General features: G+C 45.7%; 1 protein-coding gene across 2 annotated transcripts; it reads right to left on the reverse strand.

Annotated features, from left to right (window-relative positions):
- Positions 1 to 32,903: 32,903 nt before the first annotated feature.
- LOC119404598 (uncharacterized) lies at positions 32,904 to 97,395 on the reverse strand. Of its 2 annotated transcripts, none has more exons than XM_037671148.1 (10): positions 97,199 to 97,395; positions 83,936 to 83,987; positions 83,037 to 83,095; positions 79,166 to 79,257; positions 77,166 to 77,239; positions 76,609 to 76,679; positions 70,946 to 71,052; positions 65,534 to 65,598; positions 53,824 to 53,915; positions 32,904 to 33,103 (listed from the first exon to the last, which is right to left on the reverse strand). In XM_037671148.1, exons 1-10 carry the CDS (start codon positions 97,254 to 97,256, stop codon positions 32,937 to 32,939), a joined length of 837 nt encoding a protein of 278 aa, XP_037527076.1. In that variant the 5' UTR covers positions 97,257 to 97,395; the 3' UTR covers positions 32,904 to 32,936. The 2 variants fall into 2 exon arrangements, with proteins under 2 accessions (XP_037527076.1, XP_037527075.1); XM_037671147.1 differs by having other exon boundaries at positions 77,166 to 77,242.
- Positions 97,396 to 137,430: the final 40,035 nt, after the last annotated feature.

The raw sequence follows: 137,430 nt of genomic DNA on the forward strand, positions 1-137,430 counted from the left end.
GAGCATGGTGTTAAAGAAATCCTTGCTTGTCTCGCTATAGCTGCATAATCTCGGATAATGCCCTCTCACATCGCTATTTCTTTAGCTGATGACAAATGCCACCTACAGTACACCAAGCAGGCCTCATTCTCAACGTGTGCAAGCCTAAACATTGCTTGCTTTTTATGCTGCCACGTGCCGACCGCTTTTTTCGGGCAAGCGCGTGCTTTGTGTGAAAGACGTCATGGAGAGGAAGAAGTGCACGTGAAATGCCGACCACTCTCTCCGGGCAAACGCGTGCTTTGTATGAAATACGTCATGGCGAAGAAGTGCAATGTTGGTGTGCATGTGAAATGTTTCAAGGCTTACCACAACCGCACATAGCACCCCTAATTCCCAGTGTCCTATACGTACAGGACGGCCTGAAAAACAGTATTGCGTTTGCCTGGCAGTAATTAAAGAACTTGTGCTTTCTTTTGAGGGTAGAAGTACACTTTTTGTGAAATAAAATATTTCTTTTGTCATTTTCTGTGAGTTTGGGCATATATGGGTTAAGCTTTGCGTTAAGCCGTGCGGAGTGAGTGGATGCCTCGGCTACCTTGCCGATAAACTTGGATAAATAAAACTTCCTCTCGGGCTAGTTGGTGTTGTATCCCAGACGTCATATTTTTTTTTAGCGCAAACATGAAGAAAAAGAACGAACTGGCTGAGAAAAGAAGAAGACAGTGCACAGGGCAAGCGCTAAACATCAACTGGCTTTACTTAGAAAAAAACACGGAAAAGACACATCACCTAAAGCGCATGCGCGCAGTCGTAGCATAGCTAATCAAACATCGACCTGAATAATCTGAACTCGTTGCCGTACAAATGTATAGACGTATCACTAATACACTCTGTGCCCTTGCTCTTAATATGGAAGGCTTCCAGCAACTCCCTTCCCAAGGTGTCACCACCCCTACCCAGAATCTTGATCTCGCTTAGCCGCGGTGCACACGTGCAGGCTGCGCAATGAACCGGTAAATGCGCATTACTACCATTTTTCAACGACAACTCATGTTCCCGCGCACGATCGTTGATGCACCTCCCGGTCTGACCTATGTAGGTCTTCCCACATGATAGTGGTATGGCATACACCACACCTATTGCGCACCTCACGTACGGCCTGGCATGGTTCTTTTTGCATCCATGCTTGTCTTTTTCATCGCATACGCGTGCGCACAGGCCACCCAGTTTCCTAGGGGCGCAGAACACGACAGAAACGCCGTGCTTGCTGGCGACCTTCACAATAAGGCAATGTGGATTAAGCCGGATTAAGCGAATCCACATTAAGCTAATCACGAGCAAGATAACTTGGAGTGAATTGAGATTGTCTAGCCTCTTGGATGCCAAAGCATGGCCAGGTTAAGCCCATCCGGATTTAGCCAGATTAAGCTAATCCGCATTAAGCTAATCTTGGGCAAGTCTCTTATAGTAAGTTGAAATTGCCTAGGCATTTGGATGACTCAGTATGGCCACAATAAGACAACAGAGATTAAGCCGGATTAATCTAGCCCGTATTAAGCCGGATTAAGCTAATCCGGACTAATGTAATCCCGAACCAGCCATTTTGAGTAAATTCAGTTTGTCTAGTCAGTTGGACGATAGACTAAGCCGGATTAAGCTAATCCTCATTAAGCTAATCACAAGCAAGTGAATTTGGAGTGAGATTGTCTTGCCTGTTAGAGCTCCATGACCGGGTCATGTTAGAGCTCTAACAGAGCTCCATGTTAGAGCTCCATGACCGGGTCATGTATGTCATGACGTACATGACACGATTTTCATGTTATGAGCAGTCATTTTTATTCATCTTGCGCTGTTATCGTGCCCTGTCAATTTTGGTATACTGATCGAAAGTTATTAAAAGAGCCTTCACAGCTGTATTACCGAGTCATGTATGTCATAGCCTGCATGACATGTATGACATGATTTGTGTTATCACTAGTCATTTATGTTAGTCATACTCTCTTACCGTGCCATGTAAATATTGGTAGTCAACAAGTTAATAAAACCGCCATTGAAGCCCCATGACATGGTAATGTGTTTCATGGCGCACATGACATGCATGACATGATTTTCATGTTAGGACCAGTCAGTTGCGGTAGTTATGCCCTCTTATCATGTCGTGTCAATTTTGGTAGACACCAAATTAATAAAGTGGCTGTTAGAGCTCCCGGGTCATGTATGTCATGGCCTACATGACATGCACGGCAAGGTTCTCGTGTTATGATCAGCTATTTATGTTATTCATAATCTCTTATCATGCCATGTAAATTTTGGTACTCAACAAGTTAATAAAACCGCCATTAGAGCTCCGTGACCGGGTCATATATGTCATGGCGTACATGACATGCATGACATCTTTTTGGTGTTATGACCAGTGATTTTTTTTATCGTACGCTGTTATCATGCCCCGTCAGTTTTGGTATACATAAAGTTAATAAAACGACCGTTAGAACATTATGACTGTGTCATGTGTGTCATGGCGCACATGACATGCATGACATGATTTTCGTGTTATGACCAGTCATTCATGTTAGACATACGCTCCTATCATGCCGTCAGTTTTGGTACACATCAAGTTAATAAAGCGGCCGCAAGAGCTCCATGACCGGGTCATGTATATCATGGCCTATATGGCATGCATGACAAGGTTTTCGTGTTATCACCAGTCATGTAATTTTCCTCATGCTCATATCATACCATGCCAATTTTGGTATACGTGAAGTTCACCAAACGGCCGTTGTAACTCCTTGACCATGTCACGTATGTCATGGCGTACATTAAAGGCATGTCATGATTTTATGTAATGAGCATTCATTAAAGTTTTAAGAGCTTGCTCGCCAAGCTTCTTATGCTCGCGCCTTGTCCATCCCCTGCATGTCCGCCGGCGTATACGGCATGCACACTACTTCTCATTTATTGGTCCCGCCAGGAGCGCAGCTGCGCTCTCTCCGGTGATTTCAAGAATGCTCACTAGATGGCGCGTCGCCGCTCAAGGCGGCAAACACCGCGCTCGGCGCAAGCGCTAGTTAGGTTACAGTGGCTAGAATGGCAGTTAGGTGACTGCTCGAGGGCCGCGCCTCTCGTTTGGCTCGCTTCCTTTCTCTTCGCCGGGAGCTCACTAAGTGAACACTCTTCGTTGCCGCTCCGCAGCATGAACGGCAGCAGCGCGACGGGCTCGCAACGCAGCAGCAGCTCGGGAAGAGCTGCTGCTGCGTTACGCTGCCAATAACCAGCGAACGCATGATGTCACGTTACGCTCTCCGATGCGTATAGCCCGACTGCGAACGTCCCACAACCATCAGGGGCACCTGTATCGATGCTGCCTTCCCGAACTTTCCATTGCGTCCCATCATCGATGATCCCTTGGTGACATACTTTACTGATCATAAAGCAATCATCTTTAAAGGGAAACGAGTCCCCAAACTCATCGAGGGACGCCCTTCTTGTACTTTGTAAAAGAACATCTTTTGTGTATATGTAATGCATGTTGTTCATCCATCATAAAGCAATCATCTTTAAAGGGAAACCAGTCCCCGAACTCATCGAGGGACGCCCTTCTTGAACTTGGTAAAACAACATCTCTTGTGTATATATAATGTTTATAGTTCCTTCAAATATATATATACTTCATCAAAATATATATAGTGCATCAAACCGTAAATTAAAAACATTGTGTATGTAATGCATATATAAGAACGTTGTCACGTCTATATATGATGGTAGAGGAATGTGTACGGAGCATTCGCGGGTCACCCGATCATCTCCGAGCAAGCTCCTTTAACATCATTCACTTCGTGGATATGGCGGTGAATTTTTTTTTCACATGCTCTTGTCATGCGATGTCAATTTTGGTACTCGTAATCAAGCGGCCGCGAGAGCGCGAGGACCTACGCAGCCAATGAGATAGATAGACCGATAGATACGCTCTAAATGCCTTTATTTCGCCATGAAATGTTCGTGCGTAATAATTAGTGCCTAATCTATTTGTTACCCACATTATATGTGCAAGCCCTACCGCCAGAAGGGATAAACTCAGCCAGATTGCCGCGCATATCGCTGAAAGCGTTTCATCTTTGCATGCCAGGCATTCTCACCGAAGGCTAACGTTTGAACCAATATGGCGTCCACAAAAGCAGCTTCTCCACCCTGTTCCGGAGGAGCACACCGAGGCACCCTAATGGGTCCGGCACGGCAGCGCCGCGGCGCGGCAGTACACCGCAAAAGGCCCTCGCTCCTCCCATGCTTTCGCGTGGCGCTTTGGACACTCTCCCTATTCTAGGTCATTCTACTGTGGCTCCGCTGGTGACGCACAAGCGACCATTTTGAATGTTTTGGTGACGCACGAGCGGCCATCTAGGAAGTTTTGCTACCTGACGTCATCACAACTAGCCAGACTGCTGCGTGAAGTCACCAGAATTAGTACTGTAGCCTGACGTCAAGCTAGTGTCGATGTCGGTAGGTTCACCATAGAAAAATTGACTTTTAATATCAAAATAAAATATCAGCATTTGCTGAGCTTCCCACTTGCTCAGAGCCGTTTCTGCATACAGGAGATTTGGATGGCAAAGTAAACTCGCCTTCGAAAAAAGGTGTCAGTACCCCTATTTCAATTTTGATATTAAAGCCAATTTAAAGGGGTACTGACACGAATATTTTCAGCTGTTTTCTTGCGTCAAATGAAAGGCCAAGCCCTCAAGAGCCCAGAAAAGGTAGTGCTAAGCGCGAGTGCGCCCTGAAAAAGTAATTACAGTATGTTTTTAAAACCTAGTTTCGGTTCCTACTGTACCCTGACGTCATAACACGGTATGACCTTCTTGTCACGTGCTCGCACAGTATATAGTGACGTTTCCACGGCTGCTCCACACCATGGCTCTGTTGGTGACGCACAAGCGGCCATTTTGGAAGCTTTGATGACGCACAAGCGGCTATCTTGGAAGTTTTGGCACCTGTGAAAACGTCGCACCTTTTACGTGCACCTCACAGTCAAAATGGCGTCTTCATTTTCAGGTGAGCACTGACTCTAGAGGAAAAGCTGGGCCGCGAGACCGCTAACCATAAGAACGCTGACATCTTGGAACGTTGTCATTATTGCCATCACATATAAATCCTAAAGAAGCATTTGCACAATTAAAAACGCGCGGGTATTGCTTTATGTTTATCTTTTATACAGGCTGGTTTACTAGATGGCGCCACCATATCAACACCAACACTCGAAACGTGCGAAGACAGCGGCCATCCCACTCACCGATCTTCTCAAGAACATCAAATAAACTATGGTTAAATAAACGTTTTATTCTCCCTCTCGAGAGAGAGTGCGCTCGCAGCCGATCGCGCCGGTTTCCGCGTCGTTCGTTTACGTCGTGTATCTCATAGTTACCATAGTGTCCCGTTTTGTGCGCTTTCTGTTGGCACGTACAACTCGACTTCATGTGACAGACCTTTTTTTCTTTCAAGCTGAAAACTTCAGTGCAAACCAGGACGGACGGCAAAGAAGACATGAGACAAGCACTGAAAGTTAGGTACCAACTAGGCGCAACCGAAGTATTTTTTTAGTCTTTTTAACGGCGATAAAATTTCGTGTGCCGTGTATCTTTAGTTTTGACTGAAGCTTTCGGATGACGTCTCACTCACATTCGCCGCTGCATGCTGCAATCGACATTGTCCTGCTTTATGGCACTCTGCGCTGAAGTACGGCAGCAATGAGCTGAAAAAGAACATGGATAGAGGTGTCTCGTTATTGCAAGTCGAAGCACCGCGCGACCGCGAACTACGCTTAGAGCTGCGAACACGTTGAGTGACCCTTGTGCCAGCGAACGGAGAAACTTTATTCGTTATGCATTATTAGTAGGGCGTGCCTAGCACAAAGAGGTGGAAATGATAATTGTTATCAATCGGGCCAGCTGCACAGACAACGCTACACCAACACACGGCTTCACGCATCAAAACACAGCTGATGTTCCCTAATAATAATAATAATATCTGGGGTTTAACGTCCCAAAACCACGATATGATTATGAGAGACGCCGTAGTGGAGGGCTCCGGAAATTTCGACCACCTGGGGTTCTTTAACGTGCACCTAAATCTAAGTACACGGGCCTCAAACATTTTCGCCTCCATCGAAAATGCAGCCGCCACGGTCGGGATTCGATCCCGCGACCTTCGGGTCAGCAGACGAGCGCCATAACCACTAGACCACCGTGGCGGGGAAGCTGATGTTCCCTGAACGTACCTGAACAGCGCATAGCTGGCTCAGGTTGGTAGATTAAAACCGATTACTACCGTCAAATATAGCGAGCGTCTCAGGGTCTGGCAACGTTCGTTTTTTTTTTTTCCATCATGGCGGAACCCATGCGGTTATAGGTTTCGATTCATGGGCCCTATGGCGAGCTTTTCCTCTAGAGTCAGTATATTAACTCTATGCTGGTCACCCTCCAGCTTTTCCGACGACTCGCCGAGGGAGCTTGTGACGAATTTCACTAACAAATGGCTGTGGAAGCCTGTGACGGCCGCTCAAATAGTCAAATGGCCGTCACAGGAGGCACAGATGGTTCACAAACCAAAACTAAATTTGAAACGCGCGCCGACCGGACTACTTCGCGGAGCAGTACATGTGCAGTAGCTCCGCCCCCGTAGCCTTTCCTTCATTGCCAAGAAAAGTTGTGCAACCTGGGAGCGACTAAAAAGCCACCAAAACATGCCCGCGTTGCCAGACCACTTTTTGGTACTGTCCCTAGGAAATTCCAGGCGAGATGTACCTAGCCTAGTCCCGTGGCTCTACGTGCGTGCTAGACGTTGATCATGCAATTTAACCATGGAAATGCAGGGTGGCTTGATTTAATGGACGCACGAATAAAGGTGGATACTTGCTGCTTTCTTTGGGAAGGGCCACTTTTTGACTAAGGGGCACGCAGTTCGCAAGGAGGGGGAATCAGTTTTGTTTCAGCTCAATGAGATGACTGCGAGTGCAGGCGCCGCACAGTGCATTAGGTTTCATTTTTGTGCTAACCTTGCTGGCGTATCAAGCGCATTACAGGGGCGTAGCCAGAAATTTTTTTCGGGGGGGGGGGGGGTCTGTATACTTTGTGTCTGTTAGTGCGTGCGTTTGTACGTTTGCGTGTGTATATATATATATATATATATATATATATATATATATATATATATATATATATATATATGCAAGCAAAACTGAAAAATTTTCGGGGGGGGGGGGAGTTTGAACCCCTCCAATCCCCCTGGCTACGCCCCTGGCGCATTAGTTTACGAAGCTGGTTCTTTTTGGACGACGAAGTTTGAGACATGATCGGAACAGCTATACCTGGCGACAACTTTCTGTGGCAGCACAGCCGAAGTTACGTGGGCGGAGCTTCTGCACATGTGTTACTACGCCAAGTAGTCCGTTCGCGGGCGATTTCGGTTTTGGTTTCGCGAGCGCTGGAACATGTGCGTTTTCATACGACTATTCATGGCTCATGATGTTGCTTGGAAAGTTATGCAGATAGTTTATTCACAGATGTAATCGAAATCTGCCACATGACTTGATATACTAGGATGCAGCACAAATACCTGGAATCATTGCTGAGCTCTTCTGCAAATCAAATACTATAACTGTGCTAGCGGTTCAAGTCTACGTGCAAAGCGAGCACCATTTAGTATTGTTTACATTTCTTTTTTGGGAAAGCGATAGAATGTTTTGTATTGCGAAGGAACGCAGGAATCAACTTTATTAAAGCGGTTGGTTTTACTTTTCAAAGAAAAAAAGAAAAAGCTACGGCCCAGCAGTAACTGCGCAATTGGAAATCTTACGCAAAGGTAACAAGCCATTTTCTGAATTTCGGTGCACACAGGGTCGACATCGTCGTTTTCCTACATTTGGAGACGCAATAACTTTCTGGAGACGCTCACGTTATTTTGTCAGGAGACGCGAAGGCATCGAAAGGCAGCAGATATCTTGGCCACGACCGGTCAAGAGCGGGCGTCTTACGCTTGCGATTACAAACGGGTGAAACGCGTTCCTTACTCGCGTGGTCAAGAATGCTTTTTTTTTTTCACATTAAAAATCACGCTTTCACTCGCCTAATAGACCTGAACGCGTCTGTTGCCGGGGCAAAGCTGTGCACGGGTGATTTTGTCACCGTAAATCGCTCTCATTGCAAAGCGCCAAAACGCCTCCCGCCGTAGACGCCGACGGGCACGGTGTTAGACGCAATCTTCGGCTCGATTTTATCAGCAATAGTAGGCAATCGAAGTACCGACCATGTATGCAACGCAATTTATGAAATGGGCCACTTATTTTACGTACTGTTTCCAATAGCAGTTTTGCTTTCAAGCGGCTCTTCTTGCTGAAGACTTGCAGGTAGCCGTCGTCACTGTCAAGGAAGCTATCGCAATGAGAGACCCACTTGCGATGGTGGTATCACTTGCACACTTCTTTCTCGGTGATAGTATGGGCAAATAAACAAAATAATTCACAATACAACGCTGTCTTCGTTTCTTTCTGGTAGATGAACACAGATCACCTAACGAACACGCGCTTATGCTCACTTGCAAGGTTCGATGTGCACCTGTTGCAGCCGAGCGACGCCATCGTTGTTTCGTGGGGACGGAAAACGTGAAATGGACACCAGAAAGCCTGAAAACTCGAAAGAGCGAAAATCGCAAATCCTTTAAGGGATAATCATTCTTGCTTTCAATGCAAGCAATCTTGAACGTAATACCTATTTCTTTTCTTTTTATGTTTTCACTTATGCTACGTATTTAGCAAAAGCTAGCATTCGCGGACTACATACAGAAGCGTAGTAAAAAAGTGCGTCGTTCGGTTGCGTAGCTTTGGCTTTGCTGCCACAGAAAGTTGTCGCCAGGTATAGCATGCTATATATTCATATGAGCTGCTGTTTGGGCCTTGTTTTGGTTCCAGAAAAGCCAGCTTTTCCCAAAAGGTGCTTTGGAAAAACGTTTAGCTCCAATATTCCGTGATAGTCACCGAATAATCAATATTATTGCTTGTTTTAAACAAATGCTTGTGGCGAACGAGCGTCACGCCGAAGCCGGCCTCCCTACTTGGAGCACAGTATGCATGTGTACTAGAAGGCGCAGCGATGCAGCTTGCTTATTTTCTCATCAGATCAGTGGATTTCCCGGCGCCTACCGAACACATCGTGGTGACAGATCTAGGCCATCCTCAACCGATATATGTCGCATATGCATGCATGGCTCTCATCGCATGCGTGCGGTATCAAGCCGATATATGAAACACCATTGTGAATAACTTTTTTTGCCTAGCTGTTCTTTATGAAATATTTTTTTTTCATTGCGGTGCTTTTCACATATTCTATCATCAGTGAAAAGGAGTAGCCGGTGCTATACAGAAGCACCAACATCTCCTAAATATCATATAATGAAAAAAAGTATTTGTTTACGCCTCAATATATGCTCCTCACCACATAATGCTTCGCTGAACTGACCAATGTGTTACGAATGCACACTGTCGGCTAAGTGTATATACAGTAAAACTCGCATACATCGGAATCAAAGGGCATCGCTAAACAGTTTGATATACCCGTAATTAAAAATGCATAAAATTCCTGTCTGAAGCTTAAATATAGTTGGCACATGTCTTGATATAAACTGAGTATGTGCAGCTCACTGAAACGAAGAGGACACACATAAACGACATAGCCAGTACATGTCGTTTATGTGTCTTCTCCTGTCTTCGTTTCATTGTGCTGTACATACTCAGTATATATCAATAAATATTCATGCGTCTCTGACTGTCCCTCGAGACAAGTGTTCGTTCTAAAGCTGCTGTGAAGCTGTTAAAGTTTTCACATTACTTATTTTTCATCAACCTGGTCGTGTTAAACGTGTACGTATCGGACCAGACAACACTTTGCGCCGCTGAAGCAACCTGGCGATCAAGGGCGTCCGCAGAACTTTTTCTAGGGGGGTGCATCAGCAGAGGGTGGGGGAGGGGGGTGAGGGCAAACAGCATAGGTAGCTTTTGTTTCATTGCCGTGACATGACCGGCAAGATTCGTCCATAGCAGTATGTAACGTGCAAAGTTGGCTGGTAATCCTGAATGATGTTTCACGCGGATATGCGGGACTGGAGTGTGCTAATCAAGCTGTGTAGCTTACTGCTACTGCATAGAAACTTATTATCCAAAATTCCAGGGGGGGGGGGGGGCAGCTGCCCCCCCTTGCGCCCCCCTCCGGACGCCCATGCAGTGGCGATACATCTTTCCGGCAACTAATTGCAGCCACAGGTAGCAAGCTTCACAGCGTGGCATTTAGTTTTCGTCGCATTACACCCCTGTGTAGCGACGAAAAACTTACAAGGCAATTCCTTCATTGTGGAGCGCAAAGAAATCTGTGCTGTGCACGCCGCCCATATTTTGACTCGTACCCTGCTTGTTTACGTCATGTTTGCACTGCCCCTTGGATTCAATGCACTATATATTTCCATTATATATACGTGCTACAAGCTATGACAGATTCACTATAGTCAGCTTTATGGCATTGCAGCTGTGTTATGCCACAAAGCATGTCCTGTGCATCGATGATTTGTTGTGCAGCGAAGCCCACCAGCAGGGAAATCGTAACTGCCACATACGTTACTAGCTGATGCTTTGTCTTCTTTAATTACAAAAAAGGCGCCCACGCAGTCTCCAGTCACCGTACGAGCTCCCAAACGTCTAATAAATGCGCAAGTGCATAGCAAAGGTTTCTTCAATTCTTCTACCTGCCACGCAAACGAATTAGCAGCAACCCTCTTAATTCATTAGAGAACAGACCAAGCCACTTCTTGGAATAGTGTCATGGAGAAACTTAATTATGCCAACAGAGATTATTACAAGATTCCAATGAATCAGGTGGCCTGAAGCGTATCGCATAGTGAACTTGCTGCACAATTGCGACGAGGCGCCGCTACGGATGTCTACTTCAAACGCCAGCTGCTACATTTCAGGTGAAATAATAAATGCGCAGATGATGGATTTCTTAACACTGCTAATAGTCTTAACAATCTGTATAAATTCAAGCGAACACTCGCGAGGTAACATAAAGCAGGGCATACACAGACATTTTAACGCAACGCACGCTCTGGAGTGCCTCAAGTTTCACCTCACTTGACGACCGTCGGACACATCGGATTCGAAGGGGATCGCGAAAGAGTTCGATACATCCATTATTACAAATGGAAATGCGCCTGTAAGCTTTAATATTCACACGTCTCGGACAGTCTCATGAGATGACTGATTCCTTTAAGTTTCTAGCCGTAAATGTTTTATCAACCTCTTTGAGGCAGCGAACCCTTCTCAGCCACGAAGGGCTAGAGCTTCACAGCATGACGTTTAGCTTTCTTCGCATAACGCCACTGTTCAGCGGTGAAGCTAAATAAAGCAAATCCCTCATTCTGGAGCGCACTGAGTTATACCAGGCGCTTACATCGGAACACCACTGATACTTTGAAGAGTGAACTTGTTGGCTAGTTTTAAGGGAGCAGCGCGAAAGACAGGGACAGAAAAGGCGCACATACACCCTCACATAGCGCAGCACGTGTGGTATGTGTGCCTTTTCTGTCCCTGTCTTTCGCGCTTCATCCAAACTGACAACAGAGTCGATGACGTCGTAATTGAGGCTGCTGGTAGTCTTAGTAATTTCAGTCACTTCCAAGCGAACACTCGCGAGGTAAAACAACAAAGCATGACACAGATACACAATATCTTATAGAAGACACGCCATCAAGTGCCCTTCAAGTTTCAACTCGGCCTCGTCGTCAACTTGACTAGGGAATTTCTGGGTACACCACGGAGTTAATTTTCCTCAACAGCACAAGGTAGCCAACATGAAACATGCTTACACCGCTAACATCGGGCGATGTTTAGGTGGCTTTTTAGTCTCGTGCGTCCAACCTAGGGTGGCCAGAATGGGGTGTGCTGGCGCAGTGCTAAGGTGGCATAGCAGCACGAGCGTCTCTTTTCTCACAGACTCCATCCGGGTAACTTGAGATGCGGAGACTTTTCGTCCGCTTGCTCCTTGAAAATCCCTCTACGTCTGGGTACTACCTAGGCAACTGTTTATCCCTAAGAGACCCAGCCACTCAGCTGCTTGTTGATGGCGCTTGTCTACGAATACGAAGTTTGTGCGCGCGCGGATGGTGATCTGCGGCCGAGGTGTGTTTACTTTCCGTCCGTTCCAGTTTTTACACCCATCGAACGCTTCGAGATTGCCCCTTGCTTTATGGTACATTCGGCTGGTCGTTTTCGAGCGCTCCGCAGGCGCTGAAAAAAGTGTGTAAAATAGCAACTAACCATTGCTACTAACATTATTGGGTCAAAACATGATCAGGAAGGAGAAAGACGACTTGCATACCTGCTTGTTCTCGTTGAAAAGGTTTAAAGCTGTTGAATTCAACAGTTTCAAACACAGTCAGAGCGCTCTCAAACGACCAGTCGAATGTACCATTAGTTAAAGGGTCTCGCAATTTCTGAAGATGTCGATCTTGTAGACGACGAACTTTTTGCATGTGGGTACGCATTTGTACTTATAGTAGCGTAGCTGAAAGAGGCGGAGCGCACGTGTTGCGTCCGGGACGCGTGTTCACAGTGAATGCGCTGCGGGCTCAGCGATACTGTCTCCCCGAGTGACAATCCACGTATGCTGGCGAAGTGAGAGTCAAGTGCGCTCCGTGAGCGACACCCTGGACGTTACTTTAGCAACTGTTAATCGTTACGTCTGGGCGTAACGCTAGACACCGCCTTTACATCGCGTTTGAGCCCCATGGGTATTAAATTTATGAACAGCGATGGCCGCCTTCTTCAGCTTGAGTAAAAGACCCAATCATGATCAAGAAATTCGATGTGGATCAGGCCCGATTGTGATCGAAAGTGGTTGTGTGACACCGGTATTATGTTTTTCACCGCTTGTCTGAAAAGGCTGAGTGAGGAAATCGGTGTCATATTCTCAAAACGCTGCCTAATGCATCCAGCAAAGCTGCTATTGCCGTGGCAGTGAAATCATGCCAGCTAGACATGTATTCAAATGTGCATGGTCATTCTTTTAGAACTGATCTGTTTCATTGGGCTGTAGTTTTCCTGCAAATTATTCGATTTTAATGCAGCTTACGGTCAAATATTCAGGAAGGATGAAAATTTACTGTCTCGTCCCATTTTTTTATGCGCAATGCAAAAAAAAAGAATAAATAAGAAATAAGGAAAAGTGCGAAAAAACTCTGAATGTCATGCGGCATGCCACACACGACTCGTAAAGGTTTGTAAAAGTTATAAATCACTTGCCCTACCGCAGGTGTTGAAATGACCACCCTGCATGATCACACACTTTTTAATGCATTTATTAGCATGCACAAATTTTAATGGACAAGTGGCATCGGTATTGCAAATTATTTGACACCACGATGCTGTCACCACATGCTCTAACTAGGACTTTTATATTTTTTATATTAGTGTAACGTAAAAGTTGCCCATGCAGACTTGCAGGGAGTACTGAAAAACCCCAACGACATTACAGACAAGCACAAGCAAGGTTTGGGGCTTTGCGTAGGCAGAGTTGCTTTGGGGAACGCAACATATAAATCTGCAAGAATTGGGCACCCACCCAACAGCCAGTATCAAGCATGCTCTTTACCTTTCCAGTGAGTTCGTAAAAACTTGCTTCACAATAGGTAAGCAGATATAAACACATCACAAAATGGAGTAGAAGTTTTGTTTTATCTGTTAGCAGGATACTGCGGGCCTTGAGCCCAGAACAGCAGGGCAAACGAACAGAAGTAGTTATATATGATACCTAAGTTCCTGTGTAGTAACGCCCTCATATTTCAAATATCATGAATTACCAACTCACCCAATCAGCCATTCTGTTAGGTATATGTGGATGTGTGTGCATGTGTGTTGTGTGTGTGTGTAAATAAGTAATGAACATAGAAAAAAAAATACTTGGTTTAATAAACACATGAAGCACAAGGCTAACGATTACACAATAAGAATAAACAATGATCAATAAAAACATATCATTCACATGCACCAACATCATAAACAAATGTACGACATGGAACCATACAGGTGTATTACAGTTCAAGATTCATAGTTCTCATTCTCTTTGTGGACTGGTGGTAGTTTGTCCCAGTCATTTGATCGTTGAAAAAAAAGTGTTTAAATGTCTTAGCGATCTCATTCATCTGATAGCTACAGGGTATAGATATGTAAAATGCAGCGATCATAGGCTAGTGAGTGCAATCCTTGCCCCCAGTTTGAAGAACACACACAAAAAAAATAACCACTGATGCACAGGCCAACCCAGGTATAGCTAAGGAAAAAACAGAATACTTTAGAATTCCCCTAGAAAACAAATACGACACCTTAGAACAAGAAGAAACAAAAGACATAGAGGTAACCACAACTAGACCGATTTCTGAATCTGTAGTCGAAGTTGGAGGTAAAGCATCAATGCAAGAAGTAAGCAACATCTCTTGAACCACAAAAGACTGGATAAAGAAACAACAACTGATAAGTGGGTGGGCATAGATAAATAGAATTTGCTTAGCTATTAAAGCTATCAATAAGTATAAGCCCAGTGACATACGGAATTATGATATCAAAGAGCAGTGAAAAAGGTGATGGCATCGAAACAGCTACCAGGCAACTCTATAGGAAAGACCGAAATGCATGCAGTGAAAGATAAGCATGGCAATATTAACGGTAAACTGAATGATGTGGTAAACTGAATGAGTGCATCACTTGTTACACCACTAAAACAAGATAATTTATGAGCTCGTGGCAATTTCTATTCAGGCCACATGGTTTTGAGAACACTGAAGAACTGATTGTTTTTGGTACAAAGTTAAAAAAAAGCAATTTGTACCATTCTTTTCCCTCTTAATATCATACTGCCATGAAACCAAGGCGAACAAAAGTCCCTGATTACTTTATCAATAAAAACTGATTCAGTGTTTCACATTAGCAAGCCTTTAATGTTGAAGTAAGGCCCGTATTCTGAAATGCTCCTTGCCTCAGCGAGGAGGCCATAACTGTTTCAGGACACCTTGCCATGTATTCTATAACGCTTCTTACCAAGGTTCCCTCACTGAGGCCTTCCTTGGTGATCTCTTGAGTTAAGGTAGCACTAGGGCAACCTTTGTGCCTCCTTACCTCGCTCCTCGCATTAAAAGGGTGCTTCTCTGCAGTACTTTGTCAGTGACACTGTGTCCGATTGCTTAGTTTCTACAGCGCGACTGGACGCGGACGGAGAAGGAACACGCAAACACACACACAGCGCTGTGTGTGTGTTTGCGTGTTCCTTCTCCGTCCGCGTCCAGTCGCGCTGTAGAAACTAAGCATGAACGACCAACTAGCCCGCCAACGCACTTTAGTCAATTTCACTGTGTCCGATCTTTTTTTTTTTCGATCGATTCCTTGTACTTCTGCACGAGCTCTGTAGTTACATCCTTCCCATTGCCGATCAAAAATTGCTTGTCGGGCATGTTTTTTAATGTGCGGCTGAACAGCGGCCAAAATTTTTCATTAAGGTGGTGCAGCACGAAGAGGACAGGGTACACAGAGACGACGAAGATGGAATGCTTACTGCCAACTCATACTTTGCACCTCAAAGGGTAAACATTCTTTAGCGAGACCCGTATTACACCTTTGAATGCGTACCACCCTGTGTTTGTGACATAATATACTACGTCCTACCTTCCAGTGCAGGCAGTCAAAAACAAATGGTGATCCTCCTGCACACAAAGCGTTATTGCAGTCACCGCTGTCGGGTTCCCAAAAACTGTCGAAGCTCACCGCAGTGTCAAATGAAAAAGAGCCACATGTCCTGCATGGTTTCCTACTTGTCATTCGGGCTGGCTATCACAGGAAAATATTAGCAACTGTCTTAAAACGGGCGAAATTCAGTGAAAACAGCTCTCAATGGCACAAAATAAACTTCATACCAGTAAGCACACATAAAGTGAGAACAGCTAAGATGCAAGCATTTATGACAAGAGAAATCAACAAGAAAGGAGACATGGTGAGAAAAAATTCGGCAGATCCCACGCACTGTGGGAATCGATGTAATACGAAGCAGCCAGCAAATAGCTGCATACATCGCCTTGTTTGTCTTTGAGCCAAATGAAATCATTCATGCCATGGCATCTAGTCCACCATATATCGCATGTTTGCCATGCACGCATGCATGCACAATCTAGTATACACCATGCCAATGAAACGCATATTCTGGTATATACAATGCATGACCTGTCGCTTATGTTCATCAGGCACTCGTGTCGTGCCATACCAATTTTGGTATATATCCAGTTAACAAAACGGCCGGAAGCACACCATGACAGTGGCATGTAAATCATACCGTACATGACATGCATAACATGATTCGCATGTTAAGACCTCTCATTTATGTTCGTCATACAGTCACATCGCGCAATATCAATTTTGGTGTATATCAAACGAGCGAAATGGCCGCGAGTGCACCACGAGTATAGCATGTAAATCATGCCATACATGACATGCATGTCATGATTTTCATGTTAACACCTTTCATTTACGTTCGTCATACAGTCGCTTCGCGCAATACCAATTTTGGTGTATATCAAGCTAGCGAAACGGCCGCGAATGCACCATGAGCGCGGCATGTAAATCATGACATACATGACAGCATGTCACGGTTTTCATGTTACCACCTGTTATTCATGTTCGTCATACAGTCGCGTCGCGCGATACCAATTTTGGTATATATCAAGCTAGGAAAACGGCCGCGAATGTATCATGAGTGTGGCTTGCAAATCATGTCGTACATGACCTGCATGTCATGTGTTCATGTTACCACCTCTCATTTACGTTCGTCATTCAGTCGCTGCGCGCAATACCAATTTTGGTGTACATCAAGCGAGCGAAGCGGCCGCGAATGCATCATGAGCGTGGCATGTTAATCATGACATACATGACATGCATGTCATGGTTTTCATCTTACCAACTGTTATTCATGTTCTTCATACAGTCAATTCGCGCAATACCAATTTTGGTGTATATCAATATACTGAAACGGCCACTAGCGCACCATGAGCGTGGCATGTAAATCAGGTTGTACATGACTTGCATGTCATGATTTTCATGTTACCACCTCTCACTTACGTTCGTCATACGGTCGTGTCCTGCAATACCAATTTTGGTGTATATCATGCAAGCGAAACGGCCGCAAGTGCAACATGAGCGAGGCATGTAAATCATGACATACATGTCATAGATGTCATGGTTTTCATGCCAGCACCTGTTATTCATGTTCTTCATACAGTCACATAGCACAATGCCAATTTTCGTGGATATCAAGCAAGCGAAACGGCCACGAGTGTGCCATGACCATGACATGTAAATCATGTCGAACATGTCATGCATGTCATGATTTTCATGTTACCACGTCTCATTTACTTTCGTCATACAGTCGCTGCGCGCAATACCAATTTTGGTGTACATCAAGCTAGCGAAGCGGCCGCGATGCATCATGAGCGTGGCATGTAAATCATGATATACATGACATGCATGTCATGGTTTTCATCTTACCAACTTTTATTCATGTTCTTCATACAGTCACTTCGCGCAATACCAATTTTGGTGTATATCAATCTACTGAAACGGCCGCTAGCGCACCATGAGCATGGCATGTAAATCAGGTTGTACATGACTTGCACGCCATGATTTTCATGTTACCACCTCTCACGTTCGTCATACGGTCGTGTCGCGCAATACCAATTTTGGTGTATATCATGCAAGCGAAAAGGCCGCAAATGCACCATGAGCGTAGCATGCAAATCATGACATACATGTCATGAATGTCATGGTTTTCATGCTACGACCTGTTATTTATGTTCTTCATACAGTCACACAGCACAATACCAATTTTGGTGTATATCAATCTAGCGAAACGACCGCGAGTGCGCCATGAGCGTGGCATGTAAATCATGTCATACATGACGTGCATGTCATGATTTTCATGTTACCACGTGTCAGTTATAGTTATGTTCGTCATACAGAAATGTCTCGGCATACCAGTTTTCGTATATATCTCTTCATTTAAACGGCCGCGAGCGCCCAGAGACCATGTCATGTAAATCATGCTGCACATGACATGCGCGTCATGATTTGCATGTTAGGACCTGTCATTATGTTCGTCATGAATTCTTGTGACGCCGTACCAATTTTGGTGTATATGAAATAACGGAACGGCCGCAAGAGCCTAAGGTCGTGGAATGTAAACCATGCTGTTCATGACATGCGTGTCATGATTTTCATGATATGACCTGTCATTTATGTTCGTAATAAGGCCATGTTATGACACACCAATTTTGGTATACATCCGATTAACGAAACGGCCAGGAGAGCACAAAGTCGTAGGCGTCTAGATAGATAGATAGATAGATAGATAGATAGATAGATAGATAGATAGATAGATAGATAGATAGATAGATAGATAGATAGATAGATAGATAGATAGATAGATAGATAGATAGATAGATAGATAGATAGATAGATAGATAGATAGATAGATAGATAGATAGATAGATAGATAGATAGATAGATAGATAGATAGATAGATAGATAGATAGATAGATAGATAGATAGATAGATAGATAGATAGATAGATAGATAGATAGATACGCTCAAAGTCGCAGACGTTCGCTAAGAAATGCTTCGCATTTAAAAACTTCCACACTCCATTAACATTGGTCCTTGCCTTATTAACTGAAACGTCATGCTTCCTTGTTTAGAGAGTACAGGTATATGTGGCTTTGTTGGTAGGTGGGCAGTTGCAATTTGAAAACAACTACATTCTTCCATTTGTGTGAATGTAAAAAAAATGCTGAAAGTACATGGTAAACCATTCATGTGTGTCACTTTGTGAACCATTAAAGCAGCATATGCGGAATCGGCAACAGACAGGCAGGTACACTCTTGCGACAGAGCATCGCAAAAACAAAAGTCAAGGGATGAAGCAACACAATAGTCAAAGGTCACAGGTTCTCAGTCAGGAAACAAACCAAACAACACAAGTGACATTCCCATTTCTGTTGTTTTGATGTCAAGTACAAGAGCAACACATGAAAAAAAAAAAAAAAACCTGTTTCAGTATAACAAAGGAGCAAGCATTTGCAGCTACAAATGTTGGTTGTGTGCATCTGCTCTAATCTGCAAATGGCAGTTGTAGGTAGAAGAAAGTGCTGTAGCAATTGAAGGGGTGCATTCGTGGAATGGTGAAAGTTACAGTGCTGGGCTGAACTGAACCAAATGAAGTATCCCATGCCTATAGAAGTGTGTCACCCATCTAGAAGTTAAATGTACCATCTAATCTAATGATAGTGCATTTAACTTCACATTTTGCAATAAGACAGTTATAAAGTCTCATGATCAAAGGAAAACTTGTCCTAAAAAGGTGCACCTTTACCAACCACCAACCGTAGAAACAAAGTTGCAGGTGCATTCACACCATTGATACACCCGTGCGACATGAATGAAAGCAGTCATGCTGCTTCTCAAAACATTTCGCTTCTTTTTATCTACTCACCATGTAGACGTATCCTTGTCATTGTATGTCCAAATATTGAACACTAGCAATGTGATGTAACCAGCAGTTGCAATTATTTCTTATTACCACTTGGCGTCTAAGGATCCTGCTCGGCTCTTTTTTTATAGAAGCATGGACACTTTCATTACTATGAGTGCACGTGCCCTAGATTTTTAGCATCAACTATATTAAAACTCAATCACATGCGCGGGCAGAATAGCTCTTGCAAGTAATACCGGTGACACGCAGGCACTTTTGATTGCAGTCAAGGTTGACCCGGACCGGATTTCTTGACCACGATCATCAATCATTGCTGCTGCTCGGTCCAGACCAATCCGGATCGAGTTTGACGCAGACATCAGTCAAATCGCGATCTGGGAGCCAGATATCGATGCGCAGATCGCTGATCGCAATTAAAAGTGACCGTGTAGGTACACCTTATCCAGATCGAGCCCAATCCCGATCGGTCGTGATCGCGATCAATTGCCCGTGTGACACCGGTATAACGATCAGCGAAGTGCTTTCGTTCATGCCAATTTCCAAAAACGCACAATATTCTCAGCTACACTGATAATGGCAAAGAAAACGCATCTCGAGGCGTTCGACGGGATTAAAGACAAGGACGGACGGTAAGTGACAGCGCGACTATGGTGGCTACCATAGCGCGACAGGGCTACATGGGATCATACACACCCGGAGAGCACGGACGCGCCGTCCGCCAGCAACGTCAACAACACAAACCTCGCGCGCCAACCCGCAAACGACGAGCAGCAAAGCTCTCCTAGGGATAAAAAGAGCATTGCACGTGTTCCTAGGTAGTACCCAGACATAGGGAGATCTTCAAGAAGAAAACGGGGAAAATATCCCCAGATCCAAGATGGAGTCTGTGAGAAAAGAAACGAGCGCGTTTCCATTGCCAGACCACGGCCGCTGGATAAAAAGCGCTCTGCGCGCCGATGCCGCCAGGGGCGCTGGTGCAAGGGGCGCTGCACCAGCGGAAAGGAAAGAGAAAGCCAAAAAGTTGGTGGAACAAAGAAATCCGGGAGGCGATCGAGAAGCGACGTGAGGCATCACGGGAGCACAGACAAGCAAAAAAGGAGAAGCGGCCACAGGACGAAGTCAACCAAATATGGGAAATATATTTAGAGCAAAAATCCATTGTGCAGAAATTAGTCCAGGCAAAAATTAAAGGTGAAAGTGAACGCTGGATGACAGAGATTCGCGAAAAGAAGAAGGCCGCGCCTAGGATATTTTGGAGCCACCTAAAAGCGCTGGGTAGGAAGTCTGTCACAATGCAACAACATATGGTAGATGAAGGAGGAAATCAATTGGAAGGGTACGAAGCGCTAGGTTACATCCGAAAGATAACAGCCGATTCGTTTAAAAAGGTCGCCCAGGGGATTCCCCCGGTGAGTAAAAGTACGCAAAGGAGTGCAACCGACGAAGATGTAGTACTAGAGAATTTCAATTGGAAGAAGGCCGAAGGAAAAATTCCTAAGCGCACTACTCCGGGCTTAGATGGGGTTCCCGTCAGCCTCATTAACGAACTCGGACATAACACTAAAGAAGCACTGCTGAAAGCCGTAGAAAAGTGCTTACAGGAGAGAGAAATACCAGACAGTTGGCGAAAAAGTAGAATGAACTTAATCTATAAAGGCAGGGGAGAAAAGGATAACATTCGCTCGTATAGACCGCTAACCATTACATCGGTGCTATACAGGTTGGCGATGCAGGCAGTAAAATTAAAAATAGAAGCGTGGGTATAACAAAATGATATTTTGGGAGAACTTCAGAATGGATTTCGAATCGACAGGCGGTTAGACGATAATCTGTTTGTTCTTACCCAGTGTATAGAAATATCGAAAATAGAGAACAGGCCCTTATACGTAGCTTATCTAGATATTACCGGGGCGTATGACAACGTTAATCAGGAAATTTTGTGGGATATATTGAAAGAAGTGGGCATATGTGACGACTGTATACAGCTTTTGAGGGAAATATACCGAGAAAATACAGTTTGTATAGAATGGGAAGGAATAAGTAGCAAGGACAGCGTTGAAATTAGCACGGGGCTGAGACAGGGATGTCCTTTGTCCCCGCTGTTATTCATGCTGTACATGGTGAGGATGGAAAAAGCGCTAGAAGGTAGCAACATTGGATTTAATTTGTCACACAAACAGGTCGGCACGATGGTTGAGCAGAAGCTTCCAGGTCTATTTTATGCTGATGATATTGTCTTATTTGCGGACAGTCAAGATGATATACAGCGACTAGATATATGCGGAAGGGAATGTGAGGCTCTAGGACTAGGATTTAGTGCAACAAAATGTGGATTGATGGCATTCAATGATCACGAAGACCATGCGGTCTTTATACAGAGCCAAAAAATACCGAGGGCATGCGAGTACAAGTACCTCGGAGTATGGGTAAATGAGGGGGATAGATATATGGAGGTACAAGAGAAAGCGTCGGTAGCAAAGGGAAAGAGGAATGCTGCAATTATGAAGCACAGAGCTTTATGGGGATACAATAGGTACGAGGTGCTTCGAGGGCTGTGGAAGGGTGTGATGGTCCCGGGGCTTACATTTGGGAACTCAGTGGTGTGTATGAAGTCAGAAGTACAATCAGGAATGGATGTAAATCAAAGACGGTGGGCCGCCTCGCGTTGGGCGCTCACGGGAAGACGACAAATGAGGCTGTAAAGGACGTGATATGGGATGGACAGGCTTTGAAGTGAGGGAAGCTCAGAGCAAAATGAGATTCGAAGAGAGGCTGAGGAAAATGAAGAGTAGATGGGCAGAGAAGGTTTTCAGGTATTTGTATAGAAAAAGCGTTGACACGCAGTGGAGAAAAAGAACTAGGAGGCTCACCAGTAAATATACGGCTAGCAGTGCGGGCGATATGGCAACAAGGAGCATTAAGCGGAAGGTCAGAGAGGCGGAGAGGACTTATTGGATGGCAGCGATGGAAAAGAAGCCGGCTCTGAGTAACTACCGAAAGGGAAAAAACGAAATAAGGAGGGAAAGGTTTTATGATAATTCAGGGGGAAGCGCTTTACTGTTTGAAGCAAGGTCGGGCTGCCTTAGAACGCGTAGTTATAAAGCGAGATTCAGTAACGAAGAAGAACGATGTACATGCTGCGGGGGAACTAAGGAAACGATGGAACATGTACTGATTGAATGCGGCGATATTCACCCAGGTATACGTGTGGGCACGAGTCTACATGAAGCCTTGGGTTTTGGGGACAGCAATGGAAAGCTGAACACGTCCGCGATAGAAATAAGTAAGAGACGGTTAGAGTATTGGTGGCAGAAAAGTAGAGATAAAGAACAAAAATAAATAATGGGGGAAAAATAAGGTCATTCTGCCTTAAGAGGCAGAGAGATGGACCGTGAATTTATATTTTTTGGTATAATAACATAAGTTAATCAATGTAGATAAGGTATTAGGCCAACATGAAACAAGGAAGCTTTTTTTTTTCTTTTTTTTCTTCGAGCCTGGTGGCAGACATGTCACCGCCCCGTTTTAAAGGGGACGCTCATAGCATCCATCCATCCATCCATGCATGGGACAGCCGCCGCTGTCGCAGATTAATGGAGCTTAGCGATCGGCAGCGTGGCGTCGTTTTTTTTTTCAGCTTTCACGTGGTTTTTATTGTACATGGATCATAGATTTTTGAGCTGTGAGGATAATTCCCTATAAACCGAAGAAAGCTGAACCTTCTTGCTTCATTTCTGACTGCAACTTGGGCACAATAGGGGTCTGTGAAAGTTCGAAAAGCTCGAACAACAAATGGAATGGTGTTCTATTCAATCCGGTACTCGAATCGAATAGCACATATTCGAAATGCCGAATATTTTTCTAATATTTAGCACTAGCGGAAAAACCCAAAGGAGCAACACATTGGAACATCGAGGCAGCAGTTCTCTTGTATTAACTGTTGGATTACCAAGATGCAGCCGAATTTTCCACTGGACTATCGATACCGTACTAATTACAGACGAAGGTGCTTCTATTTAGAACTTTAGTGCCGCCAAGCGATAGTATCAATCTGTTATGCTCATTATGAGATTCCTGAGGTTGATTCATGAAATATTGTTTGATTTTTATGCCTCAGTTTTATCTAAAATTTGGCGCCAAAGTACTGCCTCGAATTCTGAAGAAACCACTGCATATCAACGTACAGTTAAAAATATCTCGTAGGCTGTCGCTGCTTATACGAGCTTACCTCAGTTTACATAATTGTGGCATTTTTTGCCGGTTAAAGTTATTCGTAATGTTCCTTTGTTAATGTTCGTGACTGCTTGTTCCAAATAATATATTGTTGAAATATAGAACTGTTCTGAACATTGTAGCCTTTTTCGAACACTATCCGGATAGCATTCAATTAGTATTTGATTTGGTTCAAAATTGACGATTCGCACAGCCCCAGGTACAGGTCGTCCACAGAAAAAGCATTTCTGTTCCAAGCACCGGCGTGCAAAAAGAAAAAAAAGGAGCTGTTTGAGAAGTGGGCTCGTGTGATACCGAGAGCTCAAGCTGAAGAAGTGGTGTCCGCCTTGTCTATTACATCGCGGGCTATGTGACAAGGAAGCAGATTCTTTGCATCAATGAACCTTGCAAAGCGGTTTGCCTCATCACCAAAGAAAATGGGACCCTAAATCTGCCGGCGCGTGCGGTTGGACCATGGTGGACTTTATTCATCAGACTCTCCGTACGACTTGATTCAGTCGGTTGAGAACAAGTTGACCACTTTTTACTACAGTTCGCCTCCACGCACAGTCCGTTGCAGACATGTGGCAAAAGATAGGGAAAACGTCACAGCTAGCTGGCATTCAGTGAGCATCGAGAGCATAGCATTATGTTAGCGCGACCTGTTGCACGCTTTTATTGCGTAAGTCGGGTGCACTTCTTTTTAAAAGGAGTCAACCGAAAGGAGGAAGAAAAGACAGCCAAGTGGGCTAAGCCCTGTGTTCTATAGAAAACTTTTTATTGCACAGTTAAAATAAACTTGCTTCGGGTACGAATGTTTTTTTTTTCAACTAATTTTGCCCCCTCTGCCAGCAAAACGTACACATGACCGTCATGTGTACGTTTTCAAAACGTCATGATGACGTTTTGACCAGAAGCCAGTGAATAGTAATGGGTCCATGTACGAGAGCAGGCAAGTTTTGAACAATATGAATAAGCATTGAAAATGACTTCAATATGTTGCAGGGATGCGTAATTGCAATTTGTAAAATCGCTCGACACAAGCGCAAAAAAATGATAACACGGTGTTAAAAGTGGCGCGCCCGAAGTGCCTCGAGCGATATTACTGGCGCGCGCCGTGTAATGCAGCCTGCTACATGATAATGCATACTAACGCTATTTTTGAAAGGAGGAGATAGAGTCCACCCTTTATTAGTGCACTCGCTGAGCAAAAACGATTAGCGTTGAAAAGTGTAGCACGCAAAAAATAGCGCGAGCCATGTTCGTCGGACGATGACAAGGCTGCGCTGAACGTCGTCTGCTCAACGCCACGCGCCCCGGCGTACAGCGCCCCTTGCGGCATCGGTGCGCATTGGGGAACGGTTTCCGAAGCCGCTTTTCACACGTCCCCCCTTCTAGCCGCCCTAACCTAACGGCATCACAACTAGCCAGATTGCTGCGTGAAGTCACCAGAATTTGTACTGTAGCCTGACAGGCTAGTGTCGATGTCAGTAGGTGTGCCACGGAAACATTGACTTTAATATCAAAATAAAATATCTTATCAGCATTTCCTGAGCTTCACACATGCTCAGAGCCATCTCTGCATAGAGGAGATTTGTATGGCAGAGCAAAATCGCCTTCGAAAAAAGGTGGCAGTACCCCTTTAAAAGAAATAAGCTCGGTGCACAACTGGTTATGATGGTCGTCTTCACTTTCACCACCTTTATCGTGGATTCTGAAATGACAACCATCATTTTAGCGCACTAAGGGCGCTTTGTCGAAGGTAGTAGCAGACGCTCTCCCCACCCGGCGCCGGCGCAAAATGACAATGAAACGCAGCGCGAGCCTATAGCCTGTTTCACATGACAGCGATTTTGCTCCAAGAGCGGAGCGGCTGCCGTCGCGGAAGCCCAAAAACAGGTTTTAAGAGCGACCAGTGGACGCCCGTAACGCCGGCGAATCGAGATCGCCGGAGTTAAAAATTCGCTCGCGGCAGAGCGTCTGCCCAAGGTCACCCAATGGGAGAGCAGTGACGTGGGAAGCACGTGATTGCAGGGGCGGAGTCCAGGAGCGGGCGCGTGCGCCTGGAGGAACTCGGTTTCTTAGCAGACGACATTCACTGTAACGAGCTGGCAGTGTAGAAACGACGTTCTTTTCCTTTTGTTGTTCTCTACTGCGCTTCCATCAAAGCAGACAAATTGTTTGCACGTGTCATTTTGTTCTTTTGTATCTTTATCGAATCGTGGCACCAACACAGGTCCGTACAGGGGGACCCTACGGCACTGCGCACTTGTTGGTCGCTGTTTCAGTTTTTTTTTTTTTTTTTACTACTCTGGCCCAGCACGTTCAAATAGTTTACCATTTTCTTTTTTTTTTTTTCAATGGTCACGTACCCCGAAGACGACAAATGCGAGCCCCCCAGACGACAACATTGTGGGTTTGCAATGGTTGCCGACCCAGACGGCGCACCAACGCCTTGCGGCATTCCAGAGCAAAAGCCACCGAAAGCACTGTGAAAGCTTAAAAACACAAAAACCAATTCTTTCTCTTGCTTTTCCATGGCCAAGTGTATGAGCGTGCAAGAAGACTTGCGTGGTAAAAAAAGAAAGCTGGAACAGAAATAAACGTGACTACTGAAGTTGTTTAATTGCACTGTGATACACTGCACATTTTCGTCATTCAAGGTTTAGGCGCGTGAAAATCGAGCACCGAAGTAGAAGGCTGGTGAAACTCGCAACACAAGTGCGCCAAAACAAGCGAACTCGGAGAAAGGAAACCCGCGAGTAACGGGCGCTTTCCACAACCATCACTGCGCATCGCAGAGGTGCGCGCCGCGCAAAAGCGGTGCATGTGAAACGAAGCCGCGTCCGAGCGTCCTGTCGCCGCTCAATCGCCGCGGGCCCCGCCGCTCAGTCGCTCGCATGTGAAACAGGCTTAATGCGCGCGGCGTTCCGTCGCCGCCGTCGAAGGTCCCCGCCGCATCGCCGCTCGCACCCCTCTCCCTGCGCTGCGCGCGCTGCACTCACTCGCTCAGTCGTTCCCGCCACCGAGCGCAGCAGGCTCTCTCCCCACCCTACCGCCTTCATGAAAGCCAGAAGCAAGATCAGGCGCATAGTCGTTTGCGTCCCATTTCTAAGGAGCTTCGCTCATCGGTTGTATTCGTACACGGAACAACTGCTAGGTTTTGTTTCGTTCAGTTTTCTGTGCAAAATGCCCCAGCCAACCCAAGCGGCATGGCTGCTGCGCCCTAATCAAAGTGCACGTAAATAGGATAGTTTATATCAGTACAGCTAGTACGTGGCATTGGAGGAGTTTGCTCTGAAGATTCCTTGTGTGGCTGCGCCCTAATCAACTCTCGTAAGTACGCCTAAGTAGGATAGTTTTTGTAAACACAGTTAGCTGCGGCATCGAAGGAGTTTCTTCTGAAGATTCGCTGCGCGAGTGCACCCGAATCAACGCGCTGTAGCATAAGCTACGTGTAAGTAGGATAGTTTATGTAAATACAGTTAACTGCGGCATTGGAGGAGTTTTTTCTGAAGATTCGCTGTGCGAGTGCGCCCGAATCAACGCGCTATAGCATAAGCTACGCGTAAGTAGGGTAGTTTATGCAAACACAGTTAGCTGCGGCATTGAAGGAGTTTGTTCAGAAGATTCGCTGTGCTAGTGCACCCGAATCAACACGCTATAGCATAAGCTATGCGTAAGTCGGATAGTGTATGCAAATACAGTTAGCACGCGACATTGAAGGATTTCTTCTGAAGATTCCTTGTTCGACTGCGCCCTAATCGACTCTCTGTAGTATAAGGTACGCGTAAGTAGGATAGTTTATGTAAATACAGTTGACACGCGGTATTGAAGGAGTTTGTTCTGAAGACTCGTTGTGCGACTGCTAATCAATTCGCAATACCATCAAGTGCACGTAAATCTGATAGTTTATGTAAGTACAGTCAGCACGTGACACTGAAGGAGTATTTTTGTTCTGAAGATTTGTTGTGCATGGGGATGTACGCCCTATCATAACAGGCGGCGTTGCAGCCAGGGCACATGTATTTCGGGCAGATCTGCATAGAAACATTTTTGAATTTGCGCATGCCATCAAAACGACTGGCTTTGTCGGAGCATCTGCGGCGAAAATGTATCCATGTGGCCAAACACGGACCAACATCAATCAAGATTTGACATTACTTCAAAGGGACCGACAACTGCCCAGAACAAGAAATGAGAGGACTCCATCGATGGTAAGATTGTCCGTCGCACTGACTCAAACGAACCCTCTTTTTTTTTTCGTGAAAGATGGATTTACATTCTTGTTTCTTAAAGGAGTACTGACACGATTTTTGAAGTGCAGCAAAACGGACGTTTTTGGTTTCCTTGGCATGTAGTGTTAACGCTCTCCCCACACCGCATCCGGGAAACACGTATAAATATTTAAGTTTGATTTTAAAGTTTTCATCTCCCAGCATCTGCAAGGCAGCTTCACCGCATGGAGAGCCCTATGACGTTTCAAGTCAGCTCACTTGGTTTGCGAAATCTGGGTTCTGCATGCAGCCTAAATCACAGAAATCGCTGTCGGAGGCACTGGACGACAGTTCACTCATCATGAACCACGTTCGACTGACTGCAAAGGACAGCAGGTGCATATTTCGTGGGTTGCAGTCTGCCCGTGACGTCACAGGCAGACTTGACACGTCACTATGAAGCCGCCCTCTCGAAACCGAAACCGAAACTGCTGGTTGAAAGAAGCGGTATTAAAAATATATGCAATGCACCCCCAGGCACCACGACAGTCTTTTTAGGGTTCTCGACACCCGTGCTTTCATTTAGAGCAACAACCCGAAAAATTTTAAAAATTCATGTCAGTACTCCTTTAAGTGAAAGTCGCGAAAAATGACCTGTGGCGCCACTGGCGGCGAAAACATGAACGATCCTATGAACCCGGCCACGTGACCGCTGATTGCTGTACGCGGTCGACGGTTGCTCATGCAACTGTGCACGCAGTTTCCAGGTCGCTAAGATTTTGGAGCGACAGTTTTGCTACCTACACTTGGTCTCAGAATCGCGCGCGCTGCTACTCGGCGCGGCCTCACATGCGCGTAGTGACGATTTCGATGACTTGGCTTGGCTCGTGCATCGAGAGAGTAACGACGCAGGCGCAGGCAACGTTGGACGCATGCGCACACAACGCGGTACAGATACAGCGAAGGTGTATAATGGCACATAATCTCATTGTAACAGCTCATTAAATGCGAAGCATTTCTTAGCGACCCCTAGGCACTTTGAGCCTGCCTGCCTGCCCTTGCCCTGCCCGCCGACCGACCGACCCACATACCTATCTATCTATCTATCCTGGGTGTTCTCGTGATCGCCTCCTTAACTTGGTGTCGACCAAAATTTGCATAGGAGGGCACGAGGGTATCACTAATACGACTGTCCGGTCACCGACATGAATCACGTGAAAATCCTGTCGCGTACGTCGTCAAACCCTTTCCTCCAGACACGTGTGGCACATACCCGTTTACCACGGGCTGCGGTGTACGGGTATGCGCCACAGGTGATTGACAGTTTATATCTACCCAGGAACGGCGAGAACAGACATTGGTAATTTAAATACGAAAGCGTTAAGAAAAACCGGCATCGGCAGCGTTGACCTGACGAATGAAAGAGTGAAAACTAGGATTCCAGCTGGTATCGAACCCAAGCATTCTGCGTGGCAGACAGGTATTCTACCACGGAGCCAGGCCAGGTCTAGAAACTGCTTTGAAAAAACCCGCTATGCAGGCGTAATGTCGGTGCAACGTCAAGGTGGTTGTGGCGCTGGCTCTCGTAATTGTATGACGAAGCAATAAACGCTCCATATGTACTCCTATGGTACAGGCGTGATGTCAGGTTAACGTCTGTGGCTCCAGTGTTGGCACCGCTTTTATAGCAGTCAAACAAACACGACATTTGTATTCCTGATTCAGCAAACTAAATTCACGTGTCACTTAATCGCACCGTGAAGTGCACTTCGTTTCGATAATATTGACGTATGGGCGCTACGTGAATGCTGACGTTACGTCAGACCACAAGTTACCCTTTAAAAGCCAGTGGTGTCGACGTGCCTGGTGAGCCCATGACGTGCACATAACTACTACACTACTAAACGTCGATTCAGCTCGTAACGCTTGGCTCAAAAGCATATAAATGCCGCACAGAACTACTGACTGACTGCTTTGCATGATACCGATTTCCACAAGGCGTGGGATCTGCCAAATTCTTTTTTTCAAAAATAGCTGAAAAGCTATAAAGGTGGTTAAGCATTTACAGGAACGCCTGCGAAAGCAGAACGACGATAGCTTTTACAAATCGCGAGAAGGGCTGGCGGCATCTCTATAAATTCTCAGCGTTGCTGGAGGAAAGGTGCGTCCGTGTTTAAGAGCCTTTAAGATCGAAAAATACTGCTTGTAAAGTAACTACGTGCTTTTGGGATTAACTACTGCAGATACAAACACTGCGAAGGGTGAGCTTTCTGTCGCGCCGTAAAAAAAATGGGTCAAGAAAAATCGGTTGTGGGTCCCTTTAACGTCTGTAAAAATTGGCATAACATTGCTGAACATTGATGAATGTTAAGCCGTATTCGACGTAGTAAGGGCTGATTTCTAGCCCTGTTGGTACGACATATTTTAAAATGTTTAGCGCAGACTTATCAAGACAGGACAAGACGAAGGGGCACACACAGGCGCTACTTTCACCAAATGATTTATTTGAACCCGGATCACACATTTATACACTAAAAAAAAAACAACGCTCACGCATGCGCAGGTACAGTTGCATCGAGGAAAACTAGTTCTTTGTTTGTCAAAGATAGTCATGGGGTACTAATGGAATGTCGACCAAGCCCACATGAATAGTTGCCATTTCAATGATTAATCGAGAAGTTTCGTCAAAGTGCCTATGAACATTGAAACACTCATCCAAAAGCGGAACGTACCCACACGCGTGTGCGTGCTACAATATGTGGCCAGCCAGCCATCGCTACCTTTCCTGTTCCCATTGTTGCAATGTTCCCTGAGCTTGTCATTAAGACATCGCCCTGTTTGCCCTATGCAATGTTTACCAAAAGATAGGGGGATCTGGTAAACACCTTCTTTGCAGCGCACGTAACGTGTCCTGTGGTTCTTCCTGCAGCCAAACCTTTGTTGACCAGCTGGGTTACTGCTTATGCATAGTTTAGACAACTTATTTGAGGCCATGAACACGACACTAACATTTGTAACGAGCACCCACTTTTTTTATGCTGTGGGATATCCTGTGCAGATATTGCAAAGCGGCAAACGTTTTTCGGCCAAGGTTAGCTGTTCTTCCGGGCTGGTGACTGGAAGGTGGTTTCCTGAGCAGCATATATAAGTGTGCGCACGGGCGAAGCAGCCCCCCCCCCCCCCAGTTGCAGTGTACTGTACCCTAGTCACCTAAGAGGGGTTCAGTCTGCCTCACACATTGACTGAGTAGGGAGGGGCGCACTGTGATGAATCTCCCTCATGAGGAACCCTGCGCCCGCCTATGCTGAGCAGGCATTCTGCTACCAATACAACAAGGTGATCAGGATATCCTGCTTGCATCAGGCGAGTTCTTCGGCAATGAAGGCTCATCTCTAAGAGATGGGAACAGAATTTTTTTGGGGCGTTATCGAGGCAGTGTCAGACTATGCACCTCTTTACCAGTTTTGAGTGGGAGGAATTAAAAGGCTACAACGGCTTGCTTCCCCACGGCTCGTAAGACGAACACGTGCGGTTATCATGGAAATGAAATCGCACATCGAGGAACTTGATTGTCCAATCCTCGCCCGGAAGCACGCGGGTATGTACAAGTGGCTGTAAGCAATCACCCGCCTGTATGTGTCCCCCTTCGTCTTATCCGGTCTCGATAAGTCTCCGCTAAATACTTTATATTCACAACATTGTGACAACGTGGCATTAACAATTCGTGCAACAAGCTATGACGTTTCCTCACGCAGAGAGCGAAGGACAAAAATTAAGGCAGCCTCGCACAAGTGGTGGCAAGCCTGAGGGAAGTGCGGAGTTGGGCAGCCTTTTTTGTTTCTCTTCGGTTTTCTCTTTCATTCCTCCTCTTTTTTTCTTTTTCGGTTCTTTCTGTCTTTTTTTATCTCTTTATTTCTATTCATTTCCCTTTCTATTTTTATACATGGTTTTTAGCCTGCGTTACACCAAGCAACGACAGCATACGACAATCCGGGCCCCCTAAAGTACTCCGCACTTAGTATCACCATCAAGGCACTCGAAGAACACGAGGAAGAAGACTTCCCCATGGCGCGAGTGCGCGCTCGAAATATGCTACAGATGGCTACGCTGTACGTGGTTTTGCCAGCGTTACACCAAGCGATGAGAGCATACGGCAGCATACGACAGCCCGGGCCCCTAAAGTGAGAGAGAGAGTGGTTCGTGAAAGAAGAAATAAAAAGGGGCGCTATTTTCTGCCTCCCGTCGTGCCGCACTTAAAAAAGGGGCACTGTTTTTAAGATCAATTGTGATTTGAGAGCCTGCAACCGCAAAGTGGCTGGCGGGTTGCCTTGGCTGAATATTGCAAGCAATCTTGACTCACAGAACTGCTCGTTACCAGTACAAATTCGCTACCACTACATATTTAAATAAAGAATTTTAAAGAATGTGTTTACCAAGGCAAGTTCATGTATCATCTTTCAATGATTATTCATTGTAGCTTCCTAGCCACTGTAATGCCACAAGTGCAGCATGCAAACCACGAACGCGAAACCCCATTCTAAAACTCGCACCTCCTGCATGGCCCTAAACGTATGTGAAGCGCTTTGAAGCCACAGACATTGACTGCCCTTATTCTAGGACTGTCTACTTTCTTATTTTCAGCAAGCTGCGGCCTTTGGTTCTTCAGATTATGTGTCTATATATACGTTCACGTTCTTGGTTGCATCAATCCAGATCAGATTCTCTGTAAAAAAGAAGAGTACCTGCAAATTCTAAATCTAAAGCTGACTGGCCGAGGTCAGGTGCCTCTTCGCTTTGTAGGCACGATATAAGATGCTGCTGACGCAAGACTTTAAGAACCGTTTAGACATGTCAGCTGTATGGAACATGCCTATAGCTGTTTGACAGCAGCTGGCTATTTATTCGGCCACGGCTATCCATCGCAAGCTGTGAACGTGCAGGTGGCACGGAAGCACTGAGAGGGTTCCAGATGAACTGGCCGGGCCACATGACCAGGTTCCACGCACAGCATGTGCAGGTACTCCTCTGCGTCCATGTCTTCCAGTTCATCTGCCATTCTAGCCCATGGGTTCCACACGACTGCAAATGTAAGCACACACACGATTATACACACTCTACACACAACTTCTCAGGGGCTTTATGCACGATGAGCACCAGATGCTGCCTCATGTGGCTGTCATTTTACAGGTCTCATATTCGATACCTTTATATCGTACTACAGTTTGCGACAATGAATATTATTACCCTAGTGCTGCGATCGTTCAGGAGCAGAAATTTACCCCCCACCCTTCATGTGGAGCCCATCCTCAACCCAATTTTACTCACTCTCTAGACACATGCACACCCAACCACACACACACACACACAGTCAAACTCACTTAGAACAATATTCAAGTCCCAAGAAATTTCCATTTTTACAACCAACAATAACTGGGTTGCATGAAAGAAAGCAACACATAGGGACACATAGCATGGGCTAGTTGGTGATTTGTAATCGACATATTTGCACAGCGCTACGTGAACGAGGACGTATGAAAGGACACAACACAGGCGCTGACTTCAACTGAATTTTATTAGCGAAAACGCTAGAAATGTATACAGCTGATAACACCAGCACCAACGCACAAACCTATTGCATCAAAGCCAGATACGCGATTTCCTTTTTGGTTAGGGCAACTGATGGCATGCTTACACAGAGGCCACCCAGCTGTTGGATTTGATTAGCTTCTATGATTTCGCGTGTAAGCTGCTCGCGGTGTTTCGCGACAACGGCGCACTTTTCAAATTCTGGTTTACACCCACAATCTCTACAATGTATGCCGAGATGACCTTGAACAGCTGTGGTGACATGATAGTAATGCTCTTTTAAACGCTCGTTCAAGCATCTGCCCGTTTGCACCACGTACTTCTTACCACAAGACAACGGGATCAAGTACACAACACCCACAGCGCATGCTACAAACTGCCTATTTAACGAAAGGAATCAGGAGCAAAAGAGACGAACACAAGAAGTGACATGGACGAACGCCTGTTGTCAGAAGGCGTTCGTCCATGTCACTTCTTGTGTTCGTCTCTTTTGCGCCTGATTCCTTTCGTTAAACATGCACCAACTAGCCCAGCAAAAAGTTCTACAAACTGCCTCTTGTGTTTTGTTATGCAAACGCTCTTTCGGGTGGCTTGAGTATACACGCGCTTACAAAGCATTGATAGTTTTTCCGGAGCTGAGAATACAACCGTAACGTCTACCTTGTCCCCTATCTTTTTCAGGTTGTGCGAAATTTTATGCAGGTAGGGGAGCACCGCGACTCGCTTATTATCTTGGTGCAATTCAAGAAAAATAAAGAATCTGAATCTCTAGCGGCACAGCTCGCTGGTGCTTCACCTCCCTGTTTAATGGTCCTAAGCATTTTTTTCTGCTACCGAAACCAGCACAGGCTCAGGAAAGCCTGCACTTGTCAGACGGGAAGCCTGCTCAAGAAAGCTGCATTTCAAAGAGTGGCCGCAAATTTCCTAAGAGCGTTGGTGAAGCAAAGATTTGCAATGCCACTTTTACAAGCTTTGAATGAGCTGACAAATACGGTAGAAGTGGCTTGCTTTCTCGGGGCTCGTACTTCCAGCACTGATTTTAAAGAGTGCATGTCACCACTAATCCTGACGCATGAGCTGCCGCAGGATGCCTCGTTAAGGTTTTTAGATTTGCGATTAAGCATTTCTAGCGATCACCTGTGCTGGAAGTACGAGCCCCGAGGAAGCAAGCCACTTCTACCGTATCTGTCAGCTCATTCAAAGCTTGTAAAAAGTCACATTGCAAATCTTTGCTTCACCAACGCTCTTGGGAAAACTTGCGGCCACTCTTTGAAATGCAGCTTTCTTGAGCAGGCTTCCCGTCTGACAAGTGCCGGCTTTCCTGAGCCTGTGCTGGTTTCGGTAGCAGAAAAAAATGCTTAGGACCATTAAACAGGGAGGTGAAGCACCAGCGAGCTGTGCCGCTAGAGATTCAGATTCAGATTCTTTATTTTTCTTGAATTGCACCAAGATAATAAGCGAGTCGCGGTGCTCCCCTACCTGCATAAAATGTCGCACAACCTGAAAAAGATAGGGGACAAGGTAGACGTTACGGTTGTATTCTCAGCTCCGGAAAAACTATCAATGCTTTGTAAGCGCGTGTATACTCAAGCCACTCGAAAGAGCGTTTGCATAACAAAACACAAGAGGCAGTTTGTAGCATGCGCTGTGGGTGTTGTGTACTTGATCCCGTTGTCTTGTGGTAAGAAGTACGTTGTGCAAACGGGCAGATGCTTGAACGAGCGTTTAAAAGAGCATTACTATCATGTCACCACAGCTGTTCAAGGTCATCTCGGCATACATTGTAGAGATTGTGGGTGTAAACCAGAATTTGAAAAGTGCGCCGTTGTCGCGAAACACCGCGAGCAGCTTACACGCGAAATCATAGAAGCTAATCAAATCCAACAGCTGGGTGGCCTCTGTGTAAGCATGCCATCAGTTGCCCTAACCAAAAAGGAAATCGCGTATCTGGCTTTGATGCAATAGGTTTGTGCGTTGGTGCTGATGTTATCAGCTGTATACATTTCTAGCGTTTTCGCTAATAAAATTCAGTTGAAGTCAGCGCCTGTGTTGTGTCCTTTCATACGTCCTCGTTCACGTAGCGCTGTGCAAATATGTCGATTACAACACATAGGGATCACAGAAACCTTTGTGAGAAAGCACTACCTCTCAATATGGTTACGGACTGTGCTGACTCGTTTACCTCTGCTTCCTGCACACTCTGACTGCGTGTAACAAGCCGCAACTTTTTGTTGGCGTTACGCCATGGCAACATTTTGGTCGCTCCAGAAGTTGTCCTGAAAAATGTGAGAAGGTTGCCGCAGCAGCATGATCAGCCTGAGAAATCTAGAAAAAAATGCTGGGGTGAGACTGGCACAAGAATGTCACCAATAATTCCTTCTGACTGGCTTGCATGAGAAAACCCTGCATCCTTGTTTGTTTTATGCAAAACTTGCTGACAACCTTCTCCAAGGCATCCACGTGCTCCACAAAGTGCAGCTGAACGTCCCTCGTGAAAACAAAGTGAGGCCTTTAGACATCTCTCCTTCGACTGCATGTGTCTTGGGCGGCAACATCTGAAAGAACGGTCCTGCTTTGTCGCCATGACATACATCAACAGAGCTGTCAGAGGTGCAGCGCAGCGTTTCCTCCATCCACTTCCGTTCACTTCCACGTCAAGTGAAGCTCCCTTGCAGCTTTATAAACAATGCTGTGCTTCTCTTCGAAACACTGTACCTGACCACCATCTGGCTGGACGTCCCTATTGTTGATGGCAAACAGTTTTGCCTTTGTGCCCAGAATTGGTCGAGTGATGGGCAACTTCATGGCTTGGCCACAGATAAACCACCTCCTTGTTATGCCTGTTGCCTACTGAGCAGTTTTCTTTCTTGAACTTCTCTGCCATGTGGATTATTTTCAACACTGTCCCTTGCACTGTCCCTTGCCGGCGATACCGGCGAGCCTCCGAAAAACATGGCCGCACTGCCAAAAGCGGTTGTCGTCCACCTCGAATCTATCAAGTGGCCGCCGTGCGCTCTGTAGCGTGTAAGCTTCGAACTAATGCTTCCATTTGCTTTAGATTCATGTCCTTAAGCTTCGACAGCAAAGTATTCGTGCCAATTCGGCCTCGTTTTTGAGAGTCGTAGTCATATAATCGATACTGTAGGCTTAGCGACTCGAAATGGGCGCTTCCGAATGCTCGGAGGACATAGATTGCGCGTCTGTTAGTTGTTTCTAATCCTCCATAGCTGGCGCCACTTGGACCTGGCGCCAGCTTGGGGACACTATTTGGTTTTACGCGACGCTTTTTTTAATGCCGGACAGACTAAAACGCTCTACTGAGTGCTGGAACCATGCCTGGCAACGACACGGACAACGTGCGCACTTCTAACGTGAAAAACGAGGAGCAAAAAGCAAGCAGCTCGAAGCGTCCCGCGGCAGACGCAGACGACGCGGCGCGTCGTAGTCATGGCAACCGCTCCTCCATAGCTGATTGGCCACGTCGCTCTGCGGCAGACGGAGGACGGCGAGAACATGGGTCTCGGACCTATTCTGCGCACGGCAGCCTGAGAACGTCAAACGGCGAGCTGCCGTGCCGCTAGCGTGAGCGGGCCCTTAAGAGTATAGAAGAGCTTTAGTCTGGCATGGCCTAATGCAGGGGTGGAAGCGGGCCTGAGTGTTTTAGAGCAGCTCAGGGAGCAGGCATAATGCTGCTTTGGAGCACCAAAATGTGTGTTTTGGAGCAATGCAAGTTAGTTTTGGAGCAGAATTCTAGGGTCAAACATCATTGTTGTTTAATTTTTTATTTCTGGTAAACACTAGAAATTCAAACTATTTTAGAAAACATTCAATACTGATGAACCAACCACACTTAACACAAATGATACACACACACACACACACACACACACACACACACACACACACACACACACACACACACACACACACGCACGCACGTGTTATTTTTAAAACATCACAGCTGTGATAGCGCAATGACTCAGGAAAACGAGATAAGCGATGTTTTGAATAGCTACACTTGACTAGACAGACAAATGAAAAACGTTCATGGTAATGAACGTTTTTCAGCAGCGGCGTTTTCGCGCCGCGTTTGCCGGGTTGCTACATTTTCGTCGAAAGCTTACGCCGGCTTGAAATTGTTCCTTCGAAATGCGCGGAGGTCAGCGCAGTCTGGAGGCACTGGAAGAAACGAAGCAAACACGCGCACGGCCGGGCTAGACCGTACGCGTGCGGTCTAGCCCGGCCGTGACACGCGTCTGCACCCTAAACCGTACCCTAAACTCCGCTTGTCGGACGAGCGAGCGACGCGCCGCGCGAGCAGGGTTGCCAGGTTTGGCTACTTTGCGCCAATTTGGCTACTGTTCTAGGCCGGTGGCGGCAGAAAAAACGTCTTGGCTACTTGGCTACCTTTTTGGCTACTTTCAAGTTCCCAAGATTTGAACCAAATTGTCAATATCTTGTGGCGTCGTGGCCACTGGCTTTCAAGTATGCAGTGTGAAAACATGCCGTCGAACGCGTGTTTCCAGCCCCTGATTTTCAATTGTGCGCCTGAATTACACAAAACAAAATATTTTTGGATACGTTGCTTAGCCTCGGGTGAAAACTGTTGCGCCGGGCCTCATTTTGCTAAGGATCTATTGCTGAACATCCCTTGAAACTAATTGGAAGTGGACACGACAATCGAAAGCACTCAGCATCCAGGAAAGTCTGCACTCATCGACATTACAAATGGGATATTCCACGAACTATCTATGTTATTTTTTTGAATTAGGTACGGACTGCAACTCGAGAATAAGAACTCCTCGGAATTCGTCCTCACGTGAGAAACTATTGGGAAAGTGACTACAATTTATGCTTCAATCCCAGAAACTGTGACTTTGACCACACTCGTGCATTCATCATTTTTGTTGTAGCCACAAGGCCGGTAGCTCTAGTTTTTTTAGGAAAAGTCACGCCCGGTGCGTAAGGTGATGTCATTTCCAGAACAGCGCATGAAAGTTCGTCATCGCTAAAGAAATGATTGCTATAGACATTAATTTATGCTTTAATACCAACAATTATGATTTTGAAGAGTTTTCGCTGTTCTTATGTACAGTACGGTCCACTCCTAGAGGGAACAAGCGAGCGCGTGGCTGACAGCCCGCGCGGCGCTGACTAGCGGCGAGATTTGTAAATGCGGCGCATGCGCATACGCTTGTAAGGGCGGCGCGCGCCCGGCGTCGTCTGCTGCTTCACCCACGCGCCAGACAATTCCTGGAATGCGCTAGAAAGCGGTTCCGTTTTTTCGGGGTGCGATTTATCTAGCCGTAACTCTGCATTCAACAGGCAGAAAAACAAATATCCGCATTTGTTTATTAATAATAATAATAATATCTGCGGTTTAACGTCCCAAAACCACGATATGATTATGAGAGACGCCGTAGTGGAGGGCTCCGGAAATTTCGACCACCTGGGGTTCTTTAACGTGCATCTAAACCTAAGTACACGGGCGCATTTGTTTATTGCTGCACTCTTTCGCAAGGTTTAACTGGACTGGTTTCTAGGCTCGCTGAAAGCATCATGCGCAGAAGCTACTAAGATCGACTATTTTTTTTTACAAGATTATTCTGTTACAACAACACCTGCGCACAATGAAATAAGGCGTGCACAGAACATTACCTGAATGTATACTTGAAGGAGACATCTTGTTGATTATACTTTTCGCGACAGATATATGGGGCAAGAACTAGCTACAAGACTTTTGAAGGATACAAAGCTGGTGTGTTAGTGCACGTCCGTACTCTTTTAAATGAAAAAAAAAGTCAACTTGTGCAAGAAAAAGAGCACCAAGGGCTTGCGCAAGCCAGTTATACATTTTTCACACATTGCTACAACAAGTGGCCACTATTGATAACAGACAAGGAAATTGAAGCATGATGCAGCGAACATATATACTAAGCGTGCCTTTCCGACAATAAAATAACTGCCTCTTCAACAAGCGGAAGGCAGAGTTGGTATCACTTGCTCATAACTTGGAAAACAAAAGTCCGTAAGAATCGTTACACGTCGAGCGCTGGCGCATATAGAAGTAGCAGACGACGCGGTGCACGCACCGCCGTAATGAATCTGTACGCATGCGCTGCATTTACAAATCTCGCCAGCAGTTAGCGCTCTGTGGAGAGCCGGCCACGCGCTCGCGTGTTCCCTCTAAGAGTGGACCGTACTGTACATCCCCACGAAAAGACTCTCGCATTTAGTCATTTAAATAAAAACGTCGCAGTTGTTTTCGCTCACGCGTGGCTACTTTTGGCTACTTTTACTGCCATTGGCTCATGTTGGCTAGTTTCTGGCTGTTTTTTCCAATTTCCTGGCTATTTTTTGTGTTTTCGACCTGGCAACCCTGCGCGCGAGGCGTTTTCGAGTAGGAACAGTAGGAAGACGCGGCGGTGCGATCTTGAGACGGCGTTCGTCAAAATGACGCGCGGGACCCTCCGACCACGCGTGAGTCGCGCATGAAATCATGCGATTCGGGACACAACAGTGCGATTTCGCGAAGGCGTTCGTCAAAAAACACGCGCGTCCCTCCAAACGCGCGTAAATCACGCCAAAAACGGCGCCATGCGGTTCCACCTTTTCCCTTCAAGTTCCCTTCCAAGATTTGTCAATTATTGGTGTCGGTTATATGCACGCAAATATGGCACATGAGGTGCGATGATACTAGATGTCGCAAGCGCACAATTTGTATCGCGTGGTTCTGTTTTCGTACTACCTCACATTCGTCTGAGTAATAAGCGTTCCAAGTGTCTATCTTATTCTTTTCTGAATATTTCTTCTCTCGCCACCTCAAGTACCAAACCACACACAGCAACGGCGGCGAGCGGGTGGTACGAGCTACAGCGTGCTCAACCACGAGCCGAGCGCAGCTTCTGACGAGCTAAAATCGAACAACGCGACCAATCGCACTGGCGAGACAAAGCTCGTCGCCGCACGAGCGCGTTTACATGCTGCATTTATAACGTCTAAGGGCTTGTGTGCAATGCAAAAAATTCTCCACATGGCACGCTCTCACTAAAGAAAATGAGTTTCGGAAATGGTCCAACCGACTTACACATACCGAAGCCTTGTGAGTGGTTTCGCGGTTGGTAGTCGCTTCATTGACCGCAAACGGATAAAACAAATTTTTCTATCTCATGCAGACTTATGACACAAAATTCATCTTACACACTCAGCTATATACAGTTTCCTTAATGCAAAGTTTCTAAATAATGGTCGGGCGTTTACGTCCGCGGCAGCTGCTCGCACTATCCTCATGGCTTCACATCAAATTAAATATTCGCAGTAAATAGAACCTTTTCGACATTATGAAGCGTCAACGCAGTTACTTTTATTCATGTTCGCAATCCCCGGCCATGATGACAGCAACCGCCTCGTGCGCGCATCGCGCCAAAAAACTTCGTTGCCGCCAGCGCCATCGAAATACGGCCGGACAACCCACTTTCTTGAATCTAAAAACGTTGTTTTCTTGTAGCTAGCTCCTGTACAGGCTCGCTAGCTTTCTTGCGCCTTCGACGACGTCACGAGAGCGCGCCAAGGGATGTGATGATGATATAAGCTCGCATAGGCGCGCCATGACACGGATGACAGCGGCACATGAAGGCACCAAACGTAGCCTCGGTGATCGGTTCCGGCAGCGCACCGGAGCCCATCGCGGAGGCCGTGCACCAAAGACCGCTTGGGAGCAGTTTCAGCGCAATATTGCGTTTTGGAGCAGGATGGCGCAGCAGAAGCGGATTGGCGCAGCCTGGCGCAATGGCGCAGCACTTCCACCCCTGCTAATGCATTTCGGAGAAGGACTTTGCGACGCTCGGGCTTGGTGGCGTCCTCCCCGGCAGCGTCGGCGTAAGCCTGAAAAATTAATTTCCAATCCGACCACGGGATTGGAGGGTCCCAGGGCGAAGAAAGAAACAAAGGCGGGGGAATGGGAGACGCCATGTCGAAGAAGAAGAAAGCGAAGCGATGAAGACCGGAAAGAAGAAACGGACGGCAGTAGAATCTCCTCAAAACGCCGCAGCCGCCATGCTGAGAACAAAGAAGAGCGTGTAGGCTTAGCTGTGCGGGTTCGTTGCAAGGCAGAAAAAGACGAACACCGAGAATGAAATGTGGTTCTTACAAGTCCTCGTCGCCATTGCTGTGTTGTGGGTGGTGTGATGATGTCTGATGAGGTCATCTAGTGGTAATCCACCGAACGTCCGTTAACTGACTGGAACAGTTGTGAAACAGGCCATTCGGCCAACAACATTGTACATTGGAAAAGGAACAAGAATAAAAGAACAGAGGGCCTCGCGCTCTTTGTTCATCGGCGTCGGACTGATGTGGTCGTTTGTTCGAGGGCTCTCGTCGAACGCCGTGCGTGGGCCTCGGTTGGACGGCGGGGCGCGATCATAGCTACATGATCGCGATACAACAAAATGGCGACGAGAAAAAACCTGTGAGTGCAACGCTTCAGTTTACAATTATTTACGCTTGACTTCAGTTTCCTGTGTGCGTCACTCGTGCCTCTTCTGGAATGATGTCAGTCGTAGCTCCAGCACCGTTCTTATCTGCACCTGGTAACCCTCCAGTGCCGTGGAAGCGATGGCTAAAGCTTTTCAAGGCGTACCTTGTGTCGGTCGGAGGCAGCGACTGGTCAGCAGAGCGAAAAGCGGCTCTTCTCCTGACATCGCTCGGAGCGGAGGGACAGCGTCAGTACTTTAACAATGAAGAAGTGAAGCAAGCAGCAGCAGCCAGCGTCCCTACAGACGCAACGCCCACAGCCCCGCAACCTCAAGTTTCAACTGCACCGGTTTCGACATCTGAGCGTCGCACGGGAGAATCGGACGACTACACGGAGTTACTGAATAACTTAAACCTGCTCTTCGAGGATGCAACAAATTTCATCGTTGAGCGGCATCAGTTCTGCAGGAGGCTGCAACTGCCGGGCGAGCCTTTCACCCAGTATGTCGCTGAACTCAAACAACTGGCGTTGACTTGTGAATTTGGTTCGACATTCGACGAACGCATACGTGATCAAGTCGTTGAAGGAGTCTCCAGCCCAGCGTTGCGCGAGCGTTTCTTGAACGCTGGCCGAACACTTACATTGGCCAAGGCTGAAGAAATCGGCAAAGCTTTGGAAGCAATACAGCAAGCTAACGCTGTTTATGATGGAGCACCAGTCCAACGCATCGACGAATCTGCAGTGCAAAATCGGACGCTAGATGAGCAGTGTGTCCTTCAAGCATCTTCTGGATTTCGCGCGCCCGTTCATGAGCCAGATAGCGTTCGACGCAACTACGCAGCAGCGGGCTTACGCCATGGCGTCCGTGCAGCAGAAGAAGGTGCCAGAAGCAACCAAGATAACGGTCGTCGATCCTTTTGCTACCGTTGCGGTTCCATGAAGCACAAAGCAAATGCAAGAAACTGCCCAGCCCGCAGTCAACAGTGCCACAAATGTGGGAAGATTGGACATTTTGCAGTTGTTTGCCGTCAACAACAGTCCGCAGAAGTGGGAGCGTCGCAAGCCGCTGTCTCCACTGTAGAAGAACATGTTGTCCTGAATTCTCCACATGTTCTTGGCGTAGAACTGCCACGTTACAAGAAGGAAATCGTCGTCCGCATAACATTTAAAGGAAATACGCTTCCTCTTCTTGTGGATACTGGCGCTGCCGTATCCCTCGTAAATAACGCCGATTTTCAGAAATATTTTGCAAGATTTTGCACCTTGTCTCCTTCAGCGCTGGGTCTTCGGGACTATTCTGGCAAGTTGATTCCTAGTCTCGGCACCTTCGAAGCGGAGATCGAATACAGCGGTACTCAAGCAACTGTGACATTTTACGTTACACAGAAAGGTACTTCGCTGCTCGGCCTTGACGCCATCCAGAAGCTACAAATTAATATTGTAGGCTCAACCCTGACTTGCCTTCACACTACTACAAATCATTTGGAGCTTCCGGAAAACACGCCTCCAGGATTTGAAGCACTGTTTTCAGAAGGCCTTGGATTTGTCAAAGACTACGTGCATCAGATCAAACGCCGACCGGATGTAACTCCCGTGAGTGCCAAACTGAGACGCCTTCCTCTGGCACTCAGACAGCAGGTCTCTGACGAACTAGCACGCTTGGAACACGAAGACATAATCGAACGCGTCGACGCATCGGAGTGGGTGTCTCCACTAGTGGTAGTGAAAAAGAAGGATGGATCGCTGCGCCTGTGTGTGGACTTGCGGGAACCCAACAAGGCCATCGTAGTCGACGGTTACCCTCTTCCGCATACCGAGGAGCTTCTGCAACTGCTCGCCGGAGCCACATGGTTCTCAAAGCTGGACTTAGCCTCGGCATACCATCAAGTAGGACTTACAGAAAACAGTCGTGAGTTGACAACATTCATTTCTCATGAGGGACTATTTAGATTTAAAAGAGTGTGTTTTGGACTAGCTTCCGCCCCAGCTACGTTTCAAAAGCTTATGTCAAATGTTTTGAAGGGTTGGGCTAACGTAGTCTGTTATTTAGATGACATTTTGGTTTGGGGAAGGACCAAGTCGGAGCACGACCGCAACTTGAAGGAAGTGCTATCACGCATTTACAACACAGGGATGAAATTGAATCATAAATGCGTTTTCGCAGTGCGAGAACTAACATTTTTGGGACACAACATTTCGGCTGAAGGTCTCTCTCCCATGGAATCAAAAATTAAAGCGATAGTTAGTGCACCTGCACCACATGACATCAAGTCCCTTCAGTCATTCCTAGGATTGACCGGCTACTATGCCAAGTTCCTACATCATTATGCAGATTTGGTGGAACCGTTGCGCAAAATGCTCCGACAAGGTCAGTCATTCGAATGGACGGCTGAAGCTCAGAAGGGCTTTGACCAGTTGAAAGAGAGGTTGGCATGCAAACCTGTTGTGCAGATGTTCAACCCTCAGCTACCTGTCATAGTCACTACGGACGCGTCGGACGTCGGGTTAGGAGCGGTCTTACAGCAAAAGGAGGGATCACATCTTCACACAGTGGCCTTTGCATCACGCGCCCTCTCACCGGCTGAAAGGAAATATTCAGTAGGGGAACGTGAAGCGCTTGCGTGTTTATTCGCTTGCGAAAAATGGCACGTGTATCTGTGGGGTAGACGCTTTACACTCAGAACCGATCACCAAGCATTAGTTGCTTTACTATCAGCTGGAGATTCTGGTCGTCGACCATTACGCATTTCTCGATGGACAGCTCGGTTACTGTATTACAACTTTCAAATAGAGTATTGCAGAGGCACGCAAAATAACGTTGCAGACGCTTTGTCAAGACTGCCCATCAGCGAACATAACGCCAGTACTGAGGAAGAAGAAGAAATAGTGTCGCTGGTAACTTCGGCAGTTGACAAAGCTACCGTACAGGCTGCTACAGCCAATGACCCTACGTTGACTAAAGTAATTCAGCAACTCAGTAAAGGCTGGTTACATAAGAAGGCGCTATCGGCTGACCTGATCCCATTTTTTCACATTCAAGATGAATTGTCCCTGGTAGATGGTCTTCTAATGCGCGCAGATCGCATAGTAATTCCCGAAGTGCTTCGCTCCACTTTTTTGCAGTTGGCACATGAATTGCATCCTGGCATAGTCCGCACAAAGGAACTTCTAAGAGAGAGATACTGGTGGCCTCATTTAGATAGGCAAGTCGAGGAATGTGTCAAAAATTGTCTCATATGTCAGTCAGCAGATAAGTCGGCCAAACCGGCCTTTGCGCCTTTACAACCTGTTCCTTGGCCAGATCAGCCCTGGCAAAAGTTAGCCATGGATATAGTCGGACCCTTGAACATCACACCCAGTCCAACTTATGCAATTACTGTCATGGATTATTACTCTCGATGGCCGGAAGTATGTTTTACTTCCTCCACGACATCGCACGACGTCATGGATTTTCTTAAATCTCTCTTCAGCAGAGAGGGATTCCCAAGCCAAATCGTTACCGACAATGGTCCTCAATTCATTTCCAAACCGTTCCAGGATTTTCTAAAGGAAAGAGGCATTCAGCACTGCAAATCATCGAATTATTATCCGCAATCCAATGGCTTAATCGAACGGTTTAATAGAGTACTGAAGGAAGCAATACAGGTCGCACAGCTGGAAGGCAAACAAGTGAAACAGACCGTTCTGGAGTATCTAGCCTTGTATCGATTTTCACCACATGCGACAACGGGAGTTTCTCCCGCAGTACTTTTACATGGCCGACAGCCTCGAACAAAATTGGATTTGAGTAACGCGGACTCAAAGTTCCGAAAACCAAATCTGCCGCAGAACGTAACTACCAATCAGTCCCATAATGGAGCGCAATCAGAGGACAGTTCATTCCTGAAATCGCAAACTCGCAACAGAATAGAGAGTAAGCAGCAACAGATGAAAGCCTATGTCGATAAGCGTAGAGGCGCCAAGTACCCCTTAGTACAAGTTGGGGATTTTGTTAAAGTTCGGTCACACCGAACAGGTACAAACAAATACTTAGGCCCCTTTCAAGTCATGCAAAGGAGAGGTCAAAACTCATTTCTACTTAGTGACGGTAAGACTTGGAATGTTTCGAAATTAGTGCGAATACCGCCGCGTGCAGCGACTGATGAATGCCTTCCACACCCAGATTATTCATATGCCGGACTAGCTCGCTATTTCGGCTGCCCGCTCACCGACGAAGGCTCTGATGTTACCCATAATGCCACAAATATTCCGCACAGAAATACTCTGACTGAGGTAGATCTACCAACGCCTGAATACCTGCCATCTACCACTGCAGACCTCTGCAACCAGGAGGGGGAAGATAACGCGATGCCACCATCAGCTGACAGTAGCAGCGAACAGGCGGAATCGAACGCTCAAACTGGGCGTCCAGTACGCAAGCGCCAACCGCCAAGATGGGCCAAGGACTACAAGATGTAGTTTTTAGCCTCTTGATGCGAGGTCTTGTAATTTTGCTGCTCGGTGCATTAATATGTCTGTTGTGTTTCTTTTTCTTTCGTTTTGTTGTTCTAATGTGATAAGTACCTTTCCAATATCTTTTTATCATTATTTCTTTACTTTCGTGTGTGAATGTCATATTTTCAGACATGCTTGTTGTTTAGGATGTAACGTTGTTATTCTGCTTTCAATAACTAAGAGCGCCTTTTTCAAGGAGGGGATGATGTGATGATGTCTGATGAGGTCATCTAGTGGTAATCCACCGAACGTCCGTTAACTGACTGGAACAGTTGTGAAACAGGCCATTCGGCCAACAACATTGTACATTGGAAAAGGAACAAGAATAAAAGAACAGAGGGCCTCGCGCTCTTTGTTCATCGGCGTCGGACTGATGTGGTCGTTTGTTCGAGGGCTCTCGTCGAACGCCGTGCGTGGGCCTCGGTTGGACGGCGGGGCGCGATCATAGCTACATGATCGCGATACAACAGGTGGCAGTCCCGGCGCAGCAGCAGTCGAGGAAGACCGGCGGGGACGCCGACCAGCCACAAACACGCGGTTTGGCGCGAAGCGCCGAAGAAGAACGAAACGTCGACACTCAACGAGTACTCTTCACACACTGCGTTTATTTACACGTCGCCTGTTGAACATGAATGCCAGAGCGGCACCCCCTGGCATTCTCACAGAATTGGGAAACCGAAACTGCAGTGAATACATATCACGAACAATTGTGAAACCGAAACTGGTGAATACAATCACAACACAACAATTGTGTTCTCATTAATGAAGCCTACAGCCGGCTTTTTATAGCCTCAAAATTTGGTGACACCACCTCTTTAACGGCATGCTCTTTTCTAGACCGGCCTGCAGTTCTCTTGTAGCCGAAATGCCATGACACATATGTTTCCATCAAGGTAGTCAAAACTAAAACACATCCCACACTCAGCATGCTTCATAATCGTTTCGTGGTTCTGGCGCGTAAAACCCAAGAATTTAATTTTAAAGGAAAATTTCCTCCCAAGCTTCTCCGACCCGCATTCTTTAAGGGGCTCGTAGAAAGCCAACAATCAAGCCAAGGAAAGCATAGGTACGTCATTTGTTGATATTTTTTAACTGTAGTGTAATGGATATGACCTAAATTCAAAGGACTTAAATGGCGCGAAAAAGCACGCTTTCTTTCGGTGGGATTCGAACCCACAACTTTCGCATTACGCGTCTGATGCTCTAACAATTAAGCTACGACGGAGGGCGCTCCCTCGTCCACTTTGTTGGGTATTTACGTGAGCTTGATCCCTGGAGTGTTAGCAAGCGCAAATCGTCGCCGTAATTATAAGGTTGCGGGTTCGGATCCCACAGATGAAAAGGGTGCTTCTTCGTCTACTTGGATTCCTTTGAATATGGGTTATAATTATTACATTGCAGTTAAAAAAAGCCACAAATAATGTCCCCAATGTTTTATTTGGCTTAAGTGGATGTCGGTTTTCTAACAAATAAGCGAGCTCCTGGAACAATTCTTCTTTCGCACTTTCCTAGCAAGGGCTTCGTCCTGCCTCGTGACGCTTTCTGGCAAAAATAGTGTTTCACACTCGCCGCCTTAGCTACGAGTGGCGCTGGTAACACTCTCAGAACTAAACGCACATAGATACCGCACAAAGTGGACGAGGGAGCGCCCTCTTTCGTAATCTTTTAAGGGGCTGTGATGTCCGATTTATGACAGATAAACAGGAACAGCAAAGTATGCAAACAAACAAATTCAACATACAAAGTAACTTATTCAACATACATATGAAAACTAAAAATACAAAATACAAATAAAACTAACAAAACTTGAAATTATGATAAATGCAGTAAAGCGAATACGGAAACAAAAATACGACGCCCGACGCCACAGAGTCAATATTTGCAAAACACAAAAAAAGTCGGCAGATCCTACGCAGTGTGGGAATCGAGGTAATGCGAAGCAGCCAGCAAAGAGCTGCATACATCATCTTGTTTGTCATTGAGGCTTATGAAGTCATTCATGTCGTGACATCTAGTTCGCTTTATATCGCGAGATTGTCATACATGCATGCGTGTATAATCTGGTATATGCCATGCTAATGAAACATATATTCTGCTACATATATACAATGGGTGACCTGCTATTTATGTTCGTCACGCACTCTTGTCATGCCATACCAATTTAGGTATATATCCAGTAAACAAAATGGCCGGGAGTGCACCATGAGCATGCACCATGCACCATGAGCATGAGCATACCAATTTCGTTGTTTATCAAGCTAGCGAAACGGCCACGAGCGCACCATGAGAGTGGAATGTAAATCATGCTGTACATGATATGCGTGTCATGATTTTCAAGTTAACTCCTGTTATTTATGTTCGTCACACAGTTACGTCGCGAGATACCAATTTTGGTGTATATCAAAATAGCGAAATGGCCGCCAGCGCGCCATGAGCGTGGCACGTAAGTCATACTGTGCATGACATGCGTGCCATGATTTTCATGTTACCACCTGTTATTTGTGTCCGCCACAGAGTCACGTCGCGCGATACCAATTTCGTTGTTTATCAAGCTAGCGAAACGGCCAAGAGCGCACCATGAGAGTGAAATGTAAATCATGCTGTACATGATATGCGTGTCATGATTTTCAAGTTAACTCCTGTTATTTATGTTCGTCACACAGTTACGTCGCGAGATACCAATTTTGGTGTATATCAAGCTAGCGAAACGGCCGCCAGCGCGCCATGTGCGTAAGTCATACTGTGCATGACATGCGTGTCATGATTTTCATGTTACCACCGGTTATTTGTGTCCGCCACAGAGTCACGTCGCGCGATACCAATTTTGGTGTATATCAAGCTAGCAAAACGGCCGCCAGCGCGCCATGTGCGTAAGTCATACTGTGCATGACATGCGTGTCATGATTTTCATGTTACCACCGGTTATTTGTGTCCGCCACAGAGTCACGTCGCGCGATACCAATTTCGTTGTTTATCAAGCTAGCGAAACGGCCAAGAGCGCACCATGAGAGTGGAATGTAAATCATGCTGTACATGATATGCGTGTCATGATTTTCAAGTTAACTCCTGTTATTTATGTTCGTCACACAGTTACGTCGCGAGATACCAATTTTGGTGTATATCAAGCTAGCGAAACGGCCGCCAGCGCGCCATGTGCGTAAGTCATACTGTGCATGACATGCGTGTCATGATTTTCATGTTACCACCGGTTATTTGTGTCCGCCACAGAGTCACGTCGCGCGATACCAATTTTGGTGTATACCAAGCTAGCGAAACGGCCGCGAGCGCACCATGACCGTGGAATGTAAATCATGCTGTACATAATATGCGTGTCATGATTTGCACGTTAGGACCTGTCACTTGTGTTTGCCATACACTATTGTCACGCCATACCAATTTTGATATATAGCAAACTAACGAAACGGCCGCAAGAGCACCAAAACAGTGGCATGTAAATCATGTCGTTCATGACACGGATATCATGATTTTCATGTTATGACCTGTCATTTATGTTCGTCATAAAGTCACGTTACGCCATACCAATTTTGGTGCAAATCCTATTAACGAAACGGCCAGGAGAGCCCAAAGTCGTAGGCGGCTAGATAGATAATACACTCAAACTCGCAGAAGTTCGCTAAGAAATGCTTCGCATTTAAAAAAATGCTATCTTGCGTTAGGCTATCTTAACCCAATGAATCAGTTGTCTGAGAAATTTCAAACGAGGGCACGTTTATCTTTTCTAAATTGGACATTCCGTCTCAGTTGGACATTCAGTCTCGTTGGACATTCAGTCTCGGTTGGACGGAATGTCCAGCTTTATACACCCACCGGGAAGGTGTATAAAGCCACACATCTCATTGTAACAGCTTGCTATTTTCAAAAACAGTTGGAAAGCTCAAAATAAAGGTGGTTAAGCATAGTTACAGTAACTCCTGCGAAAGGAGAACAACGACAGCTTTCACAAGGGCTAGCGGCATCGCTATCAATTCTCAGCGTTGCTGGAGCAAGCCTCCATGCGTGTTTGGAGCCTTTCAGATCGAAAAATACTGCTTATAAAATAACTACGTGCTTTTCCGATAAACCACTGCAGCTACAAACGCTACGAAGGGTGAGCTTCCTGTCGCGCCGTAAAGAACTGGGTCGAGAAAAATCAGTTGTCGGTCCCTTAATGAGCTTTTGATACCGCGTTGGGCGCCAGTGTAGTGTGCTCGTATCTCACAGGAGTACGGCCACTAGCGCGGGTTCGGACTTAGCGAGCCACAGGGCCGCGTTTGCCGTCGCCTCGCGTGATCTAGCGCGCCGCTGCACACGGCCGTTCGGGCGCAACAAAGGCGCCGAGCGCAGCGCGGCGAGTACACAGTACTGCTCTCGAAATCCGCAACACTTTATTGCCTGCGGCAACAGCACAAACGCTGTACAACGCCCGCTCCCAAAGGCGGCGGTAGAAGCAAAACAGGCTTAACCACGCCACGGGCGAAAATACAACACACAGGGTGCCGCTAGCACGTCTCCGAGGGCAAAGGGCTCACGGCGACACGCCGCTGAGGGAAAACTGTCCCGACTACGCTGCGTACTCTCACGATCAGCGACCACAGAGCCCGATCGCTCGAGCGAGGGCAAACTCCGCTCGCGCTGGCTTTGATAGGTACGGTTTCGGCGTAGTATGACCACGCGCGAACACACCGCACCGCTCTTCGGCCTAGCGTTCGGAAAGGACAACTTAAGGTAAGCGCTCGCCGCTGGCGCAATGCACCGTTAGCGAACTCCGTCCGAGCGAGCCCCAAAACAGGGGAGCCGACGGACGGGAAGCAAAACACGTGCTTACTTACCCTACGAGGTCTCCCTCACCCGCCGCGCGAAACGTCTCGCGAGACTCGAGCGCGGCGCAACCGTCGAGATCCGGCGCCGGGGTGAAGGAGGTTAAGGTCACCCCCGCTCGCCCAGCGCCGTAGGACGGCAAAGGAGGGGGGCGTCGTGACCGGACATGATGGCAGAAATAGGCGAAAAACCCACGCAATGGCGGCGGGCAAGCCTCAATCCCCACACATCATAGAGTTTCCTACAATACTTACTAGAGGGAACTCTGGCGCTAGTGTCTATGGGAGCTGCAACGGATGACGCTTCAGCCAGCATGGGAATGATGGGTAGTACACAAATTTGTCTAAACTTCGTTCTTTCGGCTCCGTTTGGCTGCGCGTCGCCTGCATCCGCTTTGTCGCAAAACAAAGTTCAGCAAAAGTCAGCAGTTCCACTTCACCACTTTAACTTTTTGAGGCTCACCAAATCAAACCTGGTCACGAAGTTCACAACGGTCTATTCTTTTATCCGAAAGAAAACCAATACACAGCAATAAACAAAGCCACAAGTGCGTTTGAAGCCGCAAGCACGAAGACTAGGCAAATTTGTGTACTACCCAACATTCCCATGGTAGCTGAACGATCGCAGCGCCAGGGTCCCCTCTAGTTAATTTTAGGAAACTATGTCACACATCACATGATGTGACGTCATCAGATGACATTGTCGTTCTGCACTGCCTCCGTGATCGGTCTACCGATCACGGAGGCAGTGCAGAACCACGTTAGGTGCAGAAAGCTTTTGCATGGCGGTGAGGCAGGACAGACACATCGACTGAAGAAAAAAGAACAACAAGAAGATGGCTTTCGCCTTCGAGTCGTCTTCGTCTAATGCATAAGGGACCCTGTGATGTTTTTCAACGAATGATGAGACTTACTCTCCGAGAAGTGCTGCTCGCAAAAGTAGTCACGACACGTGACCTCTCGATCTTTCCTTGGTATGGCATTAGCCCACGCTTCCAACCTCACCGGGTCACTAAGAACTTTTAAGGCAATTACTTCTCCTTGCAGGATGCGTACCCACTGTTGCAGTTCGGCAAGACATTTCCGCCCCATCCTAAAGGAGCACTGGTGGAAGTCTGCAAAGTGCTCTCCTTTGTTCACGAAGCAATACTTCTTTCTTCGTGTCTTTGTTGCGGCTTGAAAAGTGCATGCAAAGGTCGAGAAGTCAGCACTGCCGGCACAACGTGAAAGCTACTAAGCAAGCTAAAGAGACGGAAAGCCTGCAAATCATGAAGGAATGCGCAACAGGTTGCTTGCACGAACTTGGAACTTTCCCTCCCAAGGCCACCTACGCAAGCGTGCGCACAACATGCGAGCGAGCAGCGGGGGGCCCATGCATGCGGCAGACGTCGTCTGCTTAGGGGCCACAACTAGCAGCTCGTTTCAAGCGCTGTACGGCCTATAATTTGGGCAGTACCTATTAGTAACTGTGGCTAAAATATCTGTCACATCTACCAATTGATGTTACAGACAGAAATCTGAGACATTTTACAATGTATAAGGCGGTGTCGCGATTTTGATGCGTCGCATCCATAGAAGAGCATGTAAAAGATAGCAACACACCAGAAGCGTCATCTGTCGTGCTGCGGCGAAAAACGCATTTTCTCCGTGACGCTATCGCGCCGCCCTCACGCGCTGCGGAGGCCAAGCAGTTTCTCCTCCTCAAATACTTCTTTCTCCGTGGCCTCAACAGTCATCTTGCTTAAGATAAAATAGAGACTTTAGCCTCACTTTAACTGTGGTGCCATCTGATTGTGGTATGTATGCCGTAACATCTCAGGGGCCATGTTCAGTCAATAAGGCCATTTTATTAAGCCTAACTGGCCAAGAAATCAAAAATGTATTTTGGAAACAGTGCCCACTTGTCACTAGTACTGCGGTGTCCAATATAGTACTGCACTGTCAAAGCATCATCACTCAAATGTAAATCGAATAGATGTATGTATATACGTTGGAAACAAAGGCTTGATAGATTGGCTGCCTTGGTGATGCTGCAGGCACCACTACAGATTAGCACAAAATAATCCAATGAATGGTCCAGCAACTTTGTAGGCCAAACAATATTTATGAGCATCACTTGCCAACTAATGCAAACTAAGGCTGCATGAACTAAAGTTATCAAGGCCCATTGGATGGCGCCACGACAGCGTTACAATGACAAGATCTCGAGTGACACCTTCGATGGACAAAGACACAACAGCCATTGCACATCTTGGGCGCTTTAGATCACAAGATCATTGCTCAATTGACCACGTCTTCACAATCTCTGAGGCATGAACTGACTTGCAACCAGTGGTGACACTACAAAGGGGCACTATGTCGGGCTAGCTAGGATTAGAACAGAGAGTGCACTGCAGCTATACCAAATGCTCATCCATGCCATCGCTTACCTGTGTCCGGAAGGTTTTCCTTCTCAATCTTCAGAGTCTTTCCTGCACCAACTGCAGTGAGCACGTGTACATGCTCTGTGCTTTTGTAGATGCTGCAAGAAGAAACGACAGCTGAGCACATATCCTTCAAGGAAGAGGAACAGCAATCATTTTGCCATTACACACACACCTACACGCTAACTAAAGCCGTCCGCTGTCATGCAAGCATCATGACAATGAAAGCCCAGCAGCATCTGTGCATTAACTTGTAAGAGGAGCAAAGGGGACGGAAGTTGTCACACGTGCAGATGAGGGATAAAGAAAGGATGGTGTGGAGAGAGGTTAATAATAATAGTATCTCGAGTTTAACGTCCCAAAACCATGATATGATTACGACAGATGCCGTGTATTCTTCGTTTGTATATCGTGTCCGTTGTGCCGAGTTTAATCATGAACCCATACCAACTCACCCAACTATCAATGTTATAAAAATGTCAACCACATGTCTTCAACAACCTGAAGACCAGTGATTTAAAACATATGACCATTTCCCATTTTGCCATTATCCAACTGTTATGCTCCTCAGAAAGATCAAAATGCAACCACATAATATTGTTGCCGTTCACAGAGTACCGGAGCATAACACTGCAAGGAGTACAAGTTGAACAAGGACATATACGGCACAGGCAGACAAAAACGCACCCTTCTCTTTGCAGTGCCGGAGTACAGTTGTCGTTTTCATCATCGTGAGGGCAGTGATGTCATTGACCGAAGCCCATTCAGCACACCTTCTGGAGCAGCTAAAACTAGAGCTGCGCGAATAGCAAAATTTTCGGTGCGAAGCGAATTCGAATATTGAAATGTGAGTGCGAATCGAATCGAATATTTTTCGAATATTTCTCGAATATTTTTCGAATTCTTCGAAGCGAAATTGCAGAAAAAAAAGTTGGAGAGGATTCCTAAGCATATTCTTATGAGATAGCAACATGAAAGTGTTTCTTTTCGCTAGGTTGATGAAGCACTGGCGGGGTGGTGTTTCATAGTTCTCTTATCAAGAATGAGGCAACGTAGAGGCCGAATTCTATTTATGTACATGATTTGATGCTACCAAAGTGTTGCCGACAACACTTTACACGTGATAGGCAAAGATGTCATTTCCTCAGCCTCTCCCCCTCTTTCAACTCCTGTGGAAGCCTAACTGATGTGGCAGACAAGGGTGTGCTCCCTTCAAGTCCGGAGTTCCAAATCTGCCTCGTAGATGTCAATATATGAGAACATCTGAAATTTTGGATGCTAAAAAGCTTCGGTTTCCGATCTTTCAGGCTTCCTGCTCAAATTTCAGTCCCAAAACAGCATTAATTGAGCCCCCACCTCTGCCACATCTTTCATCTCCATGTCGGAACCAGCGTTTTCTTGAGTAAGTACTAGGGGTGTGCGAATATCAAATTTTTCGAATACGAATCGAATACGAATATCCACCTTCGAATATCGAATATCAAAGGAAGAATGCCTCCACAGTAACAATATTTTATTTAACATGTAGCTATTTGAAAAAAAAAACATTAACAGTCTGACTGGCAAATAACATACACTGCTATCTCCAGAACACAATGTCCAGGCTAGCACAACACAAGCAAATATCACGGCACAATGAAAGTAATGACTAGATGTTATCATGAAGAAATATGAGTTGCTCCACATGATCAGGCAGGGGCACTCCATTCTAAAAGAGACAACCCCCCCCCCCTGCCACTGAAAAGGCACGCTCGCTTGGAACAGAAGTGGCTGGTATAGGGAAGTACATGGGGCAAAGCTTTGCCAGACTGGGGTATCTGAAGGTGCCTACAGTCCGCCACCAGTCACATGGGTCACTGTCTTTCTTCAAAAGTGGTCCCGCATTGTGAACGAGTGGTAGTGCGGCACGTTACGGCCGCATAATATTGAAAATGTACGGTTACATCATCACCAACAGCGCTGCACGTCGGAGATGCACCAGCAATAAATCATACGTATATTGGGGCGCTCGTCGCAGGCAGATATCGTGCCTCCGTGTACTTACGATGTTTATCGCTCCTCTCTGCAACGTTTTTAGCGATACGAACGCAGCAGAAATGTGGAAGACGAGTTATTTTATGCATGATAATCTAATCGCATATTCGAATTTTTCGAATATTCGAAGTTATCGAATATTCGAAACTTTTCGAATACACGATTTTCGAATCGAATACGAATATTTCGAATGTAATATTCGACGAATATTCGAAACTTTCAAATATTCGCACACCCCTAGTAAGTACATTTGCGACCGTAGCAGGGCTTGAAAGGCAGCTTTGCCGCAATACCGGGGTGTGATGAGTTGAAGTATACTGAAAATCTAGGGACCACTTCCAATCGGACTTAGTGTCTTGACGAAGTTCGACCGTAACGGAGCTTGAAAGGCAGCTTTGCCGCAATACGGGGACGTAATGAGGTGAAGCATATTAAAAAGTTCGACCGTAACGGAGCTTGAAAGGCAGCTTTGCTGCAATACGGGGATGTAATGAGGTGAAGCATATTAAAATTCTGAAGGGGTCACTTTCAATCGGACGTTGACTGTATTGTTTTTGGGAAGTTCGAATAGTTCGAATAGTAAAATTCCAGTGCGAATCGAATCGAATAGCAAACACTATTCGAAAAATATTCGAAATTTCGAATATTCGCACACCCCTAGCTAAAACCTTAATTGGGAGCAGAGATAAGTCCCACATTTTCGATCACAAATATTCGTGTCTAAGATAAGTTTAACAAAATCAATTTATGCACACCTGTTTATTTATACTATCCCAGAAAACAGGATTAACTTACTGCTCTTCATTTTCCCAAGGTTTCTTGCATTCTGTGACCTAACATTTCGCCACGATACACTTCACAGTGGTAATTCAAGGAGGCTTTTTTACTTACAGTATACCGGAACCATAAATTCTTCACAGAGTCTTTTTATTATTGGAAAGAACTATTCAGATTATACTTGCACTTTCATTACAACCTAAGCATTTGAGTTGTGTGTCGAAGTGTAGCGCTTTTTGAACAGAACCGCCTGGCTCCTGGTTTGTGGGTTCAATAACAAATTCGCCCTTTGTGTTCAAAACCCTATTCTGTGCTGTAAGAAATGTGAATTGATGGAGGGCTTCCCATTTAAACTGTCTTGCACGTTTTACCACAAGCGAGGAGCAGAACTGAGATACCAGGATAATGTGTCACCGATAATAAACGGGCCAATGCAGTGGGTGCAATTGTTGATAATCCTCGACCGTTGTGTAGCGAACACTTGTAGAGGTCAATTATAACAAAATGTAGTGCTGCAAACACTTGTGAAACAAAAAAAACAAAGAAAACAGTCTGTTCAAGTACACACACATACTGCACTGCATTGTACTTGTTGCAATCTATCAAGTAAAACACTGCCATCCTACAAATACTTGTAAGTGCACCAAGCATCTCAAGCTCCCTGGTTATTCAATTTGGTAATCTTTCAGTATGGGCTAGTTCGCATTGTTCGTCAGGGGTGCGCTCAACCAGGATTACCGGCTACAGTGCTGGAATAAACCTTGCGTAAAAAACTCGAAAGTTGGATAAAAACAATAATTTATATGGCATGCCTCTCTTAAAGAGGTCATGAAACACCCCTCGGGCTTGACAAAAAAACACACCCTGCGGAAAGCAGACACTGCCACGAACAGCTCTTGCAGTTGTGCACAGTAAGGGAAGACTAGGAGTGGAGAGCGAAGTTCCCATTTTCTCAGGCATCCTCTTTTCATACAGAGGCCTGTGCTCACTCTCTTGAGAGCTGCCAGTGCCTGTTGTTTGCTGTCACACAACAGATAGCATGCCATTGGCCAATAGCCAACAAATCAACACCAGCGTTTGGATCAGATGCGCTTCTTGCCACAGGGTACAGCCACAAGCCAGTGCCGCGCTCCACAATCTGCTCACCTTGCACAGCAGCCACATTAGCACACACAGGAACCACAATGGGAGAAAGCAATCTTGTTTCATCATGTGCGCTCAAGGTCATGATGTGCGCTGCACGTCTACCCAAACACGTTAACTGCCAACCCTCCCTGTGTTGGTTTCCAGCGCGCTCATCGGGACAAGAGAAAGTGCTTGAAGCGCGTGACAAGTCGTCCCTGTAACTCCGTTCGTTCTTGATTGATTCGAAAAATTTTTGCAGCAATCAATTCGTGCAGCAATAAACTCCGATACTGAAGTTATTCGATGATTACTCCCTTCACGATTTCTGCTGTCAATACATCATAGCCGGTAACAATATGGCTAGGTGGGCTAGTTGGTATCTCATGATTAAAAAAACTGAGCGCAAATAAACAACGCAAGACCAAGAAAGATACACACACCACAAGCGCTCGTGGTGTGTGTGGAGCGATTGTGGTGTGTGTATCTTTCTTGGTCTTACGTCGTTTATTTGTGCTCAATGTTTTTTTAAACATCGTAGCCGCCCACGTGGCGACATTTAAATTTGGAACATTCGTAAAGACAATACAATCAACGAAAAATAAAAAGAAGAGGAAGATGGCTTTTGCCTTATGCAAATGCACAAAGGACTTTCTTTACTCTGCCGTAAAATCCTAAGCTTCCCTGCGGTGTAGGATAATCTGACTAGATTTGGAGGGCAGGGCCCTTGCTCAGTCGCGGATCAAAATTCAAGATGGCAGCGAAAGAGCCATTAAGAATAAAGAATGCACACCCATGCTTCTAATGAAATGTTTTATTGAATACACATGCATTCACTGTTTTTATCCGCCCTCATCGGGCGAATAAAAACTGTGAATGAAACAGTGAAAATTGCGGGAGAGGAGAAGGGGGCGCATATTTCAAATCTCCCAAAAAAGGGAGGGGCGCTTGCTTGGGATTTTACGGTAGTTTCTGCCTGAAGACAAGTTTGTATGAGCAAATTTCAGCACCCACTCTTTGAACTGGGCTGGAAATTTCTGTGGCAAGTTTTCTTCAGTATTGATTTCAAGAACTGATGTCTTTAGTTGTTATCTTGTTTTCACGGTGGCGCTAGCGCTATTTTTCAGGAGAATTATGGCTGTGCCTATACGACTAGGAGGACTGCTCGAAATGCGGGAGAGTTGGCAGGTATGATACATGAGGCTGTAGTGCAAGCTACAAGCTTGCATGCTGAGCATGCCACGAACTGTTTCTACGAAACTAATCTTCCACGAGCACTCTTTCTCTGCTAATTAATGGCAGTGCAGTTTACACGTGCTTGGATGGTGAGGTTGCCATTCATGAGGCACTGTATGAAAGTGGTTGCAACGGCCAATGTCGTTAGTGCAAATGGTAGCAGGGCATACGCTGAATACATCAAAAGGTGACATGTGTGATTTACGTGCACATCCCTACTAGCTTAATCCAATACTCTCTGAGCATGCAGTTTCTCCCATGACCAATCAAAATTACAGCCGTAATATGGATTTTGAGTGCCTGCCATCCTCCTTTTCGCCAAAAGGCCACAAGAACACTGCCTTGGCACAAATTGTGCAACTTTTGCCAAAATGTATTAGGTTTGACCTTTCGGTGCAGCTATCACATCGCTGCCAGGGCACAAACACACATGTGGAGGTATACATAATAATAGATTAGATTTCCTGAGGGCATGGCCAGTGCAGCATCCTACTTGTTGTGAAAGTCCTCGCCAGAACTTCCAAGACACTTTCGGAGTGGAACTCATCAGGGGAAAGACACCACTAGTAAACGTCTTCAAGCTTCTTTACAAAACTAAACAGCCAAAGGTATGGGTACTAGGGATGGTCGATTAATTGTTTTAATCCATTAACAATTAATCACTCACCAGTTTAGCCAATTATCAATTAACTGCTACCGATGACAAGTTCCTTGTTGAATAATCGATTAATCAAATTTTTAACGGGCACCTTCGAACAAGCTGAAACAGTTTATATTTATGTCGGACCCTAATTACTTGTTTAGTAGATGAAACAAAGATGAAAAATACAAGTGTGCAACAGCTTGATAAACAACAGTTTGTGTATTTTCTTGCATACTGATATGCGTGCTTATTTCTTTTATTTTAACATGATCGGGCTTCACCCACCGAAAGAAAACTTACCACGCTCGTTGCAGGCCACGCAGCAATGTTTCAAAATGAATAATAATAATAATATCTGCGGTTTAACGTCCCAAAACCACGATATGATTATGAGGGATGCCGTAGTGGAGTGCTCCGGAAGTTTCGACCACCTGGGGTTCTTTAACGTGCACCTAAATCTAAGTACACGGGCCTCAAACATTTTCGCCTCCATCGAAAATGCAGCCGCCACGGTCGGGATTCGATCCCGCGACCTTCTAGTCAGCAGTCGAGCGCCATAACCACTAGACCACCGTGGCGGGGCTTGATGAGACATCTAAGGCTTTCGCCTTAAGAAACCACGCGAAATGACCCGATGAAAAGAACAATGCCGCACAAAACGCGGTGTCATGCGCCCATTTTGAGTCGAATGTAAATATGGCCATAACTGTTGCATCTAGTTTATATAAAAATTCAGCAGATCCCACGTACCGCGGGAATTGATGTTATGCGAAGCATGCGCGGAATGGTGACTCTGGCGTAATTTTTCACATTGAGGGAAACGTTACGGAATGACGCTAGAGAAATGTGGAAGTGGTATACGCACATTCATATGTTGAAGAGTCGCATATGTATTATATAACCAGTTGTTTACAGTTGCGTAACGATGCCAACCGCAACATGGGTGTTACCAACACCAGACGCGGTAAGCTATGTAGTGCTTATATTCTTTCTTCAATACTCGAAAGCGCGAATCCGAACAGCACAAAGAAGGAACACAGATGCGCAGGAGAGGCGTTACTCGCAACTAAGCTTCATTCAGTAAAGTTTCCCTAGATACATGGTACGCAGCCGAGTGGCACACGCAGGCGCACTGCACGTACGTTACAGTCACAGTTGCAGTTGTTACAGTTGTTATGCTTATACTTGTCCGTTATGACTGAGAACGCACGCACGGAGAACGAATGCACGCACGCATGCACGCATGCATGAACCCGTGTAAGTGGTTCTTGACAGTTCTTGAACAAGGTCATCATAACCGTGATCAGTGAGCCCCAGCAGCTGGACCGGACTTGTTATTCGTATCCGTTCGTGATCGTGGCTACAAGGGGTCTACGTGCAGTGAAGTGCGAGGTACAGTACAGCTGGTGGAAATCTTAGAATAACAGAGAGCTGAGCTAGTTGGTACGTATTCATTCTAAAAAGAGACAGGGCGTGCAAACACGGACACAAGAAAGAGATCAGGACACCACAAACGCCGACTAACAACTGAAGAGACGCACAACGGCTGAAAAGAAAGAAGGCACGAAAACTTATCTGCGCATGCCCATGCAACCGGCGAACCTATCAATCCGGCACGCGTGGCGGTCTACGTGGAAGATAACTGTTAAGGCATTTGATTTCATCTTTATGCAAGCTAATCGACGGTTGGCTCACGCATGCGCTACCACTATTCTCGATATGCCATGCTTCAATCATCAGACGCGTTTCTTCATTTCTATGCCGGTACAACACTGCGCATTCATCAAATTTTGGCGTGCACTTACAATCTCGACAATGTAAAGATAGATTAGATGGTGAGCCTCCTGTTAGCGATCTCTTATGTTCCAACAATCTCTGGTTAATGCATCGGCCCGTCTGTCCTACGTAGAAGCGGCCGCAGCTGAAAGGGACCTTATACACCACACTCGTACGGCAATCAGTGAATTTGTTGGTGTGTTTTACAAAACAATTATCGGTCCGCTTCTTGTCTTTTACTCGCTCATTCTTCCTCTGCACAGCGGCACAAATCTTACCTAGCTTATTGGCAGCCGTGAAAACAACATTAACGCCGTATCTACTTCCTACTTTCTTTAGCCTGTGAGATATGCAATGAATGTACGGAATACCTACGACACGTTTCTTCCTATCGCTTTCTGCAACCATGCTCGGACTTAACACAATAGACTTCTTTAAACGCTCAGCGACCGTGGCCACTGCATCACGAGGATACCCTACATCTAAAAGACGCGTAACCTGTGCGCTAAAGCTATCACTCATTTTGTGCTCACACGACTTGGTGAGGGCTGACTTAAGGCAAGACATGGCGATGCCGTTTTTTACAACCTTCGAGTGCTTCGACGAAAAATTTAACAGCGGTTTCGAAGATCTAGGAGAATACTGCCAGCACACGTGGTTCTTCTGGAATGTTAAGGAAATGTCTAGAAATTGTATTCCATTATTCTGAGGCACCTCTTTAGTAAAGCTCAGCCCTCCTCCATTTAATTCAAATTTTTCGCTCACGGAAGTTACCACCTTTTCAAAGTCCTCATCACTACAAAAAATCAAGTAGTCGTCCACATAACGAAAAACCTTAATAACGAATAACCGAATCCTAGATCTTCGAAACCGCTGTTAAATTTTTCGTCGAAGCACTCGAAGGTTGTAAAAAACGGCATCGCCATGTCTTGCCTTAAGTCAGCCCTCACCAAGTCGTGTGAGCACAAAATGAGTGATAGCTTTAGCGCACAGGTTACGCGTCTTTTAGATGTAGGGTATCCTCGTGATGCAGTGGCCACGGTCGCTGAGCGTTTAAAGAAGTCTATTGTGTTAAGTCCGAGCATGGTTGCAGAAAGCGATAGGAAGAAACGTGTCGTAGGTATTCCGTACATTCATTGCATATCTCACAGGCTAAAGAAAGTAGGAAGTAGATACGGCGTTAATGTTGTTTTCACGGCTGCCAATAAGCTAGGTAAGATTTGTGCCGCTGTGCAGAGGAAGAATGAGCGAGTAAAAGACAAGAAGCGGACCGATAATTGTTTTGTAAAACACACCAACAAATTCACTGATTGCCGTACGAGTGTGGTGTATAAGGTCCCTTTCAGCTGCGGCCGCTTCTACGTAGGACAGACGGGCCGATGCATTAACCAGAGATTGTTGGAACATAAGAGATCGCTAACAGGAGGCTCACCATCTAATCTATCTTTACATTGTCGAGATTGTAAGTGCACGCCAAAATTTGATGAATGCGCAGTGTTGTACCGGCATAGAAATGAAGAAACGCGTCTGATGATTGAAGCATGGCATATCGAGAATAGTGGTAGCGCATGCGTGAGCCAACCGTCGATTAGCTTGCATAAAGATGAAATCAAATGCCTTAACAGTTATCTTCCACGTAGACCGCCACGCGTGCCGGATTGATAGGTTCGCCGGTTGCATGGGCATGCGCAGATAAGTTTTCGTGCCTTCTTTCTTTTCAGCCGTTGTGCGTCTCTTCAGTTGTTAGTCGGCGTTTGTGGTGTCCTGATCTCTTTCTTGTGTCCGTGTTTGCACGCCCTGTCTCTTTTTAGAATGGTGGAAATCATGGATGCCTCTTACGATGAAATGATCTTTGATGCATCCTGCCTTGGACGTGGCAGCGAGGCGTTTTGATGCCCTGTCCACATCCAAGCCGTCTTTCATGCAGTATAAGGACCAGGCGTTGTTGGGTCTTCATAAATCAATGTTGAAGTCACCGGTAATGATGAGAGGCCTGGTTCTCTCGGCAGATTTATTGTAGGAAACATTAATCCCGGCTTTTGCGTAATCCACGTGGACGAGTGGATGGTAGTTGAGCGTCTTCCAGGGGTGTTACGTCTTCAGCTTCCTCACTTTCCTTGCAAGGAAAGTGATAATAATCACTCGTCCGCCGCGGTGGTGTAGCGGTTACGGTTGTCGGCTGCTGACCCGAAGGTCGTGGGTTCGATCCCGGCCGTGGCAGTCGAATTTCGATGGAGGACAAGAATGCTAGATGCCCGTGTACTGTGCGATTTCGGTACACGTTAAATACCACATTGTGAAAATTTCCGGAGCCCTTCGCTACGGCGTCTCTCATAATTATATCGTGGGACATAAAACCCCAACAATTATTATTATTATTATCACTTTCCTTGCGCGTCAATGTTTGCGTGCGCGGTTACTGTGTCGGTTGAGACTTTGTATCACCTGTGGCACATACCCGCATAACATGAACTCTGGTATGCAGGCAGGTATGTGCCACATGTGACAGAGAAAGGGTTTCTTGACATACGCGACCGGTATTTTGCGTTATTCGTGTCATGACCAGTGGATCGTGTTGGTCATACACTGATCTCCTGCTATGCCAATTTTGGTATGCGGTCGGTCAGTCGGTATACAGGGAAGTCAAACAACACAAACATCTCGAGGTTTCAATTTTGATGCCAGGGGTCCTTTAAATCCCCCTGTGTCTAACTACCGACTAACTGTCCCTTTGTTAGAAGACCCAATTCCTGGGGCTTCTAACAATGGGACAGGGCGTACAGGTGGGACACGGATGGTGCTCTCTCCCTGTGCGAGGCTGGCCTGCTTGCTTGCACCAGTAGTTTAAGTGTTTGTTTCACTGCAACCAACTCAGAAACTGTTGGCCAAAATCATACTATGGGTCGAATGGATGCGTTTTGGTTGTGTGCATAGGTCAGCAAAAAATGTGGAGCTCACTCAGACTCACTCGTGGAATATATTTTGCCCTTAGGACTCACTCGGACTCAGACTCACCAAAGTTTTCCTTAATCGGACTCACTCGGACTCAGAATCACTAAAATTTTGCTCGACCGGATTCACTCGGACTCATACTCACCTAAATATTACTCACTCGGACTCACTCAGACTCAGACTCACGGCTCGATCTGAGTCTGAGTGAGCTGACTCATGAGTCCGTTAACGTATAATTAGTTTTTTCAATCACGATCTCAATGCACTTAAACGCCAATATCTCACATAATCGGTGCTCACGATGCACAGTTTGGTCTCTTACCTTCACATATGAGTCACCAGTGGTTGCAATCTAGTATTTTTATTGAAATAATACGACTCACATCAGATATTTTTATCAAGAACTTTCTTTGAAAAATTTTGCGGGAGGGGAGGCCAAGGCACGCATCTAATCAATAAATATTGAGCCGGCATATGAACGCTAGTGCGTGCGTTGATATAAGTGTGAGTAGAAGAGAGTATCAACGTTAGCCGTCATGAGGCTAATTGTAATGCTGAAGTTGAGTAGTCATCATTATAGGTCAGCAAATAAATTTGGAGCTCACTCAGACTCACTCAAGAAATATATTTGGTGTTTAGGGCTCACTCGGACTCAGACTCACCAAAATTTTCCTCAACCGGACTCACTCGGACTCAGACTCACAAAAATTTGCCGCAACCGAACTCACTCGGACTCAAACTCACCAAAATATTACTTACCCGGACTCACTCAGACTCAGATTCACGGCTAGATCTGAGTCTGAGTGAGTCGACTCATGAGTGAGTTTGCCAACCTATGGTTGTGTGAGACACCTCTTCACACCTCGCCTGTAACTGAAGCACGTGACCATGTGTACCTTGCTTTGCAGCATCTGAGTTCACATGCTGGTTCCAAAAAGAAACCTTTGTGGTAAACTGTACCACACCTTTCTAACCAATTTAGCAAACATGATAGTGTGCAAGTAAATCTCCAGTAGATCCAGTGAAGAACAAGCTGCTGAAAAGCCTGGTGAAATTTGCTACTCATTCATCTTAGCTACAGATTTCGAGCGAACGAAATAACCACTGTGAATTTGTTAATCTCACTGCCAAGTGAACCAGTGCAGAGGTAGAATCATGCAAGTCACTGTCACGTACTTGTCCGTCCACTGCGAGACCGTCACATATTCTCGTTCTTCACGTGACTCGCCAAAGTCCTTCGTCTGCAAAAGAAAAAGAAATTGAAGCAGACTAACTATTAGATAGTAAGCATTATTTGGAATTGCATCATATGGCAGCGCTGTGAGTAAAAGCGGCAGGCCAGGTACTGGCAGAATTCAAGAAATTACAGTAGGCCAGGACTCACAAAGTGCGGATGCACTCTTGCAGACCTTTAATGTCCAGCTGTTGCACACTGAATAGGATTGACAATAGGATGAAAACCGGGTGAGTTGGTAACAATTCACAGTGGGTATGAACGAGGACTACGAAAGAGTGGGCACAAGAGTCCTCGTTCATTTTGCGCTGTTTTGCTTATATGCTACACACTCTTTTTCCCTCAATACTTGGCCCAAGAACAATTATGCTTTGCCCTACATTTGTCATGGAGGGACACGTAACCCACAAGAAACAGACCGCTACGCAGTTTCGGTTTCTTTTACAGCACAAAATAAGGTTACAAATGGGGATTATATTTGCAGGATCCAATAGTTGACAGACTGTACAGAGGACCTCCCAATAAATTTGAGCAGCAATGTGCACATGCAGTATACACCATACAGTAGAACCCCGCTGTTACGTTCCTCACTGCTGCGTTTTCCCGGCTGTTACGTCGTTTTCCGCCGGTCCCGGCATAGCTCCCATAGGATACAATGTATTGGGAACCCCGCTGTTACGTCGTAACTGTCGGACCGTTCCCGTATGATACGTCGCGAAGTGCGCTCGGAGCCGACCGAGTGACTACCAAAGAGAGCGGCCATGGTGCATTTTCACGCAGCTTGGCCTCGTTTGACCGTAATATTAGCCGCATGAGAGGCGCAAGCAACCGAATCTTTCAATTGATGCAAACAAAAGCATGGCCTTCGAGATTCAAATTGCAAAGATGGCGTCTATGACGTAACTGCTCGCGAAAGCAAGGCCTTCGAGATTGGCATTTACTATTGACAAAAGCATAGCCTTTGAGATTTGTACTGCACAAACATGGCGTGTATGACGTAACTGCTTGCGAAAGCAAGGCCTTCGAGATTGGCATTCACTTCTGCCATCGCGTTGGCGTAGACTCATCATCATCGTTATTTGTCGGAGAACAGGAGGAGTTCGAGCTGGTTGGAGCTCGCATGGTCGTGCGTGCCGTTCGCGGTCGGACTCGCCGCACCGGTCGTGATTGCGTGTGCTTAGTTCTTTCATGCCTACAGCTATTGGTGTTAGAAAAATCACATACGTTGATTACATTTCTGTGGATGAGGCCGTCCTAAGCTCCGCGTTTCTATCCATCGACTAGATCGCGGCTGAGCGCGCCAATTTTCGTGCTGCTCGTAAGAATTGAAATAAAATTCTGTACCACTAAATATTTTGCCGTTTTTCCTGTTTTTCGGCTCTTACGTTTCCCGTCTCTTACGTTTATTTCCTACGCTCCCTTCAAAAACGTATCAGCGGGGTTCTACTGTATTATGTAAGCGACGAGGACAAATATTTGAATAACACAAATAAATTATTAATAGAATGGTAACGGCAAACTGATTACATCGACTACATGTACTTACAGAGGTGACACAGCAGCTTAAGACAACACGGCAACGAGTTCCAAAGTAACATGGCCAGAAAATTTGCAGTAATCTTGGGACATTTAGTTCTAGGTTTTTGGTGGTAATGGAGCGAGAAAGGTTGTGCTCAGATATTACCGAGAGCTTTCTGCTAACATGCCGATGAAATATTATTCCAAGTGAGTGCTGATCAACTAGTGTGACAGCTCAGCAATGGAGATGTTTCTGATGTGTGGTAGTGCAAACCTCCTGATTTTGGGTATGTTGCCGTGGGAATAAACGGGAGGGTTCAACCATGATGACATGCAATACTAAGTATGCATATGAATGAAAGCTTAGTAAAGAGAGATGAGTATCCTCACATTAAACAATATAATGTAATAACTGCCGAGGTTTTACAATGTGATTATGAGACGTGTGATAGTGGAGGGCTCCAGAAATTGCTATCAACTGGGGTTCTTTAACACACACCTAAATCTAGGTATGCAGGCCTCTAGCATTTCGCCTCCATTGAAATGCGGCCACTGCGACCAGGATCGAAGCCGCATCTTTCAGGTCAGTGCCGAGCACCATAACCACTACACCACCATGGCGGCCTCACATTAAATGGACAGAAAGGAACATTATCAATTTAAATACGATTCCAGAAACCTTCTAGTGCTTGTTTGTGCCAAGGAAATGCTTACTTTGAAAGAAAATCATCTGTTAATGGTCCGCATACCATTTGCGCAATTTCCAAGAGGACGTGTGACGTAGCATTCCCAAACCGTCCCTTTAGCCGGCACTATGCTAGCACTTCTCTGGCAACTTTGTGCCCGCACCGTAAACAATACTTCCTGTCATGCTTGTTTTCCTATACTTTGCCGGCTGCTTGCATTGTATTGCAACGAAGCGCTCGATACTTGGGCATTGCCGTGCAGTGTCAGCAAGCTGCATGCTATCAGGACATCAGTGCCGGAGTATGGCCGTGCCATGTGTGTGTGTGTTAATTTCTTTGTGCTGGTGATTTTCAGCAAGTGTCTGTTTATGCTGCCGGTGTGCTGTGCCGCCAAAATGTGACACGATCAACCCAGGTACATATACCGTAAAATCTGGTCCAGGTTCCGCCTCATGTTGGACAAATATCACTACTGTCAGTTGTTGGACCGTGTCACTCAGGGGCCAGTATCCTACGCTTTGCGGTTCTCACTATTTTGCCAGCATCACTGCTGCCAGAGCCAGGGTTGACAGCATCAAGCCACTGACACAAACGTGATTATTTTCTAAAAGCAACCTACCCCCATTTCTGGCAGCAGATTTATGCAACACCAGGTAGAACCTTGCCAAAACCTACGCGATCCACGGTGGACCCCCTCCGAGGAGTCGTGCCCGATGTCTAAGTTGCCTTTGAGGCACATACAGTGACGGTTCAGTAAATATGCAGCTCTTCCTATCAATACTGTTTTACTATTCTTCCATTTCCCTTACATGGGCATGCAGCATTCTGACAAGACCGACGGAACAGTGCTGCGAGAAAGCAGTGCTTTGAAGGGGACGTGACACGAATTGCTTACATTATGGTTGCTTTCGCAATCCTCTGCACGAAAATACAGAGAGAACATGAGGAGCTTTTTTTTTTGTTCATCCCACTGTTGCAGATGTGTGGCATTTAGACATTTCAAGCGTAGGAGCTCCCTCTGTGGTGCACACTGAAAAAGTCGCGTTAATTTCGTTGCTGCAGCAACTCTTGGTCAAGTGGCATACTCACTTTGGGCATTTAACGACATCACATTTTCCCTAAATTGCAGTTAGAGCGAGTTTTGTGAGCCAGCAAAGCCCCTGCAGCATTAAGCGATAACTCAATACGTGACTACGCCAGTGGAGCAGGGTCTCAAGAAGTTCTTTTTCTTCTATGAATTGAACAGAAATGTAACATTTTATACAGTCTTCTCACTCACTCAGAAGACTGCATCAATTGTACTGAGGCCCTACTACGTCATATTGGGCTAGTGCTGGAACGTGGCACAAATCGTGTCCTGCCTTTACCTTAATTTCTCTACTACTAAAGCGTTGATGCATATCGTTTTAAACATTCTCACGCATTAACCTTTCACAGTAGCATAATTTGTTGTTTGCCTTTAGTGTCCCTTTAAAGAAACTGCAAACTTTAACTAATATGCTAGCGCCATAAGTGATACATATCTCCCCACAGCCACTAAAACGTCACAGGCTTGCTGCATAAGACACACTGCTCAATAAATCATTTGTTTTTGTTGTGTTATTCTGGCTTCCTTGTACTATCCATGAAAGTAATGTAACAGTGGTAAAAAAGGTGCGCACTGACACTTGAAGGGTAGACCCACACAAACATGAGTGTCAGGCAACTGCCAGAGTTTGCAGGAACGGAAGGTGCGTGTCTCACGTATTGTGTTTACTCGGGAGATTACCTTGAAGCCCATAACATCACAATCACAACAAAGAAACGAGCACTGCTCATATCCTGTCTCACTGTTGTAGCGAAAGCAGAAAGAGCAGAACGCCGGCCAGCCTTGGATATGCACAAGGCACTTCGGGACGTCAGTGTGGCTGGGAATCAAGGACTGAATGGACTGACACAGGAATGAGTGCTTTGTGTTCTGGACCTATGTGCTGCGTCCAAGTTACCTGACTCACGAACAGTGCCGTGGGAGTGGTTCAGGTGCGATGTCACCCAAAAAATGTGTCGAGATGGGATCACGCGAAGTGTACCTTACAGAAGGAAAGGGAAAGCAGCCTAGTGCAGTCAAGCAGCCAATTCACGCAATGCCCTACGTTCACCGTTTATCGCACAATGTAAAGAAAGTTGCGAATCGGTTTGGTGTCAAAACAGTTTTTACCGCCCCATGCAAATTGGCTAAAGTATGTGCAATGATGCACAAGGAAAAGCGCTCCATGTGCAACAAACGCCACGCCAAAGTCTTCACTGAATGTACTTCAGGTGTGGTATATGAAATATCCTTGACCTGCGGAAGTGTTCCATTTGACAGACGGGGCGCTGTTCCAATGAGAGGGCACGAGAGCATAGCTTAGCGGTACGCACAAATACTGGGGGGCACCTAGACTTTCACTGCAGGCGTTGCGAATGCATGCCAAGTTTCGAAGACACGGTTTTTTTGTCTAAATCAAGTAACAAGTTGCAATGGGAAGTTGTTGAGGCCTATTTTATTAACAAGAAATCTGACCATTGCGTAAGCATGCCTTCTTTAACTTTGCTTCAAAAAGAGCTTCAATTTTTAGACAGCTTTGTCTGAATGACACACTGTGTCCTTGCTTTTACTTGCAATTTTTAGTTTTATCGGCCTTGTGATTCTGTCAATTCTTTGGTTGTATATTTTTTGACAATATCATGACCATGCTTCAAAGAAAGATAGCCCCAGGGGGGTGTGTTGCTAATCTGTCACGAAGGGGCGTAAAAAAGAGAGCACGTGATGAGATTCGTGCATATATAGGTTTACTTTGGCGTTGGTAGTTTGCTGTCCGTGTTTTTAGCGCAGCCATGAAACAAGTTACATGTACCTTACGAGTGTGCAGCCGGGCAAGAGAAAACATGCCGCAATGCACGAAGGCGCTACGGCCGGCTTCAGTGACATGGTGCACGCAAGGCAGATTGTCAACAAACCCAGATTGCTGCAACAGCAGACGAAGGAAGGCAGCCCCTGTAGGTGGCATCTGAATGCTCGTACTAGAGCTTAGCAGCACGGCACCCTACCCATTGAGCTGCCACTATGATGCATCCACTATGATGTTGAAACAAATTTGGGAACAGTGCAACACTTGATTACAGACCCACCTTGTCAGCGTAGAGGACGCCATGACAGCCAGAGAGCGTGCATTGACGGACATCCGCCGTGCGCCAGTAAGGGTGCATCAGGGCCGTGAACTCAAACATGTCGGTGCCTGTGACCACGTAATGTTCAAACACTGGTTTCGCTTGGCAAGACTCAAGAAGTATTCTGTTCACTAATCGTAGGTCATATGCAAAGCACAACAACTGCAACTGGTCTTCTTCAGATAAATACACCACACCAGCAGATCACCAAAGCTTCACGATAACTGTACGCTTAGTGAATTTCCTCTAACATTGGCACACCCATTGCAACAGGAACAAAAGAACCAGTTTCCAGATTTTAGTCAGCAAAAAAAATTCTGACTGCTCGATGCACAGTGAGAATTGACAAACCAGTCTACGATGAGCAGGCCATGTCACTTGTTTGACGTTGAACCAAGCGCTACAAGGTGGTCTTTCATAAACTGAGCTGTGTGCACGACGCAAGTATACTGTGGACACAAACTACACCGTGATGCCTAAAGGCTACTTTATAGTCTCAGGTAATGCTTCACAGGATAAAAAAACAATACATGCATTGGATTTGCTAACCATTGTGAGGATATATATACTATAGAAGTGGGTGCCAAAAATGCGACAGAAACAATAGTTGACAAGACGTGCAGATTTGTTTACAGATCTGGGGGTCCTAGGACCCCCCATGTGTTCAGGCCGGGGGGACACCCCTTGCAAGTATCCCCCCCCCCCCTTCATATTTAACCTCGAAATATGATATATAAACTGCTTGACAGTCAAGTATAGCGCACTTTCTGTAACTCAGAAATCTCAAGCCCTTCCAAAGAGCAGAAATGAAGTACAAAAGTGGAAGCTGCTTTTCGTTTCAAAAGTCACAAGCTTCCTGAAATACTACGACTTACTTCTGACATGCCGCCATTGTTTATCAAGCGGGACTTTAAAGTGCAATGTAACTAAAGAGTCACCAATCACCTACCGTTATTTACTCATGTCGATAATTTGGTGGAAGCCACTGACATTGAAGTACGAATGCGACTGCTTGACTATGATTGCATTATTTCTTTTTAAATATCAGCAGTTAACAGAAACATGCTTTACAAAAATGTTTCCAGGGATAAATCATGGGAGGCTATTTCTAACAGTTATGTACAATGGGCAACGGAGCTGAAGTTAAAAGAAAAGCTGTACCTTTACGCATTATTACAAAAAAGTGCTAGCATTTTCATTTCATAGTTTAACCCGAATGACATTCTAATTAGAAATATGCTAGAGCCTACCTACGACTTACGTTTGGAAACTAACTCGATATGTTTCTGCTATTGTCTGCTCAGTGCGGTTAGGTTAAGCTGACACCAAGGCCCATGCTCTTTTTTTTCTTTAGCTTTATTGAAAGCACGATTTTAATTTTTATATATATAGAAAGGAAGCCTATATTTTTAAAAGCCATGGCAAGATGTGTTGCAGTTTTTCTGGATTTACGCCACTGTCTGGTTGGATTTCATGCTGACATCATGGGTAATTTTTACAATTTCTTGTAAACATATATTACTTTCAATATTAGGAACACTTTATAATTTGTTGTATTAAGCCGTTAAGTGTTTTATTTTATAATTTCCTAACCAGAAATGCCTATATATATATATATTTTTTTTTATTGCTGATTTCGAATAATAGTGCACTGGCCCATATGTTGCCCACCTCCGTATCGGCCCCAAAGTTAGGTTGATTCACTCCCAAATTCAAGTTGGCCCATCCCAACTTTATTTGTTTGCTATGGAGTCATATGTATTCTTTTCGGTAGACACGATTTTGCCACCAAAATTGCTGGAAACTTGCCAAAGAATGTTGTGCATTAAAACTTTGCATTGTGATCTCGGTACCTTGTTTTTACCTCGCATTGCAGCTACAAGCGAGCTTCTGCAATAACGCCTCTGTTTTCCACTGCGATTCCTTGTCTAGTGCCACCATTTGGGAAACTAGTCCACAACACATACATATCAATACAAAACAATTTATCACGTCATAACTGGTCGATTCCACAAAAGATAAAAAAAAGGTGTATACTTGATGTTTTGATATATTCTTTGATATATTCAAAATAAATAGACTGCAAGATATATACGTTATGGTGCGCCAAAAGTTTTATCACAGTACTGGCACGATCTACGAATTTTACATATTTTTGCCTGAAAAAGCTGCTTTAGCTCAAGTATTGTATGGTGCGGCTAAACAATACGAAAGAATGTAGAATGATACGCCAAAGAATTTTTCAAGAACGTCCTGGTTGAATTGAGCTGTTAGCACATATTTAAAGCCACACTGTTCTAAGAAATACTTTGAAAGCTGAATTGTAGAAAGTATTGTTACTCGCATACCTTCAGCAGTTGAGACAGGAAGTTGTGAGGACTTACTTTACCTAGATTGACGTCTTTCTGCCAGTTGTTCAGCCATTGCAATGCTGATTCTAGGATGCTGAAATCTTTGATTCCTTCCATCCTTGGGGTGCTTGCGGTTGAAGGCATTGAACAGGTTATTCATCCTTACCGTAAAATCAACTGTCCCTTTTACATTGCATAAGCCAAGCGTTCCCTTCCGGGAGTAAAATTCTAAACCGTTTGCCACACTGAGGCTGAACAGCTGCATTGCAAGCTTCACGCGCATTTTTTCGGTGTTGCTTGGGTTTACATGTGAGAAAGAAAGTTTGGGCTGGCGAATAACGTATGTGCACGAATGGGGCCTCGTCTGGTTTGGCGTGTTAGTTTTAAGATGGGGAATCTTTTTCTCCTTTCTTGATTTCGTGCTGTGCAGTCATATGTGCACAACATACAAAATTATCAGGAAAATCGGAAACATCAAGTATACACCTTTTTTTGATCTTTCGTGGAATCGACCAACTGATATATACAGATTTTTATGCACTCATGTATATATATTTATTCAGGTAATGCATGTATTTTGTAACAACTGTTTTAGATGCTGCCGGAAACAAGGCAATGAAGGGCTTGATTTTATATTTGCTGGTAGAGAATTCCAGGATGAAATTGCAGAAAACAAGGCTGTCATTTTACCGTAGTTAGTGTTTACTTTTGGAAGCAGAAGACTTATCAGTCGTACAGAAGCTGTACGACTAATGACGTTCAATAATGTTTTTACACCCTCAAAACCACTATACCAAAATCTAAATATTCTGCCACTAAAAGAACTACTTAAACATCAGCTATCTCAATTTATCTTTAAGCTTACGCAATGTGGCACCTCCATCCCGGCTTACTCAAATGAACTGCTTATAAATACTAACATTACATGTTCTCTTGAAACGGTAATCCACTTCTTCCGCGCGTTCGCACAAATTACGGGAAACTAACTGCCCTCTTTTCAGGCATATCATTTTGGAACTCAGTACCATATGAAATTAAATCATCCCCATCGATACATATTTTTAAAAACCTTCACAAGAAATACTGTCTCGACCAATTATGTGAGGAATTACAATAGCTTACTAGTCTGCCATTCTTTCTTTTTTATTTTTATGTGATTTGCTTCTTTCTTTTTTACTATTGTGCATGCTTGATTCGCTATCATTACCTCTGAATACTTGTTATTGCTTCAAGATGAATTCACCTAACTTTTGTTTCGTTGCGGCAATTTGTACATCATTTTGTATATTACTTTTGTTTTCGATTTTGTTGTAGCCACTTCGTTTCGATGATTCAGCTTATACTAACTATTGTATAATCATAGATTTATACACCATAGCAGTGTTTTTTCTTTTCCTTTGATTTTTTTCATTCACTTTTTGCTTTCATTTGTCAATCTTGCGTTCTCCCTAGCTTTTCAGTAAATTTTTTTATCAATGCATTCTTTTTTCTCATGCCACATTTGACACTTAACATACCGTCAGTTCCCAGAACTATGGGACCTCCAAATGTAATACATATCACTAATTATGTTACATTGTAAAGGAATTGAATAAATTGAATAAATAAAACCGTGCATTATTATTGTAAAGTTGTGTTCGGGGCAGTATGCCAGTGGGAATGCCACTGGTTCTGCTTCTGAATAATAAAATGCCAAGGTTGAGCTGAAATGTGGAAGGGTACGATTTCCAGAAAGTGAGAAATGGGAGCTGCTGATGAACTATTATTGAAAAGCTTTGATAATGTCCAGTTGCAAAGGCTCACATGCTGCAGTCACGCAATAGCTGAATTTAGGCTTCTTTCTGGTAGGCCCCATTCAGTTACACACATCACACAGACCACTGTAAGAGCGTATGTCACATTCTTCACGCTCAGGGATGGTCTGCGTTTCATGCAAGCTTGTTTGGGGATACTACCCCACCGCAGTGACCACATGCAATGCGCGCTCGCTGTACATACTCAGTAAATAGGTAGTGCCTGTAAACAATGCTGGGCTTTCTTTTTGTCCAAGCTTATTATTTTTACTGTAAAAACTTCCCTCGTTTTAAAAGTACTCACAGAAATATCCAGGAGAGCTTTGGAGTGGTGTTTTCATAAAGCAACGACAGCCAAACATATGAGGAACCCACTGGCATTATCCTACCTAGCATGCAAGCAAGACACATCCAACAGAAAGAGACTCCAGAACTCCTTGCCTCCCAATAAAAATAACTTTGGTCACAAAGTAATTATTAAATGTTATGGTTGGAAAAATACTCACGAAACCTTTCATTCACAATTGGATGCTCACTGGACAAAGGAAGTGCCTATTGAGCTGAAAGAAGGCTCATCTCTCTGTTAGTGCCCGTCTCTCTTAAGGCAACAAAAATAGCATGGACCATTTATATTCTAGTTTCTACAGTGGCAGATCTGCATTACAGCTGTACACATGCAACAACTTCATCCAGGAATGTGTGTGAGCGTGCAAAGTTCTGTTCCAACAATGTGGCAGTTGGTGTTGGCCACGTCATTCTAGTTGCCAGCACTGGCCACCATAGGGGCGTGCGCAGGGTTCCCCATCAGGGGGGGGGGGGCAAAGGTTCATCGCAGTGCCCCCTCCACCCTACTGAGTCAATGCATGGGGCAGATTTTGCGCCCCCCCTCCCTTCTTAGGTGACTAGAAGGGTCAATGTACGGGGCAGATTTCGCGCTCCCCTCTTAGGTGATAAGGGGGGGCGGCCGCCCCCCCTGCCCCCCCTGTGCACACGCCTATGCTGACCACAACACTTGGGAGTGGCTTCCCATTTACTTACAGTGCAGGTTAAAATGTATCTGTCAATAGCACAAGAAAGAAGTTGGTGGAATTTGCCAAACGAAATAAACTGCATATAATGAATACCATATTTACTCGATTGTAATGCAACCACGGTTGTGACGCGAGGGGTGAATTTTCGTAGCATCCAGGAAGTAAAAATAGTTATTTCGGTATCCAATTGTCACGCGAGGGTCGACTTTAGGCAGCAAAGATCTTGAAAAAACCTCGCGTTATATTCGGAACATGGAAAGAAGTGGAGATGCCCCAACATAGCAGCATGGCCATGGCAGCTCCTGGCATGCAGCCCAGTTGCTGCAAAAAAGGCTTTACCCTCCTTTCTTAGGCAATCACTGGCAACATCGTTGACACCAAGTGGCATGCCGAAGCCGTGTGTTTTAAGTGGCACCATTCATAATGCACATAGCCAGTAAAGCACATACCTGTGTTCTCCACGGACAGCTCGAGGCGAAGCTTGGCCTTCTGAAGTTCAATTCGATACACAAGCTGGAATCTGCATCAATGAGAGTGATGCCCAAATATCCCTTTCCTTTATTCTGGCCCCGGTCAAGTATACTCATACATAAAAGGCAATTTCATCTGAGTTGTAACTTATATATTACACTAAATAATGAATAATTATTCATCAGTGAAGACCTTCCAGCTTATGAAAAGTGCTACTTTACGGGATACATACTTGCGTCGATACACACGAGTCCACGTCGTCTTGCTTTTTGCCTTCTGTGTCCCTTTGAATGCTATGTGTAGCAAGTTGCTGACCATGCTTGTGGTCATGTCCCATACTTGACCTGAGCAATAGCCACATTTTCCAAAGGTAGACAACGTAGTGCAATTGACATTTGCTGCATTCCCTGCTCGTCAAGTTAAGCAAGTGACAAAGCGAAATACTGCGTAAGCCCCAACACAAGTGGGTCTACCGAGTAATCAGTTTGTACAGATGCTGAGCATAAGAGTTGAGCTTGCCTGTGCAGGCCCTTACCCATGGTTCCAAATGGAACGTGTGTAGTCACTGTCCTTCAGGCTCAAGACAATTGCCTTGCTGCCATTTCCTTCCTGCTAGAAAAGAAAACAAAAACTGCTGCACTTGCGTCGCTGATATATCTTGAAAATACACTTATGCATTGCGTAAAGTAGACCCAATACTTGTTATATAACGGGCGTCCCAGCTAACTTGTGCCAAGGGTTAAAAAATGCAATATTAGAGGCAGGCGAGTGAAATCAGTTACATATTGCTGACAGCCACCTTGCACACTACATACGATATTTTGCTTTGTAATTAATTAATTAGTTAATTGGTATTATTTAACGAAATTGCTAAATATTGACTTTAGGCAAGAAATGGGATTTCAAAGTTCGAGACCGTCTTCAGAAACCCCCATTGCATTATTTGCAATAAAAGTCTCACGTGTACTATTTTTTCCAAACTGCAAAGAAAGCTTGCGAAATAAAAAACAAACCACGTGACTAGCGCATTCACACACCGCGATCGTGCTGCTGTCGGCCGTGGTTTGAGCAAATGAAATCGGCTGTGGCCGCGACTCTCCTGCTCCGTTGCAGTGGTAGGCCGATGAGTTGGCAGTGGTTTCTTGGCCCGTGCTCGCTACGACTTGCACCGTCACGCACGCCATGTGGCTGACGCGGGCCGAGAAACCACTGCCAACTTATCGGCCTACCACTGCAACGGAGCTGACAAGTCGCGGCCACGGCTGATTTCGTTCGCTCAAACCACGGCCGACAGCAGCACGATCGTGGCGTGTGAATGCGCTATTCACGTGGTTTGTTTATTTCGCAAGCTTTCTTTGCAGCTTGGAAAAAATGGTACACAGGAGACATTCTTTATTGCAAATAATGCAATGGGGGTTTCTGAAGACGGTCTCGAATTTGGAAATCCCATTTCTCGCCTAAAGTCAATATTTAGCAATTTAGTTAAATAATCCCAGCTACTAACAAATTAATTGTCTGTATATAGCGAGCAAGGTGACTGTCAGCAATATGCAACCGATTTCACTCGCCTGCCTCTAATGTTGCATTTTTTTAACCCTTGGCTAAAGACTACCCATGATGACCGCCTTTAAAGCAGTGAGAAAGGAACAGGTGTGCATGCATGCTTTTTTCCTGAGAACCACGCCATGCCTTTCAGCCGAATGATGGCAACAGACAATGAAGCCAAGGAAGGTGTAGGGGAGGGGTATGTAACTGCAGTGTAGCCATTATGACATAAATGGAAAGGAATTAGAGTGGACCACATGGCAAGCTACCACATAGCTGCAGAAAGCCCTCTACTTTTACAGTCCATTTTTCATTAATGTATAGGCCTACACATATATGAGATATGGACTGTCAAAGAATACTTCAGTCCAAATAAGCCCTAGAGGTCGCCAGCCATAAACCCCAAGCACTGCCGGGGACGGCCATTTTGCCATGGCAAGTGTGCCGTCGTGTGCTGCGTGGCAACGTTTACAGAACTCGTTTCGATATTTTAGATGCCAAACTCTGAAAGCGGTGCACAACCGACTTCTGGTATGGGAGGCGCTACCGCAGCAACGGGCTCGACTGCCTCGCCCGGCTGCCGCCGAGATCTACGTCCACGACATGGACTCCTAGCATCCTTCGGACTTGGCACCCACTGCTGTCGTCACCGGTGCGATTCTGGCTCGACCACATTCGTCGACCGGTACCCCACACATGATACCGACTCTTTCTTCCCGTTTTCGACCACGGCTCGGGTCGCACGCCACGAGCAGTCTCTCTGCCGTCGAGTATCTTTCCGCTCCGGTGCACCCCGTCGCGTCTTCTTCGTGTTGTGCCCCTTTACTTGTGACACAAGCACAACTCTCAATGTTTGCTAATCCTCATCAATGTCTGCTAACATAGGCTTGGCTCGAGGGTAATTAAATGTAATGCTAACACATTTCTTTTGCATTGACTGCTCAACTGACAATGGCGCTTTGCTACAAAATTCTCCCGAAACTCACCCACCTCCATCGATGTCACATCCAAGGGCTGCACGCTCCAAAGGGAGGTGTGTGCAAAGCCATGATGTGGCCCCAGCTCCCAGGCCCCGAAGTTTGCTGCAGCAGAATACAGCCCACCACCGTGAGTGAAGGAGCTGAAGCGATGGAAACTCACTGAACAGGAAATGTTGCTGGAGCCAACATTTTGTCAAGGTGTTACTTGTCTTGACGTGTCACAATGTTGGCTCCACCAACATTCCCTGTTTTCATCATGAAAATGATTACTTCACTTAGCAAGTAACCCTAGTGCTCTCATCGGCTTCTGATCTTTACGACGGTATCTAGTGTACGTAAACATGAAAAATGCGGATGACCTACATTATTGCAAGGATCCCAGAACATTCTTTTCTTCATACACCTTAAAGGGACTCGCAACCAATTTTTATGGTGCTTGTTTTCTTCAGCGAAATGGAAAGCATACCAGTCAAGATGTCTAATCATGGAAAGGTAATGCACGAAATGCCATGAAACATTTTTTATCATAATTTTACAACCTGAAGCACCCAGGAAATCATACCCACAACATATGCTGCGAAGAGGTGAGCATGATAGCAATTACTATACGCTGGCACACAAGGGAGGCCCTATCTATAGGAGAGCATGCTTATCAAGCCTGTGTTTCTATGGTTCACATTTGTGCCCTGCAGTTTGCCGCTTCTCAGCAGCAGCTCCTTTTACCTCGAAGCAAGCATGAAATAAAGCAGAGATGCCTAATGGTACAAGGACTGTAATATTAAGCACGAATTATGATGAGCCTCAACAACAGAAGAGCATTGGACATAAACACTGGCCAAATGCTCAACCAATACAAACTGCTTCAAATACTAGTCTTATTTTTCTCTTGCAATTAGATCACTAATATTGAGTCCCTTTCATAATGTTACTACAAAAATGGCCGCTTACCTGACAGTTGCAATAATACCTGTGTTCCTTGTCTTTTTTCTCTCAGAAAACATATTTTTCCATGCGACATTCATTATCCCATAATCATATGTCGTGTTCTTTATAATAATGCATCGGCATAGCACTAGCTGCACATAAGAATTTTTTTAGTGTATGTGCAAGTGTATATTTATAATACAGTAGACTCCTGTGAAACGGAACCTGAAGGGACAAGGAAAATATGTTTCGTTTATCAGGAGTTTCATTTACTGAGAGATGAACAGGGCTGCAGAATTCAAGTGTGAAACCAGAGAGAGCCCAATAATAAGGTGCAATAATGGTCGCCTAGCCATCCAGTGTAGTCATTGCACTTGCATCATCATTAAAGTGATGCTGTTGTATTGAGTTTTGTTCATTATCCCAACTGCCAGTAAACTGCGTACTAGTCTGTTTCACTACGTTTCATTCGATCTGTCCAACACGCATTTCTTTTGTGTGCTTCAAACTTGCCTATTCATGTGACACACACACGACTAGTTTTGTACTTGGACATAATTTTGCTGTTGTTGTTGATGTTGTTCTGCATTGTTCTTACTGGCTTAGATGTTAACCCAATTTGTTCTTACTTTGTATCGACCCCCCCTTACACAATGCCTCTGTGAGGCCTGTAAGGTACTCGTAAATAAATAAATAAATAAATACCATATTTTGACAACGCAAGCACTGTTTATCACAACCGGGAATGGTCAAGCCTCTTGATTGTTGAGGCAGCTGAAATGAAACGTGGTGACACGGCATGCGTGAGTACGCCACCTATTTCACTTACCAAAAAGGAACGTCCCTTATTCGATATAAATGAATGAATAATGTTTGACTTAGCACATGGGCTTGTTTGTTTTGACAGCAAAGCTGTCTTAGTCTACCCTGTGCTAATGCCGTCGTCGCCATAGTAGCAGTAGTAGTAGAGGGGAAGTGAATAAAGAAATAAATAAAACGGAATGATATGATGACACTGCCTGTGTAGCCGTTATATAGTAATATGCGTTTTGGGCAAGTGGTCAGCAGAATGGGCCACGGCTACACTGAAACGCTACAGTAGCGTGGCTGTGAATGAGCATATCGTCGTGCGGGATCCACACGGCTAAACCTGAAGAAACAACAACAAAATTCTGAGTGAAAACTTGGCCAAAACTTGAGAGCAAAATGTAATGCCTGATGAAAGGTGCAAAAGCTTCACTGTTTGACGGTTTTCACTGCGTGAAACTGTGCGTGTGATTCCCGGGAGTGTTAGCCAGCACCACTTGTAATCAAGGCGGCAAATGTGGAACACTCTTCGTCAAAGGGCGTCACGTGGCATGTGATCTTCGCACGAGGTGCCAGCTGACCATTAAACCCTCTCATGCCACCCTAAAGTACTGAGTCTGCTGGGACGAGGACCTTGCTATGAAAGAATGAAAGAAGCAAAATATTTCGAGTGGCTCGTTTATTTGTAAGACACACCCAAATGAATCTATCATACAATTAAGCCAAGGAAAGCATAAGGTTTATTTCTTTTCCATCTTTCTTCGCACCTTTATATGTGTGTGCATCTCGCAAGAAACTTTCAGGTGAAGTAAGCACTTTCTGTTTCTTAACCCTTTGTGCAACAGTGGGACACATGTGTCCCACTTTTCCATCTGCAGAAGAAAATTTTCTTGCACATCACCCATTGCAATTAGCGCAACACTAAGTCACTCACATCTTACCTAAGTCTTCGTAATCTCGAGGAAAATTCTTTTGTCACGCTTTCGAAGTGCGGAACTAGTGTTACAATGGCAATGAATTTCAATCAATCTTTTTTATGATAACTTCCGAATTTTTCTCTTCTTCAGATAGAAAGAACCTACCAATCTAAATGCCAGATAATTTCCTCTTTTTCTGGTTTTTCAGAGAGGCGATTTTAGCTTCCAGTCATCACGTGTTTTTGTAAATATGCGCAATAACTTGGCCGATAAATGCATCAAAACACAATCCCCTACGAAATTGTCACGCTCATCTCTCAGCGTAATTGCAGATATTGGTGCGTGGAAATGTTTTGCTTGGTATCCCATACCTCTTGAAAAGTAGGCACATATTCAGGGACAACAGTGGTACTCGACAATATTGACAGCCAAAGCAAGGACAGGCAAATGGACAAAATAATAGTTGGCACATGCGGTGAAGTAAGCTTTACAGGAACAAACCACAGCGCTCTCAAGGCTCACAAGAGGCGCAGGTGCAGGTGGTGTTCTACTGCTGGAATGAGATCCCCACAATTTTCCTCAGCACACCTTGAGAAGCGATACTCTGTGCCACTTGCTTTGGCCGTTTCATCCCGAATACCCGATGATGAAATTGCGAGATGGTGCCTTCACGAGTCAGTGGGACATATATGTCCCACTTTTTTTCAGTAAACTACTGGCTTGATTTTGATGAAATTTGTTTTATACTATTTCTTCGTAGTTTATATTAACATACCACAGCCAGTTTTTATATCATTGTGTCAAAAATACAGGCAAACCTACAAAGGGTTAATGTACAAAGAGGGGCGATGCACTCCTTCACATTTCACTCTGTTTGCAAGAAAAGGTGCCGCTATGATTGCTCCTAGAGTATCACAATGTACAGTGAGAGAAAGGGTGGAATTTTTTAACACAGTGTGAACGAAACTGCTTGCTTTAATTAATGAGTAATTTTTCTCGACTCTGCCGATTAAAATAAAAGATTTTCTAGTAATTCCCTCACGTTGCCCGATTTTCCAAGTCAACACCCTGAAACCCCCCCCCCCCCTTTTTTTTTACACAATGCACTGTAGATGTGGTCAATTAATTGATCCATGGAATAATGACATGACCAAACCACCAGATCTTGCTGCCACCTCATGCAGTTCTCACATCACCTATGGCATTCAATATGTATTGCCAGAAGATGCTTACGGAAAACGAGCGGTATTCCTCCACGGATAGGGCTCTTGCCATCTTGGAGTGACTTCTTGCTGAAAAAAAAGCAGAAGCAACACGTGACAGGACAAAAGCAAGGATGAACTAACACAAATGCTCCCATTTGAACCCTTGGGTTCTCAATCGCCAATTTTTCTGACTCGCAATACTTCACCTTTTGTAAGTCACATTCCTAAGGCAAAATCGTTATTCAATGCAGAAGTGGTGGTCCTGCCACTTTCCAGCCACGTCTACAGTTCAGTCAACAGGTACACTGCCAAGCATGTATGGACACAGTCTCTGGAACTAATGGAGAAGACCACCCACTAACAAGAGGGGGGGAACAACGGTGGACAGGGAGACAACCACTAAAAAGCACTGGCACCGGAGTCAAGTTTTTTAATTAAAAACTATAGACTAAACATGGCTGGAGAGTCTTTTTATTCTTACCCAGCCAGACAGATTTCTGACGAATATGTTTACCTTTACATTTTACGAAAGTTGCGCACAAAAATTTAGCCTTGAAAACTAAAGGAGGAGTTTAAATTGGTACAAATCATTCTAAGATTAAATGCACGTTTCTCCTCGTCGTACCGCTCACTATGCAGCAGACTCTCGTGAAACGGAACTTGAAGAGGCCAGGAAAATATGTTCCATTTAACAGGAGTTGCGTTTACTGAGGGATGAACAGGGTTGCAGAATACAAGCCAATCATATAGGAGGCAGTTGTTCCATTTAAGCAGCTATTCCATTTAAGAGATTTTCATTTACTGAGGGTATACTGTATTACTGAATTCCAGCTCGGACCACATCCGTGTGTCTAGCAAAGGCCATGACGGCTACCAATGCAGAAATGTCTGTCAACAGAAAATGATAGAGCAGTGCGATCTCGTTACCTCAGGAACAACATCTCTTGACCATCCACTTTCCATGATGACAGAGTGGCACCTGCAAAAGATAAAGAAAAGCAAGCTACTATTACACCGCACATCACGAAAATTGAAATAGCATTACAACTATTAGAATGAATTTTTTTAGTTCTCAGTGACAAGAATCTGCATGCCTGTATGGAGAACAATTGTTAGTAAATGCAAAAGAAAACAAAGCTTTTATGGCACAACATTTCTCTTTCTCTATGACAGCCATCTTACTGCAACAATCTAATCAGTGACCATTTTGGAAATGCACACATTGCACCTCTTCTCTTTCATGCCCATCCACTCAACCTAACTTCAATAAGGCAACAAACAAAATACAATGCAAAGCACGAGCCAACACTACTTTTTGATAATGTTGAACCCTGCGAGAAGTATGAGCGGAAATAAAAGATCCCACCTGCTCTTCGGCTAGTGCACATGGATCTGAGAGCACCAGCCCATGTCAACGACGCCAGGGCAATGTTCTCTTTGATTAGTGTTTATAGCCAGCACTAATGTGGGATGAACGTTCTTTCAGCATGCTGCATTTGGAATTTGCTACTCTTGTGTTTGCAACCTCTTATTTCATAAAAATGTTACCGTACTTATGGTGAGTGCAATACTCTTAATTCTAGGGGCATGATTTCAATAATGTCACTATATCAATGTACCTCGTATTGTCCCGAACAGAAGACGAAGAGGAGCGGTAGCGACAAAAGAAGACGAAGAAGACCGAATGTCGAGATTAAACAGTTAACAGCAGCAACAGTTGATCAGTCTCGGATCCCTATTTTATATTTGGCGCAGCCCGACAGGATGTGGATAGAAGTAAGAGTTGGTACTACTGCTGTGGGACAACAGTACGTCACGTCCTACAAAGCTGAAGACGAGCAACAAGTCGAATTCCAGGAGTCAGCGGCGTCACCAAGCCTGCTGCAGTTCATCGCAAGCAAGGCGAATGTCATCGAGGTGGACATCATCAGCCGAGCTATGTGGAAAATCAATATCAAAATGTCCGACTATGAAAAGCACTTCAGGCAGCTAACCAGTGACGAGCCGTTTTCAACTAGCACAAACCAGCACATTGCGGTGCTTATGGAGCAGATGCTGCAAGTGCAGGCATTACAAAATGAGCAACATGGACAATTACTTTCTGTGCTAACGGAGACACTACGCGCTAACACCGGTCCAAAAAATGACTTAGTCAAGTCGGACATGTTCAATGGGACGCCCTCGTCAGCAACTACTTGGCTAAAATTCTTCGAGTACGCTTGTGAGAAGAATAGGTGGATGACGTCACAAGACAAAGTGCAGAATATGAGGTTGTTCCTCATTCACAGTGCCAAGAAGTGGTACGAGCTCCGAATATTAGACCATCAGGACGATTCCTGGGATCAGTGGAGAGCAAGTTTCATCTCGGCTTTTGACCAAAACCCTGCCGACCGGTGGGACAGGGCTATATTTTTCAAGCAACGTTCAGGATCACTAATTGATTACTTCTATGAGAAGAGACGGCTATTTCAGTTAGCAGACCCTGAGCTGCATGAATCATCTATTGTACCTTTAGTCATCCATGGTATGACGAAGGAATGTCAAAAACAAGTGCAAATAAGATTGCCCAAGACTGTTGAAGACCTATTGGGATATCTTAAGGACGTTTGCCATGAGACGTCGGGGCACGCTGCACAGCATAACTGGACGCATTCAGTGAGAGTTCCTGCAGATAATGCAGCGCCAGCAGTGACAACAGGCCCAAGAGGTACCGCTTCATACTATCGGCCTAGCAATGGAGACCCCCAGGAGACAAAAAACTAATAAACGTGGGTGTACAACCCCACCCGTGTAACCAAAATGAGGCTGTCTACTTGATTCAGTCAAATGTTTTACAAACTGAACTGATTATAAATGGAGGAAAAGTAAATGCATTAGTTGACACAGGAGCTTCAGTAAGCCTGATCAATGAAATAATGGTGAAGCCGGAGGAGATGCGACGAGGTAAAACGATAACAATTAAGAGCTATGATGGATCATCTCGTACACTGCATACCTGGACAAGAGCTAATGTACATTTGGCTGGGGAAGACTTCACGATAGAAGCACTGGTCATGCGTGATGTCGAATTTTCATTTATACTGTCAAGACCCGACATGAAGAAGCTAAGAATGAACATTTCTTGGAAAGATGAAGTCACTCTAGATTCCATGGTTTCATCTATCCAGACACCAACGCAGATGAGAACTGTCAAGTGCACTCGTGATGTATGGGCAGTTTTTCCGGAGCTTGTATGCTTGGACGCATATCCACCTGCAGCTTTTGTACCCGAAGTACCTTTCGAACTTCATGGCACGACTATTGTGCGAAAAAGAGCCTATAGGATATCCCATGAAAAGAAGACATGGCTGAAGCAAGAACTGCAACAAACGTTAAACGCTGGAATCATAAGGCCATCGACGTCACCGTTTGCGTCACCTATAACTATTGTCCCTAAAGATGGTTCACTGCGACTCTGTACCAATTACCGGCAAATCAACGCCCAAACAGAGCTATATCCATACCCTATGCCCTTTGTTGACGACATCATTAACAACACCGGAGGCTGCAAATGGTTCTCCCGAATTGACTTCTGCAAAGGTTACTGGCAGGTACTTCTCCAGGAAGAATCGAAGAAGTACACGGCATTTATAACGCCATTTGATATATATACGAATACAACCGCCTGCCATTCTGTTGGAAGAATTCAGGCGCTTGGTTTCAGCGCATGATGAACAAAAGAGTTCATAGGAGACTTCTGCAATGTTTATGTCGATGATGTCATCATTTATTCTCGTACGGAGGAAGGGCATTGTTCCCACTTGTCTCAGGTACTAGAGGCACTGAGCAATTCACACCTGAAAATAAACAAGAAGAAAAGTGAGTTCTTCCAGAGAAAAGTGGTGTTTCTTGGCAGAGTCCTCGACGGCTCCACAAAGAAACAGTCCGTCCAACGCATCAAGGAGATGCAGAAACCCTGCGATGTCCACTGACTGCGCGTTTTCCTAGGGCTAGCCGGACATTTTAAGGCATTCATCAAAGATTTTGCAGCAATATCCAGGTGCCTTACGAGACTAACTCAAAAGGAAGTCCCTTTCGTGTGGAGTGATGAGTGCGAACGTGCATATCGAGAACTGGTGCATGTGATATCTTCAGACCCAATCCTCATATTACCCGATTTCGCCAAACCATTCGAGCTCCGCACCGATGCGTCCAATTACGGAGCAGGAGCAGTGTTATACCGAAGAGACATAACCCAAGACCGAAGCCACCAGTTGAAGGTCATCGGTTATTATTCCTACACCTTTTCAAGAGCTGAAGTAAACTACACGACCACGGAAAAAGAGGCCTTAGCAGTGATGCTGGCATTGCGGTACTTCAGAAGTTATTTGGAAGGCTGTCGGTTTAAACTTTTCACAGACAATCAAGCATTGACGTACCTTCCGAGCCTTACACAACCGAAGGGCAGCGTAACAAGGTGGATCAGCGAAATTCAGCAGTTCACGTTGATGTTAGCCACAGACCCGGTGACAAACTACCTGATGCGGACGCCTTATCAAGATTGCACATAGCGCAAACGAATGACTATCAAGAGGCGCACGTTGCAAGTGTATGGGAAGGCACCAAAGATTTAGAACTGATGAACGGAAAGTTTGTTGTGCCTCAAAGCTGCAAATCAAAAATATTGAAGCTCTATCACGACAGTCCACACTCAGGTGGCCATGACAGCTTTTGGTGGACGTACTGGAAAATTCAGAGATGTTTTGCTTGGAAGAACATGAAGGCCGATGTATGTAGAAAATTACGTAAGAACCTGTCATCAATGCCAGACGATGAAAGCGAAGTTCCACTCCAAAGGAAACCAGATGGTGATTCCTTCATATTCAGATGTGCCATTCGACCTAGATTTTGCTGAGCTCAAAAAGATAGGGGAGGATGTACGCCGAACTCAGTCCTTTTTAGTGGCTGTTAACCAGTGCACACGTATGGCTGCGGCAAAACCCGGAAGAGAAGATACGAGCAGTGTCATTTCATTAATGGAAAGACAGACATTTAGGCACACCAAGGTAATTGTATCTGATAATGGACCTGCATTCCGCAGTGAGAGGCTCTGACGGTGGGCAGAGGAAAAAGGTATCACTTTAAACTTTGCCACACCGTACCACCCCGGAGGAAATGCTCTCGCGGAACACCTCATCCGTGACTTGAAGACTTATTTCCATATACGATGACTTCTGTGGAGGATGGAAGTGTGCCCTTGAGGCAGCGTTGAGGCATCACAATCAATCTCACACGGCTGGACTTGGCTGTAGCCCTCAGTTTGCTGCCTTTCAGAAGACGACGTGGCTAACAGCAGATTACGAACTTGGCATAGTAGGGAACATTCATATCCCTGAACACAAGAAGACGATCAAGGAAACCAACAAATATAAAAGTTCAATGAAGAAGTACTACGAATTGCGCCATGCAACTCGCATGCCCAATATACAACCCGGAGACATGGTACTAGTGCAGAAAGGTCTTGATCATTCGAAGAATGCTTTTACAGGTCTATATATCGACTTCAATATGGTGAAACAACAAGGTATACTGAAGTCTATGCACTTCGAAGGACCATCGGGCAAGACAAACGTGACAACTGTGAGTAACCTAGTGCCACGGCCGCTTCATGGAACGCACGCACGGAGTGCGGCTTGTCACGTCGCGGGGATTTGTATGGGCGCCGCTGTGAAAAGAAAGTTCACAGCTGCTGCCGCTCTTTTGGTGGGGGCGCTAATAGTACGGGACCGCTCTCCCCCGGGAAGCTGGCACTAATCAGTGGCGGACGACATTCTCTGTACAGGTTGGAGAGACCTTGCTTCTCACCTGCACGTTTGTTTTGCTTTTTTGTCCACACACGTGGTAGTGCAGAAGTGTCAAGATTCTTGTCGTGTTACCTGTGGCGCTGAGCCGCGCAACTGTTGCGTGCGGCTGTGTAATACGAATGAAAGAAAGGATCCGTTAATCCGGTACCACGATACCAACAAAGAAAATTAAAGAAGAGCTGAGCCTTCCCCTAAGTCTTTCGGCGATCCGAAGAAGACTTAATGCTGCCAGTCTGAAAAGCCACGTGATGGCTATAAAGCCGCTTTTGACCAGTGAACATCGCAGGAAACTTTTGGACTTTTTGCGTCAGCACGTACACTGGAGCACTGAAGACTGGCAGCAGGTCATCTTTAGTGACGAATCGACGTTCGCTTCCCGCTGAAACCAGAGACTCCGTGTTTGGAGAGTCTGTGGCAGCCAGTGAGGTTTATGTTGCTTGTGTATCATTTCACACAGACAGCGGTTCGGCACCACTCCTTAGGTCTAGCAGCGTACTCATAATCGTCATAATCCGCACCAGCATCACCCGGACTAACCTGACTGCAGGCAAAGGTCTCTCCCATACTACTCCAGATAACCCGGTCCTGTTACCGGCCATGGCCCCGCAATCCACTCAAGCTTCTTAATCTCATCTGTCGAACTAATTTTCTGCCGTGCCCAGCTATGCTCCCTTCTTTTGCAATCCACTCTGCTACCATTAGTTACCAGTGATTATCTTTCTGTCTCATTTCATGCCCGGCCCACGTCCTAATTTCGACTGACAAGTCATTAACTCGCGTTTTTCTCTGACCCATTATGCTATCTTTCTGGCTCGACGAAAGTGTTTTTACATAGTTACCGCCCTGTGAGTGTTGTGCGTAGAAAATGAATTTACCAATTTTACTGCAGCTACGCACATAAAAACATTCGCAGTGTCGGGGCAAGCGGGCGTGTCTTGGTCAACGTCTGGCGTGCAATAACATATGCCGGTCTGGGTCCGCTCTTCCGCATCCCCGGAAGGCTCACGGCCAAGCCTACAATGACATCGTTGACAATGTTCTCATCCTTTTCGCCATTATTGGACCATTTCCTGGCGGATGTTTTTACTTCCAGCACAGTGGATGCCCTGTTCACAATGCATCTTCAGTCCAAGAAAATTTAAATGCTTCTGGGATTGCACAGCTCTGCGGGCCTTTCAATATTGCGTTTCTTTCAATATTGTATTTTTGTAAATTGTTTTATGTAAGTGTCAATAAAAAAAAAAAAAAGCCCCGACCTCAATATCATCGAGAATGTTTGGGGACTAATGAAGGCACGACTAGCTCGCGCCAATTTGACAATAGACACTCTGTGGGCACACGTTGAGATGGAGTGGAATGCTCTCAGACAAGACCCTGACTTGGCGAAACCTCTGTTTGCTTCTATCCCAAAAAGGCTAAACGACGTGAAGGAAAGCTCAGGCAGCGCACCAAAGTATTGACTCACTGAATGTACTGTGACAATGAGTTTAGAGGAACCCCTGGGTTTTTTGGTCACCAATAAAAAATATTGGATATTAATTTCTGCAGCGTCAACACAACATCTCATTTTCTGATGTTTCTTTGTTATGGTGATATAGGATAAGTCATGCTCTCTCGTCCAAAAATCATGATGCACTGGGCCCATCAGAAGCCCAATTCCCTCACAATTCTCAACTACTGTAAACCAAAAATAAATCATGTTTTAAACAATCCATCTTTCCATTTTCTTTGTCATTTATACGACTCTGCGAAACGAAAAGCAAAGTTAGAAATGAAGGGAGCCTGCACATTATGTCGTCATCGCGGGCTTAAAGGGGCACTGACATAAAATTTCAAGCTCGAGATGTGTCCTTCATTCGATTGTTCGGTATGCATAAGTATGTTTGACCATGTTTGAATGGCGTCCGTCACCGGAAGTTATCTTATTTCGAGGGCAAAGAGCGTATGAAAACTCAAAGGGGCTTTCAGCACCCTGCGACATCGACACTACTGTGACGTGTTCGGTGTGGCGCATACCATCCTGAGTGACGATGCACTAGTAGCGATGACGTCGATGATTCGAGTGTTTTTATCGTGGCGCCAACGCCAGGTAACGCTCTCACTTTTCGTGTCTGATCTTCGTCGCGCCGCTTTGAATGATTTCATGAAATTACAAGACGCAAACCACCAAGAAAAGACAGGCGAAAGGAAAAAACATGATTCGACGTGTGTTCGTCAGTCAGCATGTCAGGGAATTGTGTTGTTGGAAGCACGGAAAACGCGGATTGAGTGTGTCATTTAATTACACGTGAGGTACACGACGACAAGCTATCAAAGTGGAGTAGCGTATAGATAAATATCATCGATAGCAAGTAACACGCAGGTAGTGTTACTATGTGAATACTAGTTCGTCCATAGACTCCGATGCGCTAGCGTAATACCGGGTTACTGCAGCCGTAACGGTGAGAGGTTGGATATGAGGAGCCATCTGGCGGCGCAAAGAACTTTGCAAGCACAGAATTGCTATTGTAGAAACCTAACGTATTATATTTCTCCGCTGGTGTGCATTCGCTATACCGATAATCCATACACCCCTTTGCGTATACCGGAATGCCGTGCACGCTAAAATTCTTTAATATAGCTAATTGAGACACACCAGCGAGCATGGCCCAGGCATGCGTCCCCGGGCACCTCCTCACTGCTGCTTGGAACGGCGACTATTTTGCTGTTTTACAAAGCGTCGAAGCGAAAATGATTTGAGACGTCGCGAATCGCGGCGATTTGAAGTTCCAGAATGTCGTCTTCAACACTAGTCGACATTTTTGACGGGGATGCTGGTGACAAGGCTTGACTGAACGTGTGCGCCTAGCAGACGAAATGTTAGCTGAGCCTCGCACCACTCCTTTCTCTAGACAAGTGGTCAGCTGGAGCGCGGGTCTGGAGGTGGCGCTGCCGGCGCTAAAAAATGGCGGGCTTGCCGGCCGTTTTGAATCGTGCTAGATACCGGTGATCTAAATCAACAAAACAGCTAATTATTCGCCCCTCAGTGGAATTTTGGGCCGCGAATCGCTACTAGGGGTCGATAACTACTCGTGGACGCAAAAATCTTGACAAGCGTAAATTTGATGTCAGTGCTCCCTTAATATAGTGTTTGCATTGGAAGCAGTGACGTAATACACACGCTAGATGCAGCTTCAAGCCATGCAATTCCCGATAATACCGAAGAATACGTTGCGTGAAATACCATCCCCACCGATTCTCTGAAGAAAAAAAAAATGGAAAAGCACCTTCATCGGACAGCAAAAAGCTTGCCTACTACCTCCCTCTCCTGAAAGAATTCTGGGCCGTGGTGCTGTTCTCGCTCTTGGTCGACGCTCGCGCGATTACCTTCATATCGCGCCCGACTGTACATTAGATGGACACATAGAAAATAGCTCCCCTGCTCTCCCCTTTAAACACGCCAACATGTAGCATGCAGCCCAGCGCACCATGCAAGATCATCCCACAAAAAATTAGTCATGGGGAATGCTCTCGCAAAACTTTGGTCTGGGCGAGCTGGTTCATCGTCGGACTTGTTTGGGGCAGCGCTAAAGAACACACGGACAAAGACACATAGTAGACGCCACGGGCGCTGACTTACAACTGAACTTTATTGCCTTTGCCAGTGCATTTATATGTGCCATAATCGCTCGTTGTGACAGCCACGTTGCCCAGAACTAACAAGCAGCGATAAACAACAATCTTAACAATCTGTTTAACTATAGCAGAGGAATTTCACATGGAGCATGCGTGCAAGAGAGAGAAAAAAACCAAACAATAACAACGACATAGTAAAATAACAACTGGCGGACGCTTCGCGTGTAAAAGCATAAAACGATGAAAGATCACATGACAACAAAAGGGAAGTGCAAGTGAGAACCACGCTAAATAAAACCTTTGAGATAATCAATCTCAGCGTCAGACAAAACGATTGAAGGCCTGCTAACGCAGTTGTCACCTGCCTTATGTATGAAAAAGGCTTCCATGATTTCGCGCTCAGTTTTATCTTTCGCTTTCTTGAGGAACTGTGTACGATGAAAATCAGGGGTACAACCACAGCGTTTGCAGTGCTCACCCAGGAATCCTCCAGTTTGATTGCGAACGTTCAAATTATGCTCCCTAGCTCTCTCGTTAAAACATCGGCCGGTCTGACCGATGTAGCGGCGACCACAACTCAGGGGAATGCTGTAGACGACATTAAAAACGCACATTGTAAACTTGTTCCGGTGTTGCGTGACGCAAACACGTCGCTTCTTACTGTTAGTCAAGGCACACAACTTTGAGAGTTTGCATGGAGCGGAAAAAACAACCTGGACGTTGTGTTTCCTTGCTATTCGTTTAATATTGTGCGACACTTGGTGTATATATGGGATGACCTTAACCGGCATGTCCGCTTTGTTTTGCCGTTTGCTTTCGGACGTTTAATATTTTGCAGGAGGGACTCACAAACGGCAGTGATAAGTTCTGGGGGGTAACCCGCACGCTTTAGTCTCAGAACTTGGGCACAGAAACTTTCGGAAAGAGCATGACTGCAAGTCTTATTGAGGGCCGAGTTCAAGCAGTTCTTTGCGATACCACGCTTGACAAGCTTCGAGTGAGCGCTACTGTGCGGTAGTAAGGCTTTTTTCGATCTTGGGTTGTATAACCAACAGATATGATTAACAGAAAAACGCAACCTAACATCCAAAAACTGAAGCTCATTGTTTACAGGCCTTTCGAAAGTAAACTTAAGACCTTGCCCTTCATTCTGGAATACACTGACAACATTACTAATCACTGCATCAAGGTCAGAAACATCTTTCAAAAGGACCAAAAAATCGTCAACATACCTATAGATGCTTACAATGCGCGGGTCTTGCAACTTTGCTTGGATGCGGCTTCCAACAACGGACAGAAAAATATCGCACAAGACTGGAGCGACCGCCGAACCTATACAGATTCCTTGTTTCTGTACGTAGAATTCCTTGTTGAACTCGACCACGGTAGAACCCAAATACAGTTCCAACAATGTTAAAAATTGTTCACAATTAACACCAGTGGCACTTGAAAACGCGAGCTCACCATGATCATCGATCCTCTCGCGAATAGCCACGAACAATTCCTTATGCGGCACAGAGTAGTAGAGATCTTCTATGTCAATTGAAAACCCGTTGAAATTGCCACAGTTCAAACCTTGTAAAAGTTGGACGACATCAGATGACTTCCTAATGACGAACGGGTCGTCTTTCACCAGTACTCGTAGCTGCGTTTGTAGGTAGCCGCTAACCAGACGCTGCCAAGTCGCTTTTTCGGAAACAATGGCTCGAAACGGGGCCTCAGGTTTGTGCGTTTTTACCGTGAAAATATTTCCAGGACTCCCTTCTCTTCTTTCTTCGCTCGTCCTCTGATGCTCTGAAGGTTGAGATCATCCAGGGCTCGGAGTGCGAGGCGTTTCTGTTTCCGAGGATCGAACGAAACCTGCCTGAAATTTTTCCTTATTGCCGACAAGGCCTTCTCCTGAAAGAGAGCGTTCGGCATTATGACGAATCCTCCTTCCTTGTCGGCCTCTAGAAGGCTAAGCTGACGCTCATTCAAGGCCCTTGAAACCTTATTTAGGGGCTTTTTCATCGAATTCTGCGAGTTGTTGCATCGTTGGAGACATTGAACACTTTCTGAAACAACACTTTCTTTCGATTGTTCACCGCAACGGTCAGCGACCTGTCGGACCATAGCCAGCAAACCCGGCCGCTGTACATGAGGCATGTGGCTAAATTTAGGGCCCTTTTCCAGAACGCCCCTGACATCCTCGGGAATAACAGCGTCACCGAGTACAGTTAGGGTGCTTTCCTTTACACAGGATTCCTTTTTCCGGGACGGAAAGCTCGACAAGGCGCGATGCCACAAGAACTCAACAGATACGGCAACCTGCTTCTTAAGTTGATCAAGTCGCCTAGACTCCTTTAGAGGATCTTGTCCATTTAGCACAAGAACTCTTAACCAGTCTTGAAACATTCTCACTTGCCTCCAATATTCAGACTTTAGTATCTTGCAAATACGCTTGCAGTGACCCCACGATGGCTGAACGACGCCAAATAACATCTGAATTTCTTGAGGGACTTGCTTGTGCTTGATGCAGAGGGACACAATTCTGGATTGACACGTCGTAACGGCGATCAGGTTGGCACACACAATAGCTGGATCCGAGCGGAAGAGACTTGATAGGACAGGGCCCATTGTATAAGAAATATGTTCTAGCAAAACTTTGGTCTGGGCGAGCTGGTTCATCGTCGGACTTGTTTGGGGCAGCGCTAAAGAACACAAGGAAGGAGGATTCGTCATAATGCCGAACGCTCTCTTTCAGGAGAAGGCCTTGTCGGCAATAAGGAAAAATTTCAGGCAGGTTTCGTTCGATCCTCGGAAACAGAAACGCCTCGCACTCCGAGCCCTGGATGATCTCAACCTTCAGAGCATCAGAGGACGAGCGAAGAAAGAAGAGAAGGGAGTCCTGGAAATATTTTTCACGGTAAAAACGCACAAACCTGAGGCCCCGTTTCGAGCCATTGTTTCCGAAAAAGCGACTTGGCAGCGTCTGGTTAGCGGCTACCTACAAACGCAGCTACGAGTACTGGTGAAAGACGACCCGTTCGTCATTAGGAAGTCATCTGATGTCGTCCAACTTTTACAAGGTTTGAACTGTGGCAATTTCAACGGGTTTTCAATTGACATAGAAGATCTCTACTACTCTGTGCCGCATAAGGAATTGTTCGTGGCTATTCGCGAGAGGATCGATGATCATGGTGAGCTCGCGTTTTCAAGTGCCACTGGTGTTAATTGTGAACAATTTTTAACATTGTTGGAACTGTATTTGGGTTCTACCGTGGTCGAGTTCAACAAGGAATTCTACGTACAGAAACAAGGAATCTGTATAGGTTCGGCGGTCGCTCCAGTCTTGTGCGATATTTTTCTGTCCGTTGTTGGAAGCCGCATCCAAGCAAAGTTGCAAGACCCGCGCATTGTAAGCATCTATAGGTATGTTGACGATTTTTTGGTCCTTTTGAAAGATGTTTCTGACCTTGATGCAGTGATTAGTAATGTTGTCAGTGTATTCCAGAATGAAGGGCAAGGTCTTAAGTTTACTTTCGAAAGGCCTGTAAACAATGAGCTTCAGTTTTTGGATGTTAGGTTGCGTTTTTCTGTTAATCATATCTGTTGGTTATACAACCCAAGATCGAAAAAAGCCTTACTACCGCACAGTAGCGCTCACTCGAAGCTTGTCAAGCGTGGTATCGCAAAGAACTGCTTGAACTCGGCCCTCAATAAGACTTGCAGTCATGCTCTTTCCGAAAGTTTCTGTGCCCAAGTTCTGAGACTAAAGCGTGCGGGTTACCCCCCAGAACTTATCACTGCCGTTTGTGAGTCCCTCCTGCAAAATATTAAACGTCCGAAAGCAAACGGCAAAACAAAGCGGACATGCCGGTTAAGGTCATCCCATATATACACCAAGTGTCGCACAATATTAAACGAATAGCAAGGAAACACAACGTCCAGGTTGTTTTTTCCGCTCCATGCAAACTCTCAAAGTTGTGTGCCTTGACTAACAGTAAGAAGCGACGTGTTTGCGTCACGCAACACCGGAACAAGTTTACAATGTGCGTTTTTAATGTCGTCTACAGCATTCCCCTGAGTTGTGGTCGCCGCTACATCGGTCAGACCGGCCGATGTTTTAACGAGAGAGCTAGGGAGCATAATTTGAACGTTCGCAATCAAACTGGAGGATTCCTGGGTGAGCACTGCAAACGCTGTGGTTGTACCCCTGATTTTCATCGTACACAGTTCCTCAAGAAAGCGAAAGATAAAACTGAGCGCGAAATCATGGAAGCCTTTTTCATACATAAGGCAGGTGACAACTGCGTTAGCAGGCCTTCAATCGTTTTGTCTGACGCTGAGATTGATTATCTCAAAGGTTTTATTTAGCGTGGTTCTCACTTGCACTTCCCTTTTGTTGTCATGTGATCTTTCATCGTTTTATGCTTTTACACGCGAAGCGTCCGCCAGTTGTTATTTTACTATGTCGTTGTTATTGTTTGGTTTTTTTCTCTCTCTTGCACGCATGCTCCATGTGAAATTCCTCTGCTATAGTTAAACAGATTGTTAAGATTGTTGTTTATCGCTGCTTGTTAGTTCTGGGCAACGTGGCTGTCACAACGAGCGATTATGGCACATATAAATGCACTGGCAAAGGCAATAAAGTTCAGTTGTAAGTCAGCGCCCGTGGCGTCTACTATGTGTCTTTGTCCGTGTGTTCTTTAGCGCTGCCCCAAACAAGGAATGCTCTCGCCTATCGACTTACCGAACGGAACCAACTCGATAGAATCATCTCCCTGCGACAGCGAAATCGAGTTATACATAACGATGTCGCAAAGAATGCCGAAGCAGCGTGGTCGCAGACCAGTCGGAAGTGGCGTTGTAAGCTTCAGTAAGCTCGCTTATCACACAAGTGCCACAACGCCCACTTTCATTTGCCCGCGGCGCGGCTAGCGCGGCTAGAGTGTACTATAGTAGTAGCAGAGAACGGAAACTGTACCTTTGACTGAGTACGGAAATAAGGGTAGCGGCGGCGTACTGAACTGCAATAGAGCGAGGCGAGATGGCGCTGCAAGTACTATCATCATCATTAGACAAACGCGTTTTTGCGGTTGGTTCGCGGGAGAGTATTTCCGCAGCGCGTTAAAAAAGTGCGGCCGGTGCGGCCCTCTGGCGGGGGTCTGGCCGTTGCCAGGCGAGCGAGACCGGCGAGACGGAGACAGGCCTCGGAAAGTCTCAAGTTCCAGCCACCGCCGAAGGGGGCGAAAAAATCGACCCCGTCGCAGCTAAAAAACAAACCATAGTGGCTCCGTTCAAATCTGCCCTCGGCGACGCCAAAAAATCCGCCAGAGGCGCCGTAATAAAAGCAATATTTAAGAGAAATACAGCTATCATTGCCGCATAAAAGTGCTTTTTCTTGTGTAACTGAAAGTAATGTTTGAATGATGAGTAAATTTGTTGTTTAGTGATTGAAAACATCTCTGCCTTGTCGCTCACCGCTGACGGCCGGCGCGCGGTAGCGAGCAAGCGGACCGTCGCTGTGACCAGTGACGAAGCGCAAAAAGTGCGCCGCTGCGTCTCGGGTGCCGCAGATAACGCGCAGAATATGCGCAGTTATCGTCCGATGGTTGGCAGCTGGTTTGTTGCTCCCCGTTTTCTTGCGAATTGTATCGTTAATGTTGTCTAAAATACGCATGAAAGGTTTTTAATTCACCGATGTAATCATATTGCAATTATGGTGGGCAGTCGGTGTGCTACTGTATGGTGCCGCAGGAGCTGCGATACCAGCGAAGGCGTCAGTTTCCACAGGTTCCTCGACGATGACAGGTACACGTACTTTCAAGCTCAGCGTTTTTCTTTCTGCTTTGTGACCTCGTTAACATATCACACTTCACTGTTCTCGCTTTTGAGTTGTATGCTAACACGTGTGGACAAGGCTGCTATTTCACTTGTACTTGCAAGGTCTGGTGGGCTCAAATGAACGAGTGAATTATGCGATGGCATGAGCGCGACTTGGCCAGACTGTTGATGAAGCCTACTTTCCAGTGACGATGTCACAATAAGAGAATGACCGGGATAGAAAATCGTTTCTCCCTTCTCTGTATTTCTGCACCTCTTTGAGGCCTTGCATATATCCCATTTATTGGTGGTTTCATCGGTATCACGTGTTAAAATGCTCATGGTTTCTGCCATTCTGTAGGCATCCACTATAATGTGATTTCTTTGCGTGAACCTGCTTGCTATTCTCAGCCTGACCGCAATATGGTGCAATAACAACAAACCCGGGGGTATTCAGGCGTACTCGTTGAAAGCAAGTACTGAAACTGTAGCAAAAAAAAATGCTGATGCTTTACGCCTGTCCAAGGTTGTTATTGTGAGCGCTAGCTGACGGTGGAAACGGGCAACAAACGTCATCTAATTTGTTTTGTCTCTTTGAAGTACCGCGAAGGCTAGTCGTTTACGGCCTCACGATGTCTGAACTAGGGCCTTTTACCGCTTGCTCACTGTCAATAAAGATTATCGTTCCTTCTACTCACTCGTGAATTGTTCTTACTGGTGCCAGTTGCCAATGTATGCCTTTCGGTTCCATGTAACCTTCGTAGCCACAGGTACTGCGTTCCGAAAGGCGCTTTGGCATGCTGCTGGGCGTATCGACGCGCTCAAACCAAGCGGGCGAAAGATAACGAGACCTCCGTAGCCCTACGCGAGTCTCGGCCTCTTTCGTCCACTTCAGTTTAAAAAGCATAGAATAAAAAACCAGCCGAGGCACCCGCGTATGCGCATAAGCACCCGGTACGAAAAAAAAAAAAGGCAGCCATTTGCTTTTTTCTACCTAAAAAACAATAAATTTTGTTTTCCGCTTCCTGTTTACGCAGTGCCATCTCTTGGGTGCCTTCGGTAGTTCCATGCGCTACCGCTGCTTATCTTTCGTACCGTTGTCAAGGCTACAGTTTCCCTTCTCTAAACTGGTTCTTTATTCTATGACGGAGACACGGAGACGCGGTGGCTCCGGCCATCGTATCGATAGTATGCGCTCCCCTTCTGCGGTAGTGTTATGTTATTTCGGCAGCGTAAAAAGCTGGGCTTGGTGTTCCGTGACTACTGTGCGATGGAGTTAGGAGAGGCTAGGATAGACGCACATCATTATCTTTGTTTATTGCTAGCGTGCATGCTTGTTGTTGACATCCGACCGTCAGTTCGTACGTGTTGCATATCGTGCTTTAATCTCGCGCTGAGCTTACAAGAGTGCCCCTACCTCTAGGCCGCACACCTTGATTTAACAGCACTAACATTGTTTCATTTCGTTGTTGCTGCAAGTATAAATTCTGAGAGAACAAAGCAGTACAAAAGCGTGCACTGTCGGCGCAGAGCATTACGACGTTCGGCGACGAATATGGCGAATACGAACAAGGTTATGTCTTCGGGAGAAGAAGCGGCGCAGCGGGAAATATGATGGGAATTCGCTAGAGCATATGGGCCCAACGATGACGGGCCGACCCCGAGTTTCGAGTGAGAGAGGCGTGTCGCCGCAACTGCACGACAAAACTCGTCGGGAAGAGAGACGTCGGCCGCCCAGCAACGAAGGGAATCCGATCCTGGCTTGCGAGTGGCCAAAGCAGGAGCTCACGGACCGTTTAGCGGCGTCATATTATCATCGCTGCATCGACAGCTACAATAGTACTTAGTAAAAAACGCACCCCAAAGCCAAGGAAAAGGCACCAGCTCAGCAGTTTCATCAGTCTTCGCGACGCCAAGTCAGCTGAAGCTGTGCTAAATTTTACCCTTGAATGTTGCATTTGTGCGCTGTGACGTGCAGCTCATGCAGTTACTGCTTCATCGCAATGCCCACTGAATACGCTGTTATACCAAAGGAAACATGGCACTGCCGCAGAACCCAACGACGGTCGGAGTGCCGCCGCGGCCGCGTCTTCGTCGCCTAGGCAACCGCGACCGCCGCGCGCGGAGCAGCTCTGTGTACCACGTGACTTTTTTAACGCGCGGCCGAAATACTCTCCCTTGGTTCGCCCTGGTCGCGCTACTGCGCTTTTTGCTCCCTGTTGTATTTTGTTTGTCGTTGCTAAATCACTGCTCTCGTGTGTAATATTTATCGCCAGGTGACCAAACTGGCCTCGACTGGCAAAAACAACGTCAATCAAGTAAGGTTTGCATCGTTTATTGTGAGTGCCCAAGCTGGTACAAGCAATGTATACAGTCAGGTCCAAGCAAAACAAGTCACTCATACACGTCGAAAGCTTTCAACCCGTACGTGTGAAAGCTGACAAATATGTGCGTATAACTGAACACCGAGATCGCTGAAAGAAAGTTTTCTCGTTGTGTAGCAGCGTCCGAGTTTTAACAGCATAGCTTTAGGACAAGGGTCTTATCCTTCCGTTAGTTATGCGGCGCTTGCCAGGTTGTGTTGATCTTTGAGTGCATGGTGTGGAGTCGGAAACGAAACGTGCGCTACGCCGACAGATAGTTGGCGCAGTGAGAGCAATGTAGTTTTGGTTAATCTTTTACGTAAACAATCGCGGATGCGTACAGTTCTGCATCTTTCTCGCTCTGCGATGCCACCTTGAATGCGTTACAAATAAGGAATAGCGTGTTGTGTCTACAGGGCAGGCACGAATTTCTCGGCTAAATTCTTGCCCGTGAAGCCATACCATAGGTATTACGTATTCAGGTAATAGGTGGAAGAAAATATTTCAGGCTCGTTTTGTTCCTCGATACAGTTCAGTTACACAGTTTCTACAGCTAGAATTTCTTGGCGCTAGTAATCGGACTGCTGAGTATGCAGCGTAGATAATTGCTAAAGAAACAGAGATATAAGGCGAGTGCTTACAGATTCTAGAAGCACAATTCTAAGAAAACAAGCTTTAGGCATGCAGTACACATCTTTGTTGGTGTTCGCAGAGAACACTAAACAACTGCTCAGCCGTAAGCACAATCTCTGTATCACATAGACATGTTGATAGAACATGAGCACTCTATTGCAAGCAAACACTCACGAAATCAAACTGTGGGGCATGATGTGAACCTGTGCCAATGATGGATAAATAAAGGTCATATATATATTGCATACTTGTTACTGTGTTATTTACTTTTTTTAATATATCTGGGCTTGGGAGCTCAAGTATGTATTCTCCCTGCTACTTTTAGAAGCTCCGGCTTGAAATACTGCCACATGCGCTCCTTTCTTTCTATATTTTATTGGCCAATTGCACGTGTAGTTACTGCGTTGCGCAAACCGTGCCGGAATGTCTGGGAACATTCCAGATTATTTTAGGATCCTCTGTTAGGCTGGAACGTGCAATTGCAAACAGCTCAGTTTATTGTCGAACTAACGCAGCCACCAGTGATAATGCTCGAATGTTCAATGCCGCAGGTATAAATGCCGACGCGCCTTGCCACAGATCAGTTTATCGACGGCCGACGTGTGTTCTCCGCTATCAATGTGCAGTGTGTATTGCTGTAGTTTGACTTTTCGTTTCCCGGCCACAAGTTCGGCCGAATAAAAAGTTTCATCTTGGACACACCGACTGCTGCTTTCGTCTACGTCACGACCCCGTGACAATACGTAAAATCTTGTAGTGTGGCTGTGGATAAGTCCAAGTTCATGTATGTTTTAAATTACCTCTTCGATTTCCTAGGTTCTTTTTGTGACAGTAGTTCACAGACTTTCACTTCATAGTGGTATGTGCTACAACTGTGACATGTTAATTTAATCAAACAGAAGAAGTAGGCGTGTTCAAACAAATTTGGGACGTTTCTCTGCTATGTAAAAAAGAAAACACTACCATACTCACTGAACACAATCTCACTCATCACGACAACGTAAATGTGCTTGGTGAAGCTGTGCTGGAAAAAGTGCTCGTCACACTTAAAATTTATTAGCTGTAAATAATTTGAAGGAGCCCATTGAGCATATGTGCAAAGGCTAAAGTAACTGAGCACAGCCTTGTAAAGCTTTGTCGTATCTTTTTGTAAACTTCTATGATCTAAACACAATTAAGGCAAAACAGTTTTGAGCATAGTTTGTAAACTGTCTCATAAGGCACAACTAAATGTTGCATTTACGTTTCGCGGCAGCTGTATTTTCGATGGAGGCGAAAATGTTGGAGGCCCGTGTACTTAGGTTTAGGTGCACGTCAAAGAACCCCAGCTGGTCGAAATTTCCGGAGCCCTCCATTATGGCGTATCGCGATTTTGGGACGTTAAACCGCAGATATTATTAGATGTTGGAAAGACTGTTAATTCCCTTCACTGCCGTGATGTTCGTTTTGTAATGTGATTTATAATTTTAAAAAAAACTGACCCTATGTTTTGAGACCCGTTTGGTCTCTTAGTTTTTTTTAAAATTAGGAAGACTAATGATTAAATGTGGCTGGAGAGTCTTTTTATTCTTATAATCTTGCCCAACCAGACAGATTTCTATATATTTACCCTTAAATTTATAATTTCTGATGATTCACATGCAAACCATGATATGATTATGAGTCATACAGTAGTGGGCAACTCTAGATTGATTCTAACTGACTGGAGTTAAACAAACGCACTTGTAGCCTTGAAGAAGACAAGACTGCTTGTCTAAACATTTGCTCCAGCGACACCTCTTGTTCACAAATTTTTCGTCTCTTCAAGCTTCCGTCTTTCCCTCAACTTCAGACGCAGATCTAAGCACAGGAGTGTCCTTGCATTTCGCCCCCAATGAAATGTGACCACCGTGGCTGGGTATAAAACCTGCGTCATTGAGCTCAGCAGTGCCAGGTAACGTAACTAATGCACGGAGCTAGTGCTCAATTTCAATGCTATTGAGGTGTAGATTGCATGACACAGTAGACAGCTAATACTTGTGGACAATTGTAGGCACACCTCCATGAGATGCCTGGTAAACCATTCACAAATACAGCATTGCAAGCGTGAGGTTCAAGATGACCTGTTGTAGCAGACGTTCACATGTTTCACCGCACTTGCAGAGTGGACATTCGGGGGTAGTCACCCTGTCGTTGCCTGGCAATCCTGGAAAAACAAGTAATGACATCACCAGATATTGATAAGCATAATCAATGAAATATTAAATTTTGCAAAAGTAAACATATAAAACATAGTGAACAAAAACAGCAGTTTGTTATACATATATGTAAACGTACCTTATAATGCATGTTGTATCACTCGGGCTAGCTTCTTTACAAGGCGTGTCATGTAACAGGTGCCTTGCTCATTGCACACAGCTGTTTCCTTGTCGGGCCAGGAGGCTACAGCAAAAAAAAAATATATATATATTTCTGATTATAGTGACGGTTTTTATCACACTAAAGTGAAAGTACACTCATAATTGTGTGAAGCTTTTGTTACACTAAATGTGTAGTAAAGATAACCTAAACTGACAGCAGGAGAAATGAGACCTCTAAACCTGGCTTCTCAAATGCGATCCGGCAAACTATAACTCATATGTTTCTTGCACTGATATACGGGCTAGTTACGAAGATACATGCGAGGCGTTGGTGATGCAATTGCCGCCCTTTATTTATTGCAGTGACCTGGTTAATGTTAACCGAACGATAAACTCGGCAACCCGCTCCCACGTGAAGCCACGCCGCTCCCACGTGAAGGAACGCACGTTTTCTCAACGACAGAGTATGACGTTGAAAAATTGAATATTGCAGTGCGTCGCCTCCGTGTGACACCCACACAAAGCCATTGGTTAAAAAAAAAACTGAAGCAATGGGTTTTTACTCACCGGACCGTATATTCTCGGGCTTGAAACGAGTGTCATCCGGTGAAAGCTTCAACGGTCCCTTCGTTCCACTGAAGTCAGCTGAATGCACTTCGCGAAAGGATTTTAACGAGTCACAACGAACAGAACAAAAGCGATTGTGTCGGCCGGCAGTGGCTCGAAACATTTACAGCGAAACGAAACAGCGCGAGACCCATCCCAATGCACCGCGAACCGTTACCTGCCGTTGTGCCGCCGTATATTTTGAAATGAAGATAATGATGCCGATAGGCCAGATAGGCTGCTGACAACTACGAGTCTGTTGGAGCAAAAACTATTACAAAAGATTGATGACGTGGTACCTGGCAAGGCAAGGCCACTTCGTATAAACAGCAATCTGTTTATTGAAGTGTAACAGTAAGCAAACAACTAAACTTCCTTATTTCAAGAATATTTTAATTTGAAGTTTGGGCCCGACGAGGGCGCCCCTACATAAAAAGTCAAATAGCGCGAATGGCGGCCACCACTAGAGGTGTGCGCCGAGACGTCGGCGCGCCGCCGCCGACACTTATCGCTGCGCCGCCGCCGCCGAGGCCAACTGATCGGCGCGCCGCCGCCGCCGCCGCCGACGTATCCTCTCGGCGCGATCGGCGCGCCATTTAAGTACGATTAAATTTTTTTTTCAGCAAATCTAACTTTGTTTGGCACCTTCTGCCACCAGTAAAGGCTCGGTTCTTTAATTCTGCCCACTAGGTGTACGAAACACGCCCCAAATGATTCGCCTGCCGCTTCAAGTTAAGTCACTGGACCACAAAAAGTTGTGCATTCAAGTTCAACGGGAATGTCAAGTAAATTTAGTGACAGCGCCAACGGTGGTTTTTGGCGAGGACTGTCGACATATTCTGGCTGACGATCTGCTCCCTCAAACAAAATGTGTTACATGAGGCGGGATTTGAAGGGTAATATGAGGCGGCGGAGAGTAAAAATAAATATGTGAAAGCGAGTCGAGGAACAGCGGCAGTTCAAGGGGGAAGGGCGGGGTGTAGGAATGGAGGCGGGCGGGTTAACCTATTGTACAAGCTTGACTTTGATTCGATGCGGATGGAAAGAATTAATCGCTTATATATATTGCTCAGCAGTCTAAATAAGCCATAGCTGTTTAGGGTATATATTTAGAAAAAAAAATCAGTTAAGAAACTGGAATATACGGAGGATAAGCCTTTAATGAAGAAGAAAGAGAAAAGGACAATAGACGAAATGCACGACGTATTGTAACAGAACAGAAAGGATCCCCAAGGGTGGCAGGTTCAGCAAGGTCGACAGTTGGACGATATGGTGATCACCATATAGTTCGTGTGAAGTAACGCACAGAACAGGACAACGCGGACAAAACACCAAAGTGTACGGGTGTATAATGTCTTGTGTTTCCTCCGCTTTGTCCTGCATTCCGGGCGATGCTCCATGCCAGGATATCAAACTGAGTTATCTTCTGCCTTTCCTTCGTCCGTTTCCTATCTCGGACTAAATTCAACTATCTAGATCTAGGTGTCACAACTGTGTTTGAAACAGGACATCACTAACGTAGCTTGCTGGGCGAGTTGGTTCATAATATTCTTAAGAGGAAACAACAAAAAAAAAACACGAAGACAGCGAAGGAGAGCAACACAAGCGCGCTCTGGACTTACAACTGAATGTTTATTGAAGAAGTCCTCACACACATGAACCAGCAGCGCATGCGTAAATAGGCTATCTGACTGATCACGTTGCGCAAAATTTTACACAGCTAGGACAGTTGAGAAGGGACGACCACGAGCGCTCGTACGTCTTGGTCCCTTCTCTTGTCATGTACGTGTCAAATTCTGCGCTACGTGATCAGTTATGCAATACCAACATGCCCAACTTCATACATCTTGTAGGCTACCTGAGACGTGTCACAGTTGCACAACTAATTACAAAGCCAAGAAACGTGTCGAAGTGGTACAAACAGCCCATTTCCACGAAATACCAAAATATCAACGTCCCGTGCACCCGCTATCTAGAAATGCGAATTGTTTATCTGTAAGGAAAACTGAGCGATCACTCGATCACAAAACACGTTGCCATGTTTTTTTTTTTATTTCGAAGGCTTCACAAATGTCACGTTCAATCTCATTATTCCTTTGCCAATATGACACTCACTGATTTGAAATCAGGGGCGCAGCCACAGCCTTTGCAGTGTAGAGGTAATTAGTTTCCGCCAGTGCCTGTGGGGAGTAGATTTCGGTGTCCACGCGATCTGTCATTCAGGCATCTCCTTCGGCCCGTCTGACCGATGTAGACGCGGCCGCATGACGAATTCGGTACTCTACTGAAATTTAACCTCTGCAGTCTGCACTGCAAAGGCTGTGGCTGCGCCACTGATTTCAAATCAGTGATTGTCACTGGCAAAGGAAGAAATAAGATTGAACGTGAAATTTGTGAAGCCAAATATAAACATTTAGTTGTAAGTCCAGCACTTATTGTCCTGTCTGGTTGTTATCCTTTTGTTGTCTTGTGCTGGTTCCCTCTTAAGGACATCACTAAATATCATCAAGACTATCGTCAATCGGCCGCATTGCAACCCCCGCCCCCCCTCTTCTCCCGCTATTTTCCCCATCAGGCACAGGCACGTGCGGAAGGTCTTCACCATCGCGCGAACTGAACGAAAGAAGTGTTACACCTTTCGCGCCCACAAATTCTACTGACAGAGCCTTCTTTCACCACGTAGAATTCAGATTTCAGGAAGATAATTTCGAATAGGTTAAGAGCCACACTTCACTACGCGTAGCCATCGCGGCACGTACCCTGCTCTGATGCTGACCCAACAGACGCGTGTTCGATCCTACCCGCGGTGCTCGCATTTTGACGGACGCTAAATGCAAGAGGCCCGTGTATGCATGCGATGCCAACAGTGCACGTCAAAGAACCCCAGGTGGTCGAAACTTCCGGAGCACTGTGGCTTGCCTCGATCATGTACATATCGTGGCCTCGGTACGTGAAACGCCAGAAACTACTGCTACACAATGTACGTGACTTGAGATAAATCCCCATTGAACAGCGCAAAAAACGAGACACAAAGAAGAAACTGCACAACACGAGCGCTGACTGCAACTAAATGCTTTATTCAAGCACAAAGAAAAGAAAAAGAAAAGAAGGAAACAGAAATGCGCACGCACCCTAAGCACATGACAAACGATTGCAGGCATACAGCAAATTTAAGTATTGTCCAAGTAAGCCATCTCACAATCGAGCAACGCAATCGATGGAGTGCTGACACACGTGTCACCATTTTTGCTGATAGCAAAAGCTTCAGCTATCTCTTCGATTCGCGCCTCATTGTGCCCAAAAACTTTTCTGCCCTAACTAAATCTTGTGTCCACAAAATATCCTCTAGCCTCTTATCTCAAGTTCAGCGTCTGAAACACGCGGCCTTCCCTCATGACGCCATTGTTTCTGCGTCATTAAAAATTATGAACAAAGTTAGAAATAGAAAGGGTCCAGCAAAACCGCTAGATGACAAACGGGGAAAGGGTAACGAACTGGCGGTGTCCCCGTATATTCATGGCCTTTCTCACCGTATTAAAAAGATTGCACACAAGTTTAATATTGACGTCCACTTTTCCGCTAAGAATAAGCTGAATACCCTGTGTGCCAGAATTAATCAATTGTCCTCAGCTGCGAGTGGGCACAGTATCAAGAATCAAGAAAATTTATTTCCAACATAAAGTTGGGGGTCACCCCAGGCGAAAAGCGGCGAAATGCAGCTTGAAGGTGCCTGGGAGCCCATACACAAGGCAGCGTACACATACATTTCTAGGCAACATAGGGTACTTAATGAAGACAGGATATTTAAAGTAGTAAAAAAAAACAACTAAGGACATAGAATACTGGTAAACGTAAGACATACATATATACACTGTATACACGTGCATACATAAACGGAAAGGTAAGTATACTAAAAATGACGTCGGATCATGATACGTACATTTAAAACGTGCTTGCTGTAAGCAGATTTATATCGAAACATTTTTTCCGCACAATTGTTTAAAAAAAATATTACATTGTACGGTGAAAGAAGTGTGTGGTGGTAAGAACAGATACCACTGCTCAGTACAATTCAGACATAAAATAATCACGCAACTTTTTTTTTTACAAACATTGTTAAAATCGATACCCTGCTTCTCATATTTGTTTAAAAGATACGGTACACTGAAAGCCAGTGATTGTTTGCCATAAGTTGTGCGCCATCGCGGTATGTTATGAAAGATTCGTTTACAATTAGAACAAGAAGTTTATTTACAGAATTTACAACTGCCTTGAGACGTGATTCTTGGTTCGTGGCTCAAAAGTATCTGCGTCGTCTCCGAAGTTCCCCCCGCACCGGCCACTCTCTCACCCTCGTGGTATTTCTTCTGTTTTGCTTCCATTTTCACTTGTTGAACGCCACGTGCGCAGTCCAGATGCCTTTCCAGGAAAGCCCCCCCAACCCCGTCGCGCTGTTTCTGCCGTGCCTGAGAGGGCGGTGTGGTGTACAGTTACGTTGACAGGAGGGTAGGACTGCGTGCCTGCGTGGGGGGCTGTGAGAGACGACCTGCGTCCCAATGCTGAGATGTTTCGTCTTTGGGGACCCGGGGTGAAGCTACTGGTGGCTGGGGTCCTCGCGTGAGGCTAGGGGAAATCCTTAACACGGTACTAACCATTTCTCGTGGCCTCTGGTTCTTGGATCGCTTATCTGTTTCTTTAACCCGCAGTTATTACTTAGAAAGTTTGTAGAGCCGGGTTGTACGAGACGGACACGTCTTTTCAGTAACAACGTCTAGTTTATTCTGCCCAACAAGAGCCAGGAAAGTAGAGCAAGTGCGCACACTGCACCGGAAGTGGCGAGAGTGAAAGAGAGAAGAATGTTCGTAAAGAGAGAAAGAAAAGGGAGCTCGCGGTCCGGCACCGAACCGAGGCGCCCCGCAGAGTTTTTACGACCGCGGGGGTGTGCGACGGTGGAGGCGTCGCTACAAGTTCATAGTACTTTTGTTTGAAAAGAAAAACGAATGCAATATGCGGTACTGATACATGAGAGTGGCATTTATTACTTGATAACGGAGAAAAAATTCTTTAGTGGGATGAGCGTAGGAAACGTTAGCGATGCATCGTAATGCTTTCTTCTGTAACAAGAGGATTCTACGCAGATTTGTTTGCGTAGTTGTTCCCCACACAAGTGCACAAAAGTTTACGCGAGCGCTAAACAGAGTGTTATATATTTACGTTTTGATCTTGCTAGGAAAGAAATGGCGGCACCGCGATAGCGCTCCCGTAGCTGAAGACAGTGATTTAGATCGATAGTCAAAGTGAGCCGTCCACGTCATATCAGCAGAAAGGACGACGCCAAGCGATTTATGCTTTTCCACAAGCTCGATTACACTCCCACCAAGACACAAGTCTGCTGGTAGACGTGCATGTTTGTTTGTGGCCTTAAATAAGATGGCTTTAGTTTTGTCAGCGTTGATTTTAAGCGAGTTAGTATTCGACCACTCCCAAAGATCTGAAAGGGCTTTTTGAGACTTAGTAAAAACTTCATTAATATCATGGCCGGTTACGAACAGACTTGTGTCATCCGCGTACGTTACAATGGAAGAGGCATGATTTAGTTCAGTCACATCGTTTACGTACACATTAAAAAGATGTCTGTTATAAAATAGGAATGACGTCACATATGGCGCGTGTCATTGGTGGAAGGCAATCGTTCGATTTAGTGCGGCGACGTACGCTAGGGGAGCGTTGTAATAAAACCCGCTCGCTCTTGCGCGCTTTCTCTTTCGCTCGGGAGCGGACGCTTTCCCTGCATTTCACCGATCACAAAGTGGTGATAATGAAGGGAGCACGTAAACACCTCATGCAGTTCGTCCCTTGCAAAAGCAACGTACGTATCAATCAATCAATCAATCAGTTTTATTGTGTAACATACATATAATGAGTGGTTATTATTATACAGGTCCCCAGAGCCCAGTGAAAGGCAGTTGCAGTTGTAGTTGTGTACTCAATTCCGATGTCGTGCGGTAAAGTGTACGTGGGGCAAACGGGGCGCTGCCTCAACATTCGCCTGCGCGAGCATCTCCCCATTAGGGAGGGCAAAGGTTTGTCGCAGCACCCCCCCCCCCCACTCTACTAAGTCAATGTATGGGGCAGATTTTGCGCCCCTCCCCCCTCTTGGGTGACTAGAAGGGTCAATGTACCGGGCAGATTTTGCGCCCCCCCCTCTTAGGTGATTAGGGGGGGGGGCGCCCCCCCTATGCGCACGCCTATGATCATAGCTCTCCCAAGTGTGCGCCGTATTCGCATTTGGCCGCCCACTGTGCCGCTTGTGGCTGCTCACCGGAGTTCTGCCGCACGACCACTGTTTTTGGACACAATGAGGAGATAGCTGAAGCTTTTGCTATCAGCAAAAATGGTGACACGTGTGTCAGCACTCCATCAATTGCGTTGCTCGATTGTGAGATGGCTTACTTGGACAATACTTAAATTTGCTGTATGCCTGCGCATTTCTGTTTCCTTCTTTTCTTTTTCTTTTCTTTGTGCTTGAATAAAGCATTTAGGTGCAGTCAGCTCTCGTGTTGTGCAGTCTCTTCACTGTGTCTCGTTTTTCGCGCTGTTCAATATGAACCCCAACCAGGGGCGTAGCCAAGGGGGGGGGGGGGTTGGGGGGGTTCAACCTCCCCCCGAAGTTTTTCAGTTTTGCTAGCGTATATATACATGCACACATACAAACGAACGCACGAACATACATAAAGTATGGTTGAACCCTCCCCGAAAAAAATTTCTGGCTACGCCCCTGACCCCAACCAACTAGCCCAACTCTCCCTTTTGCTGAGATAAGTCCCCTTCTTTTTTTTATTTTCAATATCTATAGCTGAAAAACAAAACATGTACGAAACGTTTTCCAGTTCTCTGACTTTCAATACATCTCTCTGTGCGGTTTTCTCAGCCCTTAGTGTTAAAAGTCCTGAATTTCAACCAGTTTGGCAAAGAGGGTGCAGTGAAATATAGGTTTAGGACTTGTAGTTTCGGTTTCCACGCCGCCGGCGCCGCCGCCGCCGACGAAAAGTGGCCGTGCGCCGCCGCCGATGATGTACCCGGCGTGCGCCGATGACGCCGCCGCCGCCGACTCGAAAACGACCCCCACGCCGCCGCCGGTCGAAACCGCCACGGCGCACACCTCTAGCCACCGCGCTTTTACAATCCCGACCAACTCCAGCCGGCGACTGCAACGCCGCGGCGCGTCACGGCACGAACTATTATGAACAGCGCAGAGCTAGGGGTTTTTTTGACGACCGCGCGTGGCCTAGGCACTAAAATGCGCGAACGTCCCTAGCCATTTTAGTCCCTAGCAAGTGAGCTGGAGCGGGGGAGCGATTGTAATGATTGTAAACGCCATGGCTGCGCTGTACAGTGTTCTGCGCCGTAGTTGTGCGCCAGTTTGTATTTTTGTAATATTAGCGCCGCCTGCGAATGTGATGATACGTGAGTGTTGGCTGTTTCGTGCAAGTGGTAGTGTTGAATGCGCACTGGACGACGGGTTCTTGCTGCTGTGTGGTCGCTTTTAAGTGCGATCAGGACTGATTGCAGTATGGTTGCAATTTGAGTGGCGGTATTTGTTACGGATTACTTTGGACCGTGCAGCAGAGACAGGTGTCACACGAGCACTTTTGAATCGCTGGCGGCGTGAGGAGCACTCGGTACAGCAGTGTTGTGTGTGTACGCCGGTGAGCATTGCACTAGGAGTGGAAGCTTGCGCCGTTCATGAAATATCCTGCGCTCATGGTTGCATGTGCGCACCGTACTTCTTCAGCACATCTTGTTTGCATACTCTGACAGTACATCTTGTCGGGTGTGAAATCTCAGCTAAGGCTTCTTGCGTTGTCACAGTTAACCATTGCAGTTTTTTTTCTCAAAGGTTGAATTAGTAAAAGGACCGAGGCAGTTGCGCGGCCTTGGCACTTCTATCTTCTTGCTCTGGAATATTGCAACTTTGACCAGCAACATTAATGCTTGCCTAAAAGCCCTAAATTATTGCGGCGCAGTACTAGTACTTCGTTTACGGTGCTTCAAAGCAAGTATTTACAAATAGATAATTTTATTGAAATGTGCTGGTGTTCTCTTTTACCGTGTGCTGGAGCCTTCCGTAGTGGTTATAACTCATCTAAGTGCAATATTTACAATATTTAGCACCGATGTTCTACTTACACATATACCCAGACTAACCATATCTATCCATTTTTGTGTGTCTGGGCATTCTGTTGGTTTAACCACTGTGGAGGTCTGAATAAGGAGGTGCCATTGCAGCATCTAGTGCAGGATGCAATACAAACACTGAGCAAGACTGGCAATCGTGTTATTTTAGTCTGCCTTTGTGTTGGGTCCTGTGCTAGATTCTGAAGCATTAATAGGTCATGCTCCCAAATGCAATGTTTGTGAACTCTTGCTGAAGACAGAATGAGCCACACTAGGATTGACCAGTCCAACATTTTTGCATTTCTTACTTGTTGATAGTGGGATAAAATGCTAATGGTCACATTTGCACATTTTTCTGTTGTATACTTTAGCATATTTTAAAACTTGCAAAAAAATGTAAAAAATAATTTTATATAAACCAAAATGCATCAAAGGATGTGTAGGTGAAATTCGACTTGCCAAGTACATAATGAGCACAATATCCAGTACATCTAAATCACCACATGCTCTCAGCTAAGCTGTGTTAATAAAGACTGATAAGTTGATACCTAGCAGTTTTATTTTGCACACAATTGCCCTTAGTACAAAAAAATTATCGATCGTTTTTGGTCAATCTGTTTGAATGTACAGAAAGTTTTATGTGAAAATACTTGAAAGTAAATTATCCACTGCTTGCCTAAACCGTAGGATGCAAAAAAATGTTTTGAGAAAACAGCTTTAAGGATTTTAACCGAGCTGTCCGTGTAATAAAGAAACATTCAATAAGTCAAATTCACCAGCCTGTTGAATTCTACTCCAGTACGTTCATCTAACAAAGTGGCAAAACACTGCAGGTTGTACGACCAAGTGCCAATTCCCACGAGGGGTGTCAAGGTGCTAGGCATTAGCAAGTCATCTTCTTATCAATATGCTATGCAACGTTTTGTTGAGGGCATTGCCACACGACACTGTTGCAGCTTATCACAGATCTCGCGCAACACAACTTGAAAGTTTCACGTACAACGTTCAGCATGTCACAGAACTAGAGCATCTCCTTCACTTTGTCTCTGTGGAACCAGAGGGATTCCGGCTTCGAAAATAATGACTTGGGTGAAACAGAAACGATGCAACGATGTGGCTCATTCTAGAGACGAGTAGTCGCGCCAACAACTCAATCCCAACGTCATCAGTGCTTCATAAGCAGCTTTAAAAACCCCTCCTATTACAGGCTGCACCTTAGCAAGTTTCCACAGCATTGACAGAGTTCCTGGAAATTAGCAGCGCGAAAAGCGAGACGACACACACAAGGAGAAGAAACAAGAACAAGCGCTGTACTTTCAACTAAGCTTCTTTAATCGGAAGTAAAAACACATATGCATCCCGCCACCAAACGGTGCAGCGCAAACAAAATTTGCTCTTCTCTCGCTCAAAACCTAAAGCACACATGGCACATGTTATCCCAAGATATGAAATTTCCTTATCATGTAGTGTCACTGACGCCTGACTGACACATGCTTGTGACAGATTAGAAATGTGTGCGGCCTCACCAAGTTTACGTGCTTTCTGGCTTCTGTGTTTGTACAAAATAGATGTGGTCTGTCTGATGTCTTCTCCCTGTGTGCGTCGTCTTGCTTTCCGCGCTGCTAATTTACATCGATCCATACCAACTGGCCCAGCCTTCCACACTTTGACAGAGTTGTGCTGTAGATACGTACCTCTATCAAAGAAGCTTCTCTCCACCAACATACCGTGCTGAAGCAAGACTGAAAGTTGGGCTAGTTGGTGATACATTATGGGCGGTAACAGCGCACACACTCACGGGACGGATAGAAGGGAACACAAACAAGCGCTGCGCAATTGGCTTGTTTGTGTTCCCTTCTATCCGTCCCGTGAGTGTGTGCGCTGTTACCGCCCATAATACCGTGCTTTCGATGCACCAGTAAATTTAGGTTTATGTGTAAGGGATTGCTGGTGTAGAATTTCATGCTTGGGTTGCAGAGGTCTCATGCGTGCGTCCAGTATGCGCGACCCAGATAAGCTAAGCCAAAGAGCATATGAAGATGTCAATGGCAGTAGTACGACTATGTACAGCTACAACCAAGATCATGCAAGAGGCAACACTTTCACGTGTGTGCCTCTACAGAATTTGCATGCATGGGCAGTGACAGACTATTGTGCCGTTTAATCAGAGCGTGTTCAATGGAAGAAGCAAACATGCATTCGTTACTGAAGCTCTTTCAGGGTGTTTGAAGTTGAAGTGTCTCAGCTCTATAATTGTAGCAATCATCACTTATGCGAATGTCAGCAGTTGCACACCAAAAAGACTACGCATTGTCGCGCTTCACCTCTGACATCAACTTTCTAACGTTGAAGTCGCACTGAGAGCCATCGAGATTCCCCACATTGCCAAGATTTTTTTGGCCAACATGATAACTTCAGCGTTCATTGCGGCATTAAAAAAACTGGACACAACATTGCTGATGAGCTGCTCCATGCATTGATTGAGAAAGAAAGCTGAATAAGGTGTCTGACTGGCTGGGACCAGATGTGGGAAATGATGAACAAGTGAAATTTACACATATAAAAAGCGAGGAAAAACTCGCTGCCATGATCTCTAAAGTTTAGATGGACATTCCAAGGGAACACCATACACTCGTCATCAAAGGGCTGTTGACTTAGGAGCCATGGTATGCATGTTAATTCAAGTAGAGGTTGATGAAGAGTTAATCGATCATCTTGGCAACAAGAAGGTGGAGCCATATCTGATACTGCTGCTCAACTATGCAACACTTCAAGGAAACGATAGAACTACTGGAAGGCAGATGCAAAGTGTTATTGCCCTGAAAAAACTGGGTCTGAACTCTGTGATAGCAAGGAAACTGCCACTACCAGACAAAAGAAACCTTCGAGCCACTTGTCTAGCAAAATGGTCTTCCGCAGACGTACGACACCATGATTCACGGCCATCTACAAGTCGGCCCTGCGGAAGTAGTAGATAGAGCCCACCTCAAAATTTGCCAAGGGTTTATTACATGCCACATAAAAAAAAAAAATTGTTCGGGAACAAGCATCGACGACAAAGCGGCGTATGCTGGCTGGCGCATCGTATTTTACTGCTGCTAGCGGTTGCTTTCCAGAAGTTGGTTGAACTAGAAATCTCTGTTGAATCCCATAGAGTTCCGAACTGTCAATGTGTGCCGAGTATCATGAATAACAGTCTCAAAACTGACGCTTCGAAAGTGAAAACTGGAGCTTAAAATCGTGTTTCATAAAAGCGCACATTTGGAAAAAAAAAAGGCATTTATACGGCACTATAAAAAACACTATAAAAAAGACTATAAAAGCCTCCTTAATCTCGATTCATGGTCAAAGTGGCACGATAGGGCACAAGGAACAAAACAGGATTTGCCTAACATCCCGTCCCTAATCATTATACACCTATTCGTTCATTTCGGATACTTTTAAATTTCCAGTAAGTTTATATTCAAAAACGAAGCGATTCGTTACTGTAATTTTCAAAGTGCTCGAATATTTGCACAAACCTAGTAAAGGCATCAAATGGAAGTTTATGTGCGCAACGCTCCATGGTGGGATTGGCTGGTAAGAACTGTGAAGACACCACTTTGCGAATTCTCCGAAGAGGCTGCCTTGATTAGAAGAACTTATGATGGTGATCACAAAAGTTGAAGCTGTTGTCAATTTGATAACTGATTCGCATTCATTGACGCAGAAGACGGCGAACCATGCCTTCAACACTGGCTGATCTGTTAATTGGCCGAAGGGTGCACAGTGATACCACAAGGCAGCATCGATGAAACTGAGACATAGCATACAGGAGGAACCATCCGGAGATATCAGTACAGAAGGTGCCCGAAAGAAAACTTATAAATCATGGACCGAAGAGTACTTACTCCTAGTGAGAGTCAGCGCACTTCTTCTACAAAGGGGGTATGAAGAAAGTTGAGGGCGATGTACTTGTCCATGCTGCAAAACTTTCCACATCAAGTGTGGCTACTCTCAAGGGTGATTTAAGTTTACGAAGGAGATGATGTTCACGTTTGCTTGTACAAGATAAAATGACAAGATGGCTTTGCGACAGCAAGGGTCATACAAAGACTGTACCCGCTAGAACTGCGGCCGTGACACCATTGCACGTCCAGGGAATATGTTGAATTTCCCACACTTATTCTACAAGAACAAGAAAATTTGCATGGCAGTTAGCTCATGAGCTCCGTCCACCGGGAAGAAGCATGCCATTTTCAAGGTCTGGGCTCATGTGGACTCTAATGAACGTTTGTACGAATTCCTAAATCAATGTCCGGCGTCCTGTTTGCCAGGGCTCATAGCTTGAGCCCTTCTTGAAGTGGTACAATCTCCTTTTGAGCAGCTGATGTGTGCATTTTTTTTTCTTGCAAAATCTGCATCTCCAGCTGACTCAAGTTTATGAGCTCTTCAGCAAATCCACGCTTGGTGCATTCATTCCTGAACTTGTGTTGACTCTTCATATTCATCCTATACTGCGGGATATTTATGCAGCACTATAGGTTTCTCCTTAAAGTCATTCAATGTATTGAGAACTCTAAATGGTGTACGAAAAAACACACAACTGCAAACAACGTAAACAACACAGTGCCGCAGCACCCTGCAAGAAACAGTAACTTTCAGTTTCAGTTTCCGATGTGCTGCCTAGGAGGGGTTCAAAAGTTGATCATAACTTTTCTAACAGCTTAAATACTATAATTTTTTTTGCTAAATATTCTTGAATAGACAGGGAGCGTGCAAAATGCAACATCCCCCCCCCCCCCCAAATTATTATTTTTATTTTATCTGGGGTTGACATCCCAAAATGACCTTATGATTATGAGGGACGCTGTAGTGGAGGGCTCCGGAACTTTCGAACCACCTGAGGTTCTTTAATGTGCACCTAAATCTAAGTACACGGGCCTCGGCATTTTCGCCTCCTTCGAAAATGCAGCCGCTGCGGCCGGGATTCGATCCCGTGACCTCCCCTAAATTATTTTTTAAAATGTGTTTTTGAAGATGGTTATCAATACGTCGGCAAACTCACTCATGAGTCGACTCACTCAGATCGAGTCGCAAGTTTGAGTAAGTCTAGGTGAGTAATATTTTGGCTTGTTCTGAGTCCTAGTGGAGCCCTCAGCGCAAATATATTTCTTGAGTGAGTTCCACCTTTAATTGCTGACCTCAGAGTCCTATCCACTCACTTATATGCATTATTATCAGCCTTATATCAGCTTATGTTTACAATTCAGATCTATTCACACATATCTCAATGCACTAGCATTCATGCGCCATCTCAATGTTTCTTGAGTCCGAGGCACGAGTTAGGGGAGGGGGGGTGCCAAGACTTCCTCGCGAGACTTTTCTCTGGGACTTTTTTGATAGAACATGTTAGAAATATCTCGTGTGAGTCGGCATATTTCCTAAAAACGTCCTTACTGGATTGGAACCACTCATAACTCATATGTGAGTGGCACAGGATCAAGAAGGCGTATCGTAGAGCACCTATTATGTGTGATATTGGCATTAAGACGAAAGAAGGAGAATTTCAAGGTTCCGTTTTTTCTTTGTTAGACACTTTCAATTCCTTTTCTTCAGGATTTTTACGCTATATATACTACAAATAACATCCCTATACTTTCCTTGGGTTTCTGGTCTGCTAGTTCTTATTAAATTGGCATTAAAGAGCATTCACACTATGATCGGAAAAGCTAATTTTATGCCAGTGGACTCATGAGTCGGCTCACTCAGACTCTCATCAGCCGTGAGGCTGAGTGAGTCCGCTGAGCAATTGTTGGTGAGTCCGAGTGAGTTCTCGGTACAAAAATTTTTTCTTGAGTGAGTCCGAGCGAGTTCCAATATTTTTAACCGACCCATGTGGTGATCTACCTTAAAAGGCTGTGGTGTTGTGCTCTTATACACGAGGACAACTGATTGAATGTTGGCCTCAGCTCGGGCTGCAACTAGTGAAGTAGGTTGAGGTCGTTCAGATTCCACCCCAATATTCTCGTGCTTTAATTTCAGGTGATACTAAAATATCCACGCCTTTAGAGCGATGATCACCATTTGCCAAAGGTTAGCCGCTCTAGACAAAACCCACCCCGGAAAAAAATTGCTGGGGTACGGCACTGACCACACACAGCCGCTCCATTATGATGGGGTTGAAATGCATAACTGCACGAGCACCATGCATTTGTAGGAGGTTATGAAACACGAGGAAATCAAAAATATTCAGGAGCTGCCTGCTACAATCATTCACCACATCCAATTTGCCACATTGTGCATGAGCTGGTTCCATTCCATGCCTGCAAAACCTCTAGATTTTGTGACTCCCAGTAAACCTCCGCCATGTGTAGCTATGCAGGTCTATTAAAGATTACAGAATAAATCTAAACACATGAGAAAATAACAGCTTGAACTGCTTGGCATAATTGCTGAAGAAAGTGACAAAGTCTTTAAGTCAGCAGACCAGTAGTGCCTACCAAGGTCTTGCATGGTTTTGGTCCATGACTGTATACAGTAGTGTCATTCATTAGTTTCACAAGCTATTCTACTTGCGAGCATGAAAAAATAAGCAAGTGCAGAGTTATGCAGCGGCTATCACAATGCAATGCGTTGGGAGATGATCTGAATTCTGTCCATGGCCTGCTGCACTTTTATGATACAGGAAAATTAAAGGAACACCAAACATGACCAAATGTTAGGTAGATGAAGACAGAACAAAATGTTTTATTAGCAATATTTAGAATGCTTGCTTAGTGGACTCTTTAGCGGAGGCTTAGCTTGTGAGCCAGCTTCATGTGCGGATTCATTGCCACCTTTTACACCCTTTTTTCCTTTGCAACCTGCGGCAGAAAGAAGCCTTGATTGTAACAGACATCTGTGTCATGGCAAACACTGTGTAAATGCTGGTAACAATCATAATTCTCGTTCTTCCTAATATTTTGTGTGTGAATAATTTGCATGAAGTATGAGGCTAGCATTCAAGAATTAAAATTTCAATGCTGTAATAGCACATACATGAGATTGCAGATAATAATTTTGGTTATTTACAGAACACACCACATCCTGTGAATAACCGAAATAGCTTTCAGATGGTGGTATGATATATCGCATTTTCCTGAATTTACGCAGTAAAGTTCTCATGAATTGAAATTCGACAATTTAGGGCTAAAAAATCATATAATTTTGTTTCCATTGTCTCGATTTTGTGTCACATCGGCGTAATTTCGACTAGAACACTAACATCACAGCCGACGTAACCTTCAGCAGCCAGACCTGTAACTGCATGATGTAGTTATTGTGAAGTATTGTGCACACCAATTGCAATACTAACAGTTTTCATGCTGGATTTCAATCTGTAAGCACTGTACAGCAGCTCTATTGCATGCACAGTGTGAGGGCACGTATTTCAGGAAACATAGCTATAGGCTAAAAATGGTCCAAAAGGGGCCAATATTATTCAAATAATGCCCATCGCAATCATAACACCACCAGTGAGTGTCGCCAGTATGCTTATTGGATTGTTTGGAGCATTATGAAAGAGAATAACATGGTGCTTAAGACGAAGTACAAGAACGTTCGTCATCTTCACTTCCTCCTGTCTAAAGCACCATTTTATTAATCTTAAAACGGTGGTCTCCTGTTTTATTCACTTTCAACAGTGAACAGAAAGCACTGCTTTTTGTGCCTTTCCAGAACTGGTAGTCTTGTTAATAGTGGCATACTTTTGTGTGGTAACTTGGCTAACTAAAAAACGTGCAAATTGTGCTTGCTTTATTCATTGCCAATACATGTCCTTTTGTTTTAATTTTGCCCTTCCTGCCACTGTTCACCGGACTGCAGTATGTACAAGATAAGTTACTGTGAATAAACGGTGTTAAAAAGGAAACTGGGGTCCATTTAATTTATTACGAAGACACAGCTCTGAGACACTTATCTCCGCCTCTCCATTTTTATAACAGCCTGCGCTTTTCCATGAACAGCGGACTTTAGAGCCAGATGCACGAACGCTGGCAAATGAGCATAGCGTTCAGTCCCAGCCAAAAGTTTTCCTTTGTCTTTCTTTTTAACGGCGACACGCACCCTGCGATTTTTTCGGTGGTTTGCTCCATTCTTTGTCCCTGTCTGTTATAACGGCGAAAAAGTAGTTTGGATGCGACGTATTTTGCTTAATTTTTTTGCGCTACCAACGTTCGCTTGCGAGAGATACTGCCGTTGCAAAATCAGGTCACGAAAGCAGTCACTGGCGACTAGCCAGACATCATATCGTTAGAAAACCGTTAACAATTAGTAGATCGCGTGAGGATATGTAGCACAACAGCAACAAAGCGTACCGAGCTAATAAAATAGGCAGTTTTAGAATAGCGTACACAAGCCTTTGCGTTAGCATTTCGAACCGTTGTGCATGCGTCGTAAGCTGCAGAAACGCCGGCATCAGCTGAATGGTTTCACAACTTACCCATGGGCGAAACGAGGCAAAGTTCCGAGCTATAGATGTTTGTCTTCATCAATGCGGTCCACTTCAGTCCAGATTTTTCAACGAGGGAGGATGCGTTCGACGTATAAGAGATCGCGAAAGTTTGTTGAGAGTCCGTATTGAAAAACCTTGCGCGACGAAACAGGAAGCCGCCATGACGCTTTCCCCCCTTCCACGGAAGTAGATGGTGCTTTGCAAAAGCGCTGCCAGAACAATGCACTGCAGCAGCCTGAACAATCATACCACTCGAGTTCTATATTATTTCTCCTTGCTTTTTTTACGCTATAACTTTATTCATTATTGCGGCATGGGATCACGACGCGTGCAACCTGCGAAGGAGAGTTCTTTGGTTGCATCGTCAGTATCATCATCGGCAGCAGCCGCCAAAATTGAATGCAGAACCGCAGCAAAGGCCGCGCAGTAGATAAAATAAAAACATAACGCTAAGTAGGTAACCGTAATAATTCGCTCTGTGAGACTTGATAACTTTCCACAAGGCATGTGGCAAAATGGTCTGCAATGCGCTTACTTTGCGGGCAACTGAACTTGTCCATTTATTGATATACTAGTTGTAGGAACACTGACTCTGTGCATAGACATGCAACCATTGAAACACACAATGGTGTCTAAGTGTGCGCAAACATTCACTTCTCAATGCTAGTACTCAACGCAGGCCTGAATAAATGGCAACACAGTGCAGCAGCTCCTGGAGTACATACAGGTATACACGAAAGGCACATTTATTTACCAAAGTAATTCATAAAGCAAGAGTGCATATAGGACTGCTATTATGTTTGCATACTTTATCTGCCTCCAAGAGATCCCTGTGACAATGGTCAACATTCTGTTAGAATCCCTATACTAACACCTGGTTTAAAATTTCAGGCACACTGCATTTATATATATAAAAAAAAAATCAAACAAATCTTATTTATCTATCGCTTATTCAACACAATTGTTTCTGTACATGCAATTACGTAGTAGGTGGCAACTGCATAGCAACTCTCTCAGATGAGTTGGTGCTCTGTAACTCATGCAGCAACTGCCAACTTCACCTACCCCTGTACAGTAGGTGAAGTTTCATGTTTTTAGCTCACAAGTACTTGGGTTGCATTTTACCCATGAACTTCGAGAATGTTCGGTTTTACGGTTTTTAGACCTCAAGAGATCCTGCAAAGGACATGCTTGCTGGGGCTACTACCCGAGGGCTAAGAAGGGATTGCTTCCCTTTGATTCAGCACATTTTAAGACAATAAGAGAGCTACAGCTTTGGTGTGCCTGGAATCTGCTCTAAAAAAATCGTGCCCGACATCAAATGGTGCCCAATTTGAGAACCAAATATGCTTTCGGCTGCAGGGTTCCAAACTCAGTCTTGACTGCTCTTCCTGAAACCCTCCACTAAAAATTGAAACGTGGAACAGGATGTGCAACTGCGAAGGGTTCACCGGAAGACCCTTAGACCAGAGGTTGTACAATACGTTCATATAGTTTTCCCACTATCTTAGAAGATGAGAAGTAGGCACGGTGGCACAATTTTGTTTGTCTACTCCTAATAAGGTGGGAAGCTGTGGCCATGCATTTGCAACACCAGTAAATGTGGATGCTGGAAGAACCACAAAACGCTGTTTGGTCAAGGTGTTTCCACAGGGGTGGCGTATTGCATTCCCATGTCATGGTGGGATGTTCTACGTTGGAGGAACTGGGCGCTTTGTCAATCACCATTTGTTGGTGAGTCCGAGTGAGCAAAATGTGTGGCCCGGTTTAAAGGGACGACGGTTTGCGATAGGAGTGAAGGCAGCACTGCACGTATCAGTTTAGAAGCCTATCATATTAAGACAATTGATTAAGTGCATTAGCACCATCTCTTGCCCTCTTTAATGCTGAGTTTCATCTTCTGGATGCAGCTGTTACATCTTGGATCTCAAAGGAAAATAAAAATCATGTTTTTGTGTGTTAAGCCTTGTTTGCATCCCTCTTCTTTTTCCCATGCTTCACTCTGGCATATATAAGGTGTGTCATTCTGCCATCAAAGGGGCCCTGCGACACAAATTAAGCGTGCAGTTTTTCATTGCTTCTTCTCGAACTATGGAATGCACTGATTTCGATCATTCTTTTTGCATTCACCTCAGTATTCAGCATTACACGCACTACGGTGCTGCAGTTTACAGATGAAAAGGCTATCCAGGGCCCCTTTAATCCAGTTGTACGTCAGCGCTAGTGTGTCCGTGTCGTCTCTAGTGCAGTGGTTATCAGCCATGGATGATCTGGGAACCCCTTGCAGTGAGAGACAAAGGGTCAGAGTAATAAATTAACACAACGTGCAGCTGAAACAGGTGGCTTTTATTTCTCCCTGGCAAAGCATGGTCAGAGTAATGTGCCACGCTGATTCGATGTCAACAGCTTGTTAACAAGCTGTGCTGTGTGCAGCCACCTTCAACCTCTTTTTTGGCAATGTTTGTTCTTCAAATATTGAAAGCTAGAGTAAGTGTGCTCGCGCACATATGCCGAAGACAACTGCAACAGAAGCTTTGAAGCCATCTGATAAAGAAGTGGAATTATAGGTTAGCTTTGCCGCAGTGCAGAAGTTTTACGCGGCGAAGCATACCACAAATGAAAAGGGGCCGCTGTCGCAGGGTATAGTCAGCCTCCAAAAAGTTTTTTTTTTTTTTTTTTTTATGAGTGTCGCGGACCCGTTGGGGTCCGTGGACACCCAGTTCAGAACCACTGCCATAGTGGGTGTGTTCGCGCGGTTACTCGTCAACAATGAACCAACCTGCCCAAAAGGAAGTATTGACGATGTCTCGTTGATCAAGGCACAGACCAGTTTGCTTTTAATAACGGGAGTTCAACAAAACAGCGCACAATGCATTCGCACTGGCTTTCCAGGCGAAATTAAACGACCAAGCACAAATGATTGGAAGCAGCGACGCAATAACCCGTCCGCGGCTACAGCCTGTTGCCACACTACAGCCTGCTGAACGGCAAGGAAACGATTGCGGATCGTGTTTGCCGCAGAACACTCTAACATAATTTACTTACATAATTGGCATGTATGTACAGTACGTACTCGTCCGTAAACAACTGGAAGCTGCCGATGCAGTCGCTTGCCGTTTGCAGTCGTTTACACGTTGCGAAAAGAAGCCTCAATACAGGGCACAACGACGCCGGCTGGTTATCTCATAGCAATGAGAGTTCACAAAACAAGAAGCACACATCGCGTTCATACCGACTTTGCCATCGAAATGACCGCATGCTCGTGTGCATGGCAGATGGACACGTAACAAATGGCAAAGACCTCCTCACACGCAACAACATCGAATGATGGCGGGCCCGACAGCGACCGAGCTTTTTTCCGACGTTCGTATGTTCCACGGAAAAAGGAATGTTGATATCCGAGGCTTTCCCTTCCACACAACACGCGACGCTGCTGCTATCTGCAACCATGGACTCACTGCAGGAGCGGCACTCTAGGGACTAATACGGCTAGGGACGTTCGCGCATTTCGGTGCCTAGGCCGCGCGCGGTCGTCAAAAAAGCACCTAGCTTCGCGCGCTCGTAATAGTTCAAGCCGTGACCGCGCCGCGGCGCTGCAGTGGCCGGCTGGACTTGGTCGGGATTGTAAAAGCGCCTAGCCACCACAACGTCGCCATGTTGTCCTAACGCAGAGGTTAGTAGATCCACTCCCAGTGTTTGAAGCTGGAACTCGCCGCGGTCGATTTTTTCGCCCTCTGCGGCCATCGCTGGAACTTGAGACTTTCCGGGGCCTGGTAGTAGTAAGCGCGGCCGTGCCATGGCTAGAGTGTCCAAAGCATGTCCAAAGCGCCGCGCGAATACATGGGAGGAGCGAGGGCATTTTGCGGTGAACTTCCGCGCCGCGGCGCTGCCGTGCCGAAAGGTGTTAAGGTAGGATGGATGGATGGATGCTATGAGCGTCCCCTTTAAAACGGGGCGGTGACATGTCTGCCACCAGGCTCGAAGAAAAAAAAAAAAAAAAAAAGCTTCCTTGTTTCATGTTGGCCTAATACCTTATCTACATTGATTAAATCTATGTTATTATACCAAAAAATATAAATTCACGGTCCATCTCTCTGCCTCTTAAGGCAGAATGACCTTATTTTTCCCCCATTATTTATTTTTGTTCTTTATCTCTACTTTTCTGCCACCAATACTCTAACCGTCTCTTACTTATTTCTATCGCGGACGTGTTCAGCTTTCCATTGTTGTCCCTAAAACCCAAGGCTTCATGTAGACTCGTGCCCACACGTATACCTGGGTGAATATCGCCACATTCAATCAGTATATGTTCCATCGTTTCCTTAGTTCCCCCGCAGCATGTACATTGTTCTTCTTCGTTACTAAATCTCGCTTTATAACTACGCGTTCTAAGGCAGCCCGACCTTGCTTCAAACAGTAAAGCGCTTCCCCTTGAATTATCATAAAACCTTTCCCTCCTTATTTCGTTTTTTCCTTTTCGGTAGTTACTCAGAGCCGGCTTCTTTTCCATCGCTGTCATCCAATAAGTCCTCTCCGCCTCTCTGACCTTCCGCTTAATGCTCCCTGTTGCCATATCGCCCGCACTGCCAGCCGTATATTTACTGGTGAGCCTCCTAGTTCTTTTTCTCCACTGCGTGTCAACGCTTTTTCTATACAAATACCTGAAAACCTTCTCTGCCCATCTACTCTCCTTCATTTTCCTCCTTCGAATCTCATTTTGCTCTGCGCTTCCCTCACTTCAAAGCCTGTCCATCCCATATCACCCTTTACCGCCTCATTTGTCGTCTTCCCGTGAGCGCCCAACGCGAGGCGGCCCACCGTCCTTTGATTTACATCCATTCCTGATTGCACCTCTGACTTCATGCACACCACTGAGTTCCCAAATGTAAGCCCCGGAACCATCACACCCTTCCACAGCCCTCGAAGCACCTCGTACCTATTGTATCCCCATAAAGCTCTGTGCTTCATAATTGCAGCATTCCTCTTTCCCTTTGCTACCGATGCTTTCTCTTGTACCTCCATATATCTATCCCCCTCATTTACCCATACTCCGAGGTACTTGTACTCGCTTACCCTCGGTATTTTTTGGCCCTGTATTAATACCGTATGGTCTCCGTGATCATTGAATACCATCAATCCACATTTTGTTGCACTAAATCCTAGTCCTAGAGCCTCACACTCCCTTCCGCATATATCTGCCAGTCGCTGTATATCATCTTGACTGTCCGCAAATAAGACAATATCATCAGCATAAAATAGACCTGGAAGCTTCTGCTCAACCATCGCTCCGACCTGTTTGTGTGACAAATTAAATCCAATGTTGCTACCTTCTAGCGCTTTTTCCATCCTCGCCATGTACAGCATGAATAACAGCGGGGACAAAGGGCATCCCTGTCTCAGCCCCTTGCTAATTTCAACGCTGTCCTTGCTACTTATTCCTTCCCATTCTATACAAACTGTATTTCCTCGGTATACTTCCCTCAAAAGCTGTACACAGTCGTCACCTATGCCCACTTCCTTCAATATATCCCACAAAATTTCCTGATTAACGTTGTCATACGCCCCGGTGATATCTAGATAAGCTACGTATAAGGGCCTGTTTTCTATTTTAGATATTTCTATACACTGGGTAAGAACAAACAGATTATCGTCTAACCGCCTGTCGATTCGAAATCCATTCTGAAGTTCTCCCAAAATATCATTTTGTTCTACCCACGCTTCTATTTTTAATTTTACTGCCTGCATCGCCAACCTGTATAGCACCGATGTAATTGTTAGCGGTCTATACGAGCGAATGTTATCCTTTTCTCCCTTGCCTTTATAGATTAAGTTCATTCTACTTTTTCTCCAACTGGCTGGTATTTCCCTCTCCTGTAAGCACTTTTCTACGGCTTTCAGCAGTGCTTCTTTAGTGTTATGTCCGAGTTCGTTAATGAGGCTGACGGGAACCCCATCTAAGCCCGGAGTAGTGCGCTTAGGAATTTTTCCTTCGTACGACAACTACACGCGCGCCCTCTCGAGGGGTCCAAGGAGCAGCGATAGCAGACGACGCGCCGCTCGCTCCCGTGCATATTGCGGGCGCCTGAAACCGAACTCGGTGCTCACTTGAACCGCTAAATTATTATTATTTGTGGCTTAAGATGCTCATCAGTTATCAAACTACAGGGACAATAACTTTAACGAGCACGGAGCACGTTAAATATTGAAATAAAACGCGCACGTTTCCGAAGCAGGTTCCGAGCGGGTTCCCCACAGCAGCAGTCATGCAGGGCATTTTTTTTTTTTTTGCATATTTTGACATTCAGCGTAACTTGAAGAACAGGTGGTGTTTGGGTGAGTTAAAAGTGCTTGTTTTCTAGCTCGAATAAAATAGGCAGGTAGTTAGCGTACTGCTACTTTCGGAAACTTCATCGGGCACCTAGCGCTCTTGTATTGCGTAGCGCAAAATACGCGCTATGATTGGTTTGACTGTATTTGTCAGTGTTCGGAAGTCTTTCCACGGTTACACGGTATTTTTAACTAAGCTTATTTTGTTTATAGTCTAAGAGATTTACTTAGGAGAAGAGGGGATATTCCTCATGCATTCCTCCCTTAGGAGAAGGGCTGATATTCCTCAAATGCAGTTGCACTGCATTTGAGGAATATCAGCAACTTGAGTACCTTTCAAGATCTAGGAAATATAGCATGGCCACTAGTGCCTTGTCCATTTTAATGTTTAACTGTTTTTAACAACGTGCATTTATCCAAAGCCGTCCCCCTTTTACTACCCCCGCTGTGTCCCGCAGATATAAAGGCATGTTGCAATGTTACCCAATGCCATTTCAAATAAATTTGGGGTATGTATACACGCACAGGCCCTAAAACCAGACTACAACAAGAAAAGCTGTGTTAGGTGTCTTTCTGTAGAGATGCAAGAGAACAAAATTTAAGAGTACCTATTGAAAAACTGGGTTTTATTGCATGAATTCATAACAAACTTTTTCTTTGGTAGTTTTTTAGTGAGCACTGATCCCCCCTCATTCGCTTGCAGGGTGGCTTCCGTCCCTTCTGCCTTGGCAAATCAGCAAAGATGTTCGGTGCGGCATGTATGGTTTCAGTCTTTTCCTCCCAGCGTCTTGCAATATTATTTATTATAACATGTCAAAAACATTCTGGTCCTCTAGGGAATACATCACGCGGAATGCTTCAACGAAGAAGTCTTAATCGATCTCGCACACAGCAGTGCGGCAAAACACGGCAAGGTGTGGCAAAAAACTAATCCCAAATGCTCATTTCCCTGTGAGCTTGTAATGCTGAAGCCACCTCGGTGAGAAAAACAAAGGCAGCTTTATTGGGTTCCGAGCAATTTAATGTTAGAGATACGGGGTGTGACTCTCCATTGACTACTGCGCACAAATCTGCGGCATAAAGAATGTCGAAGCAATGATAGCCTTGCTGAGATAACGCTCACGCATATGCACGAACAAAAGCACGCCGGCCAGGCGAAAGGCTGCTTGAAGTATAACCATTACAAAATCACTTACTTCGCATATCCGGGTGTTTTCTGTGGGCACAAATTTCTTGCGACTGATTTTGTTGGGCCTTCCTTCAGCATATATTTTTCTCACCGCGAGGAACAAAAAAAAAAAGCTTTTTTCTGTCCTCCGCGCGGGGAAGCAACCGAAGGCCTAGAGACTCGACATACTCACGCTCCAAACATTAAATTCAAACGCGGAATTCCTGCGTCCACTCAACTTCAGGTACATAAACGCTTCTAGATTGCAACAACAATGCGACAGAGGCGCGTGAAGTACTCTCTACTCGCTAAAATCATCCTACTCCACGCTTGAAAACACAGTGGTCCGTACCTATCGCCGGCACAGCGCTGCCGCCGCTGGACCCTTTGGGCGGGGCGCGAAGGCGAAAAGGTCACGTGTCGCCAACCGACCTATCACAGCCCATGTAACACAAAACCTCTAAAAGACGTCTCGAAACGGCTACGGACGGCTATAGACGTCTTGGTTTACGAGAAGATCAAGAATAGACATTTTTGCAAAATAAAGCACTTGCCTCTCAAATATGCCTGCGTACAGTTTATTACCGTTTTCAACAGCTACGACATAGCCAGAGTGTATTCTGCCAAAGAAGTGCACAATGTCTACTTTGAGACATTTTTAGACATTCTGGGGGAAAGTGCGCGCCCAACGACTATCTAAATGATTCTTCAATTTTTTTGTCCACGAGCGCAAAGACGCCAAAACGGCATGTCTAAAGAGCGGTGAGTGTCGCTTTAGTGAAAGAAGAGACGCAGAAGCCCTCAAAATAATTGGTTTCCCTCCGCAACGCGGGTTTCTATCAGCAGTTTGGTAAGTATATTGTGGGCGTTCATTAGACACATCTACCCTCTTCATGCATGTTCATCATCATGAGTGTTCGTCATCTTCATCGGTGGTGGGAACGCTGCTTGATTGTGAGATCTGTGCCTCGGGTGTGGTCGCTTCACCGTGCCTTCAGGGCCTAATAAAGGTCGCGTTAACCGTTGCGTCACAAGTGGTGGAGGCTGCTAAGCGATCTTCCTTCCTCTCCCATCCTGCTCTACCTCCTGGAGCTCCGCTCAGGTCGCCGTCTGTACCAGGTGTCCGGTACCATGCCTCAGGACGAGCCAACCGGCGCACCTGCATCTACCGCCACTGCCCCGACTACCGCGGCCTATCCACCATGGATTATCAGTGGGCACCAGCGTGATCCCCCCATGTTCGCCGGACTTCGAGGTGAAGATGTGGAGGATTGGTTGGACCACTACGACCGTGTGAGTTCAACCAACAACTGGGATGATCCGGCCAAGCTTCGCCGTGTTTCTTTCTACCTCACGGACGTGGCGAAAACGTGGTATTTTAATCACGAAATTGATTTCACGGACTGGACCCATTTCAAGCAACGGCTTCGCCAAATTTTCGGCACTCCCGCAGTTCGTTCTGCCCTCGCAAAGAAGACCTTGGACGCTCGCAAGCAACGACTTGGCGAATCCTACACCTCATACATTGAGGATGTGCTTGCTCTTTGCCGCCGTTTCAACACCTCCATGACCGAATCAGAGAGGGTTCACCATCTGCTGAAAGGCATCGGCACAATCGCCTTCAATGCGTTGGCCATTCAGAACCCGACAACAGTCGCCGACGTTGTTGCCACGTGCCAACGCCTAGAGGAACTCGAGTCCCAGCGGTTGCCGCCGGACATCCCTGACAACACCGCCACAGCCGATCCCTCGTTGCGTGCTATGATCCGCGCGATCATACGGGAAGAGCTACAATCTTTCCGCTTTACAAATCTTTACAAGATTTCCGCTGTCCAACACTTCCCGCGTCCTGCAAAAGCCAAAGATTTGCGCAGTTTTCTCGGCCTTGCCTCCTATTTTCGTCGATTCATTCGCGACTTCGCCTCAATCGCTTCGCCTTTGCACAAGCTGCTCGGCTCCGGCGTTCCCTTTGTGTGGTCTCCTGAATGTGAATCGGCGTTTGTTCATCTGAAGTGTGCCCTCACGTCCGAACCAGTTCTTTGCCATTTCGACGAAACCGCACCTACACTCCTGCACACGGACGCTAGTGGTCATGGCATTGGTGGTATTCTGCTACAGAGAGACAAGTGTTCACGCGAGAGGGTCGTCTCATACGCCAGCCGTGTACTGACACCCGCCGAAAAGAATTATACCATCACCGAGCAGGAGTGCCTAGCCGTCGTTTGGTCTGTACAGAAGTTTCGGCCTTACCTTCACGGCCGCCACTTTACTGTGGTTACAGACCATCACGCCTTGTGCTGGCTCTCGACACTCAAGAACTTGTCTGGCCGCCTTGGTCGCTGGATTCTTCGTTTGCAAGAATATGACTTCAGTATTACAAGTCGGGGAAAAAACACCAAGACGCCGACGCACTTTCGCGCTGCCCGCTTCCTTCGGAACCATATAACGGCACCACCACTACCGCACGCGACGAGCTCTCGGCCGTCCCTTCTCCACACGTTTCATGCTTAGCTACTATGGGCCCGACTTATTCGAACGAGTGTGGTTCATTGTCATCTCACCAACGCGCCGATCCTTACTGTCGCCGCCTTATGGACCGCCTTGACGGGACTTCTCGGCCCCCTAACGCCCGTCTTCGTCGACAGCTGACGCAATTCAAGCTCGACAACTGCGTCCTGTACCGCCATATCTACCATCCTGACGGTCAACGCTGGGTGCCCGTTCTCCCGCGCTCTCTTCGCGCTCAAATCCTCAAGGCATACCACGACGACATGACCGCTGGACACTTGGGATTTCAGAAAACGTACGATCGCATCAGATGTCACTACTACTGGCCGGGCTTGTCCACAAGTGTAGCGAAGTACGTTGCTTCGTGCACGCTTTGTCAGCGTCGAAAGCTCCCCACATCAGCTCAAAGCGGACAACTACAACCACTCCCGTGTCCGCTGGAACCATTTGAGGTAGTTGGCATCGATCTGTACGGTCCGCTTCCTATGACAGTCACCGGTAATCGATGGATCGTTACAGCTGTCGACCATCTGACACGCTACGCCGAAACAGCTTCCGTGGCTTCTGCATCAGCTTCCGAAGTTGCTGATTTTATGCTCCGAGCCCTAATCCTTCGTCACGGTGCTCCTCGTGTCATCCTGAGCGACCGTGGAAAGGTATTCCTTTCACAACTCGTTGACGAAGTGCTCAGGGCATCCGGCACCACCCACAAAACAAGCTCCAGTTACCATCCGCAAACGAACGGGCTGACTGAACGCTTTCATCGCACGCTCTCAGACATGATAGCCATGTATATCCAACCGGATCACAGAAACTGGGACGCAATTTTGCCATTTGTGACTTTCGCGTACAATACCTCCGTACAGCGTACAACCGGTTACTCCCCGTTCTATCTCGTCCATGGTCGTTTCCCCTCTTCTTTCCTCGACGTTTCCTTCTTCTCTGCGCCTGTTAAACCATCTCTGTCCACCAGTGAAGAATACGTGTCCCGGCTGCTTCATTGCCGCCAGCTGGCCCGCGTCAACACTGAAGCAAGGCAACAGGACCGCAAGCTTGACTATGATGCATCTCATCGCGCCGTGTCCTTCAGCCCTGGCGATGAAGTGCTCCTTCTTACACCCGTTCGCACTCCTGGCTTGTGCGAGAAATTTCAGTTACGCTTTATTGGCCCCTACACGGTCTTAGAGCAAACGTCTCCCGTCAACTATCGCGTGGCACCCGTTGTTCTTCCAGCGGACCGCCGCTGCCGGGCCGCAGAGATAGTCCACGTATCGCGCATGAAGCCTTTCACAAGGCGTTCTTCTTCGCCTTAAACTGCGGTCAGGATGACCGCTCTCGCGTGGGGGGAAGTCAGTGTGGGCGTTCATTAGACACATCTACCCTCTTCATGCATGTTCATCATCATGAATGTTCGTCATCTTCATCGGTGGTGGGAACGCTGCTTGATTGTGAGATCTGTGCCTCGGGTGTGGTCGCTTCACCGTGCCTTCAGGGCATAATAAAGGTCGCGTTAACCGTTGCGTCACAATATTCTTTTCAAGCCAAGGCGGCTAAGGCCGCGCAACGCTCGCGCAACAGCGAACGACAACAAAAGCAAACGCAGGCAAGCCAGGCAAGCATATGCTAGACCATGTGCTACGCAGCCGGAGGCTCGAAGCGGGTGTTGTCGAAGCGCGCATGTTTACCCCTGCATTCGAGAACATCTTTTCACTCGGCGCTCCACCTTGACTCAATGTCGATGGCAGATACACCTATTGGCAGGAATGTTCACTAAATATTGAGCAATAGGTGGGATCATTTTGTGAGAATCGTTGTGTCTTTTCTATTGAATGGTGACGCTGTGCTCAGCTCGGTCAAGTGAAGGGTGAGGCTTGTTTCAGAATACTTGTTCCTTCCTCCCCCTTTCCCCTCTTCCTCTACTAGTTTGCGCCAGCCGCCAGCTAGGCGCCAGTTCGCGGCGGCGCCGGCGGTCATTTGCGTTTTGTGTAGCGTTGTTGTAGCTCTTTCGGTCCCTTCAATCTCTATCTTCCTATGGTAGCCGTCAGGCTGCCGACCAAACATGCTGCAAAGACAGTTATATTAGTTTATTTTATATTTCGAAAGTCCCAAATTTCGAAAACGGTGAAAAAGAAACAAACGTCTATAAAACGTCTTATCTTGGTCTTTTCAAAACGTCTTCTAAAGACGTCAACTAGCGGGACATTAGCACAGCTATTAGACGTCGGATAGACGTTTACGGCTATGGGAATGTCTTGACCAAGACGTTTATTAGCCCTCTTTGATAGCCGTTCAAGACGTTTTTTAGACGTCAAATAGCTTCTTGTGTGTTACGTGGGAGGACGCGGCGGCTGGATCAAGACCTTTCGCCACTTTTGAAAGATAGAGGGACTTTAGCAAGGTGGGGGTGTTGGAATGCTAATTCATAGCAGAACAAAATGGGATAGAGTGAAACAAACGTGTTCAGAGCACATATATGGGTTTCGGGCACAGTAGGTGGAAAGAAAACGTGGCTAGGTGTAGCTTACTTGTGGACGGGGAATACGGTACGAAGAACTTTATTTAAAGATCCGGAGAAGTGCCACCCTTTAGGGTGACACCGCGGGCCGCTCCCACGTGGGGACAGTAAGACCTAGCCTAACCGCCGCATCGCAGGCTCTCTGGACAGCCCAAAGTTGATGCTGATATTCCGAGCTCTTGAGGGCCGAGCTCCATTTCTGCTCTGTGAGGTCCTTATCCCCACGTAACGAGGGGCACCGCCAAAGCATGTGCAATTGGATAAGAATTCGGATAAGAATTAGTTTGTAGCATCCTAAGGGTCATCGCATGTGGTCTCGTGAGCTTTTTGTGTGGTGGAGGAAATACTCTTCTTTCCAGATAAAAATGCTTCGTGAATTCATTAAATGTGAATAAAGTGTCTCGGAACTCTTGAACCCTGCTCTGTGACAAGGCCTCCTCCCGCGCGGAGAGTTAGTACGCGCGCTTGGGAGTGGGCGATGTCGTTGAGGTTGGTGAGCGAGTCCAAAGTTTGACCTAGGTGTGCCGGGAACCAAATGATTGTGTGCATAGTTATGGTCCGGTTCTTAAGAACGTCATGTGCCTCTTTCGCTATGAAGCCCGAGGCAAACGCCCTGACTGCCGATCTAGAATCCGAGTAGATTTGCGTCCTCTTATCATCGAAGAGTGCCAAAGCAATAGCAACCTGCTCCGCTTTAGAAGTGGTCCCAGTCAGGGAGGCCGACGAGATTATTTCACCTCTGTTATCTATTGCGACCACGGCATAGTGAGATGAGCGACCATATTGTGCCGCATCTACGAAGCAGATCATTGAGGATCATCCTTGATCTTCTTCAGGATCGCAATCGCTCTTGCTCTACGCCTTCCCTCATTGTGCTGCGGATGCATATTGCGGGGGATCGGTGCGACAAGAATATTTTCTCTTTGCTCCTCGATGATTGGATGGAATTCTCTCCTCTGCCAGCACTGGATTGAGGCCCAGAATGGCTAAGATTCTTCTCCCTGCCAAAGAGCTGGATAGTCGAGCAAGCTGGGCTGATTCTTGTGCTTCGATAATTTCATCCAGCGTATTGTAGAGTTAATGGAGAGTATCTCAGTAACCTACGATTCGCTGATGACATTGCATTGATGAGTAACGCGGGAGATGAATTACAGCTCATGATTACTGCCCGTGTAACACAAAACCTCTAAAAGACGTCTCGAAACGGCTACGGACGGCTATAAACGTCTTGGTTTACGAGAAGATCAAGAATAGACATTTTTGCAAAATAAAGCACTTGCCTCTCAAATATCATCATCATCAGCCTGTCTACGCCCACTGCAGGGCAAAGGCCTCTCCCATGTTCCGCCAAATCAACCCGGTCCTGTGCTTTGTGCTGCCACGTTATACCTACAAACTTCTTAATCTCATCTACCCACCTAATTTTCTGTCTCCCCCTCACGCCCCTCTCCCCCTCTCAAATATGCCTGCGTATAGACCAGAACACAGCGAATTCCATGCGCATCGCCATATTTGCATCGCGCGTCGCGCCATCTATCGCACACGCGAGGAAACAACGTGCGCGGGCTGCCACGCTAGCAGACGCTGCACAGAGCCACGGCCGCTACATAAAAAAAACAGCTGTTTTTTTTTATGTAGCGGCCGTGACAGAGCAAACGTGAAACTCCCGAAACTCAGCCCGTCAGAGAGCGTGCTTCGCGTCTTTTCTGGCCTGGACATTTTCGCTGATTTTATTGGAACATCAAGAACATCTTGCTCATGCAAGTCCACAATGTGTACAGTACGTGCTGAGTGGGCTGCGCAAGCAACCTCGTCAAATACGTACGTACGCTGTTACATTTGTAAAAAAAAAACGTTCTCGCTGTAGTACGCGTGAATCGTAATTGCAGCAGTGCAGCTCGCGAAAGAGTGAAACGATGTTTTGTTGCCCCATATTACAAGTTGTGCACAAAGTTTTGTGAAAGCTCATCATTTCAGCATGCATCGCGTAATAATTAGAGTACGCTTTACGGGTATTTTCGCGGAACGTAATTTTTGTTTCACGAGCGCTCTTACAATAATGCGTCTTGCTCACAAAAGCGTGCTATCAGAGAGTATATCTGCAGTATCGTTCAGCGATCCCTTTTGGAAGCTACCTGCGCGATTTTATTCTTGTAACGATGGTGCTTTACAAGCGAAACTGTGCTACTCTTAGTTAAGCCGGTTAGCTACGTGTAGTGTCGCCGCCGGAGGTACCGTCCGGCGGGCTAGGAAGGCGGCTCAGCGCCGGAGCGCCCGCAGTTGTGTCAGGACAGCCGGAGAGCGGGGATGGGACTGAAGTTTATTAACAAAGAGATTTGGTCGTACGATTTCGTACAGGGAATACCCGTTGTGTGGCGCTCTGCGTCACACAATCGAAACCGAAACTGGTAAGGCGCGACACCACATCATCTCCCCCTAAAAAGGAAAGGAGTTGCACTCTGTACGTGACATTATACAGTGGTAAGGCACTGAAAAGTTTGTATGAAGTAACACGTTGGCACACAATCCTTAAACATCTTGTAAGAAAATGTGCAAAATAAGTAACATCATTATACAATAGTTATCACATGTAGGAATGTATTCTTTATTAGGACAATATGTATGTGACCAGAGTTGACGTAGTTTGACTAACTTGATGTAATGATTTTTTATTTTTATTGCATGAGCCCATTTATGAACTAGTATAAGTAGTAATTAGGAACTTAATGTCAGTCACATGTTCCCCAAAAGGATTATGTAGTAAGTAATATATGAAAGTAGTATATAAAGTGGTATATAAGCAGTATAGTAGTATGCGAAACATGAGTATTATGAAAAAATGTATATATATATATCAAGGAACATAGTCCTTGTATCGAGATGGCTTTCTTCGGTGCCGTTTGGGACGAAGGGGACGGTCAGTAGAGGAATTTGAGCCTTGGGGCTCACCTACACGCTCATCGGAGAGCGAACGCGGCAAAGTTTCGAGATTTTCCGTAGTCGGCATGTTAGTCGACGAATCTATCCCCCCTTCGAGAAGAGTTGCATTGGGGCTGGGCACATCAGCCGATTGTTGTGAAGGTGCCTGCAAGGTGGTTAGTGGAAGTCGCACTAACTGTGGAACTGCAGAAGAACATGGAGGTGGGGAGGAATTATGTTGATGCATGGACGATGTGTTAGGTGGAGGACATGAATTCTGCTGTGGAGTTGCATTCTGCTCAGCATGAACAACTACCAGCTTTGATGCATTCCAGACGTTGCCATCACTAAGGCGAAAGGAATTGAATCCAGTTTGACTAAGGATTGTATAAGGACCTCTGTATTTATTCTGCTTCCCTGGCAGACGAACTTTAACTCTGAGGCCCACCTGTAGCTTAGGAGGTTTTGCTCCACGCTTAGAATCAATGCGTTGCTTAGTTGCCTGTTGCTTGTGGAACACTCGTGTTCTCACAGGATCCAAACTTGGCGAAGGAGCGGGAGAGTTCGGGTGTAACCCTGCAATGTCAATTCCAGAACGCGGTTGGCGGTTATGCAGAAGTTGTGCAGGCGACAAGCCTGTAGTAGCTTGAGGCGTAAAGCGATACGTGCCTAAGTACTCTGTTACAGCTTGTTTCAGTGGGCGGCATTCAAGATGAGCGAGCTGAATTTGCTCTTTCAAAACACGGTTGAAGCGTTCAACTTGACCGTTAGATTGCGGATAGTAGTTCGAAGAGCAAATATGCTGTATGCCTCTGTCGGAGAGGAACTTCTCAAATAGTTGAGATTTAAATTGTGGACCGTTGTCCGTGACGATTGCTTCTGGGAAGCCTTCCCTACTGAAAAGTGCTGACAGAAATGTAATTACTGCGTCTGAAGTGACTGCATGGGTAAAGCAAACCTCAGGCCACTTAGAGTGGTAGTCAACTAATGTGATTGCAAATCTGCAGTCGAAAGGAGCACGTTCGAGTGGACCGACAATGTCCATGCCTAGCTTTTCCCAAGGTTTGTCTGGCCATGGGACAGGCTGTAAGGGTGCAAAAACTGGTTTAGCAGATTTATCTGCTGTTTGG

The sequence above is a fragment of the Rhipicephalus sanguineus genome, chromosome 9, assembly GCF_013339695.2.
Source record: "Rhipicephalus sanguineus isolate Rsan-2018 chromosome 9, BIME_Rsan_1.4, whole genome shotgun sequence".
NCBI classification, from domain to species: Eukaryota; Metazoa; Arthropoda; class Arachnida; order Ixodida; family Ixodidae; genus Rhipicephalus; species Rhipicephalus sanguineus.

Bases quoted from the DNA above. Each gene is read 5' to 3' on its own strand.
- LOC119404598 (XM_037671147.1), bottom strand. From the start codon at position 97,256: ATGTATAACTCGATTTCGCTGTCGCAGGGAGATGATTCTATCGAGTTG. The intron at 76,680-77,165 runs GTAAGGGCCTGC...TCATTGATGCAG, and splicing joins CGTTCCATTTGGAACCATGG to ATTCCAGCTTGTGTATCGAA. The intron at 71,053-76,608 runs GTATGTGCTTTA...ACGTGGTCACAG, and splicing joins GCTGTCCGTGGAGAACACAG to GCACCGACATGTTTGAGTTC.